The 144080-nt window shown below is 42.6% G+C and overlaps 9 protein-coding genes across 12 annotated transcripts; 3 read left to right on the top strand and 6 right to left on the bottom strand.

Moving 5' to 3' along the window:
* Positions 1-8295: 8295 nt before the first annotated feature.
* LOC139291479 (homeobox protein MSH-D-like) lies at positions 8296-9867 on the bottom strand. Its single transcript, XM_070913511.1, has 2 exons — positions 9561-9867; positions 8296-9002 (listed from the first exon to the last, which is right to left on the bottom strand). The coding sequence occupies exons 1-2, from the start codon at positions 9859-9861 to the stop codon at positions 8554-8556; spliced, it is 750 nt and encodes a 249-aa protein (XP_070769612.1). The 5' UTR covers positions 9862-9867; the 3' UTR covers positions 8296-8553.
* A 14089-nt stretch (positions 9868-23956) lies between these two features.
* On the bottom strand, positions 23957-32512 carry LOC139291169 (cytoplasmic polyadenylation element-binding protein 4-like). Its single transcript, XM_070913112.1, has 12 exons — positions 32415-32512; positions 30345-31464; positions 30142-30240; positions 29206-29296; positions 27372-27422; positions 26541-26564; positions 26002-26178; positions 25642-25731; positions 25407-25525; positions 24679-24793; positions 24403-24584; positions 23957-24233 (listed from the first exon to the last, which is right to left on the bottom strand). Exons 2-12 carry the CDS (start codon positions 31407-31409, stop codon positions 24006-24008), a joined length of 2241 nt encoding a protein of 746 aa, XP_070769213.1. The 5' UTR covers positions 31410-31464; positions 32415-32512; the 3' UTR covers positions 23957-24005.
* A 6355-nt stretch (positions 32513-38867) lies between these two features.
* On the bottom strand, positions 38868-42735 carry stc2a (stanniocalcin 2a). Its single transcript, XM_070913657.1, has 4 exons — positions 42597-42735; positions 40402-40544; positions 39470-39681; positions 38868-39231 (listed from the first exon to the last, which is right to left on the bottom strand). Exons 1-4 carry the CDS (start codon positions 42733-42735, stop codon positions 38868-38870), a joined length of 858 nt encoding a protein of 285 aa, XP_070769758.1.
* A 38658-nt stretch (positions 42736-81393) lies between these two features.
* nkx2.5 (NK2 homeobox 5) lies at positions 81394-82958 on the top strand. The gene is made up of 2 exons (XM_070913637.1): positions 81394-81772; positions 82345-82958. Exons 1-2 carry the CDS (start codon positions 81394-81396, stop codon positions 82956-82958), a joined length of 993 nt encoding a protein of 330 aa, XP_070769738.1.
* A 3077-nt stretch (positions 82959-86035) lies between these two features.
* On the bottom strand, positions 86036-89868 carry bnip1a (BCL2 interacting protein 1a). Its single transcript, XM_070913563.1, has 6 exons — positions 89779-89868; positions 88840-88932; positions 88613-88704; positions 88341-88445; positions 87993-88111; positions 86036-86307 (listed from the first exon to the last, which is right to left on the bottom strand). The coding sequence occupies exons 1-6, from the start codon at positions 89857-89859 to the stop codon at positions 86111-86113; spliced, it is 687 nt and encodes a 228-aa protein (XP_070769664.1). The 5' UTR covers positions 89860-89868; the 3' UTR covers positions 86036-86110.
* A 388-nt stretch (positions 89869-90256) lies between these two features.
* On the bottom strand, positions 90257-92475 carry atp6v0e1 (ATPase H+ transporting V0 subunit e1). 2 transcript variants are annotated; one of them, XM_070913341.1, is made up of 4 exons: positions 92293-92475; positions 91695-91742; positions 90734-90857; positions 90257-90584 (listed from the first exon to the last, which is right to left on the bottom strand). In XM_070913341.1, the coding sequence occupies exons 1-3, from the start codon at positions 92394-92396 to the stop codon at positions 90764-90766; spliced, it is 246 nt and encodes an 81-aa protein (XP_070769442.1). In that variant the 5' UTR covers positions 92397-92475; the 3' UTR covers positions 90257-90584; positions 90734-90763. The 2 variants fall into 2 exon arrangements, with proteins under 2 accessions (XP_070769442.1, XP_070769443.1); XM_070913342.1 differs by having other exon boundaries at positions 90257-90581.
* A 1178-nt stretch (positions 92476-93653) lies between these two features.
* On the bottom strand, positions 93654-97479 carry rpl26 (ribosomal protein L26). The gene is made up of 4 exons (XM_070913003.1): positions 97450-97479; positions 96532-96703; positions 96304-96444; positions 93654-93820 (listed from the first exon to the last, which is right to left on the bottom strand). The coding sequence occupies exons 2-4, from the start codon at positions 96697-96699 to the stop codon at positions 93692-93694; spliced, it is 438 nt and encodes a 145-aa protein (XP_070769104.1). The 5' UTR covers positions 96700-96703; positions 97450-97479; the 3' UTR covers positions 93654-93691.
* A 1044-nt stretch (positions 97480-98523) lies between these two features.
* On the top strand, positions 98524-136354 carry ppp2r2ba (protein phosphatase 2, regulatory subunit B, beta a). 3 transcript variants are annotated; one of them, XM_070912802.1, is made up of 10 exons: positions 98524-98602; positions 127141-127238; positions 128145-128310; positions 129206-129318; positions 132168-132345; positions 132559-132723; positions 134951-135120; positions 135709-135800; positions 135881-136004; positions 136199-136354. In XM_070912802.1, exons 1-10 carry the CDS (start codon positions 98524-98526, stop codon positions 136352-136354), a joined length of 1341 nt encoding a protein of 446 aa, XP_070768903.1. The 3 variants fall into 3 exon arrangements, with proteins under 3 accessions (XP_070768903.1, XP_070768904.1, XP_070768905.1); XM_070912803.1 differs by lacking the exon at positions 98524-98602 and adding an exon at positions 119451-119520; XM_070912804.1 differs by lacking the exon at positions 98524-98602 and adding an exon at positions 121267-121276.
* Positions 136355-139134: 2780 nt separating this feature from the next.
* On the top strand, positions 139135-140460 carry gpr151 (G protein-coupled receptor 151). Its single transcript, XM_070913973.1, has one exon. It carries the CDS (start codon positions 139135-139137, stop codon positions 140458-140460), a length of 1326 nt encoding a protein of 441 aa, XP_070770074.1.
* The last annotated feature ends 3620 nt before the right edge of the window (positions 140461-144080 follow it).

Genomic DNA, 144080 nt, shown 5'->3' with positions numbered 1-144080 from the left:
ATTAGTCTCCTTTACTACAATTAGTGTTTGATGCAATGAATGAATCATGACACCGGTAATAAGAACAAAGAACAAGACATGACCAAAGAGCAGAGTCAGGACAACGCAGCTCCACTCAGATCATCCAGGAATAGAAACACCTGAAACATTCATTATTGCAGCAGCAGGATGGTACCGTGGCTGTGCATTTGTGCTGGTTTTTCGATTCCATAGGAGGGAAAGCAGACAGCACACAACTAGGTCTATTTTAGGAAGGGACTTGTCAAGCAGGGGCGCAGCAGGAGCCTCTTTTACCCTCTGGAAAGTTCAGATGGGACCACGCGAGCACGCGCTCACAGGCACACACACACACACACACACACACACACACACACAGCGACAGAGAGAAGAGACACAGCTGGGAGACTGTGGGAACAAGGATTTTGGATCCTTTATTTGGTCGTAGTCAGAGAACCAAAAAAAACATTTTATCTGCCACATAAGTGTTTAATTGAGCGTCACACTCTGAAAAATCAGGCCTGGTCCCTCACCTGCAGGGATATCATTGAGAGAGAAACTTAGACAAAAGAGATGACAGCTGACAGCTGACAGATTTTCTGTGGCCTCTACCAGACAGACTGTTACTTTATTTTATCTTAACACAACAGGAGAAGAGAGCTCACCACTTATACAGCCATCTGTCCTCTACACTTGTACAGCAGCTACATGACAGAAATAAAGCAGTGAGCTGATAAAAACCCCACTCCCCTCACAATGCTCCAGCTGACCAAATGCTGCTGTAACCCTTGCAACCTGCTGTAAGCCACTTTAGGGCTTACTGTGCGTGAAACAATGTAATGTGACTCCCATAGGAAAAATCTCTTTTCCCTGCTGCTCCTCCATGCAGAGGTCAAAGGTCGGAGTCAGTAACAGAACAGCCTCCCTGCGGCTGGTTGGGATTCAGTGTGTTGCTCAAGGACACCGCAGCGGGGCGGATGCTTGGGGGGTTTGGACCCATGTCTCTCGACTCATTACACCACCCTGACGCCATATTGGCCCTGTGTGACAGCTCCAGCGCATGTCACGAAGGACTTTCTAGGAATGCTCATTCAGTAGCAGAGTCTGCTTGTTAGTGGACTGATCTCTCTTCAGCTGTGTCTTTCGGTCGCAATGTTCAGTGTCTGAAACACCAATCACAACTGCAGAGGTCCTTACGAGCTTCATCTCAGGTTCTTTTGCTTCTGTTTACACCTCATAGTGTGGAAGCATATTACGATTATCAACTGCTTGGATTGGCTGTGATTTAATAAGCTAATACATTTACATAAAGTATTACATAAAGTCATGCTATCTGCTCTGTGAGGCTGAACACAGCGACGCTTTCAGCTAAATGCTAACAGCAGCATGGTAACATGACCATAACGACAAAGCTAACATGCTGATGTTTAGCAGGTGGAATGTTTGCTATCGCACTTTAGTGTGTTAGCATGCTAACATTTGCTGATTAGCACAAAACAGTTCAGCTGAGGCTGATGGGAATGTTATCATTTATGCAGGTATTTAGACATTAAGGAAAGTATTGCTATTGAACAGGTATTTACTGTATCGGTGTTGGTTGAATAATTACTCACACTCAGGACGCTCAGATATAGTTAACTCTTCTTTACTGGCTTTTACCTTCACATAACAGCACAATATTGGAACCACTGAGGCTTACATGTGACAAAATATAATACAATACAATAAAATACAACTTAAATGGGTTATTACTAGAAGCACAAATAGATTTTTCCCACAATCTGGTTGCTGTTGCTTCATAAGTCAATAGTAAAGTTATATTAAACCAGTTTAAAATTAAAATTAAAAAAGAAGAAAGAAATTATACTGACTGCTCCTTTAAGTTGCAATGGAAACAGTCTTTCGCCACAAGTGGGCAAACAACAGTCAACAGCCTTTCCAACAATTAATATTTATTTGTATTATTTTTTATATTTATTTACAAATAAACATTTTGAGCTGATGATGGCGCTAGATGAAAAGTCAGACGATCAGCAAAGTTGTTACAAATCATCCTGAGGGGAACAGGAATGTCTGAACCAAATTTCATAGCAATCCATCCGATAGTTGTTGAGATATTTCAGTCTAGACCAAAATGATGAAATGACCGATTGACCAACACACTGACACTGCAGAGCTGCTAGCGTGGCTAACAAGGGGGGTAAAACAAACACATGTTCAACTATAGCCCTCTATTCAAACAGAGGCTCTGTATTCAAAGGGTTTACATCAACAATGGGAGACAGAGTGCAGAAGAGGAAGTCGAGATGGATGGTTTTTCTGAAGTCTATGTTAATCTTCTTTAATTGTGTCTTTAATTAATCTGGAAGTCTGCTCCCCTGCTCAGCCCACCTTCTGTTTATCAATAATTTCATATGTGAGCAGACAGGGGGGCAGGCCTGCTTTGCTGAATTATATACTTTACAAGACCAGCTGCTAGGGCATATTTACCAGTATTAAACCTGGTCAATGTGTGTTTAATGTGAATGTAAAATGGAAACATGAAGCACAAACCTCACACAATCCTTTCATGATGTTTTACTGGGGTCAAATGATGGACCACATAGCCCAAATTACTTATTCAAGCTGGAGTCTGAAGTCTGCTAACTTCAAATAAAACCACAACATTCAGAATACAGCTAACAGACTTATCTTTACTTCTTTTATACATCACAGAAAAGATAAACATCTTCACAAATGAACTTGAATGACACGGATGGTGAAGTATGCCACTTCTGATTTCAGACTAAGAGACGCCATCAGATTTCCTCAACGTTTGCTCCAACAAAAAATGGAAACATGGCCTCGGCAGACAGTTACAACACAGTTTCTCTTTCCTATATTTACCATAACTCAGATTTCAGTGTTTAGAACATCTGTGGAATTTAATCCCCATCGCATGTGTCTGTACAAATCAGTCTTTCAGTGCATATCTGGGTGCATATCTCATGTCAGCGAGTGTATTATTAAGTTACCGAAAGTGTTGGAGGGCTAGGTCTCCTTCAGTACAACAGGGACCATGGGGGAGATTGATGACTCATAGGATCACAGGAGACAGAGCGGACGCACAGATCTGTGAGGAGACACGGACAATGGTGAAGGCTACAGACGGCACCGCTCTGAAAAGCCTCGAAAAGGGGGAATAAACCTCCCACGGGGCAATGTATGGATGTCACAGTGAGGCGCTAATTCAGTTGACATTGGTGTGTCCTATCTGGAAGAGTCACATCAGAGCATAAAAAAGATCTAATCTTACAGGTATGGTACTCTGTAGGCTTAGGTTGAAACACATCTGGAGAAAAGAGGCCAATGTGTCCTGTACAGTACTATAAACAGTAACTAACATGTGGCTTCGCGCTGTTCTTTAGTCTCAGAGGTCAACAGCGATGCTGAGCCCCAGATGTGTTCATCTCAGGCCTTCAAACGACCATCGGGGCTCCACAGGAGTAGAGACACACACACACAACACTAGGCTGCTGCTTTGTAGGGGGCGAGAACAACAGTTTTCCTACAATAACACCCTGAGAAATAAAAAATAAATCCACAGGGGTTGAGAGTTAGAGAAAGAGACAGAAAAACACACAGGGTGAGAGAGAGGGGGAAAAAAACGTATGTGTATTTCAAGCCTTAAATATTACAACAAATAAGAAAATATCCTGGAGTGTATTGTTCTCATTTCTGTGATGACTTCTTCCCCTTGTTGCCATCGGTGCCCCAGATCTTCCGAAAAACAAGCCCTAACCCCGGAGAAAGCTCTCTGCCTGATAACCTCAAAGCCAAAGCTTTTAGGTGTGTCTTTATGCTTAAATAGGTCATGTTGTTTGGCCGACCTGATTGAGGGCAATGTCTCTTGTAAACCAGATGAAAGAACGAAACAAAAGACAGAAACTGCTAGAGGTGGGAGCACTCTGAACGTAGAGGACGAGGTCTGCCTCTCTCTCTCTCTCTCTCTGTGTTTGAGCATGCGTGGATCAAGTTCTCCCAGTGAGGAATCTCTCAACTTGCGACTGTATCTAAGCCCGGCGCCACAGTTTCTGCATGTCGCTCTTGTGCCATTATAATCAGCGACGCAAATTGATTTCACAGCAAAGTGATGAAGGTCGACGGTTAATAGCCCCCCTACCTTTCATACAACATGAAATATAAGGAGTCGGAATGATATTGAGACCGAAAGGCAGAGAAAAAAAAGGGTGTCAGAGATGCAGAACCTGAAAATCCACAGCAGAGATGGAGGATATAGAGCAGGGATTGTTCCCGGGGACACACCTGCTCCGCAGCTTTGAAGACCAGATGAAAGCATGTCCTCTAATTACAGCACTTCGAACAACACAAATGTCATTGCTTTACTCCTCTTTGCCTGTGAGGTGTGTGGAGTAAAAAAAAGAGAACCCTCCCTCGCACCCACCCCTCTTTTATCGGTCACATCTCACATTACTGCCACCCTTGTGAGAAGGGATCCCTTAAATGTGTGTTTTTCTGCTGTGTGATGACGCGCGCTGGATCTCAGCTTTGCTCCTGCGTGCAGTTAGATGGTGAAATGCTCCTCTGAATCTCAGTTTGGCCTAACAGGCTGGGACAGGAGAGGAGAGGGGTGGTGAGAAATCCCAAACTGGCTCTTCTTCTCTTTTAACACAATGCCTCCGACTGCTTTGTTTTGCCTTAAACACACTTCAGCAGACTAAATGGATTCATAAATTGCGTGCAGTCATGTTTAATGAAATGCCAGAATGATAGAAGCAATTAACGGCTGCATATTATTGTGAATATCTGCATTTATCACAATAAAGAGAAGAGAGGAGAAGCGCGGGGAGGAGACCTGCACAGTATTTCACTGCAATCGTATTCTTAATCAGATTCAATCTTATTCTCAATCTGTGCAGAAGTGATGCAACACTGCTCTGCAATGATGCATGGATAAAGACCCAAATGCTTCTGTCCCTGCAACACTGAACTCTAGAAATCCCCAATCCCCAAACTCGTGCCATTTACCACCGGCACAATGGAACAACGCATAAGATTTTCATCTTTTATTCAGCACGGCACTCATGATGAATTAAACAGACATTATCTAAGAGCCTGTAAGTTGCAAGTTAGATAACATGTAATTCTCTATCTAAGATGATATGTTGTTACCTAAAGTGTTCTGAAATGTCTTTTAAATGCCAAGAATAAGTCTATTAATATGAGAGTAGTCAGGACTGTATGGCCTTGTTGAAATCAGTGCAACAGCAACAGATGGGAAGCTGCTACACCTAGTGGATATATGGCAGAACCGCAACACCCTTAGGTTGAGAACAAGGCTTATGTGCTGGCATGCTGATTATATCTCTGTAAAAGACATTTACCAGTTCTTGAACACTTGTCTTAATATAGGACAGATTGCTGAAAATGAAGATCTTTCATGCAACATAATGGTGAAAATAAATGCAAAAAGCAGAAATATAAAGGATAGATTCACATTTTCTGTCTCAAAGCAATATTCATATGCCCAGATGTACATTAAAATCAGTGTTCCTCATGTCCATCCGCATGGGCCCTGAAGAGATAGCCTCCAATGTAAGAAATAGGGGACAACATCCACAGTTCTCCTTCTACGCTAAAATGTATTTCGCCAAAGTTACAGTCATTTCAGAACAAAATTTCGTCTTTAAGTTAATGGAGCAAGAACACACTGTCCAGGCAAACTAAAGAGGTAATTTGGTACACTTGATTTGTCTGATTCAGACTGCTGAAGCCTCATATTATCATCAGCTGAACTTTAGAAAGCAGTTTTGCACAGATCAGGACTGTTTGAATCTCCTCACAGCCAGTATGAAGAGGAGGAATGATCACAGCGACCAGAAACTGTTTCAATGTACATATGAGTTTTGTATTAAGATAGACTTGTCAAAATGTGGACCTGTCCTTTAAGCCTCTATGAGCTCTGCTGGAGCTCCTTCTCTCGGCTGAGAATATAAAGCGAGCATGACTTGAACTCCCATCGACTATTCTGCCTGTGAAACTCAGATTAGCTCAGTCAGTATTCAAATAGCTTCTCAGAGCACATTTACATTAAAATAATGTCATTCTTTGTCAAATTTGCACATTGATTTTGTGCTGGTTTTGATTCCTTTGGTTTTATATTCATGTATTTAATCATGATAAGAGTCAGTCTCTCTTTCAGCTGCTCCACTCTGGGCTGAGATCGTTTCCTCCTCTAAGGTTTCACATTGAAAACATCTGAAACTGGATGTCGGGGTTATTGGGCAATCAAAGCCATTAGAGACCTCACTATCAGCTTAATGCCGGGTTAATTTCAAAATGGAGGAGAGCAAATGGACTGTGAAATATGTGCTAATAGTAACAAGCTTTCCCCAAGTTTACAGAAGAGGAGAGAATGAGCGAGAGAGAGAGACCATATAATGCCCCGTGCTGTTATCGCTGAGTCTACACATATAATTTCACAGAGTTTTGGAGTCAGAATTCACGGACAAGGACAATTAAACCAGCGACTGCTAAGGGACAGCCTGATATAATGCTGCCTTACAAAGTTCACAGGGAGAGACTGAGTTCATTTAAAGTATACAGTTTAAAAATACAGCTCACATCAAACGTATAAATCTCAACCTCTGTGATTTCCAAGAGCAATACGAAAACACATGTTTGCAGTTAAGACAGTGTGAGATGTGCTATTTGCAGAAAACATCAATTTTTTTGCAAAAGATAATTTCACATCTTTAGAGAGAAATTTGACTGAATACATATTCATTAAAGAGTGCGACACCTCCTCACTTGGGCCACCCAGTTGAACACCCACCCGTACAACACATACATGTGAGGTGCAGACAGCCGTACAGTATCATACCACGCTCTCAATCTCCAGTGCAAAGCTCTAAAGCAGATTAGTAATCTAAATAGTTCAGTGGTTCGACTAATATGTTTTGGTTCGTTGCGCAAAGCTTCCTTACTTCAAAGGTTTCTTGATTAATGAATACAGAAACTCAACGTAAAGTTTCAGAGGGATACCATGACTTCAACATGCACATGCAACTTTGTCTGAGCTGCAATGTGTAGGTCGTTTTCCTCAAAGCAAATGATGCTTTATTGTCTAAGACAAAGCAGCCTTGGAACATTTTTTAAGAGCACCATCACAACAATTCCCTCAACATTTAACACATGTTTAGCATTTAAGATTGCTGCAATGTCATTAGGCCAAAATGATTTACATAGTTAATATACTATGGACAACTAATCAGCTTACATAATGCAAAACACAAATGGGTTTAAATTTATACGACTCAACACACTCTAAACCCAAAAACTGTGAGTTTTGGATACTTTCTTAAGCAACAAATCCAAACTAGGGGAGGAGAGGCCAATCCTAACCCTAACCCAGCAATAAGAAGAGCAGCCATGGAACTAAACCGTTCATCCAGCACGCTACATTGGTCTTTTTCATAGAATTTCAAATGGTAATCCATAACACTAAATGTCGACAAAAACTCTATCTGGTGGAGCTCAAAGTGCTGTGAGAGGAGGGAAAAGCCTCGAAATATCAGCCCCTACTCTATCACTGCAGATCTCAAGCGTCACAGCGATCTGATCAAGAGGCTTCCTGGCATCATCAGTATGGTGTTTTCTAACTGCTCTGAGCATTTGTGGAAAAAAAAAAAACACAGCTCGCAAGAACCAGAGGGCATCATGCTGGATGTGGAGTACACACGAGGAGGCAGCTGGAGGTCAGAAGCAGAAGGGCCACCAGACTCAATTGAAGAGCTGCAATACATCATCAGCAACATCACTAGATGGCTGCATTCGAGCAAGGCTAGAGTTAGCTCACCAGGTAAATGAGGAGATCCATCACTATGTATGTATGTATGCCACAAACAAGCAAAGAGAACAAAACAGAGGGTTAACTAAAGGCTTTAATGTAATGTCAAACACATAAAATATTAACTTTTAGAAATGTAGATATGCATCATGATATAAATGAATCTAAGTGTTATCATAAATAAATATAAGTCACTTGGCTTTTAAGCAAGCTTGCACTTCACCAGGCCAAACTGTCATTCTCCAACTGTATCCTCTTATTATTAGAGGAGTATGATAGAAAACATCCCTGAAGTATTCAAGGCTAACAAGTGTAAAATGATATTCCCAATGCTGGAATCATCCAGGAAACACAAGAAGAGTAGAACAATCTAATCAAAAAGGATATAATAAATGCAATCTGGTATTCAAGACAATAATCACATACACATGGCCTGGTCAATAATCCATTCATTATCAGTGACCCCTGCTGAATCAGCGTTGGCAAACAGTAAAGAAGGATCTTGGAGATGCTGCATCCTCGTCCTTCCATAGAGTCTCTTGTGAACAGTAAAATGGCATTTATAAATTCTCCTTATAACTCAAGCGCAGTGAAGACCATGAAGCTTCAGCTCCTCTTCGGGCCTTTAATCAAGTCTTTTTATAAGGTGCATGACTTCACGATACACACATCCAGATCCACAGCACTCTGAACAATGCTGCTTCCTCTCAGGAGAGGTGGAACAGGCTGTGGCCGACCTGCGAGGCGTACATGGCCAGATGTGCAGCAGGGAGAATGGGGCTGCGGCCGTACGAGCAGCCCAGTCCGTAGAGCGCTGCTGATCCAGCCTGCAGGTTAACACTGAGGGGGAAACTGAAGGACGAGAAGCCCGGGTGGAATACAGCTTTGGGCCCAATGCCAGTCGCTATTTTGAGTTTCTCCACCTCGGACTCCTGAAGCCTCTTGGCTTTAGCTCGCCGGTTTTGGAACCAGATCTTGACCTGGGTCTCGGACAGCGACAGGGAGGAGGAGAACTCGGCCCGCTCTGCGATGGACAGGTACTGCTTCTGACGAAACTTCCTCTCCAGGGCCAGGAGCTGCGTGGTGGTGAAGGGAGTGCGAGGCTTGCGGTTGGTTTTGTGCTTCCTCAATGGGCAGACAGCTGGACTGAGCTGCCCTGCAGGACACGAGAAGGTTGTTTCATTTACAGTTAAATTATAATACACAACTTCATTAGTTTAATATCCAAATAACTGAATTAGGGCTGAAACGATTAGTCGATTATTCAGTTGGTTGTTTGACAGAATATTACTTGACAACAATTTTGATAATTGATTGATTAATTTATCAAGGAAAAAGTCTAAACCCTGTTTTCCCTGTTTGTTGCTATTTTAAACGGATTATCTTTGAGTTTTGGACAGTTGATCATTACTTTAACCTTTTGGGGATTGTGATGGGAATTTGTAATGAATATTTAAAAATGACATTAGAATTTACTGTCTTATCACATTTCTTATTGTTCTGCCTTTCATGTGTATTCATTTGCTTTAACATTTTTTTTTATATATATTTATATATTTATTAGACTTTGGCCCAACTCCTCTCCTCCCTAAATGTTTCCGTTATGAACCGGGATTTTCACCTCAAACTTTTCATATGTTAAACATGTTAGATTGAATCTTTCCTTTGGGTGATTTAAGGCACCCAGACGTGAAACGATGATCGGGTCACTTACGGGGTGGTGTTGACGTCTTAATGGGGCTGGATATCCAAGACGCACAGTCTCCTCGTTCCGACGGCTCTGATTTAATAGACACTAATTGTTGGGAGAAGACATCCGGCCTGTGGGTCTGATCGTCTTTCAGGGAGTAATGTCCCTCTTTTCTCTCGGTCGCATTCAGCGGCCTCCTGTCCGACATGAGCGCCTCCACGCTGAACGGCAGGCAGGACACCTGCGCCGTGCGCCTCTTCAGCCGCGATGGCTGCGCATCCTCGTCTGTTGAAACTTCGTCTCTCCAGTCTCCAGGGGAAGACATGCTTTCTGTTCCTTTTTGGGAGGTCGGGATCGATATCTAATTCCAACCCAGGAAACACATACCTCTTTGTCACGGAGAGCAAACATGCAGCGTCCACACGTTGAGGAAGTTGTCGGAGTAAATTGTTACAAAGTTGACAAAATTGCTGCTGGAAAAACTTTGGGAGGTTCTCGGGACTTTTAGCCAATGATGCGTCCTGATCCTGGAGCAGGGGGAAGACTTGTGATTGGACGGTGTGCTTGGGGCGCTCTGGACGGGATCCCTGTGATGCCACACCCCCAACTAGACCATCAGCCTCATTCAGCAGTGATTACACAGGGAGAAGAATGATTCTTTATCATACTTACTGACAGTAACAGTATTTTATTCACTCTACAAACTGTAAACCTTTAGTCGACACTAAAAGCACGGAAAAATAGTCCTGCTTGATGTTCTGAATTAATGCATAGGAGCTTTGGATGAGACTGAGGCCTGGTCTGTTGTGGGAAAAAAAACCCTATTCATATATGTAAATCAATCCTCTGTGACATCTGAAGAGCTGTATTTCCTCTTAACAAAAGCCAACAGAGCGCCTAATTCAAGTCCTGACTTGCAGGACCTGACACACCAACTGTGGGAGTAATCAATAACAATCATGGCGCTTTTAAATTTCAGATATCACTGTAAGGCAACCACACACTTAAATGTTGGAGTCAGTTGGGAGATGGATTATGGTTTTGGGCAGGCTTTAAAATGACTGTCATTACATTGTTATTATTAACACCTTGTAATTAGGCCTGTGGAATCCGGTTCTTTTAAGCAGGATTTAACGGTAATGATGGAAAATTGCTACCTTCCTGAGGTGTGTGGCGCCCGCTGCGATTAGTCCCAGCCCCTGCTCTGTCAGTGGAGACAGAGGCGTCTCGTGCCTGTTTGAAGCTCGTACCTGTAGGGCTCCAGAGTATTAGGAAGCATCATGAGAAGAACAACAGCAGCTCTAGCCATCCTAAACATGGCCTCTAACCACTCACGGATGGGATGAGGCCATGCAACATCCTGGAAACCAGCCAAGAAGGGCACGGATGTTAAAACTGATAAAGAGAGATGAACAGCAGAAGGTTTAATGTCATTCTGAGTGAGATTTGTTGTTCATTCAGCCAAGAAAATACATGCACAGCAGCTGATGCAAAATTAATGTGCTCATTGCATGCTGTGTCCTATAGTCTGCTCCCAGTTTCTATCTATACTCTCGTGTCTGTCTCCTTGTCTACCGTATGCGTGTCTCATACAGATGCCCACACATACAAAGGCCACCTGTGAGGTGACTGTGTGCTGTCCGGATCCCTGTGATCAGCCCTCAGAGAGACTCTCTGTAATCAGCAGGATTACAGTGGCATCAGGGGCTCCACTCCCCAGTGCCTCAACATCATTAGTCTCCATATGTACCAAAGTGCTCGCCCAGCATGAGCTGACTCTCAAACACATGCAAATCAATTACTGAATCAATGAATCTGTCATTTCAGTGTGCTTCCTGCAGATAGCTTTATGGAGTGCATGCACACCTGGGTGTGTGTGTGTGTGTGTGTGTGTGTGTGTGCGTGCATATGTTTGAAATTTAAACAAAACTGAATAATTTAGAGGATCAAGACTTATTGGAAACGTTCACCCAAAGGCTACTAACGACAACTACATCTCTGTAGAATCCAATTAGTTCGGGGGTAACAAACAGCAAGATGGTTGGCTGTAGGCGTTAGTAAGGGAAGTAGTAAAGTTGGAAAAACAATGAAATTGTAAATAACAACATTATTATTTTTTTAAGTCACATTTATCATGATAAGAATGGTAAGCATTGCCGATTTAAGACCATGTCATCAAGTTGCATATTATATTCTTGAAAGCAGGAGGAAAAAATGTTTAACCTGCTGGTCACATACTGTATACAATTGTTTTAAATCACTAACTAGCAAAAATGCATCGATTTCTTAATCCAAAATAGAACATACTATATGATTTTACCATGTAATTCAAACTCGATCTCATAAAGTAAAAGCACACCCTCTTTTGAAGACGTATGTAAACCCTCTGTGGATCTATGCAGAGACAGCTGTCATGAGTGAACGTGTGTCACAGAGCTGATTGGTTGATCCAATTTCTTGTCGAGAGGCAGGTTCAAATGGACGAGTTAAAAGAAGTGATATCAGCAGATTAAATAGAAACACTAGCAGTGGTTTTGGCTATTACAGTTAAAGCTACAGTATCTGTAGGAGCAGCAGAAGCAAGATTAGCAGTAACAACAGCAGGATTTGCAGCACGGAGGTACATTAGGGGAAGAAGCAGCAGCAGTTCTTTGTTGTTTCCACTGTTCACTCATTAGACAATCATCCATAGAATAGGAGTATTGATGTGTTTGAGCTTAATTAGCTAGTCTAGTACATTAGCACATAACCAGAAGTAGCCTGATTTTGAAATTATTTGAGGGTGATCCAGCAGTACATAACATGCCCCCTATTATCTTCCACCAGTGTAATCTGTCTTTGTAGTCTTTCCTCCAGTAACCAGGCCCAAATACCTCGCTGCTGTCCACTGGTCTCAGTGCTGAGAGAGTTCCTGCTGGGTCTGGGGGGGGGGGGCAGACAGAGCTGGTGCAGCCTGACTGTCCAAGCAAAGGTTACAGAGTCCGAGTGTCTCCATATGGGGCAGAGCAGCAGCAGACCAGAGAGCTAACGTCCTCAAGTCACATTGATCGCCCCAAACACCAATTAGCACTGCTCTCTCTTCCGCCTGGCTTCACCTGCATTAGTTCTGCTAGCAACAGTGTGAAGTACGCATACACACACATTCACACATAAATGTACACACACATGGCTCAAATGTCTACAGTTTGCAACTGTAAAAACTTTGTTATGTTAAGTGCTTTTTTTCAAAGATCCACACACACTTGAGAGGATAAAAAGCTTATTTATGATCTTTACAGGATGCAGTTATAAATCACAAGTCGCGTGCGGAATACAAAATCTCGGTCCTCAACTTGTGTTTTACATGTGAAATATGACCATATAACCTTCCACAGTTTTACAAAGTGAGGTTTGCATCTACTTCAGCCACGGCGTTGCTTCCAGGACATGCTTCATCATGTTCAAAGCTGAGTCAAACACACTAACACGCAACAACCCACAGACTTTTACACTGTAGCCATCACAGGCAATCAAGCCTGAATCAATATTTCATCTGGAGACAGTCAAAATAAACTGCCCATAAAAAAAGAAAGGCACAACCACGGACAACTTCAGGATAACTGATGTGTAATGTCGTTGTAAGTACAGGGTACAATAGATTACAGCTAAAAGCAAAATGAGCTCTTAAGTTGTTTTCCTAAATCTAAGGAGAGGAGTTTATTTGGGGTGCATTTTGGCCTGCATGCCTTCAGATGAGTCCTGTGTTATAAAGCTGACACCCACCACTCCCAAAACTGTTTATTTACTGAAGAATGGTGGTTAGAGTGCACTTTCTTAAATTGTCTTGTTCTGCATATCGATGTATATGAATGTACCTCTCTGCTTCCAACATCGTAACAGTCAAAAGCACAGAGAGGAAGATTACCATTAGTTGTGGCCCCTGAAGCTGATTTAAATTAAGGTTTAATAAGTGTCACAATTTTAGCTCTGACAAGGATCCATGGTGGGAACTGATTAGGACATTGCCATACAAATGGAAATGGAGGACTTTAGTCCAGCACTAGTACAATTAAACTGGGACAACAAAAATACTATAATTATGCTATATATATATTTAGTTTTGAAGGATAACATGGCTATAAAATGCAAATATAATAATGTCTACATGTCATTTTAATGTGACTTGTGAGGACAAAGACGAAACCAGCATCAGTCTGAGAGCGTATTTATCTCTTGGGATGTGTTTTCTCATTATTGCTTCTTCAGGCCCGTCAGTGAGTGCAATCATTACTTCATGGTTAGTTGATGGATATCTCAGCACTTCATTGTGTTTCCACACATTGTCATTTGAAGCAAGTCTGTTTATATCATTAAAAAAGCCTAAACAAATTAAGAAAGCCCCTGACTGACGAAAGCACTGTAGCTACAGTAAATCCCCATCTTGCCACAACAAATTACAGTTGTGCAAATGTGCATGTGATAAAATATCTGAGTCTGGTTCCACGTCAGGACGTTTTTAAACTGTGACGCACATTTACTGCAAATAGCAAACCACAAATGTATCATTCAAAACTTCTTCCTGAATCACATGCATTTTTTACACATATTAACAGTTGGGAAATATTAGTCATCATATACGATTCAGACAGTGACAGAAATATTTCACATATACAAAAAAGTGTGCTGCTGTATGGTTATTTAGGCTCAGTGCTGCATATTATTAGCAATGAGGAACTAACAGCAACTTCATGCCACTGAACTCTTCCACGTGCAGATATGCAGCCATTAGTACTGCATGAGCCACTTCAAAGACCATACTGCTTAAAACCAATCCAAATGTGGATTAATGAACATCGAGCTAAAACACAAAAAGTAAAGTACATAAAGTAAACCATGTCCTTAGTTTCCTTTACACTTGAACGCAACCCCCGGACACACAAACACAGTCACCATCTGCAGGGAGGGAGAGTGGCGCCTTTCCACATGGCAGAGTGATTACACTGTAGTGTAAAACATCACCTTTCCTATCTTGCTATCCATCTACCTAACTATCTTGCCCTCATTTGTCATGGCCTCTGGAGAGAATTTTACAAATGACAGAAAGTATTCACAATTACTACACAGCATTATCTGTGATCTATTAGACTTGAGAACTATTTCATGATTTACAACCTGATGCTAACACAGAATTAAAAAAAATTAAATATAAAGTTAAAACAGAACATTTTAACTTTATCTTTATAGTAAAGATAAATCTAGAGATTAAAAGATAATTGACAAAAATATAATTTTAACTGAGGGTGTTTCAGCTGCAAGGCTAAGTTGTCGGGTCCTTTTGGCAACTTCTAAATGCACCTAATCAACTACATATTCACATCAATCATCTTACAGCAGACCCAAACCCGCTCAGATTGAGACAGGATTAAAGAAAGCAGGAACCACTCCTTTTTTAGTTTTGACCAAACTCACCTACATTCTTGAGCCTGGAGGAAAGCCTAGTGGCTTCATGTGTCTTCTGTTCCTCTGCAGATGCCACCAGAGCTAAAAGAGACACTAACACTTCACAACAGTTTGCTCTTGGCTTGCAAAGGATGCTGCCTGTTGATTGAATTAAGGCTGATGAAACTCTGTGACAGTGTTTGTTTTCCTGCAAATTTCAACACCCTGAACTCCGTCTGGCAGTGGAAATAATGAAATGCTCTTAAGGAGTTGGTATCTATATAAAACACACGCGGCACCATAATCGCATTACGGTTCAGCAAAATGTGATTATTATTCTTCCACATATTTCCTTCATTCTTTCAGGGATGAAAGGAAGGGATGTGTTAATATGCTGTCAAACCACATATTTTTAAGAATGATGTGGTTGCTTCTCCTTACGTGCTGGATTAGGGTTAACATCTTCTGTTTACAACAAAATCTCATTTTGAACATTTAATAAGAAAGGCGTGCATTTAAGGCATTCACCATGTTGGATTCAGTTTTCTGTATTGGACATGTCAAGGCCTTTTTTCTCACAGCCTAACAGCTCGGGGATTTCGATTACATTTTTAAAACTATTTTTTCCTTTAAAGCCATTTTAATCTATATTTTTATCTATCCATCTGTCAGGCAGTCTACTTTGGCCCAGACTGAAATATACAAATAAACAACTATTGAATGGATTGTCATGAAATTTGGTTCCAGTTGATGAATCATAATGACTTTTGGTGATCCCCTGATTCATCCTCTAGCGCCACTATCGGGTCAAATTTTTAGTTTGTCCACTAATACCTGCAAAACTAATGACATTACTATCATCCTCATCTGTACTTTGTGTTTAGTGCTAATTAGTAAATGTTAGCATACCAGCACACTAAACTAAGATAGTAAACATTGTACCTCCTAAACATCGCTGATGTTAGCATTTAGCTCAAAGCACTACTGTGCCCAAGTACAAATTCAGAGCGGCTAGCAAGGCTGTATAGACTCTTAGTTATACCAACGATGGATGAAATGACTATGAGTAATGTGAAAGGGGTAACTTGTGGTGACAAACCCACAGACAATTATCATCGTACTTCGCAGTTCACTCAGCTCTCTGGAGAATTTTCTTTTAAATCTTTTAAATCGTTGTTTTGGTTTAAAAGCCATCAACTTGATTGTTTTGGTTCACTTTTTTCCAGACCCAGCAGGCCGCTGCTTTTAGAGAAAAAGTTCTGATTAACCCACTGTACACTACCGGCCCAGCACCAAACAGCTGACAAGTAAAGTTAAAAACTAGCTGGTGAACATAGTGGCACATTTAGTAGCTAAAAAGACAGACATTTAACTCAGGAGTTGGTGAAGACCAAAACAGAGCTAAAAGTAGAGTGAATTTTGGACTTAGATCTGCCATAACAACTTTATGAGGCGATAATCAATGTTTGTTGACGTGCCCAAAAATGGCCAAGAAACACAGGTTAAGTTCAATATTTATCCACTAGATAAAAATGTACACATCTGTAATCAGTCCATGTATATTGTGTCGTGTGATGAAACTCAACCAGAGGTTGCAGTTATGAAAGATGGGAAAAAAAGCGGTAATTCAACGCAGGTGGAGACTATGGATCTTCTGTTCGTGTTGACAGTGTGACTTCTTATCAATGGAGGTGTACGTACTACAGTGAAAACGTTCGACCAAAGCGACACAGCACTTTTGTTGAGGATTCACTGAATAAAAAAGAGAGCGAACAAGTCATTGTGGGAGATAGCTCACCTGCTAGTTATTGTGCTCTCAGCCGACAGGTGGTTGGCTCTGTTTAAAGCTGTGTTTGTCCGGTCAGAGTCTGCAGTGTAAAGTTCTCAGACCTGCTGACATTACCAGGTATCTAACTCCCATTATCAAGTTTCTCACATTGAGCTGTTTCAGTCAGGATGTGGTACAGTAGGTGTGAAAACATAATGAATCATCCATCATCATCGGAGGCAGAAGCGCACCCAGCTGCTATCTGCCAGCATTTGAATAAACCCAACATGCACTCCAACCACAGAAAGCTGCCTAGAATCCAAACAGAGGCTTTGCATTTTAAAGCTGCAACGACAGAAGGCAGCTGTATGTAAACATGAATTCACAGCTAGGCCCAAACAATACTTAATACTTTATTGCTTTACATCACATTTTATAGCTCAGTGTCTTTTACTGGTCTCCTCCCTATCTGTCTCTGCTGACTACGTCATTTTCTGAACATGTCCTGAACATCAGAACCAGCTTGTTTCAGACTGCACAACATCCTGGGGCCTCAGTCCATATAAACAATGCAGCCAACCGCTGGTCAACAGGCTTTGCAGTGTGGTCTGGAGGTACAGCTGCCACAGTCTGCCAGTCTCCTAGTAGACCGCAGCTCTGATTAAAAGGCCTGTTAACTGCTAATCACCACCCCAACAGCCATTTATCCTCAATGCTGTAAAAACACTCTCTATAAACCGCCTGTTTACTGATTCAAAACCACCAGCTCGATTTGCCGCAGAGAACATCATGAACATAAAGATTCAGAGTCAAAGCATCGTTACTCAGTACATCCAAGCTGCTTGTAGTTGTATTATATACAGGGTACTGACACAGTGCCCAAATCACAATGTGTTGTTCATGTTGTTCAAACCAGCTCAATTAGTTTGAGAATGTAACTTGTCATCAAACTTGTTTTGAATGAAAGGCTGCAGGTGCAGGTAAAACATGCGAGGAGCTGAGAAAAATGATCGCATTAATGACCACAGGTGCCAGGACAACTCAACAAACATACTGTATGATAAGCCTATAAACATTGAAAGGCTACAACAAATACCTTTGTGAAAATGTGTTGAAAACATTCACAGCTGTAGTAAATACGGGCCTCTCACCATCTAACTGAATTCAATCCTCCACTGGTGTATATGAGAGCACATACTGTACTTGCAGACGCAACACTTCTCTGAACTTTAGAGGGAACTCTGATAAGGCTGCCATGTTGTGTTCACGGCAGAAAAGCGTATAAAAACAACTGGCCTCTAAACACGGAGGCAATGAGGCTCATCAATCAAAACATTAAGAAACTGCAGAACAATTTCAAGTAAATTGTCCGTGGTTTAACAGCAATTATTTTACAGTTAAAATAATCACAGCCATATGCTGCTCTCTTCATTTACTAACATAAATCCTGATAAAGGGATTAAACTTGAACCCTCTGTTGAAAGATTAATCACTGAAATGTTTGTTGAACAAGTTCAGGTCAACACCCTTTTTTAATATCATTGACCACTTTTTGTTTATTAATGAAAAATGCTATAACTGATAGAACAATGACAATAAAGCCAAACATCCTCAGCACTATTCTCTTTTAAAACTTGTACGTGAACAGAAGCTGACAAAGTAGCAGCTTTTCCAAATTAGGTTAGCTTATAAGATAAGTACCAAATTTAACTTTTACGTTTTGAGAGTGAAAAATTAAAAAAGTCATAGTACGCATCATTAATACACAAGATCAGACATTTATTAGTTTCCTGATGTCACTGTGAATGTCTGTGAGAGGGTAGTAAAAAGGGTCTACAGTACAAGAGTATATAGTGTTGGGACCAATAACTGAACCTCCTACAGCAGACATTAATATTAGAGGAGGTGGTGCCCTCTGGTGGATAATTAAGAGACTCTCTCTTCGACAAATACATTTGTATGCACATTGCTTTATAGTCTCACAGCACATCACCAGTAAGCAGAAATACAGATGAAACACCAAATTGTGCCTTGTTGTAACAATGGTTTCCACCCCCCCCACCCTCCCCAGTGCTTAAGGAACTAATGAGAACTTGTGGAGAAACACTGATAATGCCCTTTCTGTCAGTCAGTGCAGCCTCAGCTGGCATGGCTGAGGACGGTCAGTCTCTGTCTGATAAGCTGGTTCTCCTCCAGCATCTTGGAGATGGTCCTAAGAACTGCAGGCTTGACCTATCCAGGACAGGGGACACATTCCCAGGAGGAAGAAAGAAGTATGGTAGCGGCTAGTTAATTAACGTTACCATGTTTGATTTTTTTGTTTGTCATTAGGTTGAACCCACAATCATTTTGAGATCAACATAATTGAACTAAAACGTTTTTTGAGTCTATTGTTATTCCTTTGTTCAATGTCTTCTTCCATTATTCTGTCATTGCACATCACCGATACTTTGCATATGGCCTACCTTTTCCTTCCCGTTGATTGGTGTGTTGGTGGCTCTTCGGGAGAAAAAGAAAACATCTCCACCAATAGAGTCAGAATCAGTGCCAGCACCTGAGAACAAAAACTAAATGTGAAAATGAGGCTTGTGTTGACAGTCTACCCACAATATACAGTACTGGTTCATAGCGTCCTTAGGCTTAGTTCTGCCTATTTTAATAAAACAGCTTTAATATTGTATTGTCTAGCTAGCTACACTCTTAAATAAACTATTAATTAAAACCACAGTCACCCATTTTTAAGATTTAAACCTTTGGAAGCTGATCTGACTAGATCTTTGTGATAATAAAGTAACAGAGCAGCATCTGTGTAGGTAACTTGAGGTGAAATAGATGTTAAGTCTGGCAGTGGACACAATAACAGTTTAATGACAACTATTTAATCCAATCTGGTGCACATCACGACAAACTAAAAAAGCCATCAAAACGTCTGACAAAATCTGAAAAAACTTTATACAAAAGAGGTTTGCTGCAGGGATACTGTATTGAACTGCAATGGTCCCCATGACTGGTCTACAGGCAAATAACTACTGCTAGCCAGCTAGCTAGCATTACAGCAAACCTAACTAGCTAACTTAAGCTAACCTTTCCTAGCTAACATTAAGGCAACATTACTCTGTGTTTCTCCTCCAGGGCTCTCAGTTGTCTTGGTTTTATTTGCAGCGGGCTCTAACATCCACCTCCTCCGTGTGTTGTCGTCCTTTAACAGCTTCGTGGACAAAGTGCGATTGTGGAGCTTTGGTAACTTTACTTTTAAAAGGGGCCGAGTTTTTTCACCCCGAACGTTGCACCGCTTGTTCCCGCGCTTGTCCCTCTGGCGATGAGAGGGGGGGTCAGTCTCGTCTGGTTGTTGTTCATCTCTTTGACTGGAGCCCAGCTGTGAGTTAAAACGGGGCACATACACGGTCCTAACTGGCGACATCCTTTTCCCCTCTAAACTCTACATTAAAGACGGGAGACACACTCGTCTTGACTGAATGTCTGGACTTAGTTTTCCCTTTTGTACGGTCCTAAATTGTGCACGTAACACTGTCAGCCAGCAGGCGGCGGCATTATTAGTGAGTGTCTATGTAAAGGTCTCAAAAAGCCAAATTTCTCCAAGTTAAACACTTACTTAATATTTACTCATGTAAATTACACCCATATCTGAAAAGCCTCAGGGGCGTTTATAGTCTGAGAAACTACAGCAGCTTTCCCAAGATGCAGTAGTGGAGGAAGTATCCATATCCTTTAAGTAAAGGTACTAAGTATTATTAGCAAAATGTACTCAAAGAATTAAACGTAAAAGTACATAAAATGAATCATATTAGTGTTATAGTATATATTATTATATATATTATTGCTGATGCATTAATGTGTAAGTAGCATTTTACTATTGCAGCTGGTTGAGGTGGGGCTAATTCTAATAATTGTATATACAGCAGCTTAATCTATAAACAATGCTTCACATTAAGCTAATAGAGTATTGTACATCAAATCTTAATTTGTAGAGTAGTAGCTATAAATGAATGTAGTGGAGTAAAAAGTACAATATTTCCCTCTGAGTATTTCAAAAAACAATAAGGACAAAACCACTATCTATTTGGAAGACCTCCCTGTTGTAATAAGAATTTCAGTACTGTGAATTGAGCCATTGTTTAGTGTAATTATGTTTACATGCATTAGGGTTGTAAAATCTCCCAATGACCTCATTCATGGTATTTTGTTACCCATGTGTACTTTCACTTCAGAAAAATACTTTTATTAGACTCGAAAAGGTTTTGTTGAGATGAAACGCAAGAGGTTTGGGTGAGCTAAATAGCACTCACTAAGGCCTGAAATAAACCTCAGCCTATAAATACCTCTGACCTGATTCAACTTTACTCACCAGATGTGCCAAAAAAAGTGCTGTCACATAACAATGGTATCAGGTGTGAGATTCTCATTTACAAGAAAACCTTCAGGGGGAAATCTATTAACACAGGCGTGTCAGAAAATACTGAAAAAAGGGGGGAATTCTTGTTAAATCAACATTAGGCGTATAATTCTTCCTCACAGCTGTTTTATTCGTTCAACATCTCACATTACAAATACTTCAAATGTATGCATACAGTTACAAACAGTTGGCAGCAAATGAATATATGACATTAGATCTTTGTTTTACTTCAATACTACAAACCAACTATAAAAACTGACTTCTGTATTGTAGCGTAAATTAATCAGGAAGAAAATATAAAAATTGGAACTTACGTATAAATGTGAAATGACTTAATAAAAATCAAAATGATATCAGGTAAAAAAAAAGTTAATAAATATAACCTTCCCAGCATACAATTAAAAACTATTGAAATTTTGCAATCAAGTAATACTAACAGACATAATCAATATTCTTTTCATCTGAAAATGTGGAGCACAATACAGCAATTAGAAAAACTAGACACATCAACGAGTTTAACACATCACCCCAAAAATATAACAAAAATCTGATCAAAATGATAGTTATACATTTCAATTGAAAATATAGCAAATGCTAAATACATTATCAACCTAGTATATACACAATGTTTTCAATCACAGTAGCATGGTAGTAGCAAAATAAGTAAATAAGCACAAAACTAATGTTTAAAAATAAATTCAGGTATAAATTAGTTTTTTTTTTTCCTTGCAGACATCAGCATGAACAATAGGAAACAAATAATGTGTAAATGACTGCATGGTTTATATGGGTTAAATGACTTACACTGCGGAGACTTGTTTCTGGAAAGAATAAGTATTGCACATAATGGCTCAAAGTTAACTTGCAACATTAAATCACATTCAGGTTATGTCCCAAAGCATGCCACATCACAAAGGGGGTCAAGTGATCAAGTCTCCTCACCTATGTCCTACTGAGTGTCCTCTACATTACAAAACGCATCCAAAGTGTTGTCACTGTGTAGATTGCATAAACATCATGTCTGTGTAAGGAAGGCAGACTCCATCATGTAAAGAGAGGCTACAAGAGAGGTGATCTCAAAGAGATAAGGAAAATAAAGTTAAAAAGGAAAAAGGAGATCTAGTGCATTACATTAGGTCCTGCATTAACACTAGCCATGTTATTTCTGTATTACATTATGCATGCCAAGAATAAGTAGAACTTACAGGCAGTCCCAGAAAGAGGATCTAAATATTCAAACAGCTGCTATCCACTCCGGTGATAGAAGGGAAGATTTCACATTGACCAAAGCCAAAACATTTACCCTATTGATAATCTTATTGACTACACCTAGGAGAGAAATGTCAGAATATATTTTCAAGACTATCAAAATCAGTTTAGAAAGGTCTTGTCATGCCTTAGGATCCTGTAATTATGTTTATTAGGACAGAGGAGAATCCATATATGACTGGCTAATGATAGCCTTATTTTATTTTTTTGTTTATCTACAGAATCACACCAATGCACCAGACAATTTTCAGATTTACCAGCACTTAAATATATAAAAGCTAATTGAAAATTATATTAATATCATTCATTTTCTTTTTTAAATTAAGTTTACCATAAATGCAGATCTCTTAGTAACAAAGGTACAAAATTATTTTTCACCAAGTGAAAAAAATGAGGTATTGCAAAAGGAGTTCTCCCATCTGTGAAAAATGTGCCTAAAATGACTATTGAAAAAAATATTTAGAAAAGTAGTGCATAATAAATGTATATATGTTCATGACAAAATAATCAGCTATAAAACACTGTACAAAAATCAGCAGGCCATGTATAAAATAATATCTTTATCTCTGTGACAGCAAATTCTAGCTACTACCATATCCAACCACAACACTTGTGATAGAAGCTCCAGTCATGGTAGAGCGTGCAGTGGTACACCATGAGGACAGCTCAGGGAGACTGGACTGTGCATTCCCATTAGTTTGTACTACATTAGCATGTTAGCTTCCAGTGCTAATATCCCTGACAATATAAAGTGAGCAAATACTACTGCCAATACCTGAGCCCTGAGGGCTGTGTCTTTATTAGCCGACACCCACAAACCGAAACTCCAGACAACTCCAGCCTTTCCTCCGCCGAATGACGAGAGGACACAACATTATCCTGATAACCCTCAGATCAACATCTGCTTTTGATGATTTTTAGGCCAATCTTTGGTTTGCCCTTTCTGGTTACAAAGTGTCGACTTTTAAACCAAGACCTAAAAACTCATGCCAGCAATCTAAATATGTGTGCCAGACTGAGGGGAGATTTTGTTTTGTGACGTGGCCAGATGCTATACACCGAGCTTCTCATATCGTCCGACCATCTGAAACTGTGTTCCTCCTCTGTTCAACCCAACCATTTGCACTCAACCTTTGGTAAATGGTACAGTTGTTCTCTAATCCTGCAAGCAAAAAGTAAGAAAATGCACCCTTCTTAAACTCAACTTCCATAGTTAGTATACTGATTTAGGTATGATGAACCTCACTTAAATTTTATGTTACTCTTGACAACAAATGTAAGCAGCTTTGCCAGCTAACGTGAAAAGAAAGTACAGTCAAGTCAGAAAACATCTAAATCAAAATCTAATGCATCCATATGCTCATGCACACTTAAAGTCAAAACATAAATGGGATTTCACTCTCTTCTTAGCATTTACTTCTTTTAGAAGGCCGAATTAAAAAATAAAATAAAAAATAAATTAAGTTTGTTTTTTGTTTTTTTTAACTTAAAAGAAAAGTGCATTTATTTTTCATATCATAGCCCGTACCCCTTCCCTAACTACCCCTTTCTCTCAATCCCTCCCCGATCCTGCATTGTCTCCCTCCCTTGCCCTCTCGCCTCAGTTCCAGCGAAAGGAGATGTGTCGCGGTCGGTCGCCTCCCTCCTTCACCAGCGGCTTGTGGAACTCACGGCCGGCCCGGGAGTGGATGGCCGCCCAGCAGTACTCACAGTAGTACTGCAGACAGGTGACGTTGGCGCAGAAGAAAGGAGCAAACTTCCCCCCGCAGCGGGTGCCCTGGCACTCATCACACAGCTGGTCGTCCAGGACATATGGCTTCACTTCCACCTGAGAAAGAGAGATGAAATGGACGACAGGAAAACTGAGTTAAAATGGAGGTGGAGAACATTTTGAATGCACAGCAGCATGTCAGATAGGTGGGAATAAATATTTCATGAACATCCACTCTTCATTTTAAAGGCCTGAATAGGAAGCTGTTAACATCAGATGGACTCACCCGTTTATCAATCTCCCCATGCTGCAGTTGAACGAATCGGGCACTAATGGCTGCAATGTAGCTTTGCTGATTGGAGAAGGCTACTCGCCCTGCCCCTTTTGGATACTTGAGTTCAGGGTCTGTGTCAATCCCAGCGTAACACACTCCTCCATACAGACGGTCCATGATCATGGCAAGCTCCACTGGAAGGGCAATACACAATGCAAGTTAATGTGATCAACACAACCTCAGTCCTAAGAATGCAATACACTTAAGGGTCACCACACACACACTTACCTGCACGTAGGGGACGAGGGACACCTCCTACAAAGATAGTTTTCCTCGGGTCCAATGGCTGAGAGCCATCCATTACAAAGTCACTGTCATTTAGGTTCCAGGGCCGAATCTGAACCTGCAAAAACCAAGATAAAACACATTAATTTCCTCTCAGTCAGGCTCTACTCCTTTGCAAGCAAGATACATTTTGGATTGTGAAAATGAAAGCGGCTTGCTGCTTATGTAATATGGATTAACAAATGTCTTTGGTTCAATTTGACGGCTACTGCAGGATGTTGTTGGTGGTGGCCGGGGCTTTTTACAGGACGCCCCTGAATGAAATACTGTAGACACACCAACTGGTAAAGTCACATTAGGTACATTAGTCACCTTTTGTGCTGCGGGGCAGAATAATGCAACAACCAAACAAACATTACAGTTGAAATTAGCCTTCAATTGCTCATGATTACTTGTACTTCACATGGTTGCCAGTCTATTTTTCAATTAAACTTTGCCCTGAAAATGAGCAGTGAGTGCACAACGACTACACATCTGATGGACTGTCACAGCAAAGCCCTCATTTGGGCAAACAAAACAAATGGAGCAGTACTGAACTTTCCAGTTTTCTGAGATACGACTAGACACACTAAAACAAAGACCACAAGTCTTTAGACATAGACGCAAGTCTATGATTTTAACATTCGTTTTGTACTTGTTGGGCAAGATGAATAACAGAATAACAAACTCACAGGCTTGTCTTTGATGGTGGGACTGGAGACACACAGGTAAAGCTTGCCATCCTCCTGAATGCAGGCGTCAATCAGGGCCTGAACAGAGCTCTCGTCTTGAAACAGCAGGAATGCATATCCTGGAATGGTTGGACATACAGAACAATGAGCAGGCACAACAAGCGAATACTCCTCATGGCAATGCTGTGGACTCAACACGCTGGCAGAAATATAATGTTCAACTGGTTTGACTCACCTTTCGGTGGAAAATAGGACTTGCTCTCTGCCTTGTGAGGCCAGTCAACAAACAAGTGACCAAATCGGCGGAAACTGGCAGTGATTTCATCTAAAAAAGGGAACAGAAATCTTAGCAAAATCTATCAGTAATGGTATTTAGTGCTTGTTGTAAAATTTGTGATATTACAGCATTTAGATCACTTTATAATCAATTCTCACAAATAATAGGAGAATCACTTTTTGCCATACAAAAAAGATGGATGTAATAGGAAAAAAAAAGTTATATATTGTAGGTTTGTTATAGCTTTTAACCTACAACAATGTAGACAAGAAAACTGGGGCTAGAGAAGCGTCCTCTGTAGCCGAGACACGTCTTTACCTTCATCTATGTCCGGGGGCAGCCCTCCGACAAAAACTTTGCGAGAATATCGCTCCACACGTTCACCATTGAGGTGGGGGAAACAGTGGGCTGAACCCAGGCCAGCAAGCCCCTGGTCACCTGACTCGTCCTCTCCAAAAGAGCGCTCGTCCTCCATGGGGAACAGAGACGAATGGCCTAGTGGAGAGAATGGCCTGGATTACACATATTGGTTCACCACTAGTGAAGTTGAACCACAATTACCCTTTTGAAAACATTATTAATATTACAATGAGCAGGGAATTTCATTAGATATCAAAATCAATTAAATAATGCCAAGAAATACATACAAAAGCAGCCATGATTTTGATGACACAGTAAAAGCATGAGTATTATCACTAGAAGAAGAGGGGCTTAAACACTGACAATATTCAAGGCAGAATAATCGGTAACACTGAACAGCCAAGCAGACAAACACAGAGGCAAAACCACAAAGTCATCATTTCATTACTGCTTTCTAAATAACACAGAAGGAATCAAGACACATTCACAAGCTTTACCTCGTCTTCTTCCATAACTTCTTGCTGCATGTAAAACAACACAAAACACTCTTGAAATGGCTTTTTGAAAAAAAGGCACACAATAAAAACCAAGTAAAACCCTGCCAGGGCTTGAAATTTTTTCTCCTGATACCACTGTGGTATCAATAAATCTATGGAAAGTTGAAATCATTCATCATATAACATGACATGTAATTGTACCACAGAGTAATTAAATGCCCCATTAATCACTTATGTAAAACAAACTAATTTTTACTGAAGATGTCTTGTGCTACACGATCAGTAGAAACACTGTGAATCAATGTCTTTAAAAATAAAAAGCTCATCATTATGCATGTAAAAACTGATGACTGGATTTTCAATATCACTACAAACATAAATACAACTTACAAGCGTACATCATCTGCCTTCGACAGCATTTATGGTATCATTTATTTGCTCTCTCCCTCCCTGACAACAGTGTTATTTTCCTGGTTGAAGAAGCCGGTCTGGTCTGGACTTCTTTTAGTGAGCCTTTTTGTTCGTGTACCACAGTGACTACCACAGCAGTTTAGAAAAGGTATAAAACAAGTAATGTGACTTCAGTCATTTTAGTATTTCAGTCTCAGTGTGGTTATGTGATATCCATAGGTTTCTATTTTGTTTCTTATTGTATGTGAGCTCACCAAATTCCCATCAACTAAGTTTAAATGGCTATGTTTCAATTTTAATCTCGACTTGCATTCTTAAAAATGGCCAGAATCACTACTTAATCTGCATTTGGCAGACATTCATTTCAAGCCCAGACTTCTGCTACAGAACTGCATATCTGTATGCATGTCATTTACATACCATTCATAGGTAGAGGCCCGTCTCCACCCTGGTGAGAGAAGCTGTAGCGTCCTACATGACAAAAACAGGAGAGGCTTTAGAACATCATGTCATGAAACGATTCCCAGCTGAAGTAATAATTACATTAACTCCTTTCAGTTTCGTATAAACTGCTTCCCAACCCAATGAAGTTATGTTGGAATGGTTTGGGGTAACTGTGTCTGTAAGAAAAGGACCAAGACAGCACACATTTGGGGAAAGCATGAAGAATTCAGAAGACAAATCAAATAGTGCCTCAAATGTAGTTCAGCTATTCTTATATGTAAACAGAAGTGCATGTTAGTGTAAATGCAATATGCAAGAAAAACAATAGAAAAAGTCCAAGAATGCGTTTGATACTTGACATGTATGTAAATTTGAGCAGGTTATTTATTATTGAGGAGGCTGACTTGTAAATTAAGTGATGGAAAATACCCTCATGGCAAATGGCAGAAAGACTGCCATTCAAAAAAGAAGGTACATGCTAGAGCTGGCCCAGATTAGCATCAGTAGAGCTGGTGGTGATGGAAAAAGGGGTTCTTTTAAGATTGACTGCAACAAAAATGAACTGAAATGTTTTATTAATGAGAGAGTTAGTTGAGATCAAAGAGGCTTCACAGCAAGAGGGCTGCAGGCGATTATGGAGAATAACACAGAAATGTACTGGATGTAAGAGAGAACGGCATCCAATCTGAGTGGGTCTCACTCATGATATGTTCACCTGATTTCACTGTAACATATGTGTAGTGATTTGTACCGATACTAAAACAATACTTTTGATACTTTACTTTTAGAATTTTAACTATCTTTTTCTACAAACCCCTTTTTTTACTGGACAAAATAACCCCATATTTCTCAAACGTGAATCCTTTAAATAAAAGTCAATGGGCAAAATTTTGATTTAAATCAAGTACTAGCGGATGCATGCAATGCCAGCTTTTGGTACTTTTTGATTCTCACTATGGACACAATTTGGTCAGTGCTAAAGTAAAGTACTGAAGTTCGATATCAATCTCTGCTTATATTGCATTTAAAATCACATTCTTTTGAAATTAAGAGGGGAATCATTATATATAGGGACTGTCCAATACTCGATAATATATCATATGTTATAAATTTTGGGTGACACTCCCCGGCCCTACTATGAAAGGTCGATTTTGCGGCGTATCCTAAAGGAGATAGACAAAATAGCAAAAATAGTAACATCTTGTCCCTGGGTATCTAATCTCAATACGTCGAGTGGCAAGCAAACTGTGCCTGTAGCATCCCTTTGGTGTCATTACCAAAACTCATATCATATTGTCATCTTTATGAATGATACGCAGCCCTACATATACCAAAATAACACTGCACTAAACATAAATTTGGTGACGCGCATTAATATTTGTTTTTTGTTGGTGCCATTAGTATGTTAGTTATGTTATGTTGTAAGACAAAAAGTCTTAAAATCATGACAACACATGCAACTGTATTAACAAAGAAGAAGTGTAAACACTAAGACTGACTGAAAGACAAAACAATGTATTAGTTTGACAAAACTACTGCCTCAGATGTTGGCATTCAGCTGATCAAGTCTCCTGATAGCCTTGACAAAAACCAACACTATGAGCATCACCAAATATTTGTTATTTTGTTAACCCACAATTTTTGGGAACCGAATAAGCAGCATGCATGTTTAAACTGAAGCCATTTGTCAGTATTGTGTACATAATACCCAATCTTGCTGTCAAATACATGCAACAAACGGCTGTATTTATCTACAGCCAGTGGTGAGAAAAGCTATCCTTTCCTCGCTATTGTTAGTGTGGGAACCAACCTTTCAAGGAATCCTGCTCAGCCCTCATAATGTCAATCAGAGAGTTCTCCAGAGAGTGCATACTGAAACCATCAAAGGACCGTGTTCTCTCCTGCTGAAAGAGAGGAAGACAACAATTAGCGCCCTCACTTCCCACATCACCATCTAAAGCAGCACAAGCTACAGGAGCCCTTACAGAGTTTGCGATGATGCTAATAGCTAATAAAAAAAACTGCAGAGAATACCCCCGTGGAGACCTTCAGCAGAAAGCACTGTAAACAGAAAATGGAGCGCAGACTGTGTTCCGCAAAATCACCTGCACTCTGCAATCAAATCACATCCTTCCACTGAATCCAATAGAATCAGATAAGGAGATGTGCTACTTAATGAGCCATAAAAATACATTCCTGCACTTGGCCGATTTTAAAATCAATACAAATTCTAACTGAATAGTCTTCAGTAAAAAGATATTAGCATTTCAAAGAATTCCAAAAACACAGAAAGGCTATGATGAGCAATAAATAACACAAGTAAGGGTGCTTCACTGTGTATCAAAATGGGTTGAGAACATGCAAAGCTGCAGTAGAGCACAAGACTTCTAAAATCAGGACAAGAGGAAGGCCATGTGATCAGAGCAGATGATAAGACTGCTCTCCTTCAATGAAATGATCTACATAAGACCTCAGACACACACAATAAGTTTCGATTCATCCGTTTAGTTGGCTTAACTGTCACGTATCCTGTTTTGCTCAATGGCCCATTTGTTGCATTTGATACAGATGAGCGTGTTTAATAGGATTAACATAATTTACCCCTGGAGGATAAACTAGACATATTTACAATTTGCAGTCGTGACTACAAATATTCACTTGCCGTTTTCAAGTGAATGTCAACTAAACATAGTTCACCTAGTACTTTCCTAAACACCAGTCTGAGTTTTACTTGTAATATGCTCACCTGGAAAGGGTAGACATTGTCACTGCGGCTCATACTGTCCTCCACCCAGCCCTTGTGATTGAAGCCAGAGCTATTTCGGGGGAACTTCTGAGAGGGAACCTGTAGGACAGTTGGATCAGTTTCATACGAGTCTCATGTCAATGAATGCAAAGATCTGCTAAGAATTATTAGTGTTTGAGATGAACCGTGACAATCTCATCTACCTGGTTGTTGGGAAAGGACTTCTTCAGCGGGGAGATGGAGTTAAGACCTGTCATGCCTCCGCCTACCCCCCGCCGGTACTCTCGAACCCCCTGCGTGCCTCCCCAGCCACCGTACCCACCGGGGCTCCAGGAGGTGGATGTGGGAGTGGAGGGGCTCTGGTAGCTTCCCCAGGGTGAAGGGGGTTTGCTCTGGGCAGGAGCGAGATGGGGCAGCTGGGTGAATGGTCCAGTGCGATGGGGATGCGGAGGGAAGGAGGGCTGGGGTGGATGAGGACTAGCTGGGGAGCGCCGGTGCTGCTGTGGGACCCCCTGACCATGAGGGTGGTAGTGCTGGGGGTGAGGTGTGGGCGGGTGGTGCTGGGAGACTGGTCCAATCTGCGGGGAGAAACTACCTCCCGCTCCAAAGCCAGGCCCGGCGTGATGGGAGAAGTTCTGGAACAGCAGGGGAGGTCCGTTGGCATTGGAGCCAGCCGGGCCGAAGAACCCTCCAACGTCTTCCCCAACCACTGGAGACTGGGCGGATGGGACAGCAGGGGACCAGTTGTTAAAGCTGGTAAGCGAGGATGAGGAGGAGGTGGATTGTGCACAGCTTGTACCCATTCCCAGGCTGTCTTGGTAGTCGAATCCACTTAGCACCGGGGACTCCATCCTCAGCTTCTCCTTCCCACCACTGCTCTCCAAAGAACCCTTCTCCAATGAGCCGTCTTCAGGAAGAGCTCCCTCAAGCTCTCCTAGGCCTCCGCCAGCCTCCTGCTGGCCTGGAGACAGGGCCTGAGGCTGGGCCTGGACCTGAGACTTCTCCTGCATGTCCTGGAGGTCCAAGGCCTTGGACTTGTCTGACTCCAGAATCTCATCTTGCATGTTACTGTGTTGGGCTACGGCAGGGAACAGCCAAGCACTGCCCCCATTGGTGGAGCAGGTGTTGTTTACGAAGGAAGGGGGGCTAGGGGGGTTGGAGGGGTGGTGAGGGTGCTGGGGTTGGAGGTGAGGAGGGATCCTTACAGGAAAAGCAGATTTGTTACCGCTGCTGTTCTTCACCAGAACTCCAAACCCGTAGTCCCCCATTTAGGACACCCAGTAAATCTTCAGTTAACTTTTGGCTTTCACCGTCTTCTTTATCCTAAAATGTGGATTGAGAAGGGGGCAGGGAGGGAAGGAGTGGAAGGAAGGGGTGATTAAAAAAATAGGATAAGGCTGTTACACCTCAAGTTGATCTGGCCTTTAAAAAAAAAAGAAGAAAAAAAAACAAGCCTCGTCAAACCCAATGAATGTGCTTGGGCTGCACCCTGTCTGGTCTTGTGATGCAATCAATGAGATTAAATCATTGACTAGCTTGGCCATGGGAGGCCTGGATGAAATATAACACTCGGGTAGAAGGCAGCAAACGGAAAACACCCAGCCTTACCAGTGCAGGCAGCTAACAGCCTGAGCTGGTGAAGCTGACGTCTCCAAAGGTCGTTACGCAGCTAGCAGCAAGCTAACAGCTGCTCCGCCACCTTCCATGTGCCCTATTAATCGTGCAGATCCCAGCAGTCATTTTTAAAGTACGTTTGTGCATTACAGTGCATCCGTGAACGCTCGAACGCTGTGGTGGCTCACGGCACCGACACTTACCGAATAATCTTCCTTTTTCAGCAATGACCTCCTCATACGCAACCATTTAAATACAGGAAAATGTTGATGACGTCTCCTGTCTGTTCTGAATCTAGGGTAGTTCCCTTCACCAAGCCGCTAGGCTAATAGCCGATACCGCAGAGACGTTGTAGCATATTTGCAAACCAGCTGGGAAGCAATAAAGTCAACGGCTACAACGTCTCTCGAATTTTCAATTACGTACACGACACCGTTATCAACGACAGGACGGCGGAATTTTCCAGGACATGACTAGTTGGATATGGTGTATGGCTCTTTAGACGACCTCGTCTGTTTCGTGTCCTGTATGTTCAATGTCACACAGCCTACCAATCCTTGTCATCATTTTTACATCTCGAAATAACGTAACGCAACCTCTACCGCTGTTCTAACGTGTCGACAAACATGTGTATTTGATGATATGTCGGGCATAGCTACCTTCAGTTCGGCGTCATGACCTTATCGTTTTGATGTTGCCATATTTTAGCGTTCTCCCTTTTTCTGCATTTCCTAAGCAGCCGGTGTAAATGGTCTCCTCTCTCTTCTAGATGACAGCTGGACCAGTCCGGAGACACTTCCGTCTACAAGCCCCGCCCCCGCCATCAGCCACCAGCCACTGTGTGTCAGGATTTCCCTCGTAAACCCCGCCCACTTTGCTGAAATCTAACATTTGATTGGATGATTTCCATCGGGTCACGCCCAAAGTACGCCTACAAATGAATGGCACATGCACTCAAGACGTTCTCCTCCCAAATAAGGATGCCTTGAAATCAGTGGGAGGAGTTGTTGTAAGGAAAATACATTAAAGATCCAAGATCTAAACCCTTAATCAAGACTAAATAAAGATATCTTAATATAAGAGGACTGTAAACCAATGGAATGCACAGGGTTAAAATCCAAGGTCTAGTATTGGCATTTGCATGTATTCCAAATTAGTTAATTTGACTAAGCAAATGTTTTTTCCTCCACCTCAGCCTCTAGCAGTTGTTCAGGATTAGTGTGTTGTCAGACAGACCCTGAAAAGGCAATGGATTAGATAGATAGATAGATAGATAGATAGATAGATAGATAGATAGATAGATAGATAGATAGATAGATAGGTCCTTTTGTAGGATTTGGTTGGACTGTTATAACCTGAGTCCACAGCAAAGTACTGCATAGCAATCTCATTAAAGTAAGCTGCTGCTATTTTCAGCACGTAATCGAGCTTGAGAGCTTGATTAATATTACTTTGGCCAGATCTGTGCTGTGCTCTGATCATACCATCATATCATACTTTCACTTAGTAGAATACAGATGACATGATTATATAGCAAATGTGGTCCCCCTCACCTGCAAGCCAGAACCTCACATGGTTGTGCTTCTCACTTTGCTGAAGCCACTTCATTAAAACCTTAATGATCATTCACCAGGAGAGGACAGAGTATCCTTTTCAATAGAAGTACTCCTGCTAGACCTACAGTACACATTACTCAAGTGGAAGTAAAATTATTTGTGTTAAAGCTACTCGAGCAAAAGAGACTATTTTAAACAGTTCTAGCCCTGAAAGCATTAGCAAAGGTAACCTTATTAAGGGAAGGAGTTACAAAGCAAGCTCAAACAGAATATCCTCATGATTGTGCCTTAACACCACAACTGTAGGCTGCTGAGAGAGTACAGTCCTTCAAAAATTAACTTAAATAAAGGTAGACTTACTGGTTGTACAATGTACTGAAAAAGTACCTGAAAGAGCAACTCAATTCAGGTGATTTTCTTTTAGCATTATTTGCTGCTTTCTTGTTGAGTCAGTGTTGTTAACAGTGTTCCAGTCCCCCAAGGCAGACCCACCCTTGTATCCTGTAGTAGTAGCACACATCACCCCACCCCGCTCCCATGTGCTGCAGGGCCTGTTGGGGTGGTTTAACAACACAACAGTGTGTCTTAAGCTTCTGGTTTCTCCTTAAAAATAACAGACTGCTGGCCCAGGTCTTACTGGTTTGATAATCTCAGGCCAGTGTCTGCTAACTGAGCGAATCTTTGGGAGCTATGGCTCTGTGTTGGCTTAATACTGTGGGGATATGTTCAGTGTGTGCATGCTTAAGGTTGAGTGTTGGGATCCACCATCTTATGTTAGCTGCTGTCTGCTATAGGCCTTTTGAGGCTGACAGTAACTTGAGCACAGTGAGTTGTGTCAGCGTTTTCTTCCCAGAGAGCAACACACTCTGTATTCCCCAGTGAAACTGAGCCTTGCAGCTGCGGTTCCACTCATTTCATATAGCTGAACAGGTAGACATTATTATTCAACACAAAGTATATAACATTTTTGTTGTACGAACTTTAGGTAAATGTAGGACATTGATGTTTCTGAGGTCCAACAAGAGACAGAAGAGGGGTGCACTCATTCACCGTGAATGGTTGTTAAATGATTCATCCATGGAACTTATCCCAGTCATTAATTCATTAGTTCACACTGGAGCATGGGGTAGATGTTCACAAAGCACCCGAGGCTGACTATCTCAGGTTTCTCTGCTCAGAGGCACAGTCTCTCTCTGTTGCTCAGCCTCCTCTCAGATGTGATCTCTGGTGCCTCCATATTGATAGAGCTCCGTTGCCATACCAACCACGCAAGCTGGGAGATTTCTGGTCCAGGCGGCAGCCCATTGTTTGGCCAGGAGGTCATGCATCTCAGAGTCAATGTATTGTTGCAACAAGCTGAGTGTGACACAGCATAATTTCTCCCACATACTGTAGTCCCGGTGAATGTGGCCTTGCTCATCAGCTACCTGACTATACTGTGACACCAACAATTGCAGGTGACAATGTCTGCACTGCAAAGGCTAATTTATTGCAATAATTATAACTTGTGTGTGATAACAATACCATCATATTTAGAAATTAGTTTTGAATGTAAAGATTGATTCAAATGGAGTAAGATGCTGTCATCCCAGCAGTGTCTTTTCTGTCTAAATAAGCAAAGTTGTAGTTTGAGACAGAATTTCTGCTATGTACTAAGTGTATAACAGAGAATCAGGTTAAAGGGCTACTCCAGTGATTTTGTAATGCACTTCCATATAGACGGGGGACTCACAAGGTACAGATTTGAAAAAGAATGATCAAAATTGAAGCAGCAGAAGATGAGATATTCTGACTTTTAATCCCTAAACTGGGTCAAACTCCAAAAATGCCGGATTTCCCATTATGCAACTTTTCATTAGACCCTCCCTGCCTCTTAATTACCCACTTCTTTCACACTCCACACCTCCAGTTTGTAACACAGGCTCCTTTAATATAAAACACAAGAGAAATGCATCTGTTGTTCCTTACTGGGTTGTTTGGAGACATACTGATCTTGTGTGTTTCCTGTAATCCAAGAGAGAGGAGGATAATAGGAAGTTAAGACACTTTACATTCACATTTCACGTCAAAATCTGAGACATCAAATACTTTACCTAACTATTCATTTCAGCTTTAAAAGCATTTGTCGCTTCAATCAATTGACTCAACTCACCCCTATTAAAAATCAAATACTTGCACCTGCTCCCACCATCTGCTTTTACGTCAACAAGAAGAGAGATGTCACCACCCAGTGGTCGTTTGGTATCACTACACACTAAAAGTGGCGGAATGTGCAAGGCAGATTCACAATGAACTGCAGAGGTGCTGATATTACAGAAGCTGTATGATATGTTATGACTGGGCACGTAGCCTTCCTTCTTCTTCTTGATACACTATAGACACATTGAAAAAAACAAAATGAGGGCAGGATTTGTGTGTCAAATTCCCATATATGGCCAGTTGCAAATGCACTTCAGTACACTTAACTTGACTCCAGAATGACTTAAAACTCCACAACAACAGTCTACCTTTCAAATCAGAGCACTGTCTAAATGTTTAGTGAGGCAATGTACACTGTTGGGACGACTCATAAAACGGACACCCTGAACACACCCCGAGCATTGCATACAATCCAGAGCCGCTGACGTAAATGTTTAGGTCTTTCAATAGGGAGGATATTTCCAGTCCTTGAAACTTTAAACACAGCCCGTATTTCACTGTCAGAGAGGAGGCGGCAAGTCAAAGGAGAATAGGGTGTCTTTTAACTTGTGTGTATACCTGAGACGACCTGACCGTCTCTGCTGACCTGCTCAGAGCTCGCTGACCGTCTTACCACTGAAGGTTTTGTCCTCCTTTGTTTTGTCCTGGCGTTCATACCACGACTTTATGCTTCTTCAATATAAATGAAAACTATATTGACAGACACATGTACAAAATACAGACAAAACATATTTTAATGATAACAAGATACATCTGACTTCATGAGTCCAGAGATATTTATAGGATCATATGCCCAATGTCTTACAGGTAAGTTACAAACTTCTAGACCATGTTCTGTATTTTCAAAGGTGAGAGCAGAGTCCTTGTGCTTAACAGAGGAAAAACACATAACGCCGTGATAGAGCACTAACAATACAGGAAACGGGGTCAGTTTTATTTTCCTCTGAACACATTAAGAACAGCCATTCAAGCCACTATATTATTACAAAAAGCCATATCAAACTTAATGACAGAGAGCTGAAACAGATTGTCACTTTACACACATACAGTACATTCTCAATAGGATTAGCTTATGTCTCGCGCTGGGATGTCACAGGGATCCCAACCTCCACAACAGAATAAAAAAAGAAAAGCCTGAAAGCCTCACTGATGATTCAAACACTCTGAGCTTATAACAACCTCTAAATGATTGGGAGGAAAAACATTACCTTACTGTAAGTACATCAGGGAGGGGAAAAAAAGTGAAAAACCCCTGAACTGAGCCACAAAATCTGAGCATGTTTTATTTACTTTTTGCACCAATCGCTCCCCAGCATGTGGTGTAGTGTGCTCACAAACTGCACCTCCACAGCTAAAGCATGTGACTGGCCTGAAATGGTCAAAAGTCTGTGTCTGTGACCTAAAGGAGGGAAAGAAGAAATGTACTAAGAGGAGTAAAGACGGAGTGAATCATCACATGAAGACAAAAAAAAAAAAAAAGTTGACCATGTCTCTCTCCTTCTTGCTCCACTCCTCTCTGCCTCTCTGTGTTGCTGGCTCTTGGCCGTGGCCCAGAGGAATTCTCTGGTGGCCTCGGTAAATATAACATTTAGAATAACAGCGCCAGAGCCCCCGTGTGTGGACTTAACCCAGTTCCTGGGTCCTCGCTGCGTTGCCTGCGGCTCTAACGGGTAGAATAACAGGCCTTCATGTCTCTCCTGACCTAGGTAAGGGACCAGAGAGGAGGAATAAGGGCTAATTTAGAGGGGCCAGAGATCTGGAGGGTTTCTGTCAAGTCTCTTTCCTGCCCACTGGGACACCTCAAAAGGGAAACGTTGCTCTTCTAAAGAAGGGGGCTCAATCTGGTCCTAAGGAGCATGTGGGGATACAGGACTTGGTGCTGTAGCTGATAAGGTAAACCAAGGCTGCTCATAGGAAATATCCTATACAGTGAAGTCTGATTAGAGGGCGACAGCTCTGGTGACCTGGTCTTATTTCTTAACCTGCAACACAAACTGACAATCAACCAAAGTGCAAAATCTAAGATTTTTGTGGCTCAACATCATCGTAAAATAGCTTGACATTAAATCTCCCCATGACACAGTATCATCCATTCACTTAAATCACAGAGAAGCGGTCGCTGTGGACAATAACAAGTTTAGGCACCTTGATGTGTGTGATTTTACATTTGAAAGGACTTGAGCATCCTCCCTTTGCTGCAGTTCACCGATAGCCGACAGTTAGATGGAAAACCAACTCAAAAGAGAATGTATAACGTTTGACAGTTTGTGAACAAGAACATTAATGTCTCCTGAAGCTATAAACATGACATTAATCTACAATGTCACTGAGACACCGCTTTCTGAAGCTCTATTAACAATGAATGAGAGTGGTGTGATTACTTTCTGCATCCAAATGAGACACATGTCGGAGTTTGTCTTATACTTATGAAACAAAAAGAGTCCATAAAACGGTTACATCTCCCATTCATTGCTGCCCAGACAGCGGTCCTTAGCGACATCATAGATCAGTCTTGGCTCTCTTATTTCTAGCTTTGTGAGGGACTTATCAATACATACACGTGTGAAATAACTGTCCCTATTCATAGTATTACATTTGCATCCTCTTTAAAATTGATTTTTTCACTTTAAGAACACACAAAGTTTGTTGGCTTCGTGGCCATCATGCACTACAATTCATATGTGCCAGAACTGGACTTGAAACCTGTACAATTTGTATTTAATCATCAAGTATCTATAATTATAATACACACATTCCCACTCTGAAACAACAAATGGTGTATGTTACATATCTACAGACCGATGTGATGGGTGCAATACTGTGAAGAGAACGGCAGACAGCACACCATATACTATGTCATCTATAGTATATCAGTATTGCATATTGTAACTATATTTATACATGTTTATATAAATATAGATAAGTATATTTCTATGTACATTTTGATATTTCAACATTGCATAAAGAATAAAATAAATAATACAAATATAATCAAATCTTACAGTAAGTAGGATTTGATAAATGCTATATTAGAGCCAAAATAGTCCTAAGAGTTGAAATAATCATGATAATAACAATTATTATTCCATTTAAAAAAAATTGTGGCCTACAGTCTGGCATAACAGTACGAGCTACACCACAATTACCCTGCAAGTTTACCATGTGGGACTGCTGGAATGACTGGAGAGGGCGGAATAAGGACAGGAAAGGTCAGGGCTTGTTTCCTTCTGCTCAGTCTGTCTGGGAATTTGTGTGTGTGTGAGGTTGTGTTTTTGTGTGGATGTGTGCATAAGTCTGCAAGTGTGGATTTTAAATGTTGTGGGGGGGGGTCAAAGGTCGGGACAGTCTTCTGCGCTTTCACCTCCGGATGTCGGTGGCCTCGGTGTCTTCCTGCTCAGCCACGACTCCAGCCTCTGGACTCTGGCGGCGGGGTCCCTGGTTGCGATTGCGTGGGTGGGCATTGAAACCCGCCTTACCGGGTTTGTCCTTGTCGCCCTGCCGCGGGGGGCGAGTGTGCTCGGGCTCAGGGTGGGAAGGAAAGGGGTGGCGGTGGTGCTCGACGGCGGAGCCAGCGGGAGACGGGGCCAGGGAGGAGCAGAGGCTCAGGCTGTCGCACAGAGCCCCCCAGTTCTGCTCGCACTGTAGCCGGACACTCCGTGTCAACGCCTCCTTCACCTCCTCTCCGCAGCTCAGGAGGATATTCACCAGCTCCACATATGGACTGGGCAGAGAGAGGCAGATGACTCACATGAAGCTTGTGATTTAACATTTGGAAGCACAATAGATCTAGGTCTCGGAAATGACAGGAATAAATGGGATGGTACTATTACTATGCATGGAAGAACAGAACAGGCTCAAACTGGCAGAAGAGTCCAGTGAAGGTAAACAATCGGAGATAACAGAGAAGGGACAGGCGAGAGAAAATACATTCAAACATGCTGTCCAGACCAGCCACTCACCCTTTAGGGAAGAGATCTTGGAAATGGATCATCTCAACCATGACAGCCACGTTCTCCTTAGCAGCAGAGCACAGGTTGTGTTTGATGTAGCACTCTCTCTGGAGCTGGAACACCATCTCTTTAATGGACACGCACTTCCTGCTGATACAACTGAACTTGTGCCGTAGCCCATGCGCCATACATTTCAGAGCATCCTTGATGAAGGACTTCCCCTGTGTGCACAGAGAGACACAATGTGGAGTGAACTCTCAAGACAAAGTCCCTTGAAGTTGTTGAAACTTGAGAGTTCACACATCAGCCAAAGAAAATACTTTGGCTATTTTGACTTCTATATTACTTACACATAATAGTTTTGGTGCTTTAGAGATGCTGTGCACCTGTTTCAGTGTGTTGAAGTGTGTGGTTATGTTAAAGCAAACACCGTATGAATGTGGAACTATAGGCTTCTAATATAGAACAGGGTGATGAAATTCTGCTTGAATAGCACTAAATCGTGTTATTCTTTGGCTGAAATCTTCTGGGTTTGTCTGCCAAAGATGTCAGCTCCTAGTATGTGACCCTATAGACATTAGGACCCCAGTCAGGCCTGGCTTGGCTGGGCTTCAGCCTCCACTATGTATGAAAAGGGAGCTAACTGGGCTTCTGGCCAACTGGCTTGTGACCCTTGGTCCTAACTGTACACGCATCAGTCCACTGAGAGGGGAGATGAACTTCCCGAGAGAGAAAAGGAGATCATGAGATGAGTGTATGTACAATCGCACTTCTAGAAAAACTGATATGTTTTGGGGTATGTAGGGGGGAAAAAAACGAACAAGTAAACAAACTTATTCATGGATGACAAGCGTGGAGCAGTGAACCGGTGAAAAGGAAAAAAGGAATGTTGCCTCTGATTACACCATTTCTGCAAACACACAGACAGACTAGTTTAGTACCTGAGAGTCAAATTTGCCAGCGTTGTGCAGGAACGTCATGCAGATTTCCTGTAGCCCTCGTATCTCGCAGGAGTTATTCTCAAAGCACTCAAACACACCACAGCCGACATCCCCTGCACTCACCAGGCAGTGCTGGATCTCAGCTGGAAAGAGAGAACAGGTTAGGGGAGGGACCTTATCATCTGTTCACAGCAGAGACAGCAGCAGATTGTTACAGGCGGCGTTTGGCAATGAAGACCATATGGCTGGAAGGCACAACTCCACTTCAGCACTGATTGCTGCACGAATCACAAAGCTGATGTGGCATATAACTATTTCCACAGACACGGGCGGGCTGGTGTGTTCATGACCTAGAGTCTAAGAGAGAGAGAAGGGATGCAGGGCGAAGAGGGTGGGGGGGTGGGGGGATGAGAAGAAGTCTAATTTCCCAAGCTGAGGGGTTCCTGCAGAGCAACACTTGGTGACAGATATTACTGTGTCATTCTGCACCACAATCCATCTGCGCTGCCTAGCATTGAGATGGGATGGTGCATTGCAGATGCAGCCTTGACTACTTGTGGAGGAAACACAAACGCAGTTGTTTCCATTGTCTGTCAGCTGAATGTGCATCAACAAGTCTCTCATTATTGCATTCGAAGATGAACTACGATTGCATACTGACATCGCAATATTAAAAAAATGAGGGGGGACAACAGCATCAATGCAGGCGAAAAACATGGGAAATATGTAACTGTATGTCATACATAATATCAGCTCCTGCACACCACTAGCCCTCAGATGCCCCTTTTCTCGTCACTGTAGCCATGAGAGACAGGAATAAAAGACTGAGGACAGAAATGACCAAGAGACAGTGAAGGTCTCTCTTTTGGCCCTGCATTTCTCTCAGAGAGAGTGCATTATGAGACATCTGACTGCCAGCAGGGGACCTGTCACAGAAACTGTTGCTTACCTTATGTGACATCCTTGTGAGTGCTTCATTCCTGCCATATTAATATGGCAAATTGCTGGTTAGGTTGTGAGCCAGCAGGCCGTCTACAGTTTCAGTTTGGCTGTTGACCTAAGTAAAACATAATTACACGCCTGATTCGTCTTGGAGCTGATAACTGATGGGCTTAAGAATATTTTTTTCCTTCAGTCGGAAGTGCGCACCAGTTGCGTAAAGAAGACGGTGTTGACCACTGCAAATAAAGGATTAAAGGTGACTTATTAGAAATCACGCTTGTCAACAAAGAGCCTCTGTTGGGGGGCAGTAGTAGGGGGGGGGGGGGGGGGGCAGAGCTGCTGCGGGGTTTTGAAGGCACAGAGTTGAACTTTAGTGCGCAGGAAAAGTGAGCCGCTGTCAGCAGTGCTTGTTTTGGCATCACGGGAATGTGCTTGGATCGTACGAGCTTGGCCGCAACGTGCATTGAATTACACAGTGGTGTTACCAGGGTCTCTGCTGTGAAACCTGCATTGGAGTTCGTCCCTATTTTGCAGTGTGGAGGCAAGATAACAATTATGCTGTAATATTTTTGACACAGGTTCACATAGGGGGGGGGGGGGGGGGGGTCGCAAGTCATGCAGCGTATGAGGGGAAAAAACAGCCATTATAAAAGACAAGTTCCAGGGGGGAAGGCAGCAGCCCAACGTGGTGTTAGTGCTTTGTGTTAATTAGGCAAATCACACCTTGGCATTTAAGCAATCTTTCCCCAAAAGATTGGTTCAGTAAATAAACTGCTGCCGGCCAGCCACCACACTACTATAACCATGACTGACCTGCATGGACACATCACCAAACATTCATCTAAACAGACAGCATGGACGACACATGCAAAAGCCAGATTTCTTCCAGAAAACCACTGAAACTGTTACCTATAACTGGCGCACACGCGTCCACCAACGCGCGCACACACCTAGATGCGCCGCCGTATACATTACCTATTACCTTGTGCCGTTCTATTAATAGTTTACTAACATATTGGATTTCTGTCTGAGAGTATTTACAAGATATCGTCTTTCTGAGTAATCGAAAAGGGTCACTCGTGTGCGCCGTAGCGCCGGGGTTTGAGTGAAAAACAGCGGATTGCTCAAATCGAGTCCCCAGCATGGTTTAATTTGCAGCCACAGAAACACGTGTACTGACAAACCCCACGTAGATGTGTGAGCAGCCACCACGAATCTCCACAGTCGTATCTCTAGTAACACTTATTTCTTACCTGTGTTCTGCAGGGAGAGGCGCCCTTTCTGGCTCGCAGGCTTCTCCGGGAGGCTCTCGTGGATATCAGTATTATCCGATCCCACTACTTGCTCCAGCACTGACAAAACCAGCAGCGCCACGGCCAGTTTGACCAACATTGCGTCTCTCAGACAGCGCGCCTCGATTCCCAGCAAAGATCCGGCAGTGTGTGTGTGTGTGTGTGTGTGTGTGTGTGCGTGTGTGTGTGTGTGTGTGTGAGGGTTCACCTTGGATCAGTGATCAGCGCAGCTGCGGCTTGGTGTCTTATGGGGGCAGCTGTGGGACTGAATGCATGAGCTGGAAGGGATGCTGCCTATATTTCTCAGAGCCCCGGGTGTCAATTTGGATGAAGGAGTTAAGCAGGTGTTGTCGGTTGGGGCTTCACAACCAATCAGAGACGCAGACATCCACGTCCAAGGTTTTAGGGGAGTGTCCAGTGAAAGTCCCCTTTTTGCAATAAAACTGGCGCCATAAAGCAATATTCATGAGTGACTGGACTGTGACAGCTCCGGGATGATCAAGCAGTGTCTCACAAACCAAATCTGCAAATGCCAATAATAGAATGTCCCATTACACACATAGGCATTGTGATGATCTTCGCATATATTGCAAGATAACGTACAGTTCCTGCCTGCTGCAGCAGTGAAAAGTCAATAGAAAGTCTGTTTTTGCCATAAAAGTGGAGCATTTATTTAGACTATAAGGCTAAGTATGAGAGCAGTGGGAGGATCAAGACATACAGAGCTTGCCAACAAACTGGAGAAAATTGAGGCATATGATGTCCAAGTGCTCTACATAAAATAGGCTTAGCTTGTGGGTCTACAACCTACCAAGTCATTAATGCAAGGCAGCAATTAAATTAACAACAGCTCCATAGATGTCCGTAGTCAGTGCTTTCACAGAAAGTGGGTGAAAAGTCTTCTTGAACTACACAGTATAATCTTGCAATCAATGTTCTAATAATAATGATACATAAACAGCAGGATGTCAGAACTTTATCTGATAGTCTGTATTGATTTTGAGATCATGCTATAATAAGACTGCATAAGCTCCTATAAATAGAAAGCCTTTAACTAACTTTTTTTTTATGGGGAAGGTCTGTTACACAATGCCCAGTTTAGTGTGTGACAATGAGGTCTGCTAACCACTACTACAGAGAGTGATCTAAGAATAGAGGACCAACATTGGCAGGGCTGCACATTTGGAGACATTAGAGGAATCTTTTTCAAGAGCAACACTTGAGGATGCCATGTGGAATAACTGCGAGCAGACTGAGCCTGCAGAGGGAACATAAAGTCTCTGTCCTCGAAATGTTTCCAGTGACCTCATGGTGTTACTACTTTCAGGTAAAGGCTTTCTATAGGAGCCGGTGGTGCGATGCAAGCCGGCACGTGGCTTGTGCCGGCTTGTCGTGCCAGAGGGCTACTGATGGACGGGAAATGGTGCTGATGGCAGGAAATGACTATCAGGGTGCAGGGTGGGCAACTGCATTTGGGTCCCGAGCCTCTAGGGGGCCCACCGAAATGAATTGTTCCTTCATTTCCGTAATAACAACATAGCACTAGAGCAACCTCACCATAATAAACCCAACATCCGACCTTCTAAACTTCAGACAAATACACCCACAACTACGGGCAATTTAGATTTTTCTTTTCACCTGACGTGCATGTCTTTGGATCGCAGGAGGAAACTGGAGCACCTGGGGGAGATGAGATGCAAACTCAGCCAGTGGCTTTCTTATCACTGGTGGTTTATTGTTAAAATTATCAGGTTTGAAACAAACTCCACCCTCCACCATAGGGTGGCAGAATAAAGAGGAAACAACGTGGTGCTTTAGTGTCTGCGTGTAATTGGGTGGCTGTGGGGACCCAGTGAAAACCCAGACTCACAGACAAATGCATTACACCACTGCTTAGGCGCCCCATAAACGAACATAGGGAAATGATTGGCCGTCGTGTATGTGTTTGTGTGTGTGTGTGTGTGAAAGACAGACAGAGGTAGAGACAGACAAACAGGCATCTGATCGTGGCCGGCCGAATTTCATAGATCTGTGACTTTGAAATCTGTTTATCGTAACACTTCATTTATTTTCATAAAATCCTTTTCATGGGAAGCTCTGGCTCTGTCTGCTGGAAAAAAAACTTTCAAACCCAGGCTATATTTAGACCATCAATGAAATTAGCCAAGAGCAGGAGTTGGACTCGTGCTCCAACCTAACCAAAATGATGATCACTTATAGCTCTAAATATAGATAATTATTATCTTCAGACTGCAGTATCTATCGTTTTAATTGAGGTTTCTGTGAGTGGAATGAATTTTGGAAAAGTGACCACAGCTAAGCAATGGGAGGTATTTTGGCCAGGAGATGGTGCAGCTAAAAAACCTCAACATTTCAATATTCCCATTATATTCTCATGGTGGATGTGGTAGACTTAATCAGAATTTATGATGATCTTGTCCTACTGAAGTCTCACTTCTTTATGATATTACTCTAATACAAAGACTATGTGATATTAGTATGGCCTAATCTCAATTTAATATGGCATCACTATAGACGTTGTTCTCAATAAAACAAAATTGTTCCAGTCTGTGTGCCACAAATTGGCTTAAGCTCGACGAGCAGAAACGGAAATTGCAATGCAGCAGTATTTTCAAAGTCCACTGGATTTCCAGCGGGCTCACACAGGAGGCTGTAGCGCACCATGGCACGCGTCTGGAGATGGGCTTGGTGTGTTTCCAGTTGCGCCTATACCACAAACTGGAATCTCCTGCTCAATTCACGTCTGTTAAAAACTGCCCACGCTCTGAACACACCCTCGATTTGGCCCAATCAGTGTGCTGCCGTGGACCACAGGCTTGTAATAAAGTGCGTCACCGCTGCCTACTGGTGCTGCATTCAAGTCATATGGGAAAAACTGCTGGAGGTCTTCAAACCAAGGCCAAATGACCATGGAGGTATTCAAGTAGTATGGTTATTTAGAGACTTAAATATTCCTGTTATTAGTATTTTTGTAGCATTTTAATATATTTAGAAGGCATTAGTGAGTTCACAGCAGACCAAATGCCAAATGAAGTCTAACCCTTTCTATTAAACTTCAGTTAGCTTTTTTGACAAAAAAAAAATCACACAAAGGCTTTTAACCACATTTCACAGTCTTCGTGCACGCAGGTGACGCACACACATTCCTGCCAATAGTGTCAAACTAATACACTGATCTACTGGTGGCCAAGAAAGGCAGCAATACCCCAACAAATAAGAAGACTGCTTGCTAGTTGCTTAGTAAACATGGATGTAAACAATGCAGGAAACTTTAAAACTTCTCAACTTTGCAAATGTTTTATGAGGAGGGAAACGCATTCAACACACTTGTTAGAGCTTAAGGATACACACAATGGATTTTGATGAGTAACCCTGAATGTAAACATAACTCCACATGGGCCCTTTAAGACTGGGAAATATGGGTGCGACCCATAAACTAAGAACTGACCAGTAGGTTTAACAAGCAGGTGAATGGTCCTTTTAAAATGTACTTTAAAAGTGGTACTGTAAGTACCATTCGTATTTACTACTTCACTTGAATGCAACACAAAACACCAAGCTTTGGCTCTTAGAACAAGAACATTGAGTGGTTAGACTAGCCAAATGAACGAACATCATAATTTAAAACTTTATCAAGGTTTCAAATAATCTTTGAATTCGCATTTTCCAGAGCAGCTTGCAGTGAGTGAGCAGGCAGTTACTGAAACATATCTGTAAATGCACATATTTTACATATACTATAGTGTTTAAATTCACCTCAACCTCCATTTAGTGGCTATTCTGGAGCTTTCAATCATATCACATAATTGTTTTTAGTAGACAGAGTTTGCTCAGTTGGAATTGTAGATGTTCACATTTCCATTTTCCACGTTTTGAGCACTTTAAATCTCATCCATGCTGTTTAACTACATGTTGTATGTTTTGTGAGGGTGATGTTGAACCCCAAACACTTGTCATTCATAGCTTTACTGTATCTGTTACAGCCACTTGAACATCTAAACACAATGCAGAGCCATCACTGCCTGAGATGACAGTCATGTTGTATCTAAAGTGTGAGGACTGTCGCGGTCTGGTTGCTACAGCTGGTCGTGTGACAGTGATATGTTTTTTATTTTTCTATTTAATCTGTCTTGTTTCAGAGGTATTCAGAATCCATTTCATGTTTACGCTGCATTAAGGCATTGTCTCCTTTTGGTGACACTGTCCAGAAAATAGACAAGTATGCTTTGACAGCAGTAACATTCATTCACTTTGACTGCTGTACTGAAAACATACAGAAAGCAGACATGTGTTCTGAGTTGGGACCCCTGGGGCCCTGGCAAGTGATCAACCAATGAAACCACAACAGAGAGGCCAGGCTGGTGTATGTATGCATGTGTGTGTGTGTGTGTGTGTGTGTGTGTGTGTGTGTGTGTGTAGGGGGTCGCTTCGCTGTGAGGGAGGCTCCTGTAACAGCAATTAAAGTTAGCAGTTTACAGACTCCTTATAATACTTTATGTGGATGTAATTCGGCCACAAGTTCAGGCTTAGTAGTGGAAAGCTGACGGACAATAACTCTTGAGTGACCCCACAGAGACTTCCTTTTAAAAACTTATAGTATCCTTTCCATTCACACTCACACACTGGGTTTTTGTTGTCAAATAAGTGACAACATAGTATACTGCAAGTAAAAGTGGCCCCAATCTGGTATATTATTATTGTATACGTGACTCAAATCCTTTCAGCATGAGCAGATGCTGAGGTAGTTTTACATTCTCATACTCATTGGTACTCATTGTGTGGAAATTCTGACTCCAGTGCAAAATATGTTATGGTACTGCCCTGGTGCAGCTGTAATGGTGTCTGAAAGCATAATTATTTTGGAATGTAATTAGGAATTTTACCTTGATGCCAAAAAGAAAAACAAAACAAACAAACATGCAAAAAAGCTTGCACCAAGTGTGTAAAAAGTGATGAGAAAACAATGCAAGACAAAGAGGAAGAGAGACATTTCTTATTGAGTTAAATGAGAAGATGGACATCATTCGATTAGCTTAGCACAAACACTGAAAACAGGGTGAAGCAGCTAGCCTGGCTCAGCAGAAAGGCAACAAAATCCACTTTCCAGCGCCTTTTATTTGTTGTCTAGTTTGTTCTTAAAGCAGTTGTTTGAAAGGGAATGACGGTATTTCCGAAGTTAGATGGGGGAGATTGATATTACTCTCATATCTGTACGCTAACGCTACGTCTGTAGCCAGCAGACGGTGAACTTAACTTAGCACAATGACGTTGACATATTATATCTAATTTGTTTAATCCGTACATAAAGCAAAGTGTAAAAATGACACGTTTTGGTTTTACCATTCTTGTGCTAAGCTAACTGGCTGTGAGCTGTAGCTTCATGGTATCAATCTTCTCATTTATCTCTCCGCAAGAAAATGTTGAATTATTCCTTTAAAGCTAAAATATATGCAACTTGAACAGATGTGTCAGTTTAACACTGAGCTAGACTGTGATTTATGCAATAAAGTGTGTGATGGCACGTGGCCTTACTTTGATAACTCAAGAAGTCTATAGTAATGTTGTTATTTGGCATTAGAGGATCAATTGGGAGTTATGCAGGATATGGGGACATAAACATAATGTGAACAGTCAAAAAAAAATCTAAGCAGTATATCAAAGCTGAGCATAAGTGTAAACATAACTTATAAAACCCCTCGGAGGAGAAAGAGCATGAGAAGGGAACAGTGTTCGGCTGTGAGAAGAAGGAGCCATGAAATATCAAATATCAAAGTCTTCGAGGAACCCGAAGATGATATCTTAGTTTCTATATTTGGCTCAGTTTATGACTGTGTGCATTTGTGTGTGTCTGTGTTGATGGTGTCAGGTGAAAACACTGTATCTTCTAAATGTTGACTTCTTGGAAGCTGCACTTAAGACCAACATTCTTGTTTTAGTAGGATGACAGTGCATTTTTTGGCCTCATCCAACAGAGTTTTATGGGTCTAAGGAGTTAAAAAACGCGAGTGTGTGCACTGCAACAGGCAATTTTGTAAAATTGAGCTGCAAAATCTCTCTCCCTCTCTCTCTTTCTCCACCATTAATGCACTCTTTGGTGTGTTAACTCACCTGACTCGTGAAAAGAGAGGTTTTTACTGGCCCAGCTCAGCAGGCCAGCTCTGGGCTCTGATTCCAACCTGTGTGAAAGCGCCACATCTCAGACCCTCACTTAACTCGCCTCAAACAATGTGCTATTATAGAGTTTGCTCTGTATGGGTTATATTGCTACAGCGCTGGCAGATTACAAAGTGCTCCGTCTCATTACTGTCCATATAAGCCCGCAGGCCTCGCCAGCACAAAGGAGTGATTGAGTGATAAGGGGAAAGAGATGGCCCGTAGCTGCCCATGAGAGCCCTCACCTTGGCTGCTCCAGCCTCGATGAGGGCAGAGGTGATGTCATCATGGCTAGAGACACAGGGGTCGACCCCTCTGATAGGTGGGCACGCTGGGACAAAAGAGAGCTGCTGGGACACAAAGGCCCCATTTAATGAGAATGAGACATGAGGCCAGAGCGGACTCCGTGGGTGGCACATAGTGTCATAGCTGCTGAAAAGACCGGTGAGCAATTAATCATCTGATTCAAGAACTGGGCAAAGGGCTTATTATGTAAGGTCAATTTAGACAACATCATTGAGGCACAGGGAGCCTTTCTGGGTTACACTTCTATTTGATCACACTGATCCCCCAAATTTTCCTTGATCCCATAATATTGGATCCAGGGATGCTATATTTATCATGATGGTCAGGTCCAACAATTGTGCAACATAATATGACACACTTACCCCTCATTAGAGATGAAGGGTCCTTTGTGGCAGCCTGACAATCATTAAAACTTCTCCCCTGGCTTGGGTTGTTTACTCTGTGGTAATTACCAGGTGATTGTGTGGCCTGTGACCCACATTCAGAGTCAGGTCAGCCAAGACATGGGGGATAATTGACAATGTTCAGAGAAGTGCACGTAGAGAAAGAGTGTTAGAGTGGATAGTCATTTGTTCCTGCCTCATTAGACTGTGTTAGAAGACAAGCTGGCTCACAGTATTCTTGCAGTGGAACAATACCTCTTTCCACTGTAAGACTAAAACGTGGAGAGGGCATATGGCAGCCTCATTAATCCATTTATGCATTCATTTATTCACTCGCTGGTAGTATGGAAAATAAATGAATAAACTGACTGTGTAATGTATACGTCTTTGAGGTGAGCTCATTTGACCAAATGCGGCTTCTGAAGCATTTTTGGAACGCATGGCTCTTCAGCTCCTCCCACTTCACCTGTCCAAGTGAGTACACACTTCTCCTGGCAGCGCTCCTACCATGACAGAAACAAGTGACTGACTGCCTCCCTTAAACACACACACACACACACACACACACACACTTATACATACATAAAACCTCTGCCTCATCTTGAATCCTTCGCCACATATTACAGTGGTCAAGTGACAATTTCTGCCGAAGATAGCTACCCCGTTCATTGGCTGTAGCCTCACATTAATGAGTTTATGAATATGGTTTTGCAAATCTGAAAATCTGCTTATGCTATTCAGTGTGTTTATTATGCGATTATCTCCACAAAGCAGCACTGGTCTAAACACGGCCAGTAAAAGCTAATGCTAGGCCAACCTGTGAAAAACGAATAGGTTGCTGGCAAACTAAATTTAATTTGGCAGTGCCCTCAAATCTCTGTCGCACACTGTGAGGTCTACGCTACTCGATGTGAATCCAGGTCTGTTTGTTTAAAGGAGGTAGACCTTGAGAGTACAGTTGGGAGCAGACACAACTTTTAAGTTCCTCAAAACAAGAAGCAGACAACTTAATGAAGCCTAAAACCTCGAGGCCCTAAGGACTGAATGTAATAAAATGCAACCAGTCGCTTGACATTGTCGACCAATTGCAGGTGAGGGCATGAGCTTCATTAACTGTGGGCAGATACTATGCTAGCCTACATGCAGTTAAAAAACTACAATTGGCAATTTTCTGAATTGGAAAACGTACTATTAGTAAGCTGAAAAGAGCACCATTACAAGTGCGTAGACACATTATTGTAGGAGTAATGTAATGGTTTTGAAACAAACCCATCGTCGCTCAGTTCCCGACTGTTAACCATTATGTGGGGCCCAAAATTCACAAATGGTATGTTTAGTGGAGTATTTCACCTCAGAATGAAGCAAGAAATTGAGCTACACCACCAACATAAATTCAGGCTTTTAACCAAAGCCCAATTTAAATTGTGAACCAGCTGCTAAAAATGGCTTTTAAAAAAAAGGAGCTAACTCACTGCTGGATCTTAGCCCCAAAACCTCAAAGTAACAATATTTCATTTCCATTTCACTAACTCATCAAGTTGGTCTCATGTGGTTGTTAGAAGTCATTGGTATTTAAGAAGTCAGATTCTGAGGGGAAATATCTAAACTTTTATTTGTGTCTTTGATTATCCAGTGCTCCTCAGACACATCTTGGACCCTATGAGATGCTTTGGTGAGCAATAATAACCCTTTTAGGTCGCTCATTAGAAAAGTGTTATTTGACATGGCTTGATTGGAGAGAATTGTTTCTATACTGGCGCCTGTGTTTACAGAAAACAGCATTGGACTGTTATGTTGATAATAAACTGTCTGTAAAGAAGAAAGCATTTTATTGTACTGTTGAGGAGTACCAAAAAAAAAAAATCACCAGGGAAGGAACTATTTTCTGTTAGTGGTATAAATAAAGCACATGATATATTTAGAATAGTTGAGGTTAATTAGCCAGCTCATGAATTAGTGGTTGGGTCCAGATCAAACCAACATGTCACAGATGCTTGTGAACCTCAGTGCCATGAGGTTACAATTGTAGGATGTTTTGGGATATTTGTTGTTTACGATGTGTGTTCTACAGTTAGGGGTAATTGATTGCTGTGATGGTGTGTGTTGGAACATGTTGTATTTTTCCGTAAGGCCAGCGGCTGAGAGGGGGGGCTGGGCTGCTGCAGCAGATAAAAAAGCCTTCTAGGACCGTCCAACCTTCCCAGGAATTTCCAGAATTCCAGTTCCTAATTATGACATCCGCGGAGCAGAGGCCCAACAACTCCCCCATCACCCATTACAAACACACACTTGCACGAACACGTGCACGGCCGCACAAACACATGCACACATTCCAATTACCCCTCTACTAGCATCATCGCAGACGAGAGATGGAAAGTGACAGGGAAATGGAGGGAGAGTATGGAGAGCCTCGGAGGAGAAAGAGGAAGATCAGTGGGCAAAGTGTAATGACCAGGTTCACAAGGTGGAGGATTCAAGCGCACAACACAGACTCAGGTAGATTGAAAGCAAAAAAGCAGTCTTTACTTTACACAGGCAGAGTTCAGTATACAGGTAAGCAGTCAGGCAACGACGAACTGGCACAGATGGAGGGAAAAACACAGACTAAACACACCCAGGAGAGTAACTAATGAGGGACAGGTGAAACTAATCAGGGCGGGGCAGGTAATCAGGCTGGTGGGAAGTGTCTGAAATGAGAGGAGAGGTAAGTACTACAAAATAAACAGGAAATGTGCCACATACATGGAACATAAAAAATAAGACGAAACAGACTAACAAACAGAACGAGACGTTACACAAAGAAGGAGGAAGAGGTAGTCTGTATGCCAGAGAATGGCTTCAAGTTGATAGCTCACTCTGCCTTTCTGTCTCTGCAGGCATTTCAAAGGTATGGCGAGCATACCTCAGCTTGGCCCAGTTCCTGGAGGCCTTTGGGATCAAGTAACAGGTCTTCTGAAAGATAAGGAAACACACTGTCTAAACATTTTAGGGGTTTAATGCTTTGTACACATTAGCTTAGCAGTTTTTCTTAAAAAAATGCAATTTTCACCACTTTGTACAGTACAAAATTGTAACTCATGATAGTTAGGAATAATTGTGTTCATCCGTCCTGGCATTAGGAGGATGTAACTGGAACTAGATGACAATGTATATAATATAATGGACATTTCATACTTGAGCTGCTAACTTATCTAAATTAAGCAATGCTAGGCTAATCTCAGTGGTCAATGCAGGGCATACTGCATGCAGAATAATTAAAAAGACAACGATACTTCAGTTAAACTTGCAATAACTCATATTTTTGGCCACTTGGGGGCAGCAGAAACAAGCTCCAAACACAAAACTGAGATATTATCACCTTTTAACTTGATATGGAGGACTTGTTAGCCATCAGTTGCCTATTTGCACACACTGCACAAATGAAGGTACATTAGCATTCATTTTGAGTCTTGTTTCTGGTCACTCAATATTGAATCTCAAAATTTAAATACTGTATTTGCTCTCCTTTTAGCTCTGTTTTTGGTCTCTACCAACTTTTGAGGGAAATACCTGGCTGCTCCGCTACAGTATGTTTAACGGTTGCTATTTGCCTTTGTCTGTATGTTTTAGAGCTTCTTTGCTAGAAAACCTCTGCCTTCTGCCCTTTCACGTACAAGTAGTCACTTGATCTATTGTTAATATAAAAATATTGATAATAGCCACTTTAAGTAGGAAAAACATTCAAATTCCTTAAAAAACATACTCTGTAACTATCAAGCCTCCTGCTCCAGCATTTCCCATTCACATCAAGCAGTATAGGGCTGGTTAACTGGGTTGTCAGCACATTTCATGTGCCAGAAATGCTTTGAGACACAAATTCTCTGGTGTGAGTCGTGGGAGGTACGAACTGAGCACGGGTGTTTCTGTTTGCTCTGTACATTTTGTTCCTTGGGGAAATCTCACTGATTAAGTGCTACTATTTTGACAATATGTCAACTCACAGGGAGTGAAGATGAATTTATGTGCTTGGCAGTTCTGTAAACAGCATTGCTGACCAACATGTTCCCAACCTCATCCCAGTGCTGACTGAAAAAAAAAGGGTCAGAAGACTGCTTATTTTAGTGCTGCCGTCAGACTGTAAAACTGCAATGAATCGTTTTAATTAAAACCCATGAAGCACCCTCTCTTTTTTCTTTTATAATTTCTCTTCTAAATAAATCTTTGGTGTAGCATCAGTGAGTGTGCATGAATTCCCTGTGACACAAATATACCAAATTCCTAAAATGCATATGTATGTTTCTTTATTTTCAGGATCGAGCCCTGGCCAGACCACTCTGTGAGTCGTCGTGGGGATAAAAGGGCCCTTTATTAGAGATGGCACACAGGGGTCCTTCATAGGGCCCAGATGGGCACTTTATAACATCTGACATAAGCATTTGTGAGTGTGGTTACCAATGCTTGAGGTTCCATCACTGATGAGAGTCCAGCCATATGGGGTTGGAAGGCTTGCTCTTACTTACTTTCTCTCCCCTCTCTACTGCCCTTCAACCAAGAGAATGAAAAAGGGAGAAAGAAACAGACGGTGTAAACATAGAACCAGGAGAAAATCAAAATCTAGTGATGCTGGACCAGAAACACACAGAAGCAGTTGGATAAACACCATGAACATCATATAAAAGCTTTGAGGGGGCTACTAATCATTGTTATCCAGTGCTATATTAGTCTTCATCAGAGGTGTTGGCTGACTTTATTAATGTGTTATACAAAGCAATTCCAAAACAACTCATATGGGTGTTTTCTGATCTTGTGCCCCTGTCAGCAGGACGGCTTCTTTGTCTGCTGCTTTCCAAATACATGCATATGACTGTTACAAAAATGATTCATATCACCATTTCTGATCTGATGCCTCTATGGTTAAGGTTTGTTTTGATTAATCTAAATAGTCAAGGTTAGGGAAAGATCATAGATTGAGTTAAAAAGAGGTTAAGAGTCTACAGCCATGTAAGCAGCTCTGGGAGGATGACCTAGCAGTGCTTTGACTGAAATGCTAGTGTAAGGTGAGATTTAGTTTTGTGTGAAGATTTACTTTGGTTTAATGAAATATTGGCATAATTTAATAATAACCACATATATACATATTGTATTCTGTTCTTTCAAAACTGAAATGATGTATCACGTATGGTTGTGAGTGTTCAGTTGTCCTACGGTGGGAGCAAACATTAAAGTAGATGAAGTAGACGAAGCTGTCCCTGTGCTCTTACTTCACCCACGTCTCACAGGTAAATTAATTTAGTAATTATTAAGTTTAATTAATGCTGAAAGTCATTAAAACTCATTGTCTGGGAACCAGGAACTATGTCAATCTATCTAGTAGATGCTGAGAGATAAGTCTTTGAATTACTGACAACTTTGAAAAGTCAAGGGGTCATCAGTCAGAGGGCTTCTTCCTCTGGGAATCATGAATGTCTGTAGAAAATGTCATGGCAATCCATCCTCTATTTGTTGAGATATTTCATCCTGGACCAAAGTGGTGGACCGACCAACCAATGAACTGTGGAGCCCCGCCACAAGCAAAAATGTCTTGGTTAAGGTTAGAAAAATGGGTTAAAAAAAACTTTGTGGTTAAATTTAGGGGAAGGTCATGGTCATGGTAAAAAGAAAACAACATTGTCAGCTGGTAGTAAAAGAGGATGCAAACAGCAGTTGCTGGTGTCACCCAACCATCCATTCAGACCTCTTCCCTAAGAGGTTTAGCAGAACTTTAACAACCCAACCAGGGGGACTTGTGCAGTTGCCATGGGCTACATGGAAAGAACATGGAGTAGCTCAACTATTTTGAAAAAAAAAAGATATTATATGTTATTATATATTATGAAACAGCCACAGCAGCTACCTGCCCATCAGCAAATGGCAGATAAAGTTGGTGACTACGTGGTGAATGTAGTGAAGCATTTAGTAGCTAAATAATGCTAATATTTCCTTCAGGAGTCAGTGAAGACCAAAAAGAGCTGTAAGGAGAGTGATTATTAGAGTCAAATTCGCCAGGTGGCCAGAAACATGGCGCCAAATGAATGCCAGTGTTGCTCTGATTCTGCTGTATGTGTAAATAAGCATCTGTTAGCTAACAAGTTCGTTATATAGTTTGTTTGCAGCTTGTTTCTGCTGCCCCCAAGTGGCCAAAAAAAATCAATGACTGCAGATGTAAATAACATGCTATAATTGATTGATGTAAAATTCTAATGAACACATTTGGAACATGATGAGTGGTGTCATTTCAGGGGTCCTTGAACCCATCTGACAGCTCTGTGGGGGTACATGAGGTTAAGAACCACTGTGATAGACAACAGTCATAATTCGCACATCTACTCAAGGTCTCTCTCATAAAACCGTAAACAGAGGTCATTTAAGGCATTTGAACAAACAATCACTGCTGCAGTTTTCCTTATGAGGACCAGTCTCCAAATTTAGCCGACGTCTTCCACATCAGGAATGTTAGATAACCTGCTACCAGTTTTCAGGCCATGCCTGAGTGTTTGTGTTTGTATCCGTATGTGTGAACATTCTTTGCATGGCCAAGCATCAGAGTTGAGTGCACAGAGTGGGGTCAGTGGAGTGCTTGTAGACCAACTCAGTGAACCCTGGAAGGCTGGTTCATCCTTCATCATTACCTTGTGTTGAAAGATCAGGGAGGCAGCCTTTGGTCTTTTTGTGCACACACACAGAACACACTTTTATCCAGCTCACAATCCCTTAAACCCTTACTTATCCATTGCCTCTGAGCACCTTTTATTGAGTCACATAATAAATCTGTTCTCTCTGTGGTTGGTTGGATTTCAAGGCAAGAGGCTAAGCTATTTGTTATGTCTGAATCTGGATTTCTAAACCTTTTTGACCCAGATTTCAGGCCCATAATTCTATATGTTTCAAGAGCATGGAAGGAGCTCCAAATAAATCACATAGACAGTTTAATGTATCTAAAGTTTCTTTTTTTTTTTCTAAATATATCAGACGTTCATGTATCTGTTTGCATATTAAGCAACCACAAATAGCATCTCGACCCCAAGGTTGAGAACTCTAGGGTAAACATTTGAAGCTCGGCTGCTCTTGTGCAATAAGTTGAAATAAACTGGACCCATAAGTACTTGTTGCAATGTTGATGTCTTCCTCCAGTGCGAACCTCTTGTTTGGCTCTGAACTCTCTATCAAGGGAGACCACATGGCAGAGCGAGACATTTTTAAGGTCCAGGGAGCCTCAGCCCAGCGAGGTGCAGCTTAGTTTTCATGACATTGCGATAGTGGGCGCCACTCATCTTCATGGTTGCAGATTCCAACCCCCAATCTGATGATTACGCTGTCTTGGCCATTCCAGCGTGCGTAACCATACCTGTGGGTTGGATGGGAGCTGCAGACAGCTAGTGAATTGAAGTTGAGCGTTTATGGTGTGAGAAGCAGCCCCAGGGTCTAAACGTGGTCTTAGTGGAGTCTGTCACGGTAGGTTTGGTGAGAGAGGCAGACAATGGCTCCTCCGGTGCCGCTGTGGTTACAGGCCTCTGTGGTCAGAGCTGATCTAGGCTGCGGTGCCACATGATTTGAGTTAGCTTAAACCTACATGTCTGCGGGCTAATGCTTCTGGTTAACAGCTACCCAGTTAATATGTGTTGTGGGTTCGATTCAGCTGCTAACCCAAAGCCAGGCTTCTTTGTGAGACCTAAGCTGGATGAAGTTGCTGTGTGGGCTCTTTGCTGGTTGAATGTGCGCCGTTGGTTTGGGTTAGAGGGAGTTGGCCTGAGGAGCTGAGGATGTAGCAGACATGCACAGTGGTGGGAAGTATGTGGTAATTATTGTGTTCAGGACTGCCATCTGTCAACTCTCCCCTTCTAGATATTTACTGGACCCGCATTCCTCCTGCTGGATGAGATGCACTTTGTACTGTGTGTGTGTGTGTGTGTGTGTGTGTGTGTGTGTGTGTGTGTGTGTGTGGTAAATGCATGCATGCAGTACACAAAGTGGTGCATATGGTGTGTACACCAGATTCTATGCCCTGGGCCATCTTCCATCATAATATCTTATTGTCCGATTCTTCTTCTCTCCCTCCCTCTCCCTCTCTCTCTCTCCCTTTCTTATTTTCTCATGGTTTATATCTCCTCTACAGATTCAGTTTGTCTTTATGAGTTATTTACATTTTTCAGAGACGCAGTTATTCATTGAATATACAAATATAACTCCGTCTGTTTATGTGTTGTGTGTATGTAAGATTCCAGATATTCTCCCTGTAATGATGTGCAAAGCATTAGGTGCATTAGTTGTGTCTGGTTGCGGACAGGGGGGTGGGGGGTGGGGGTGGGGGGGTGACAGCTTTCCACTAGAAAAAACAAAATCCTTTTTGCATTTTCAGTTTGTATAGTTACCCGCAGCCTCTCCAAGAAAAACAAATAAGAAAATCTGCTCGGCTGAGTTTGCCTTCACGGTTGGTTCTAAGTGTACCTGTCACGGCGTGGGCTGGGTTCACCTCCACAATTTGAGCAGAGGTCTTGGCTTTGCTGACGGAAATCTGTCAAGAGCTTATACATGGGCGTTTGAGCTCTCTGCTTGTGCTCTATAGTTGGTAGAAATCGATTAAAAGTTTGTGTTTGAACCGCTTCGACTCAGCAGGGATCGTTGAATACATGAATACAGATGAATAATGATTTGTGCTTTATTTTACTTTCTGGCTCTGTCTCTCTCTCTGTCTGACAAAAGGAACAGTGGTCCTGGTCTCAGGAGGGGGTAGCTTTAGTGGCATCGCCTGTGGAGCCAGAGCTGATTTGGAGGATTATTATAATCCAGTTTGCTAACAAAGATATTCTTTTACCAAGAGCTGAAGAAGCCTGTGAAACAGTTTTGGTGCAAAAGAAAATAATGCACAAGATATGATATCATATGGGACAGAACGAAAGGCAGACAGGGACAGGCTGAAGGTGATGCACGTGAGAGTTTCTTCTCCCTCTCTCTGGATGTCCTGCCTCTCGTGAGACAAGAGATATACTTGCACACATAGCTGCTTTGGTCTGAGAGGGTTCCCTATAGCTCCACACAGTTCTTCCACCCCCTCGCAGGCTGAGACATGCGGTGATGTCAGAAGAACGACTTATGTCTGAGAGCTGCTCTTGGCAACAGGCCAGACAGGTTGGTCAGTAAACACGGCATGGGTCCCCTGCAGCGTGTTTGACGTTTGAAGTATATACAGCAAGCAAGGCCCGAGCAGTGGTCTTGGCTGTCATGGTGGGACCCTTGAAGGAGTCTGTGTTGTTATAGGAAGGGTCCCAAGCCACGGCATTAGCTCTTATTCCCCACAGCCACTCATGACAAACCAGCAGGCCTCAGATGTGGCTTTTCCACACACACAAGAGCGGAGTGGTTCAGACTAATATTTTATAGACCTGTAAAAACAGCACCATAAACAGAGGCTTCACTGAGTAACACATGGGGGTCTTGTCCCATGAACCAACAAGTCAAAGAGGCAATGACTTTTTGTGTATGTGTGTGCATGTGTTCTGCAGCCGTGAAACTTCTGTCATCATGACGCTGAGTGTTTAACCCCCATCTGTAAAATGAGGTGTGTGACTCTATGTATGTGAACTCAGCGGTTTATAAGACCTGGCAGTAGGTGTTGCACAACCATAGGGTTCAGTGTGGATGTAGTCTCCTTAGCACTGTGTCAGCGACGGTTTTACTGACATCTCCGTACTTTCTCATGGCAATAAACTTTATTTGTTGGCTGCATCTCCCACTGGCTTGACTCTCAAAATCACACTTTCCTAAATCAAAAGTTCCAGTGAAATATAGTTCTCTGAAATACTGTATAGTGGAGTGTTCCCAGAATATGTTGTTCCTAGAAAACTGGGTGCTAAATCTCAGGAATGCATTTGAAACCAAAATGTGGGCCAACTGGTTTCTACGAAAGCCAAACTTGGAAACAGATTGACACCAAGACTTTTTGGACTATCAATAGAGTGCATTATAGCGGGAGATGTTGGATGGTGAGGAGCACAAGGGGAGGAGGAGAAGGAGGGGGGTCTTATAACGATCATGTTGCTCATGATTCGGAGCGCTGGGATGAGTGATCACTGAGCGAGCATTCTGCCTCAGCAACCTTAATGGACTAGGTGGTGGGCACTGAGGCTGCCATTGTTTTCCGAATCACACACATGCACATATGCGCGCGCACACACTGCCACGCAAAGCCAAGCATGAGTGCCACCACACATGAATGGAGATAAATGCAGTGAGTGCCTGAGGTTTCCAACGTGGCTGTGTTATATGAGTAAATGATTAATCCGCATAGTTGGACCCTGTCTCCTGTCCGCAGCGGCATACTCCAAGGCCACACAGCTGGTACCAATTTACGTGCCCCCACCACATCGTGATCCAACTGCATGTGTAGGAATCATGGCTTATCGCGGCAGTAATTCACTCCTTCCTCTCATGCCGAGGCTATTCTTGGCCTTTCTGCCTCTTATTTTTAGTCACGGCTGCTTCTCTGGGTCATTGAAGTGGTCTTGATGTGGTGTGTCAGCTCAAAGCAATGGACCCTGAGTCCTAAACTGTCATGATTTAACCTTTTGGGATGCACGCTTCACCGCAGTCACAACCTCTCTGGCTGACACAAAAAACTGCTTCGTGTTGCTTTGTTCTTCTTAACAGCTGCAGATGTTACCACTCACCTGGATGTGGTGGAAACGAGCATGCATCTGTGTTTTTTTGCTCTTTTGTGTGACTGTTCATGTTTGGGCGGACATTTACATGTAAGAGTGCGTGCATGTTTGACTCTGCCCCTCGGTGCATCAGGTTTAAATGGTAATTTGCACAAAAGAATCTGGGCCCCATTAAAGCTTTGGCAAATGAAAACACAAATAAAAATAGACTGGATGGTCTCTGATGAATCTTCATTTGAGCGTGTCTTCTTTAAAGACATCAAAGTGGTCACTCATAGGGCATGTGTTGTATTTTCAGGCTGCGACAGACCCTGAGGTGACCTCACAGGAGGACGGATGGCCCCCGGGCTCCTCATTTGATGACCTCATTCACCGTTCGGCGGGAAATGAACTCGTCTCCCTGTCCTCTGTGTCTTGGCTCATCCCCGGGTTCCTGGGTGGACTGAGAGCCACAGGGAACATGGAGTGCATCCCAGATTAACATAATGGAGTTAATTGGTCAACTAAAGTTCAGTCGGGGGACAGTCCTTGAATGCACTCACTCCTTTTCTGTTTGTTACTCACTGAGGTCCAAGATTACCTCACTCCATTCATCGCCTCATACCTGAATCTGAGCTCTCGGGTCACATCAGATAGTAATGACAGCTCTCTTTGTCTCTTTCGTTGGCTTTTCTTTGTTCAGCTCTCTTATTGCCGTTGAGGTCAATGGAAACCAATGGCGGATTAGACAGTAGCTCAAGTCCTTGAGATCAATGTAGCTGAAACATTTCTAAAGATATTTTGAGAAATGGGATGTGTCTTCTCCTTACTGAGAGTTAGATGAGACGATGTCTGTACGCTAAATATGAGAAAAATAATAAGCTCCAGCCAGATTAGCTGAATTTAGTATAGAGATGGACTGATCCTTGGCCAGGGTAACTTCCTGGGGTCTTGTTGTCACCAAGAAAAAGTCCAGCACATAAGCCCCGATCAGAGTGTAACCTGTCGTTTTTATACTTTGGTTTTTGTACAGATCGAACAAACAAGATGAAACCTGTTAATTATTGAGCTTTAGAGGTGCTGGTAGGCAGATTTTGTTGACTTCAGACAGAGCCCGGATAGCTTTTTAGCTGTCTTTGTGCTAGGACATGAAGCTCTTCTCATCCAACTCTTGACAAGAAAGCATATAGTAAAGTAAAGTAAAGTGTATTTCCCACTATTTTGCAGTCTTGGGCAAGTTACTTGAAACATTTAATCAATTACCCATTACATATTACTAACCCAACTTCATCAAAGGTTCCTTCCAACAACATCAAGGCTATCACACCCACACGTCTCATCTTGACATGTAGAAATAGAAAATGAGACATTATAGGTTAACAAGTGGACAGTATAGGTTAGGAGGTAGTGACACACCATTGTGCTATGTTGAGTATTCGACTCACATCATTACTTTCTTGGCTGGCTTTTGGTGGACGGGGGCTTACCAATGAACTCGCAGACCCAGGTGTATGAAGTGCTAATGCACAGTAGGATCGGGGGTCGAATGTTGAGCTACTGTTGGAGTGACAGAGTGTCTACACCTGTTTGCTACTTGTCTTTTGCTGAGAACTGTTGAGCCGACTACCTCCCAATTTATTTTCTTTTTGGACTAACCACAAATAACAAAACTTGAACAAAAATGTGAACACTGTTTGGGCTGGCAGCTTGTGGGGCCTGTGCTTCAGCTACAGCCGTTGATGCTGACTCGAGGTAAGCCCCAAACAACCCACAGCCAGCCAGCATTTACTTTTTTTCCTTCAGTCATCACTATTTTCTTTCGCACACACACACACACACACACTCGTTATTTTAGAAAGTGACTGTGGCCTAGACACAATAAAGAGCGAGTCATTCTTGTAACAACTGACAGCTAGCTTAATGCTAGCTCCAGTAACAAAACAACAAAACCCAACTGGTTCCTTAATGCTGTAAAACTACTAAAGGCCAGGTAAGAAGAAACATTATGTAAATGAGACGACATGTGAATTACTGGGAGTAACATTTCTCCTCCTTTGGAGAAATGTGTATTGGACCAGTCAGACAACATTAACCCTTCCATCTAACAGGCCTCGGTTTGTCTTTCTTCAGCACTGATGCAGCTCTGATGCAGTTGGAATATAGGTTGAGGATAGAGAGGAAGAGTAAGGGGAATTGACGGCAAAGCAAAGCAAAAAAAACATACATTTTTTCATACAGCAGCCAATGGCCTTTGACAAAGAGGGTTAAGAAATGAGAGGAAGCGTGAGGGATGAACTGAGGTAATGTCTAATGCCCTCCTGCTTACTGGCTTATGTAGATCAGTGCTCCCTCATCAAAATATCTCCACAGGATGAACCCCGTCCTCAGCTTGGGGAGCAACTACAATCTCTTTAAAAGCTGATATCAGCTTCAAATTAGCTGAATAATGTGTGTGCATGCATGCGCGAGTGTGTGTGCATGCAGCTACTTCTATGAAAATGTGCCTGTATAAGAGAGAGAGAGCGAGAGACAAAGAATAGGAAAGCAGAGAGAGAGAGAGAGAGAGAGAGAGAGTGAGTTACTCAAAGTAGCTCCTGTTGTGGCAGATAAGCCGGTTATTATAGCCGCCGGCTATTCAGGGATTTGCCAAGATGCCATTTTTATTATCAGAGTTACTGTTAATTACTTCTGGGAAGAAAAATATTGGAGGGATATTGAATTTGGAGAGTTGGTGCAGCTGACATGCTGACAGACACTTGAAAGAGACTTATGCATAAAATGATTTCAATCTCAATCATTGTGTGAATGTGGAACCATAATGGCTAATAAGTTATAACTAATGTCTTTAAAAATATTAACCCTCCTATTAACCTAATGATGCTTTATAGATCAGTAATAAGCCATGGTTGTGATGTTTATCCTCCTTCAATCACTGTTTTGCATTTATTTAACTATATAAGCTTTTTTAAATTCTTACCATCTGGAAAAGAGTATTCAAACCAAAGTCCATGCAATAACAACGTTTAACTAGCCAACATTTACAATCTCAGACTTGATGTATATTTGTGGTGGAATAACTCTTTATTAGGGACTTATTGACAGCAGAGTTTCTCACATTATAAAGAGAAATCATCTCTGCATATATAAATGGTATCAAGTCGTCAATAAAGGGTTATTCCACCAAAATTATCAGGTCTTGCATCATAATGTTAATAAAGTTTACATTGTGTGGCCTTATTCGCTTTCTTGCCGAGAGTTAGATGAGAAGATCGATAGAACTCTCATTTCTGTGCGTTAAGAATGGAGCTGGAGGTGATTAGCTTAGCTTAGCATAAAGACAGGAAACAGGGGCAAACAGCAACCCTAGCTCTGCCCAAAGTTTCTGGAATCTTGTCTTATTTGCCAAGCAACCAGTGAGACTCCAGGAAGTCACTGTGCCTGGCTACTGATTGCCAAGTCTGTGTCCGAAATCACTCCCTATTCACTATATAGTGCACTACAGTTACTGTTCACCATTTTATTTGAGTGTGTAAATGTATCCACTATGTAGTGCCCTCAAAAATTCCACATTGGAAAGCTTTAGAGGTGCTGGATGGTGATTTTTTATAGTTTGGACAGAGCCAGGCTAGCTGTTTGCCCCTGCTTACAGGCTTTATGCTAAGCTATGCTAACTGCCTCCTGGGTCCAGCTGCATATTCAGTGTTCAGATATGAGAGTTATCAATCTTTTCATTTAACTCTCTCGCAATTGAATAAGTGTATTTCCCCAAATGTTAAACTGTTTCTTCAATGTATTATTCTTTTAACTATTACTAAAGCCAACATACCAACTCTTTATAAAGTATGCTTAATTAGAAAGCAGTACCATGAAGGTTTTGTGTGTGCGTGTGTGTGTTTGTACAGGCCTGGATCTCAAAATGGACTGCCACACCAGTCAGCAAATCATCCATAAACAACCTAAAACAGACAGAAGCCAAATTAAAACCTAATTTGGGTCCTAAACCATTACACCTGTGTATGTGTGTGTGGGCGTGTGACAGGTTTGGACCTCTTTAGGCATTGTGTGTGTGTGTGTGTGTGTGTGTGTGTGTGTGTGTGTGTGTGTGAGTGTGTTTTTGAAGGTTTGCGTGCTGCCAACACTTCAGTTCCTTCTATGTCTGGCCAAACACAACACTGGCATGGTAGCAAAATGGCCATAGTGAGCGCCTGGCAGGGGCATCCAAGAAGAGAACGCCAAGCTGAGGGAGCAAGAATCAAGTCTATGCAAAAAAAAGGTCACACCCTCACCTCTGCCCTACAATCCACGCTGCCACAACACAGGCTTGACTGACAAATTAGCATCTCAGTCTAGTCGCCTTTAACACACCAATGCATTCGTCAAGGTGCCTCTACAGCAAACTGGTGATATTTAATGACACTGGGTTCATGCTCATATCATCCAATGTAGTCTAATCTTTCAGGAAAAAAATATGTGGTGATAGGAGCATCTGCTAAAGGCAGCTAAATGTAAATTAGGAGAAGCGGAGGTCCCAGAATGCTGGCTTCGGCCTCTCGCTGAGCTCTGGCACCGACATCGAATCATGTCTCAGACATTTAGTATTATTCAAAATGAAGCATTGAAATCCTTCCTGTATGTTATAATGACATTTGTACATTTCTTGTGGTTGCACCATAAATATTTAACTGTTTTCTGGGAAAAAGAAGTGCTGATAGATAGTATTTGTCAAATCCAGTTTTTCCACCATTCATCACAGGGGCAGGGGTAATTGTGGAGGGTACAGCCTATGGAACATTCCACAGAGGGAGGAATGATGGGGGTGGATAGATTCAGTATCTCTCCTGTGCTGGCCGGACAGAGCCTTCGAACTGTCCTCCATTAAGGCATGTGTTCTGATGAGTGATTCAGTGTGTCTATATTGGGCAGGAACTCGAAACAGTGACATGAAAACGCAGTTGGCAGCAGCTTCACAAATCCCACATCAGGCCCAGGGAAACCATAATCACCACTTTCGTTTTTCAGCCTTGTTTATTTCAGAGGCTGGGGTTACAATTAAGACCATTTGCCTTGCAATTACTGTGTTAAAAATAATAAAACAATTTCGGCCTACCTAAAATACCTGCATTTTGTGTAATGATTCAGGGCGTGCAAATTGAAATTGCAATGTTTGGACATTGTCAGGGAGCTGTGTGAAGCTGCCAGAGTGATAGAACTATGTTTATCTGGATGTTTGTCTGCTTCTGGATTGCTAGCACTTTGTCAGAATGCAGCCAAACCTTGGTCACAATTTCTGCCTGACCTTCACAGGATAATTTTAGCTGTGTGGATGTATAATGTCATGATTTACTGCAAGGATTAGTTTTTCAACAGCCACAACGTAACTGAGGAACGTCTCCCGAGGGCCAGTAAGTAAATTCCCCTGTCAGTAACCCACCCGCGCTCCGAACAGCCCCCCTCCCCTCCACCCACATGCTCCCTACCACACCACTTACCCTAATTTTCCCAATAAAGTCACACGGCTCAGCCAATCTCTGCCCTCAGGCCAGCATCCAGCCAGGGAAGTACACAACCCTCTGAGGGGCAGCTTGGTTGAAATAAATACTAACCCCCAGACACAAACACATACACATCTCCACTGCACTGTGCCCACTCCTCATCCTGGAGCCCCAGGAACAGGAATTGCAAATCAAGTGATGCTGGCCCCAAAATACTTTTTTCCCCATACACAATCACTGCAAATAAATTCTACTGCATGTCATTCAGACATGACTCTTTGCAAGATTTTAGCCATTAGGTCCAATAAAAATAAAGATGTCTCAAAGAGTTGTATCAGTACATTACTTTCCTGTCATGTAAGTGTGCGGGAAGGTAGCACAAAATTGGCCTGCTCAGCCAGAGAAGGCCTCTACATGTATATATCTATAGAAGCCAAAGGAAGCCTGAGGAAAATGTTTTTGGTACCTGCACCCGTTGGTGACCTGATACTCATTTTTGCAGACTGCAGAGATGGTAATATAAAAGTGTTGTGGGATATTTTGATCCTAAAATATTTATCAGTTCTGCTAATATTGCTAATTTAGCTAAGTCGCTAGCTAGGCCTGCATTTCACATTGACGTTTTGGTAATTAGGTTGGTGTGTGAAAGGGGCCATGTGACATCGCTCCACACGCTGACTTATGGGTGGCAGAAATGTGTTATAAAAGGCAGCAGAGCGGAGAAGAAGATACATGGAAACATGTGTTGATGAGAGTGTTGAGACTGAATCAAAACTGTAAACTTGCTGGCCAAAAAACCAAAACAACATGCTGAAAGGCACTAAAACCCAGAGTCAGGTGATATTTCTCTATGGGTTCGTCACTACACCTTTCACATTATATACACATTGCATATAGTAATTTGATTCATTGTTGTGTATGTAATGTAAAATTATTAATTAGTGCAGCTTTACGTGTGCATAACAGCTGAGTAAGTTATGAGTTAATTTGTGCACAAAGATGTTCATCATGTTATTCACACAAATCTTTACAACCCTTGTGACGTTCCTTTATTTTCATGCTCAGCTACAGGCGCAGCATTTTTATCCCCCTACTACACCTTCATATTACACTCACACATCTAACTGTATTTTTCAACCTTTTCCCCACAACTTTCCGTCCCTGCAGCCCTCTGTTATCTTTTCAAGGCCTTAATCCATCCACTCTTGTAAGACGTTTGGCACTGATGAGCACCACGGCGTGTGTGCGAGGGCGGCACGGATATGGATGTCCGTGTTTCATGTTTTTGATCCAATTGTTGTGGAATCTTGTTCAGACTGTGACACATGTGCTGTTAAGATGAGAAATAGCGAGCCCATAAAAGTTGTGCGTCACATCCCACGCAATGCAAGCCGTATAGGCACGAGGTCTGGCTGTGCCGTGCGGGGGAGAGCTTGCAGTGCACGGAAAGCTCATGTCTCACACCAAGCTCTGTGCTGCAGGCCCACATACACTAATTAGACCTGATATACAGCCCGATGTGTGCTGATTGAAAGCAGGCTCATCTAACCCAGGACAGGGTCCTGTTGCACTGCTGTGGAACGCCGGAGGGTGTCATTTTGTTTCCAGGCGCTGGTCGAAGGTCAGTTTCATGGTCTCCAGACCAATTTCTTTGGTAGTAATTTAGAGAGGGTAAACTGATGCGGATCTATGGATATTATGCACCAACTTATTGATGATGTAAAAGGATGTGGTGGTTTGCGCTCTCGCAAGGGCTCTGCTGCTCACAACCAGCTGTCTATGTGGCGACAGCTTCAGCTTCACACAGAAATGAGTGGCATGCACCAGGCAGCACAGGCCACGGCACCATGCCAACCATGCCAGGCACTCCCTCGGTGCCTCTTGCAGCATGCGCCCTGTGTTGGATGTGCTAGGCTACAATGCCATGCTTGTGGAATGATAACACAGAAACACTAAGCCCTCAAACCTTGTTATCTATCTGTACATCTCTTTCTTTCATGAACTTGTCACACAGTTTTTGTTAACCTGAGCGAGAAGTACATGCATGAACAGACTGATTTACCTGCTTTTTATCCAGGCTTCACTCCTCACTATCCTCTCTGCCTCGCTCTCATAAATTGTATAACTGGGGAGGGATTGAGATGGCAGGACAATTACCCAAAGAGCTGTTTCCACTGGAACTGCAATCAAGCATCTGGAAGACTCAGCCATCCATAATCAGGCTTTTAGCCAAAGCTTTATTATATTCTATTGATACAGTTTATGCATTGGCGAGCAGATTCTCTGGTTAGATATGGATTCCATTGGCAATGTTATATGAGGTTGGATGCAACGCTCTTTATTCACTACAGCAGGACTATCCAATGGATCTGCACGGAGAATGCTCTCGGTGACCTCCAGCAGTTGCACTTCAATTATATATAGAACTGGGACACTTTAGCAGCTCAGACCAATAGCGTAGAGAGAACAGCCATCCTTGTGATTTTACAGCTGGTTTGCAATTGCAGAGTAATTATAGATTAAGAAAACATGACTTGTGTCAATGAAATAATGGCAGCCCATTGACAAATACGCCTTTCGAAGCCCAACACCTGGTGAAAGACCAATTGTTAGGTTTAACAGCATGCCAGCTTGAAAAGAACACAGTGGGTACACTGGGTTCATTTTTCCAACATTTGTCTTTGTAATGAACTGAAATTTCTCTTTGGGATGGGGACCTGCCATTTGTATGAAGCTTAAACAAATGGTGTTCCAATAACTTTTTCAGTGAACCAGAGGTGATTTGACTTTCCTTCAACTCGCACATTATTAGTCAAAATATCACATTTCTATTTCTTCTGTAAGGACTGTATGTACAATCACTGAGTGTCCAGCAGAGTTGTTGACTTGACTGATGGTGGCCACAACTTAATAACAGAGTCCTGTGCTTTTTAATTCCTAATCATGCACAATGGTAACACTGGCGCAATAGATTCCCAAGCACACAAGTACTACTATACAGATGGGTCACCAGCCCGTCCCCCAGCCACCCTAACAAGTAATACATGATGAATGTGTATTAGAGTCCATGCTGTGTTCAATAAACTACTGAAACACATTTTTGTAATGGAGCCAGCAGCTGGTTAGCTTAGTTTAGCACAAAGACTGGAAACAGGGGGAAACAGCTAGCCTGGCCAAAAGCAACAAACCAGCACCTGTAAAGCTCACTAATTAACACATTATATCCAGTTTGTTTAACCCGTGCAAAAAAACGAAGCGTAAAGCCAACAAGTCGCGGTTTTACGGGGGGTTATTAGCAGGACTATTTGTTGGCTGGGTGCAGTGACTCAGCGACTTATTGTTTTTACACTTTTTGTACAAATTAAACAAACGAGATGTAACGTGCTAGTGAGCTTTAGAGGTGCTGGTGCCTATCAGCACCTCTAAAGCTAGCGGTTTCCCCCTGTTTCCAGTTTTTATGCTATGCTAAGCTAACCCTCTGCTTTCTGAAGCATCATATTTAGCATACAAACTCTCTATCTAACTCTAACTGTAACCAACTACATTTCTTTACTTTTTTGGAACTTCTTCATTTCAGTTGTGCATTGCATTGTGGGACAATAGTGTCTAGTCATACTGTCTAAGACTCCATTCATAATTTTGGTTTTAACTTCATTTATTTTGTAATCTTTCATGCGGTTATAAAGAAAATACAGAATATAGAATGCAACTGGGACATCTCAGCACTGTCTCACATATAACACACAGAGGCAGCCATCATGAAATCATCGTCTCCACCACAAATTATGTTCTCATCTCATTATCTCTGCACTTCAAAATGAAAGGGTTTTTTTCTCTTTTCGAATACCAGACGCCGTACGGAATGACATACTTATGAGCCAACTTAGAGACACAAGTCTGGTGTGAGAATATGCTGATTCAGCTATTATTCATTATACCGTGTTTGAAAAAGAGCAGGCTCTGTTACTGACAGAGGATAAATGCAGGAGAGATGCCCGATGGGGGATGTTGGTTTGTCCTGTGATTTAGCTACCAGTTGGAGCTTCTCACAGCGGCATTGATTCACTTATACAAGTCATTTCAGTTGCGCAAGCTGAAGCCAACAGTAATGATGAGTTGCAGTATGCCAACCACATGGTGGACGCTGCCTCACTAGTGGCCTCCTCAGACCTCAGACAGTCTGTACAGAGATACACCTTGCTGTTTGAATGGTTGGGAATGGAGGACTGTGCCAAAAAGCCAGAGGAAAAAAAATATTTTTTTCATCCTTTAATCAAACTGACCTTCTTTTCTTTCTGCACATGCATGGGCAAATGTACACTCATACACCCACGATGCACATATGGAGAGACAAATATGGACACGTGGCACGTTATAACCCCACAGGTGACACAGTTTACAGACTTGAAAGTCGATTCTGTTTGGGTCGTTTTACTTTTCATTATTTCTCTCCATCCAGCTTTCGTCTTCCCATCTCTCTCCTCCTCCTCCATCCCTTTTCTGTCTCCCACTTAAAGCTGCTTCTCCTCTCTGTTGACAGCTTTGCTCGGCTGAAAAAAAGAAGCAGAATTACTGAGTAAAAGGGAAAAAGAGAGCAAATAACAGCTCTTAGAATGTTTGGATTGTGAAACCAGAACATTAGTACAAACCATAATGGCTGGCCCAGAGCGCCCAGCGCCTCTCCAGAACTTCACTCTCACAGGCAATGATGTAACGCCAGCCATTTCATATGAAGCATTCGCTTGTTGCACTCCTCAAAGTCTATTTATACCTTCTTCGTCTACTCAAAATAAAGCAGCCTATGTTAGGCTGATGCCCTTTAAATAGCCTGTTTGTTTAAGAATTAGAATACAACTTTATGGTGATGATAGTTTACTATAATTCTGGAAAACTCTGAATCGCTTCATGCGTGCAAAGTAGAAAAAGATGTGAGCTATTTATCACAAAAAATGATGAGAAGAAGAACTTTTTAATGTCAGATGACCTTGCCTGTTGGTGATGATATCCTGCGCTCAGATATCTATAAATGACTGAAATAATAGACATAAAATACAAGTGACTCACCCAATTGGCAGGTACAACTGCTGCGCTGTCCAGGATAGATACTTTTACTACTACAAAGCAGTGTGTGTGTGTGTGCGTGTGTGGCACGTGTGTTTGTGGTGCCAACCAGGCCTCAGTGTATACTACGCAGCAGAATAAACAAGTCTGTCTGTGTTCGCAGTCTGTAATTAAAGCCGTATAAAAGTGCACACGCATGCAGTAACAGCACACGTCATGGCCCTCAGCGGCTCTGTTTGCCTCAGCCCTCAGCATGGGCTTGACAACAGCTGACCTAAACCACCTATGGCTAACTTCTCTGCACAGACGTATATTAGACGTAGCATTAAAAAAAGCTGCACAGGCGCGGCCCTCTCGGCTTGCTTCGATGGAGCCGAATGTGCAGCACACACTAAATGCTGCGTAATAACATGCTGCCCTCAAAGCTGGATTCACAGAGCAGCGCCCCGTATCAGCCGCAGGGAGATTTGATTGTATTGGCTTATTTCAATGGGCTCCACCACCACCTCAGCCATAAAAATAACCAAGACATGAGAAAAGACCACATCATGCTGAATCCTGCCAGAGTTGGGCTTAAACGTAGACATACTCCAGCGGCCCATAATCTACCATGAGGTGAGCTCATCGGGGAGTCAGCCCTCAAGACCTCACAGCTCAAGGATGACCGCTACCTGTGCTGTGGCAATCAAATGAATTCTGGGGCGGATACGTCACATTTTCCTCCTAAAACATGACATTTTGTTGGGAATCAAGGGTCAATCATTGCATTTCAGTTGTAGTAGGTTATCCTGTGCTCGGCAAGCCTGCTGTACATCCAGACCTACACACTCAACAGAACGTGTAAACCATTCCCGCTGTGGATTGTATATACTATATGTTACCATGAGTGGAAGAATGTAAATGTGTGTGTGTAGAACAGTGGGGAGTGTGCATCTGTGCACCAAGGCACATGTGTGTTTGTGTGCATCTGTGTTGTACATGCACATGAGCTGGAGAGACTCTCCATTATAGTTTCTGACCAGATTTTGCCCTCTGCTGGTGCAATTTAGGCAGCACTGTTTCTGCATCCCCCCCCCCCCCCCCCCCCCCCCCCCCCTGCCCCCCCTTGACAAGTGAAAAGCATCACTCACAGCTGCAGGCCACAGATGAATGATGAAGACAAGTGCTCCAAATGAACCACATTTTATAGCTTAAATTTGCAGATTCCATAGACACATTTTGCAAAAATAAAAACTGCAGGTGAATCTGCTGCAGCCGAGCATGAAATTGAGGGCTGTTGAGAGGAAGAAGCCAAAGTGAACCAGTAGCTCTACACTTTGCTGTGTGTGTGTGTGTGTGTGTGTGTGTGTGTGTGTGTGTGTGTGTGAGTGTGTGCCCATGGTTATATGTACGTCTGTGTGTGTGTCAGTCACCAAACAGATCCCCTTGGAGCCAGTGATGGTCCAGAAGTCCCACGCATTTCCCATGCTCACTCACACCAAGCAGTGAGTTCCACCACACACTCTCTCCCTTTTCTCCCTCTCTCATTTTCATGTCATGTCCTCTTCCCCTCTCCTTTTCATTCTCTCGCTCCCGTCGTCACCGTTGCCATTATCATCCCACTTTGTTTTCAGCTGATTTTCAGCCTGACCTCGTCTCTGGAGGAGAATAATTACCAAATGGGGACACCGTGTTTTAACAGTGATTTTGAGGTTAGCGACCCGCGCACGTTTGCTGGTCTTTTTTGTTCTCGCTGTGAAACTTGCCAATGTTCCTGTTCTCCCCCCCTCCACCTTCTCTGACCCCCGTGCATACATCAGTCCATAGTGAGATTGCTTTAGGAGTAATCACTGAAATCTCTCACTGTCGGAGGAGTTGGCGGGGCACCCCCCGTGCACTGCGTCTTGGAACATTGTGTCCATGCAGTGCTAGATGCTAAAGAGTGGTGATTGCGGAGAATGTGGCATGGTTTTGCAGAATGCCAGCTTATTAAGTTCAGCCATGCCAAAGTTATATTTGTGTTCCAAACGCTCTGCTGAATTGCAAAATAGAATGTACTGTACATTTTTTTCACATCAAAACACAAGAAATGGCTTCACTTTGCAAGAAAAGGAATAATAAAAAAAAAACCAACAGCTATATCTTGCCCACATAATCATCAGAGTTTTGTTTGTGTGTGCAGTCTGGGTGGCTGCTAAGTGGCCACAGGTTTCATTAGTGTGACCTGGTTAGGGGACAGTGGTGGAGCAGGTGGTCAATGGTAGATAGAGCAAAGAGATGGGGACCCTGAGTGAGTAAAAGCACAGGGCTAGCAGGGGCTGCGCTGGTATTCCACTCACCTTGAGCATGTAAAACACTATCCCTGTGGACGCAGCATGAGGTGTGGGGGAAGGGGTCGAACTTTTCTTCCCTGCCTTGACATAGATCACATAACTGGGCCAGCATGGGACTGAGCCTGCCTCAGCTGTGGAGGTAAACCACGAGCAAAACTTCTCTTTCAGATCAGTGTAAGCCCGGTGCTGCATGTGAATTAACTCAGTTGTTTGGCTTTAATCATTTCTTATCACAGGACATTAACAAAGAGAAGTGGCTAAATCAAGATGACCCTTGTAGCTACCATCCCGTTTTAGTGCCGTTTTAATTAAATCAGACACATGCATGAATCCACACCCATCACTACCCTATTCATTCCCCAGTAACACCCATCACTGCCCCTACGTGTCAGTTTGAAGGAGCAGCATTCAGGGAATGTAACTCATGTCGTACGTGCCTCGAGGTTGCCACAAAAATTAAGCACATAGGTGTAAAGAAATGCCAGTCAGCCTCTCCATGGCTCCCTCAGTCCAGCTCCTGGCAGTGCGCTGGTGAGGCCCCGGGCCCAGGAATGCTGTGCCCATCTGTCAACACTGAGCTGCCTTCCCTGGCAGATGCCACAGAGAGGATTTTTGTAACCTGGCCCTGGGTGGATTTCATAACCTGGCCTGGTTGTACAGCAGAGGGCCGGAAGATTATGTGCATATGCGCCTGTATGTGAGTGTGTGTGTGTGTGTGAATCCTACGAAGCTTTCTATCAACAAAGTGGGTCGGACTTCAGGCTGATAAAGACACTAAAAAGTTTACTTCTGTAGAATTTATTGAGCTATCATCGAACAAATATCTAACATCTACCTCTACACTTGCTTCCTCTGCTCATCTCTCTGTCCTGCCCTCTCCTCCTTCACCTTCTCCTCCCCCTCTTGTATCACTTCCCACCAGTCCTGTGCTGGTCCTGTAGCTCTGATATTTATAATGAATGGTGTTCTCTATGTGGGGCCTGAATGTGTGTGGTGGAGCCAAGGGAGCACCACCTGAGTGATGATTCTGTCTGCCCAAGTCTCTCTCTACCTCTCTCTCTCTCTCTCTCTCTCTCTCTCTCACACACACACACACACACACACACACACACACACACCAACACACACACGCCTGACCTGCTGGGAACACAGGGTCTTGCTGTATCAGGCCTCTGTGGCAGGGGCAATTAGAAAGGTCCAGACGGAGCACAAGCTCTCTTCTCATACTGTCCCCATTAGAGAGGGAGAGACATGCAGTGAGGAAAGACAGGAAGAGGACACACATTAACACACCGTCTCTCTCTCTCTCTCTCTCTCTCTCTCTCTCTCTCTCTCTCTCTCTCTCTCTCACACACACACACACACACACACACACACACACACAGTGGCCGTACAGTAACCTTACTCAGCCCTGCGTTTGCTAAGGTGACTTGGTGGCTCTTACAGTGCAGAGCGTTATAATTAGCAATTTTTTCTTTACTCCTCAGCTGTGTTTTAACCTGCTTAACAGACTTCCTAGTGAGTGCCTAAGACACGGGTCAAGCCATCATGTTGGTGTCCCTGAAGTCTACAGTCAAAATACTGAAAATAATGGGCCTGGAGTTGGATGAAGCAGTGTCCGATCTGTCCAGCCACAATCTCTGTGCCAAGATGACAACACAATGATGGATGCTTTAAATGCTGCAGTACTTGCCACACAATTACAAGTGATGAAAATGGATTCGGAGTCACTGAATGATGTGTTTATGTGTCAGGACCTGATGGGTGTCAGAGGGCTCATCCTTTGACCCGAGACGTGCACAGAGACCAGTGCTCTTTGCACACCGCCTTTGTCTCCACATGAATTATCCATCGGGCCAAGTGTGGTAATCAAGCTCCTTCGGCAAGCCTTATTACAATGTTGGTCATTTAGCCTATTAGCAATGCTCTTACCTCATTTCTTGGTCAACTCCAATTGCATGGAAAATGGAGCAGTCAGCATGTTAAATGGGCTCGGGGAAGGCTGGGTGAATTAAGGGCCATAAAGCGACGGCAGCTGATACAGCACAAGCAGGCTCGCGGAGAGACGCTGTAAACCTCAGGGCACATAGTCGGTCCTGGGTCACAGGAGGACTCTGGTATGATGAGCTCCCGATCATGAAAACTAATATTTAAAGAGGGGACAAGGGAGGACACGGAGTTATACTGGATATTTGCAAAATAGCCTGAGAGTTAGGGAAATTACATAGCTCCTAATACACCCGTCAAGTGTAATTTAGAGTTGAAAAAGTTCAAATGAACAGATCAAATAAACACACTTTTAAGAAACAATGAGAAGGTCTGGTCTCTGTTGTGAATGCAGGAGCAGCACTTTTAATCTCCATCAGATCCGAAACATGTCTTTGTGTATCTCTGTATGTTTTCTTTTATCCATAAAGACAAGATGTGTAGGTATCAGGTATTATTGTAGGAGAGTCAGAAAACTACTGTGTGATGCTGCCCTCCTCTGGCCAATTGGTGAACTGACACAACAAATATATGTATAATATGCAGGCTGATTCAGTAGGTTACACTTGATGTGTGCACACATGTGAGAGATGTGTTAAGTTTACTTTAGTTCAGTTTATTATATTTATTTGTCAGGGACCATTTGCAAAAAAAAAGAAGAGAAGAGATGCATTGTAACAGATTTAGCTACTAGCTCATTTCCATCTGCAGTCCCTGGGCAGGTTGACACAAACACTAATGCAACTAGAGAGAGATTTCCTCAGTCAAAAGTGTGCAACAGTGTACAAATGCAGTGAAATGTAACTGCAACCTACTAAGAGGTTGCACACATGCAGTGCAAGCTAACATATGACATTAACTTTTAGCACTGCACCTGTTTCACACATAAAGGTCACTTCCCTTGTCATGGTCAGCCTGTACAATTGATTAGTGGTTTAATGTCTTCTGGGGTTTACCTCTGGTTGGGCTTGAGACTTCAGTGGGTGCTTCTCATTTGCCTTATTTCATGTCTACTTGCTTCTTGGGTGAGATGGAAATTTATCTGATCCGCCATCATGACGTATGTGTCTGTTTGCTTGTTTCTGTGCAGAGACGCAAGGACAGACACCCTTTTAGTAAAAAACTGATCGGGGTGCTTTGACAGTAGTTTTATATCTGAACAGATACAACTCAGGACAAAGAAGGTCTAATAAAAATTGAGTTATGGAAATGTTGCTTTCAGTGGTTTTGGACTAAGGACTAAAATTCAGGATATCTCAGCCTCGGCTGCTTCAATTTCCAACTTTATGAAAGTACAATACTAAATCCCTGGAGTATCCCTTTAAAATCCTTGTTTCATATCCAGTTTGCACATGTCAACAGGGCACAACCTGTCCCTTAAAATCCATTCACCAGCTCATGAGCTACAATGCAGCAGTATCCTACGGCTGACCTCAAACATCACACTGTAGACAAAACTAAAGCAGGCGCAGAGTAAGAAGCATCCTCTTATGTCCCCTGGGGGCCCTAACATCACCTTGAACCCAGCAGAAGACTGTGTGAAGCCTTGCCAAGCCTATGAACACGACCTAGGGAGTGTGTGTGTGAGGGGTGGGGAGGTGGGCAGGGAGGAGGCAGAGGGGCAGAGGATGGAGGGTAGATGAAGGCGATGCTGCTCCCTCCATCACAGACAAGACAAATGACGCACAGACAGATGGCACTCGACATCGCTGCCATATTCAGTTAGTTTCCAGTTTCAACAACCTGACTCCAGCTCAGCGGATGCTCATGTCACGCAATAGACGATATAGTGAGCTGACCACTGAATGATCTTTGCCACAACAGGACCTCCACCACGATCATTCTTATAATTAAATCCACATTGTCATCATAATTAAGAAAGCAAATGGACAATGGATTGAGCCAAAGTGTGGGTGTGTTCTCGCAATGGCCACATGGTGGTGGTGTAACTCAGAAGGGAGTGGTGGAGAGGGCCGAGGGGCCAAAGATTTACCTCATCTGCCAGTAAGTCACATCAATCATGTCTAACTGGGAGTCAGTTCGTGATATCTGCACCCCAGTTACTAATATTATATGAAACATGTGGCAGAGATGGAGACACAGCGCGAGAATGTAGCTGCCGAGGCCTGACCTTGGACTGAAAGCAAACTGGAAAGTATCGACCATTAACTGATACGTCGGGGAATAAGGAGGTGTACTGGGAAATACAATATACAGTGAACTCTTGAAAAGAGAGATGGAAAAACAGGTGGTGATATGAATTTACAATGTGTCAAGCTACAGGTCTGCTGGGTCACACGAGCGCTGTCTGATGGTATGATGTGACTATAATCAGTTAAAGGTTTGTGTTTCATTTTGAAGGTAATTTAATTCAGGTCCAGTCAGTATTCATGGAAAATGAACTTGTGAGTTGTATTGTTGTTAAGTTGCAGGTCAGGCTGAAGCTGCTTCGGTGATGATGACAGGTGGTTTGCATTTCTGCTTAAAATATAAAATATTTATTTGTTTTACACCAAACTGACTGGTCTCCTCAGAATGTTTCAGTCGTTTAACAGATTCTCGTAGAAATGTGTCGTAAAAGAGATAAATCCCATTAATGAATGACATGAAATTAATTTCACAATGGAATTATTTTAGGATAGGCTATTCATTCTTTCTTTTTTTGTGGTTGCTGCATTTCACACAACAAAGTTCCCATTTGGACTCTTGGAGAAACTATTTAATCTGAAGCATTGAATTGGTCCACAAGTTTGCATTAACTATTGTGTAAAATGTATGTATTTTTGTTGAATTGTTGGATTCTCCTTGTATGTTTGTAGTGCTGTATGATTTTATGTTTGATTTAGTGTAAAAAGGATTATTCTTATTCTTTTTGTCTCTTTAAACTACAAACATTTTTATACATTTTAATGTCTAGAGTATAATAAATTGGTCTGATGTAATTGTTTTAGAAAAGAATAGAGTACCATGTCCACCAGAGAGGAAAAATGTTTTTAAAAACTTTACTTCTACAGATGATCACCAGACAGAGGTATTTTCTCTTATCTACATTATTGTCTCATGAGAACGCAGCACCCAGACTCTCGATATTTCCAGAAGAACAGAGCTCATCTCTGCTTTCAGCGGTCGCCAATGAAGAGTTTTCACAGATTTCATCATCACAGATCTTGTAACTGTATATGAAACAGGGTGTGTTGTAAGACCCTCAAACAGGCCCTTCTTGCTGTCCCGGCTTCCACATTAAAGGCATCGGGAATTCGATTTTTCTGTTCGAGCCTGGAGACTTCGGAGGCGCCTGCCTGGTCAGGACAGTTCACCGTGTGTCCTCATTTACATTCAACTTTCTCTGTCTTCATTTGTGAAGTAAAAATATTTTATTCAATTTCACGTTATTCTAATGAGTTATACATTATCTTATTGCCATATGCAAGAACATCATGCACATTGGAGTTTATATGTATAAGTATATGTGCACAGATACAGTTAAATACTAAAAACACATAGTGTTTATATATAGGCTTGCACACATATATTTTTGTATCTGTTGTGTATATATAAAGTATATGTATCCATGTATTCATGTGTATGTGTATTTATGTGTGATACATTTTGCTATACTTATTTCAGGCTTCTTTTCTAATAATTTAATGTTTAGATTTTTATTTTATAGTTGGAGTACTAGCCATGTGTTACCACTCGTAGGGTTTTTATTCTTTCTCAACAATGTAGCCGGGGTTGAAAGCAACTACATGCACTCATGTGTTGTACATTTACTCCTCAACATTTTAAGGGAAATGTTGGATTATTTTACTCCCTTCTGACAGGTAGTTAGTTTCTTACTTAACATATAATAGTGTATATATATATACCACAACAGTAAAGCAGTTTAAACAAGCCAACAGTAAATTATGTAGTTACAACTAAAGCCAGCCGGTCCTGAAACACACATTATATTAGCTACAGGAATAATGCATCCATAATTCAACATGAGGCCACTCTTCAGGATGAGTACTTTAACATTTTTACAACTTGTATACTTTTGCATACACAAAGTTTTGAATGCAGGACCTGTGATTCGCCACAGAGTTTTAGACAGGGCCTACTTTGTCCTGCGCTGACATGCTGAACAGCTAATGAGGCTAACCAGCTTTTGTGGAGAAAGTGTAAAATATTTGCGGTGTTATTCTTAACCGGTTTATCTCCTAATTTGTCTAATCACCAATTACTAATAACAGTTAAAGGATCTAAAACACCAAAAAGGCCTCCAGGACAGAGAATACCAGCCCATGAAAGCGGCCAACAGGAACGTTTAGGATAAAGACAAAAATTTGAATTTGGACACACACGCACGCACGCACGCACACACACACACACACCCACACACACACACACACACACACACACACACACACACACACTGGGAGAGGCTCCTCACTCCGACACGCAGCCCTCAAAATACCCACACGTTCGTGCAGCGGAAGTTTTTAAGCAACCTTATCTGGAGCTTTATCTGAGTTGGAGATGTGCTGCAGAAAGACAGGTCAAAGGGGACCGCAGGGCTGCTGCAGGACGAAGCATTAGGGATATGAAACACATGCCAGGCCTGTCATGTTCAATTTACAGTTGACTCAGTAGTTTACCATCCGGCAGAAGTGAAGACGTATTTCATTTGGTGGGTGGCTGATAAATCGTTTGAGTTTTGATTTTCTTTTTTTTTTGCAAATAAAGACAGAAAACAGGGAAACATTACAGTCAAGGCTGGTGGAAATCAATCATGATGAAAACATCTTCCCATGTCTCGTGCCCCACCTCCCCCCCCCCCCCCCCCCCCCCACCCCTCCGTGCGTTTACTTTATTTCGCCAATTATTACAGCAAGAGCCGAGCCAGTGTTGACTCTCACTGCGCCCGAGAAAGATTTTACGGCCATTCATCAGCTCGCGAGGCGCACAAATAGTCTTTAAAACTATAAACACCATCGCTGGGTCGGAGACAGGGGGACCCATTTACCCCGTGGCTGTGCTAAACGCTGAAGATAAAACAAACGATAATACTGTCTGTCTCCTGTGACCGTCTCCACAAGCATTAATAGCGGGTTTAGTGCCAACCGCGCGGGGGGAGACACATGTAGGTTCTGTGCGTCATTACGCACATTTTACTCCATTTTACTGCTGACCGGCTATATATATATAAATAATCTATAAATTACTGATTGAATGCTTAATTGACACCATCTCGTTGACCTATGCTAAAGAATGCACACGTGGAGGTGACGGGAGTGTCTTACTCAGGAACGGAAAGCTGATTTCTTGTCTTGGAGTTGAACAAAAAGTCATGGAAATGGAAAAATGAAAAGCGCAAAAGCAATAAAATGGGACTTTTAATTGGTTAAAACTTGGGTGTCATATGTGACACATCGTTAGGATAACCTGGGCTGCTGCGTGGGTGGGAGTGTGTGTGTGTGTGTGTGTGTGTGTGTGCAGGTTTGTTGTCATCTGTTATCACGTCCTGATAACGCAGACAGTGGCTCCAGAATCTCTTGGAGGCAGACAGCAGAGTGTGTCGCTCCTGGTTTCAGGTTCCGCGCTCAGGGACCCAACCTGTTGTCTGCTCCGTTTCCCGTCGGATGAGGGGACGGGCCGACACTCCCAAACACACGCACGCGCACGAGGCCAGGCTTATCAGGAGCCTCATTAATGCACGTTTGGCCGTTGTGATACAGTTTCGAAGCACGCAAAGTTGGATAAATGATTTCTCTCGGTACTTGAAGATGCGTGTAAACATCCGCCCAAATGCTGGCCTTGAAGAATTAACTGGAAGCGCGTTTGCGACCTCCCGCAACACTGAGACATATCAAATAACGAGTCATTTATTTAGTTCCACTTAATTCATGAACTTCATACGCTAAACCAGGCTATCCTAAACCAAGGCAGAGTAAGAGATATTTCCCCACCAGGACCAAGAAAACGATTTCAGAAAATATTTCTAACAATTGAATTCGCTTTGGAAAGAGAGAAACAAGCTCTGGGTTTGTGTCTGTTGGGCACACTTGCAGTGATTGAACACATATAATAGAACTATAAGCAACATCAGCCCTACATGTACCAGACATCACTTTATTACGTCATGAAATGGGAGTACCAGTGGCTCCATACAGAGGGTCCCACTGGCTGCCCCCTCCCTCCCTGCGTCACCAGGAGGAGAGGGAGGCCAAGGGAAAAAGTTTGGAGACAGAGTTGACATTCAAAATGCACACTTCACTCAAGATCAGTCTGCTACACCAAACTAATACTTAAATGCAGTAAATATTCTCAGGAAGGAGAGGCAGTTTGTTGACGTCTTTTCTGTTACCTCCACGTGACAGTTTGACAGGTTACTTTTTCACTTGTTGGCAATGTTTCCCAGCCCCAGCACGTCCACTCCCTTCTCTGTAAAGGATATATTAAACTTGGAGCAGAGTCATGACGTTATGGTGTCTTCTCTGGACGTCTCTTCTCGTATGGACTGCTGCGCCGTGTCGACCTCTTCCTCCTCCTCCTCCTCCTCCTCGTCCTCCTCCTGCATGCTGGCCCGCCTGAAGCAGGAGCCTCTCCGGGACATGTCGTCGTCCGCCGCCGCCGCCGCCTCGCTGTTTGGAGAAGACCTCCACGAGTCCAGGGCCGGCAGAGGCAATGCACTCAACTTTGCTGCTGCCTTTTATGGGAAATCACTCATGGAGATGGATGTAGCGAAGGATGCGAAACCAGACGCGTTTGAGGGGAAACGTAGAAAAGGTGAGTTGATTTTTATTTTGTAGGCCTGTGCAACATGAGGCCCGCAGGCTCATGGTCTTTGATTAGTGCAAAACGCAGCTCCACTAAAACAATAAGCATTAATACAAGAAACGCTGGACACAGACTTTGAAACTGGATTTTTTTTTTTACTTAAACAAATATAAAATTTGAGTTGATGGTCAGCAGTTTCTTATAGGCCTGCTGGACATTTCTCTTAAGATTTATGAGATGTGGGGGGAAAAAGTTGCATTGGGAAATATAATATCGATTACATTGTTATTAAATTACGTGTCACGTGTGTAAATTCATTATCAATGCATTATGATTGGCTAATTGAAGCACCACTGACACAAGCAAATTAACCATACTAGGCCTGTGTAATATGGTACAACATAATATCTGTATGATATCATGCTATTATCTTGATTATTAGTATTATTGTCATTATTGTTGGTGTTGTCAGTGGTAGGCTTGTAGTGGTAAAGACGAAAAAATGATGAACTTACAGATATCCATAAGAAGTCACATTCGCAGATCATTACCAAAGTTTTCTTTCTGTCTGATGTGATCAGAGGAGTCCAGTCCTCCGGCCGAGCCTGTGTTGGACATAAAACCCGAGGATCCGGACCGACCAAAGACCCGGAGACGCAGGAAACCGCGGGTCCTCTTCTCCCAGGCGCAGGTGTACGAGCTGGAGCGCCGCTTCAAGCAGCAGAGGTACCTGTCCGCCCCGGAGAGAGACCACCTGGCCGGCGCGCTCAAACTCACCCCGACCCAGGTGAAGATCTGGTTCCAGAACAGGAGGTACAAGTGCAAGCGGCAGAGGCAGGACCAGAGCCTGGAGATGGTGTCTCTGCCGCCGCCCAGGAGGGTGTCGGTGCCGGTGCTGGTGCGGGACGGGAAGCCTTGCCTGGCGGCGGACACAGCCGCCTACAACCCCTCCTACAGTGTGGGCCACATCAACCACTTCACTTACAACAACTACCCAGCCTTCAGTAACTACACCGGCCCCGGCTGCAACACAAACTACGCGTGTAGTTATCCTGCAGCCACCATGCAAACTATGCAAGGATCCTCCAACAACGGGAATTACATGAACTTCGGGGTGGGGGACCTGAATAATGTCCAGAACACGTTTTCCTCCAGTAACGGAGTGTCTTCGTTACATGGCATCAGGACATGGTAGACAACGTTTCACATATTCACTCTAACGGGATCGTTTTCTGACTGCATGCGTTTTTAAATGTGTCAAGACTTTGCGGAGTTTGTGTCACTTCTTTTATATTTAATAACTTACTTTTGGTAGTTTTTCGCTTTTGATTTCAACACCAGTTTTTGTCTGACTGGCCTACAATTTTATTTATTTTCGTCACATTAGCAATTAGCAATTTGAGCGAAGAAAGAAACAGGTTGGAACCACAGTTCTTTAAATGTTATTTAAAAGGTTAAAGTTGTCCGAACATTTTCTATTTTAATTCTATTTAATTTCTAATGTTTTTGACACCACGCCGCGAAGTGGATTGTTAAATATTTTTACCCACAAAAATCTGACTTTCACTTCAATGGGCGACTAAAAGTCGACCGAATTGTAACAATGTAGTTATGGAAATGATTCATTCTATATAGGCTATTATTATTGTCATTATTATCATTATTATCATCATTATTATCATTGCTGACATGCAAGTATTTCATTGGAATTGTTTAAAGCTGATTAATGTAATAATTGGCACTGGCTATCAATCCCTAAATCAGAATTAGAAAAAGTCAACAGTATATAATCTGTAATAATGAACAATAACTATGATACTCCAAGCCTCTGGCCACATAATGGTTGAACTGGTTTTACAGTAGATCCCCATAAAGGACGGCAACAGCGACTGTACGACCCTCATATGGTTTGTGTCTGGTTAAAATGTTCAAGTGGCTATTAGGAGGCTTCCTTCAATATGCTTAAACAAGGTTAAAAAGGTTGTGGAAAGTTTACACGTTTTACAGCCCGCTGTCAGCCACATGTACACTCTACACATGTTTAAAGTCGCTGGGACAGAGATGGCTGCGAGCCATGACCTTGACCTGCACGAAATGTTTTTAAATCAGGTTCTGCTGATCAGGACATGCTGTGGAACTACAGACATTGTCATTTTCATTAATTGTATCATGTGTATAAGCATTTTCTATGCAATCTGTCAAAAGCCGTCCTGGAAGTCAACAACCTTTTCTCTGCACTTGTAAATATGAGGACAAACTCGAGATGTTACCAGATCCAAGATATTCATCTATTTTTGGACAGTACACTTGATAATTAAAGACTCTCTTTTTGAAACTTTCTCTGTTTGGTTAAGTCATTACTGTGTTTTACTTGAGAATTACAAGTTTAACTGGACTTAAATAACTGAACAAAGCTATCTTCAGCTGGAGAAATAACTACATGAATGCAGAGTTGCAGAGACCCCGTCTGGCTCACGTGTTTACACCATCAGTTTGGTGCTGTGTACGCTCCCCTGAGACCGCAGTCCACTTGTCCAGATACAAACCCAAACACTTGATTGACACTATCACGGTGCTAAATGCAAGAATAGTCCAATTTGCTTGACAGAGAGCCAGAGGCCTTGTCTAAGTGTGCAGTTATATACAGGCGGACTCTGCCCAACTGCCAACACTTTACATGAGTAAGAGATGCTTAGGCATCTCTCAGGTCTCTCCACACATGCTCTGTTGTCGTCTATCTAATTTTAAACAACACACCCACACAAACACAGAAACATGTCAAACATCAAGGCAGAAGATTTTGTATTTATTGATAATAAATACTGACATCATTTACATATTCTAAACAAAATGGCAACGCCAGGCAATTTCAGAAAGGGTAGCAAGGTCATGTAGCTCCTCTGGCCACCCTCTCCTCCGAGGTGTTGAAAAGGCAACGTCAGATAACAGCGCCACACAAACCTAAAAATATCCCCCCTCACCCTCCACCCACACTGGAAAGGGAGAGGGAAAACGGGGTCGGAATAATCTGCTTTTCCGGGCCTTATCTGAAGAAAGGCAGGGATGCATGCTGCTCTATCTCTGCCAGTGTGATCACTGCCACTGCTTTTCTGAGCTTTTCTGCTCCGCTGCCGACCAGAGCCAAGCTAACACGGGCAGAGATGGAGGGAAGCGTGCACACTCTTTCTTTGAGAATGTTTTTTTTCCTGGTTTGCATGCTAGCTGAACATAGGGACAATGTGAAGTGCACGTATATTATTATTATAATAATTATTATTTTACAATGATTACCCAGCTCGTGAAACAAAGCGAGTGACTGTAGTTGGGCTTCAATCATATCAAAGTTAAAAGCCATTTCAATATTCTCCCCAAAAGTAGCATTAAGTCATTATAATGCTGTAATAAATTAAACCTTGCAGTAATCATACAGTACATCGTTTTAAATAATAATAACACAAAATGTTTTTGCATCATTTGCACAGCGACTTTATGATATCAGGTGCTAAAACAGTTTGATTAAAACACCAGTTAGTGAGGAATATATGTATATTATATGTTTATATGTATAAAGGCCCCTTTCTGTTACACAGTTTGTTTTTAAGTCCTAATATTGTGACATTTAATATTACTATTGAATAACAGTAATTAATAGTATTGTATGCTACTATAATTTTTTTAATGGCCATGCATGCCAATAAAAGCTTGTTTAACTGAAATGAAAAGTGGCACTTGCTTTGTGATTATCACATTATACTGAAAATTCTGTTTGCATTATTTTCCTCACATATTTTTTCATCTCTAAGAACCCACTGTGTGTCATACACACTGCTGTCAGCACATTATCTGCACTCATAGCAAACAGAGCTAATATTTTAGGTGTCGTGAGAATTACTTTAAGAATATGATACTGTACGTCTTTGATATGTGAAATACATATATGAAAACAAAAACCATAGTGGATATTTTTCACAGGAATGTACAAAAGAAAATATTAATATTGTTCGTCCATCTCGTCTCACAACTGATTTCATCAAAAGCAATGCACAGCATTACCGTCACACTAACTAAAGACAGACGTCTGACACATCTCAACCAATGTTTGATGAACCAAACTCTTTTCAATAAATTAAACACTACATGGAACTATAAGTGTGTGGGCTTATCTTCCTCTTTGTGGACAATATTTCACCCCCAGCAGCGTCACAGTTCAGCAGAGTGAGCAGGCCACATTCCACTGAGCGGACGATCATGTGTAATGTGTGTGTAATATGACAGGCAGCATTCAGAGTTGTTTAGTTTAAGTACTGTATGTGGTAATGGGAGAGCTCCCCAAAAAAGGTACCTGGTCTACAAGAAGGGGAACAGTCTCTTCTTAAGGATGTAGAGAACTGTGGCGAGGAAGAGGGCGAGCGCCAGGAAGATGAGCAGCTTATCAGTGAGCTCTCTGCGGTTGTACTTGGTGATGAGTTTCCTCCCGAGCTGGATGGTCCCTGTCATGGTCTTAAATTCGTCATTGGTCTCTTGGACTGTCCTTGAGGAGGTTGCTTCAAACAGAAGAGAAAACTGTTTTCAACACAAAGCCTTTTCATGAAAGGAGGGTGGCGTTACACACACACACACACACACACACACACACACACACACACAAACACAATACATAAAAATTGATAGTCATTTTAGAATGTGTATTAAAACAGTTGACCTCAAATACTGAAAATCAGTTAAAGTTTATTTGCTCTTCTAAAATCGGTGACCACAACGTTTTTAACTAACTTACAGTATGTATCCATGGCGACACAGTGATATAGTAGGAGGCTCAGTAAACAAGCAGAGAGGCAGCTCCCCTTTAAAGGGGGAAATTTGCCACATTGTATGCGGATGTCCACCCAGTGTTGATGGTAAATGTAGTAAATTGAAGCAGTAAATTCCTCAGTGCATTTTATATTGACAGAGAAAGCTGGGTTCCCCTGCTTGCAGAGCCTTGCCTGCAGTGCCTACATATACCAAGATGCATTGCGTGCACGCAAATGCATTCCTGCCGTTTGGCCATTTCTTTTTCACATGTATCTATAGCATTACCTTCAGGGCATGTCTATCAGGTGAACTTTCATACAGCAGCAAAACACACACACACACACACACATATACCGGTGAGGGACAGAACAGGCTTTCATACAACAGCAACAGTTACCGGCATCCAACCTACTACTCTCCTTATTTAGTTGGCTTCAAATGAGGCTTAACGTTCACACTGTTTCTCTTGACTGTCCGTCAATATCACAACATTAGTACAATATCACCACCGCCTGTGGGAGTACCACACTAGCCTATAGCTATTACTTTGTTGGCCAAAACATAACGTTAGGTGACAGAAATACTTCTTCTGTGTCATCTTCCCTCTCGGCCCTGCTGGTCTTTGTTGTCTTTTCCAGTTCATCTTCGGGATCCTGAAGAAGATCTCTAGCTCACCTCTGTTCAAGTGAGTAAAAGTTTCATGCATAGTAACACACTCACAGGCTTTCTGGGGTGTTGTCGGCGACAACATCCAACAAAAAGTGCCCACGCTGAAATTCACTGTAGCAGAATGATTCAGCTTCTCTTGCCATCGAAGGGCAATTTGAGCAAAGGCACCACGAGTTGCTGTTTGCTCTCGGCAGCTCAGGTTGTCCCCGCCGGCCACATCCTCCTGCATGGCTCATGCAGCTGCAGCCTCGGTCTCTCTCCGCTGCATTTCTTCCGCCATAATGCGACTGAATATCCGAGTCAGCCAAAACACTGTAAAATGTATCCTTGTTCATAACATCCTCTACACTCATATTTTTGGATGCCATTTTCGCTATGGGAAACAACAGCTATTTTACAAGCAAAGAGAACAAGTTTTTTTTTTGAGCGGCAGCACGCCTCCCGGCTACCCACAGGAAGACTAGAAATCCAAGCTGAAATACTTTGTAGTTCTTGCCTCCAACTACGTCACTAAGAGAAGAACAACAGATTTTGCAGCAAGAGAACCCAGCTTTCTCAGTCAATATAGCACACATTGAGGAATTTATTGCTTCAATTGACTACATTTACCAACAACACTGAGTGGACATCCGCATGATACGTGGCAAATTTTCCCTTTAATGCCTTTTAAATCTGAATATGGACAACCGTTTTTAAATATCTGTCCATGGTATAAAAAAGATAATTGGGTATTTTGTTAACACACTCTTGTGTTTGCTTCACTAACCCAGTGACGACATGGTGTCCTCGCTCTGCTGAACCTGCTGCGCCATCATCCGGCTGATGCTCATGAGATTCTCTGTAATGTCACTGGTTGTCTGAGCCAGGCCCTCTTTGGTCATCTTCCTGGGAAAGAGACACAAAACAAGAGATACAATTGATAGAAATGTCCTAATGCAAATTAAATGTATCATATAAAAGGAAAAGAAAGATGTAAAAAAAAAAAAAGTATTTTTCTAATTACAACACTGAGAGGATTTAGTATGTTGTTAGAAAATACTTTGCCAAGACATAAAGCTGAACACTGTCTCTGAAGGCCTCTCATTCTAACAAGTAGAGTGTATTGTCAGCTCACCTCTGTCTAACAGCACTATCTGCTCCATTAAGAAGTGCCTGCTTCTCCATATTGTCTATGGACAGTTTGCTGGCCAGGTTGGCTTTCCTCCAAACTGTCTGGTTACTGCAAAAACAGCCATAAATTAAAAAAGACAAACAACATTATGCAAGTTCAAGCAGGCAATTTTCCCATGCTTCCCCCCCACCAGTTAGGCAGCACTATCAACACAGGAACACATTTATAAAAGCCAGGGAATAGTTATTTAAATCTAAACCTCAGTATCTGTTTACCTCAGCATCTGTTTTCTGTGTCCCTCTACTTGACTGATCAAAGCTTGCTTGTCTGACTCTTTGTCCTGCTCCAAGGCCATCTGCTCTAAATCCTGTCAAAGAAACAAAATACCACAAATGTCTTCTGAGCCATCTATTGACATAAAACCAAGTCCAAGTGGTTGATGCATAGCCTATAATGGGGTTCTGTCATGTTTGCAGAGATACTCGCAAACAGCTTTTATTACCTGAATCCGCAATCTGAGATTGTGGAAACTCTTTTTCACATCAGCGTTCAGTTCTGTCAGCTTGCTCAGAGGGCCCGAGCACTCATTAATATCCTGGTGAGACATCAAAACAAGGATGAGATAGACACATGCCTCTTATATCACTGTTAGATGAAGTCACTGGTATCAACATGTTGCTCTGGTTTGTGGCTGCAAAGACACTCTGCAGTGTTCTGACAGTTTGAGCTGCTCTCTCAGGATGAACCACCACTGGGCTACCAAATGTGCTGAAATATAAAGCAACTGTAGGCCTGCAATTATTCTTTATGGTAATCAATTATCGATTCATAGTTTATCTATTTAATGTCAGAAAATAATGACAAAAGCTAATCACATTTCACCAGTCAAAAAGAGGCCTTCAAATCCCTTGTTTTTAATCTGATGGACAGCATAGAAGAAAAGTATTGAATGTTAAATGATACAAAACCGATAAAACAGATCATTTGAGACGTAATGCTTGTAATCAGTATATATTTGAAATTTAAGCTTAAAAAATTACGTCAACCGTCGATTCTCAAAAGTACTGCCTCTTCATTTTCTGTAATTGACAAGTCGATACATTTCAGCATTAAGCAAATAAAAACGAGAACAACAATATCACAAATATACTTAAAGATAAAGAGAGGTCCTATTTAAAGCGTGTTTATGTAACTGGAAATCAGTTTCAACATGAGTTCTCTTTCTTTATAGCCAATTTATGATACTGGTAGTTCCGTTTTCCTGTTATTTGACTGGCAGCTTGATATAACCAACTGTCGGTGCACCGGCTGACTGCAGCTGGAGACACTAAATGTAGCATAAATGCTATCAGACAACACCACGATTCCCTGACATGACAAGCTCAAACTGCAGCGCGTCGTAATGTAGCGCTAACTAATCTTACCAAATAAATATTCGCACCTGGATGAGAGCTTTGATTTCCAAGTCATATTTGAGTATTTCTTGTTCACATATTCGGACGTGGACATCTGAAGACGCCATGTTGCCAACGTACTCGGCTCAAACTACGGCAAGCAGGAGGCCGTTTTTGAATTTAAACAGTCGAATTCGGCCCTACAACCACACCGATAAATTTTATGGTATTAAAGAAACATAGACTGTATATAAAATAATACATTTAATTTAATATACAGTAAATGATAGTCTATGAAACAAACGGAGAAAATTTAATTAAAATGGTGTGTAAAGACCTTTCAACTTAATAACAGCCTATTATTAAACATCATGAAATTATTTCTTTACATGTCAACATAATGAGGAGCAATTATCATTATATCTATATAAATGACATTATTTACTAGGAGAATTATAGTCTACACATTTGACAAAGGTCAAGAGCTCATAAATTAGGCAAAACAAAACAAACGTTATGGACCAATGGAGTTGCTTATTAGTTTATTAATGAACAATTATTGAATGGATTACATCCATCACTAATACTGCCCAACAAAAAGAGATCACATCAAACACACTACACATCAACTACTTAAAGGCAAGGTCATTCATATCAACGACAGAAATAAACACAATATACATAATATAAACACATTCAGTGAGATCTCTCATTAGTCCTTTGGGAATCATTTTTGTACAAGGCACCAGTATGGGCATCACTCAATATTCACCCGGGGGTCTGAGGCGAATTAAAAGGAATGATCTCTGCATTGAGTGAGTAGCAAACGTCCATTGGTATGCAGCAGCCCCTGCTGAGAGAAATTACAATAAACACAGAAAATCGAGCAAAGCAATAAAATACATTATCTATAGGCTGCATAGAAGTCCAGTATCTATAAGCTGCATAAAAGTAGGAAGGTCAAATGTAGGTTCAATATCTACTCTTTCAGAGGAAGTTTACCTGCATTGTCAGGAGTCCCGGAAGGGTAAATTAAGGCCAGTGATAGCTCAGGTACCAGATGGTGTCAGTGGACAGAGAAGGCCCGAAAAGTGGGTTCAGCTGGGCCAGGATTGCTATCAACCAGCTGATTGGACAGAAAGGATATTAAGATCACATGTGTTAATACAAACTACTCAACAACTAAACTGTGCACTTCAAAACACATTCTTCCAAACTAATTTCCTATGAACTAACAAAATGTAATTCTGTATTTAGGCCCACGTCATGACAAACCATCCAGTTTTCGCGGATTATTCTACACAGCATCAAACTGAGGGCTTTTAAGCAACACTCCTTTGTATCTACTGCACTCTTTTGCCCATCTGACATGTAACATGACACCATAAGCACCTAATTGTGAATATAAATAATTTATCACAAGACAGAAATACTATATGCAAAACAGTACTGACTCCAATGAGAAGCTTTGTTTTATCATAACAGTAATGCACACAAATTAATTAATATGGAGGGAAGGAGGAGAGACAATTGAATACCATTATTTGTTTTATTATTTATAATATAAATTATTAGGGCTGCAATTTAAGATTATTTTGACATCTTCAAATGTCTTGTTTCGTTTGACCAACAGTTCAAAATCCAAAGATATTCTGTTTACTAGAACATGAGAAAAAGAAAAGCAACAAATCATTATATTTGAGAAGTTGGAACAAGGGAATATTTGTAATTTTTGCTAGACAAATTACTTAAACAATCAATCAATTATAAAGACAGATGCCACACAACGTTCTGTCAATGGATTTATCGACTAATAACTTCAGCTATTTATATTATAGGCCTGATTCTTACTGATACACCAGTATTTTGATTATGTGTTATAGGTGCACATATGTGTGATACAACTACCACAACATAATGTTAAAGAGAGATCCTGGAACATTTCCAAGATGATGATACTTACAACAGGTAGCAGCAAACTGCAGTTAACACCAGCATTGTGACTATCACTCTGTGGGAATAGGAGAATTTAAAAAAATAAAAGTTTAAATGTGGTATATTTAACATCCAAAGACTGCAGACAGGATTTTAAAATAACATAGGCCAACATGGTTTGATCTCGTGATGCGACACTCAAACAGTCAAATAAGGGAAGTTGCATTAGGAACATTTTCCAGAGATGGAGTATATTCACTCTTGAGTTTAGTATCTAAATATAATGAAATAGACGGTATAGATTTACAGTGGAGAGATGTCAACAACTCCAGCATTAAAAAGGTAATAAGGACGAAGCTTCCTTCGACTCACACAGTGCTGTCAAATGAGCTTCCGTGAGCTAACCATAACTTTTACTTACTAACGAGTAAAGTTCGCCCACAAGTTTACATTTCTTACATTATTCAAGTAACGTTGAGAAACTTATTTAAAAGGCATTGCTACTTTCACACTATACATCTACTTGTATCAAATGAGAGTCACGGGTCAACATACAATAAAAACTTAACTTAGCTAGCTAGCTCTTTCTAACCAGTTGAACGCTAAAGGTAAGCTAACAAACTCACCCTCTGTTTGGTCCTTTGGGGATGAACCACGGCACTACTCCTCCAACAATACCCCAAAACAGGGTCATCACGGACATGGCGATCACAAAACCTAGTTCCGCCATGTTAGTGTTTGGTTTAAAACCAAGAATATCTCAAAAACAAACTTTTGACTTGAGAAGCCTCTGTTCTGTCCAGCTGCCAGACAGGACGACAGAGTCAAGGCAGCACGTATCACATGACCACCAACAAGAGAGGGAGGAACTAAAATGAGTCCTTGTGGAGGTGCACTAAACTTTCATTCGTAAAACATACATTTGGTTAAAGTCTGAACTTCCTGAAAAGATACAAGGACCAATTTAGTCCCTTTTCTGTAGTTCAGCTCACTATTACCATATATTACAGTTTAGAGAAACCGGTAGGTTAGCTTGTAAAATATCAAGATTATGATATATTTGTGAAGTTGTTAAGCTGTTCGAGCAAATGCATGACGGTCAAGCTTTTTTTGATATATAGTATTTTAATTAGGACTTCCTAGAATAGATAATGTTGTTTGTGGTAAAAAAGTGACACCTAGTGCTCATTTTGTAGAATTACAAAATGACTATACCACACAAGCACCAGCCTCTGGAGTAATAAAACATGTTGCAAAACACGACTTCAATCGGATTTCATTCTACTTTAAATTGACCTTTTCTTTCCCTTAAAATACTGTGCCGCATTTAAATGAAACAAATTCTTCGAAGCTTCAGGCTAACCAGGTGATGCTCATTTTAGTGTCCAACCATAAAAATGTGACAATTCGATCACATTTATGAACCCATCTGTAGCATTTCATTCATCTGCAGTGCCCTTGTATGTCGTGTTCAGACTTCAATCAAGAGGCCAATTTAAACACAATTCTGTGATCCGTCAAACATATAGAAATATCACATGCTCCTGGGTGTCTGGGCCTTCTTGTCACCTTACCAGCTCAGTTTTTGACATCTATACACCCTTCAAGAGTCAAAAGGCCCAGATACACATCTCCATGTATACTCTGTAGTGTGCACAACTCAAACAGAAGAGCACAATTAATCGGTATCCAAAGTTGAGTTTCTCTGGAGAGCAAACTTCTGCCAGCACAAGTTCATGAATAAGAACATCCATTTCCTAGACCTCGGGCTGCAGCAAGATTCACTTTGAGAACAGGATTAAAAATGAGTGCACCACAGTGCTGTGTAATTTGTGGGCAATGATATAGAACAATATTTGTGTTAATTAACTCAAATGAACTATTCATGTTTGAAATATGAATTCCTTCACCTACAAATACATTTGACACAAAGCAAGGACAAAATCATTCCACCTCCACCACTAAAACATGAGACAGACAAAGAATGGTCCATTTATACAGTTTATTGATAGCAAAAGATCTTTTTTACTCCTGCATCTTCTCAATGGTCTCCTCCTTGTATTTGCCCTTCTCCTTTCCATCAGCGCGAGACTTGGCCTTGCGCTCCAGGATCTTCTTGCGGTCCTTGTCCAGCTTTAGCCTGGTGATGACCACCTGCAAAGAGAAAAAAACTGGGTTGGTGAACAAAGTCATGAAATGTCCCATTGGCAGTGGTACACATGTAAAGAAAGACGAAGACTGTCCAAAAATAATCTGTATAATCTAAGGATTTTATCAACTCCTTACAATAACGTTAAAGCACGTCCAAAACCCATTTCTAATGAATAGTTACCAGTGGACATTCTGTAATAGCTGCAAATCTGAAGGTCAAACAGACTGGATGTTTAAGGAAATGATCCTCTGTACAGTTTTGCAGTTAGTACAACCACTACAAATACACAATGTAGAATCCATAAAAACACAACAGGCTCCACAACCTAGGGCTTCAGACCGTGCCAGGCGTTACAAAGGCCTTACATGTCTGATAGTTGTTGGGCTTTGAGTCAGTCATTTGCTCATGTTGTGCATGAAATCCTACATAGCACTGTATATTTGGGCCACGTCATTACATATATTTCTGTCAACGTTAAGTGAGCCGCTGTAGTCAAACTGCATAAAATGCAGACAAAGTAACCCTTTTCTCTGTGTATATTAAGATGCCAAAAGAAAAGTGCATGTGTAATTAACAATAATGGTTGCATTCCACTTAGGTGTGCCAATTCCAGGGCCCCAGGTGACGCACGCTGGCTAAATGGTATGGCTTACTGGAAAACAAATGGAATGGAAACCCTTATTATTGCCATTCGATGAACCTGTGCCTTTTCTGCAGGGACATGTCTGAATATGGACTTCTACCTGAGACAAATGCTCCAGTAGAAGCATCAGTTTGCTCTGGCCAGTTCACATGTTCCTATGAAAGCACGGCAAAATGCTGCTGTGTAAAGGTCATCAATCACATCTGGGCAAATGTCTCTTGACAGCTTACTCACAGCTCAATACTACCTGAATTTGATCATGAGTATAAAATAAATCCGCCAGTTGCATCGAACACATCTTGAAGTTTAACCAAATATAAAATACAAAATGTTATGGCAGGGTAAAAACAAAAAGCCACAGCAGCTTGATGGAAAAGAGGGACTGGCAGATCATCTGCAGTGGGTTGAACAATACAATTGTCAAACGGCAATATTTCATCCAACAGGGCTTTTTCACAGTAGACATTTTGACTTGTCATAGAAAGAAACGCACAGGTAATGTAGGCTCTGCCATGTTCAAGTGTCCCACTAAGCCATGGCAGTCAACCAACATACACAATGCCAGGACCCTGAAACAGATGCAGCTAAATGGATTTCAGCCATCATTTCATTGTTTTTGCAACTGTGCTTTTCTTGCTGTGACATGTTAACATGTCTGGCTTCTACAAAATCCTTACAATAAATTCTACCTTAACTTATGGAAGTATGTACTGTATTGATGTAGACAGATGAGCAAACTTTGGAAACACCTCACAATATAATGCAATGCATACACTATAAACTACAGCCTTAAAACTTACCAGTATTTCAAGCCTGTTCTAATGGATTGCATTATAATGTAAAGGGGTTTCTACGAACAGCCCATCTTTAACATGGACTCATTAACTGTTTAGACTCCCTACTTTTTTAGATTGCTTCCTGTCCATGTTATGCTCAAATATCATCATCATGTTAACTTGCTCCTGTACTCAGACTTCACTTGTATGTTAAAAACAGGTCCAACTGTGGTTACAAGAAAACAGTTATTCTTAAAGTAAAACCACTCTTTTAATGTATTATCTTTTCAATTGGGCAAAGTTTAAGTTTGCCTTGTTTTGCATTGCTGCCAGATCCACGTAGCACTTCCCTGTTTATTTCCTTCAATAACTTGGTCAAAAGGTGCACATTAATCATTACAAACAATTACTAGTTTAGCACACTAAAAATACAAGGTGGTGAGCAACATGGTTCAAGTCTGGATTATTTGATGGACCTAATGGACACTGAAAGTGTGGAACTATTATCGATCACTGATTGTAAGATGTACCACCCAACTGGAAACCATGAAGAAACAGTCTCGCACCTAGTGTGTGTAAAAGGTGGTAGACATAACACCAGAAACACTTTTCAATATAATCCAATACAGCTACACTACTTACTACAGCCTCAAAGTTTACAACCAAGTTGAATCAACATATCTTGACAATTTCAACAAAAACTGATCATGACTTGTGTATTACAAGCCTTCACCTGGTATAAACTGGATTAACTGTCGCTCCCACCTGCATTGCAGAGTGCTTGCGAGGTCAGCCATACTACTACTACTTCAATAAATGTTTCAAGTACTTCAGGAGTACAGTAAAATGAAAGCAGGTATACTTCTCCACAGGGATATGGTGTATCACTTAAGATTGTAATGTATATGTACAAATTGTGTGACGGTCTTGTTTTCTCTTCACAGCAATGAGATGCCAGAAAGGCACAAAGGCACACCTCACATCACGTGTAAGTCTTGAACAGGTGAACATGCAGCTTGTTAACGTGGGTTTGCATCCACTGACCCAATTCCCAATTGTGTCTCACCTTGCTGGGGTGGATGCCGACATGGACTGTGGTTCCGTTGGCCTTCTCTCTCTGCACACGCTCGATGTAGATGACGTACTTCTTCCTGTAGACCTGCACCACTTTGCCAATCTGCTGGCCTTTGTAGTGTCCACGGACAACCTGATAGTAAACAACACAAACAAATCAAGCAAACGCCGCTTACACATGTCAATTATAACAAACTTTAAGCAATCCAAACTACAATACCTGGACTTCGTCATCTTTGCGGATGGGCATGGACCTCACGTTGTACTTCTGGCGGAGCTCCTTGGACAGGGGGGAGGACATGATCTTCCTCCTGATGTGTGAGGGGGCATTGAAGTGCCTCTTGCGGTTCTTGCGGCGGGAGGATGTTACAAATGGATTCAGCTTCATGATGCTGTGAGAAAACAAGACATGCAGGTTATTAACCAGTTGACATCAACTACAGTCTTAGGATACAAAAGCTGCAGTTGCTTAACAAATGGCACCATCTTACAACATGAATCCTGCAAGCATGAACAGTTTCAAAGTACATTTAGACAAGTTAGCAAATAAATGCTAGTCTCTAAGCGTCAGCATCAATTTAGATTTCTGTAACGTTACTTCGCATATAAGCTTTTCTGCCTACCCTGAAACGCAAGAAGTAACGTTGTACCACTAACAACTACACCTTCGTGTACAGTATTAAAATAGTAACGTAAGCTAGGTGGCTAGGTTATGGTAGGTCTTAAAAGCTATATGCTAAGCTAGCAAATGACGCTACTGTGTTAGCATAATATAACAGACAGACTGGAGCGGTTGTACTTCAGTGCCAACGATAACTTAGTAATATTATCGAGCGAGTAACAGACTAAACACAACATCCACTAACTGTAAAGGAAGCCGAATTTTAATCGCTAGCACCAAGAATCAAGCACCTCCAGTCTCCGTAGCCGACATGCGGATACCGACGGAGTTAACAGGGGGACCAAACACTGAGAGGTTATAATTCGTCATCTATAATCAACATGGGTTCAATATTGGCCATCTTTTAATTGTGACAATGTTTACCAGGTGTTTAGACTGTTATACGTATACATAGTGACACTGTAGGGAGGATGGATGGTGATAACTTTAGTGAAATTATCTGCCAGGAATTCTTACCCTGCCGTTTGCTCCTCTATGGCCGGCGGAAAAGAGACTCGTATAGTACTTCCGCTGGCATTAGTTCACACTCAAGTCTCGCGAGATGTCCGCGGAAAGAGGATTAAAAACCGCATATAAACATTTATCGCAGTGAACGTAAAACAAGAACACTTATATTCAGTCTTATTATCAAATGTCACACTGCTGCGTGTGCTCTTAATAGTAGACGTCGACTTATGGAGTGATGTATAAAGCTTTTCGTTCACCCTGACTTTATGGTCCTGCATTATTACCACAAGTAAAAGTTCATAAACTTGAGCCTTCTTTTCTAAAAATAAAAACGTTTTTATTACTGGTTTATTTTTGTGACGTCAAAACTCTCGTTTGCTTTCCATATAAAATGTTGCCACAAGATGGCGCCAAACCCAATTAATCAATAACCTGGTCAGCAGTTGGAAACAAGTTTTGTCTATGATTCATCAAGTTTTGGCCCATGTTCATCAGACACTGTGCTGTTATAATTTTCCTCACACTTAGGATAAACAACTAACACTAACGATGGGATGAAATGCAAATATAACAAAACATAATGATACCATTGAATACGTAAATGATATAGGCTATAAATGTAATATTCCGTAGCCAACCAAAACGTGGGGAACATCGTCGGATCAGCATCATCCGCTGTAATGATGATTTCTACTCCAATAAACTGACAAACAAACCCGAAGGGGCGGGGGGGTCATACCACACATACATTGACCTCCCATCTGAGAGGACAGAGGCGACCACCTGCCCTGCTCGCACTCAGACTACACGGAGTGAACTACCGACTCGGAAGCGCCACTGACACCGTGCGCTGTTTGCTCCCGGGGCGACGCGCAGTTTCAGCGGAGTCTGCTGCCTGCCTGCCTGCGCTGTCTGCCTGCGAAAAGTGATGCTGTCATAGCCCCCTGCGCCGCGGACAGAGATCCTCGTTCCCCTCCCGCACTTCCCCCTGGTTCCTCTCTGGCTTGACTATCGCGGCGGCAGTGCGGATGTGGAGCCCGCAACGCAACGCTCTTCACCCGTCGGCAAGCATCGGAGAAGAAGATGAAATGTTTTTCCCGTTATCTCCCCTACCTCTTCCGCCCTCCGAGCACCATCCTGTCATCCACTTGCCACACCGAAGGTAGGGTGGGACGCCGAAGGGGCTGTGGAGGGCTGTGAGTTGCTTACTTTGAGCGTGTGACATGGATGTTCAGGCTGCCGCTCTGTCCCTGAACACATACAGTCTACATGTGTGCTGAAGTTAGACTGTGCAGTTGTAGGGCTACTAACCCACTGCAGATCTGTGACAGTGCATGAAGTTGGTGGAGCCATGCTCAAATCTAGATATGGGGTAGATGTAAATATCACTGATGTAAGTGACTCCTTGTTTCACTCATTTTGCCTTCCTTATAGCTTGAGCTGCCAACACACAGGCCTACAGGGAGACACTCAGTTTGTGGAGTTGCATGACAAGTATCTTCCATTTCCCCTTAATGTTGATTCTCTCATTCATTTCACCCTGTCACACTTTGCTTAGATAACCCTTACACAACATGCATGGCGATAGGCCTCTCTGAGACAACATCAGACTTAATTCACCTGTGAGTCACTCATTTCAGAGGCTGGAATTTCCTCGAAATGCCAAACCCTTTACCATGTAATGCACCCACTCTGTACAGAGTTATTGTCCTGGAGTTGCGCAGACTTCAAATATTGAATTCAGTGAATTGACCCCAGCCATTATAGCAATAAATTAGTTCATAAGAGGTGGTCGATTCATCCTCGGCCATCCATTGTGCTGTCAGACGTGGCAGCCCAAGAGGGTCTGAGTGTTTGTATAACCAGCCATTTACTGGGTCATAATGTGGAGACTGAGCCGCTGCATTATTTAGCTTTGCATGGTTGCCCTCCTTCCTGTGCGTGCTCTGCCCTCAGCCCTCTGGCACAAGGAAGGAAGATAGTGTGGTACAGTGTACAGTACAGTATGTGGTGGTCACAGCCAGGGACCTTCACAGCCTGTAGAGCTGACCCATATACTGTACATACTCAGTAAGCAGGAGAAAGACCTGAAAGGCATTTATGCATGTTCACTCACTCACTCACTCACTCACTCACTGGTGTATTCTCCTGCTCCATCACATCCATTACCATTCTCGTCTACAAAGTTTTACTTCCTGTTTTCTCCCTTTGACTATCCTGATTAATTTTGCATTGCTTATCCATTTAAAACATGATTCAATTGCTCTTGATTTGTTGGATAAATTTATGCTATGAGTACAGTTTACAAAAGATAATATGAGCTTGACATAAAACCAGGAATAACAGCAAAAGAACATACAGTTATTAAACAACAGAGGGGAAAATACATTCTGTAACAAATTAATTTAGGATTTTACATTAGTTAATTCTGTGTATCTAGACAATCATAAGGACATTTTGGGGTTCTTTATGTGGCGTAAAGATTGCAAGAGACATTGGATTCCTGAAAGAAAAGGCAGACGAGTCAGGGATTTACACGTTTACTTTAGAAATGTAGCCAACGAAGTGTGAACATTGACAGTGCACTCAAAATAATTATCCTTTTGTCAGAAAAAATCATATGATTTAAAGTAAAAGTCTAAAACATTTCAAAAAACGTCTTAGAGTGTGTGACAAAATGCCATGGTGGCATCATAGCAAAAACAAAGTATTATCTTAAAGTAGCTTAAGTAGTATCTCCATGACAACTGAGCAAACTCCACCCAGCGAGGAGGAAAGTGAGATGTGGCTGAAAGTTCTGGAAAACGAGCGTAAGTGGAGCTTGAGTTAAGATTTTTTTGTCAAAGCACTGTCTCTCCAAGGCCAAGAACTTTAATGCTCAAGCACAATCTTGTTCATATCTCTGGTTTATCAGCTGCTTGTGCTTTGTTGACATGTGATGTTTGAACAGTCCCTGCACTACACACGGCTTGTTTCATGCATATAGCCAAAAAGATTCTTTTCCATATGAAATGCAGAGATGTGATCATCTGAGTCATAAACCTGAGCTCCTAAATGTAAGAGGTGAGGTCAACAAACACGACCATTCGCTCCCACTCTCCAAACTCTCTCTCTGACTCTCAAGGCCTTCTGCCTGAGATAAGGGAGTGGTATAAGAGAGGAAGTGATGGATTAGTAAACATTGGCGCTGCAATGCTCAGCCACAGTAATGTGATACATGATCCGGCATTGCTCTCTGTTTGGAGAAATATGAAACAGTTGTACGCAGAAAGCGAGTGAGAGACATTGAATCTGGAGGCCAGCTGGGGGGGGGGGGGGGGGGGGGGGTGATGACACAGCAGATGACCTTGGAAATATGATGTGTAAGAATGACACAGGTCATCTCAATGGCACGTGATCCCCTGTATGCATATGTGTTTAAAAAAGTAAGAAAAAGAAGACATGTTTGTGCGCAAATCAATGCACGCACGTGTGTTTGCGTTGCCTGGAAGCTAGCGCTTGAGTGTTTGTTTATGCCTGTGTTTTTGCACTTCCTGCCGTGACCTTGTTGCCTTTCCATTAGACCTGCTGGTCTTGAGGAGGCTCCTCTCAAGCCCCCTCCCCGCCTCCCTCCCTCCCTCCCTCCCTCCCTCTCTTCAACATCTCCCAGCATTCATGTCCGCTCCAGCTGAGCAGAGTTCACCCCAGGGAAGATGAGTGTGCAGTTACCATGTTAGTGGAAAATACATTATATAAGCCCTGTACTGGATCATATGTGTGTGTGTGTGGTTGTGTGTGTGTGTGTGGTTGTGTGTGTGTGTTCTCTTTGTTTATCTGGGCCATTGTGGAGAGCAGTGTGCCAGCATCACTCGGATTCACCTGGGTCCAGTCTCTGAGGGATGTACAGCCAGCTTTTGACTGCATGTGTCTTTTTAAATGTGTATGTGTGTGTGTGTGTGTGCATGTGTGTGTGTGTGTTTGGGCCCCTGTGTAAGTATTTTTATGTATTTTTTTGTTCTTTTGTCCCCTGGTCTTCTCTTTTTTCCCGGTTCACATCAGTCTGTCAGTTCTGGTGTGATGGATTAAGTCCTAAAGGTTTCTGATGGCTGTGTGTTTGTATGTGTGTGTGTGTGTGTGTGTGTGTGTGTGTTTGTGTTTGTGTGTGTGTGTGTCTCTCTCTCTTCTGCTATCTTGTGTTTGACTCAGGGAAAAATGTGCGTCCCCAACTGACACCTCGCTGCCATCAATCAACGCGGCCATTCCTGTCTCAGCTTCCTCTTCTTTCTCCTTCTAGTTGCTGTACAGTCTGAGGGCAACCCTGTGATACATTATTTGTGTGACAGAAGAAAAGCAGAATGGTGTTGTGAATATTTAAGATTAGATCTGTGACAAGACAGTCTTTGTGATTAATGACTATAGCTGACATTTGTCATGTCTTGTGGTGTGTGTATTTGTATATGTGTATCTGTGTGTTTTATTTATAAGAAGAGCAGTGAGCTTGTCTTGGCAGTGCCTGAGGGGACTTCTGTCGGCATTTTGACAAAGCATGACGTTGAGTTGCAGTTTTGTTGGTGAGGAACACAGCGTATGCTGGTGTGTATGTTTGCAGTTATCATACATCCTGCTGTGTTGTTGTCCTGACAGACACCCACTTCACAGCTCAGAACACACTCGTAGTCGCCGCGTCCTCACATGCCGCTGGGGACAAACACCCTACATACACTAACACACACACACACACAGACACATAAGACACACTCGTACACTCGTGACTGTTCTATTTCAGTCTGGTCAGCTTTTCTGTGCAGAGGGTATAAAGATGGGAGGACAGTGAACAAGAGGGTGCTAAAAGGGATACCAGAGAGAAAGAGGGAGATGAGAAGAAATGGTAGTTCTTGAAAACCACTTGTCAGTCCAACTTGGTCCAGTCCTCTCTGTTCATGAGCAGCTATTACTTTAAACTCTACCACCCTGACAAGCAAAGTAACATGTTGAGAAAGGACGATGTCCTTAAAGGGGTTTGACACTCTTTCGACTGCACTCCCTTAAAGTTGGTGGACTTGCAAGATAGGAATTAATGCACCACTATGTTTACCTTGAGTTGAATACACATACACAAGCTACAGCAAACATCTGCTCTGCTGAAGTGCCCTAGAGCAAGACACTGTCATGCCTACTTGCTTCAGGTTCTCTTCTGCAGCAGACGTTGTTGTGTGGTTGTAAGAAAAGGGAATTTCCCACCTTGGAAAAGATCAAAAGAGATTTGTGTCTGTTTTTGTAAAGGACTGATAGAAGAGGTATTATTTTAATAGTTATTTAGAAGTGACATTTCTTGTCTAAAATCTATTTCTGTTTGCAGGGACGGAAAAGGGTCATAATTAGTCAGTATGTCAAGGAGCCACAGAAAGCATATTTGCATCCACTGGTTTCATATAAATTAAACGAAACAGTAAGGTTTAAAGCTGCACTAATCAAGGATTTTATATTCACATGGGATCAAATAACCATGTGTAATATGAAAGATTTCGCTTGAAGTGACAAACCCACAAAGAATTATCACATGACTCTGCTGTCACCCTGAGCTCTATGGAGCATTTCAGTGTTTACTATTTTGTTTCACTCTCGCTGCTCTTATTAGCAGCTGTTTTAGTGCACAAGCTAATGATGATAAGCCCACTATATGTGTCCAGCACCAAACAACAGACAGACAAAGTTAGCGACAAGCTGGTGAACATAGTGGAGCATTTATTAGCTTAAGAGCCAGATAATGTTCTTATGTTTAAGCTGCTCCATGCCTGCTGGTTGTGTAAATAGACAAGTGTTTGCTAACAGCTTTGCCATATCAACTTTAAGAAATGATAGTATGTCATTGTTGTGTTTACAGCTTGTTGTGATGCCCCCAAGTGGTCAAAATATATACAATGACCATATGTGTGTTTCAACTAAGTGATGCACTAATCCAATAAACTGGATCGGTATTGGTGCCAATATTGACCTTACTAAACAGATCATTTATCAGCCAGATGTGACCTGTCCAATCCACATTAGTAGTGTTTTCTGCTCACAGAAATGTCTTTTTTTATAAACCTTACGCAACAAAATGTTCATGATCCTAAAAAGACTGTTGGTGTATGAAGTAGGTAAACCTGTGCGGACATCATAATCTAGTCGCTGCAGTAGTGACACCCTCTGTTCGTCCGGATGTCTGTGTGGTGGGACCTTGTCTCGGTGGTGAAGCTCCTCACTGGCGTGTTAAAAGCAGCGGCAGGCGACTACATGGTTATTGCATCAGACATTTGAAATACACGGTCTGCAATACATTGTGCACCCTCCTGAGGCTAACAGGGAGGAGTTAGCAGTGGCATGGCGTGCAATGGGAAGTGGCCAGGCCAGACTGTAGCAAAAAGGAGAGAAATGCAAACAAAATGTAATGTTTAGTCATTGTAGATGGGTTAGAAATGGTTATGTTTAGACATTAAGTCAGATGTGGTTAAGTATAGTCTAGTTTGGTATGGTTAAGGTCAAACTAAGGACATGGGAGAAAAGTTTCCAGCAGTTACTCCCCTTCATTCAGCTGCATTACCACGTGGCATTGATGCAAGTTTGACAAACATGAAAAGGTGACCGAATGGGCTATACAACAATCATTTTCATCCTGAAATGAATTGAAGGAAAACAAATGGCTGCCTGAAAGGAAAGAAGAAAGGAAGGAAGGAAGTCAACATAAAAACTGCTGATGTGCTTTGGAAAATGGTGAGCAGCTAAAACCCACTAGGTGGATCTCAGGAGCCTGTGGGAACTGAAATGAACATGACGTTCTCCTACAGAGTGAGACGAAAACACCATAACATACCAGCCTCTTTCTCACACAGCACTCAATCCGCAGTCTCACTTTACCACAAACACTTCCTGCTAGGTCTCCACAGTAAGTCGACATGAAAACAAGGAACAGGGCGAGCAATTACAGTATCACTGAGACTCCCTTCACTCTCACAGCCTCACAGCAGGTAGTGTATCATTACAGCAAACACAGTGACGCAAGTCTCATTCTCTCCTGTCTTTATTGCTGTTTCACAATATGTTTCACATCTGGCCTGTAACTTGACGGTCAGCCTCGGTGTTCGAACCCTTTGTGTCATGCAGCATCGACTATGCTCCTGTTGGGAGCCATAGACCCAGACAGGGAGGCTCCTTATCGAGCCGGACTGCTGGGCCTTTGCTCCGGTGGCAGGCTGCAGCACAGAGACTGCTATTGGGATTGAGGTATATATAGAACATCAGGATGGGCTTCCTCTTTCTCTCCCTCTCCCTCTCCGCCCATCTGTCTCTGCGGTTTTATAAAGGATCCTGATGGGTTGAGTGGGACAAGTTTGCACTGCGGCTATAAAATCTATCATTAAATCCTGAGGTAGCATCTTGTATTATTCGCCTCTAAAAATAAAGTAGCAATTAAGTATACAGTTACTGACAGAATATTATTTTAATGGAATGTATTCTCAGATGTGGTGAACCCACTTGTTCGTTTAGAGCAACAATGGTTCGATTGCTCCCTTGGTGTAATTAAAAATTGTTCTCTTTCATATTAAACCCAAATGATTAAAATGAGACTAACAACGGATCAGCATACCAAGGTGACACACACCTGTGTGGATGGATAAATGGATAAAAAGCTTTTCCCGTTGGCATCGCAGCCTTTTTAAGTTGTGTGAATTTAGAAGAATAGACAAGCTTGGATGAAACTTTAATGAGGCTGTGCAGAAGCGGAGAAGAGGATATAGAGTTGATAAGAAGAACAAATGGTGGTGGAGATAATGAAACAAAGTGTTACAGCAACTTCACATATTTGAAAATAGTGCAGCAGAGAGAAAATAATCAGATTTTCTTTCACTATAGGCAGATGCACTGTATGTGTGTGTATTGCAACTATATTTAAATGTTCATGTGTACGGGGAGAACATACTGTATATACAGAAAGATCCAGTACAACATTTACTGTCCATATTCCATGGAGAGTAAAAGCTAAAGAGAGAAGGGGGCATTGAGGAAATAGTTCCACACTTTTTGGGTGTGAAAGTGAATGAGTAACACTTCCCTCCATAAGTGAGAACTGTGGTTGTACTGGGAGGTCCTGGATGTAAATGTTGTGAATAAGATGCAGGATGTTCAGTTGACTTTCCTTGGATAAAGAAAGGTCAATAAGATTATAGATAGAAAGGCAAGAGAGCTTGAGGCCCCAGATGTTGGTTCCCCTGGTCTGGCCGACATTCTGATTCTGATTCTGATTCTGATAAGTGTTCCCTGGGGAGGGGGAGGGGGAGGGGGTTAATTGTCCAGGTTTCCTCGGAGCCCCAGAGACAGATGAGCAAGGACCCACACCGTCCTGAACCGAGGAAGCGTTCTGAATTTCATTTCCACCATCATGGCTCTGTAGGATAGTCAAAGGGCAAGGTACACACATAGTAGTAATTACATACACATACATATCCAACCAAAAAGTTTGCAGGAGGTCAATGGTTGCAACCAGAAGTGAGAAATAACGACGTCATCTGCTTTCAGGACAGTGGAGAAACATATTTACAGGGCCGGAGTCACTGCTGGGGGATCATCTCAGCTGCCTGTAGAAACCCTACCATACCCACAGGAGCAATGGCTGTTATCCTATTAGATCTCATTTTAGGTGCCCTGCTATAGTTTCCCAGCATAGTTTTTAAATATTTGTCTGAAAATAGTAATAAATGAAAATAGTTGTCTATTGTTGCAGAGTCATCACAGTCCCGTTTGTACAGAATAACCTGAGTAATGCGGTCGATATGGAGCAGGGATCAAACCAAAGCAGTCTGGAGCAGAGACGCTATAGATAGAAAACTGTTTGTTGTGTTGTCAGCACCATGGACAGAGTATATAGAGTGTAGTATAGTATAGTAGACGAGAGAGAGAGAGAGATACATACTGTAGTAAAGGCTTTCGCTGTTCTGTCTGAATGGTGTTCTACACATAAGACATGGCACTGGATAAATAATGCAGCCTAATGCTACTGTATGAGGCAGCAGACAGCAGCAGTACATGAAGTACCAGTCTGTCTCTCTGTCTCTTGTTCACTTGCTCTGCCACCCCATAGCCCCCACCCCTGTGCACACACACACACACACACACACACACACACACACACACACCACAAAACACACCACAAAACACACAACTCTCTGAATGGATGGATGGCACATGATGTCACATGATGAGTCACAAATCAGCAAACCAATTCTCTCTCTGTTTCTGTCTGCCTCAGTCTTTTTATATTTGCGTGCATCTCTAGTTTTCGACTTCTGATATTCAAAAGTTGTGATAAACAGCATCTACATGCAGCACATTCATACTGAATCACACAGCGAGACACACCTTATTTATAGCTGTTATTGTTATGCAGGAACAGAAGCTGGTGGAGTTCCCCTGTGTGAGCATTATTAGTCATAACTAGGTCCATTTAAGCCAGTATAATACTCCGTAAACGACTTGTAAGATTCAGGAAGTAAAGCCTAACCAAAAACAAAATCAATATAGTTTCATATCAGTAGTGACTCAGGTGTATCACCACACATTACACAAATTACAGACTTTCTTTTATCCAAGCATCTATGTTTTTATTGACCCTGAAATTACTGCTAACTTGTCTATATTGACTATTTTCTTGGAACAAATAGTTTTAATCTCTTACGTTGTATCTCTGGTGGGCTGAGAATAAGTGAAATGGCAGTCATATAATATCTGCTTAACTTGCACAATATATGTATATGCAAATGAAGCAAACAATCACACCTGACTTGCAGAGATCAGACTGGTCCAGACTGAAAAGCCTCAACAACTATTGGATGGATTTCCATGAAACTTGGCACAGACAGTCACGCTCCACTCAGGATGAATTGCAAGAAATACAGTGTTCCCCTGACTTCCTCTGTGCCATCCATCATCGCGTCACAATTTCATTTTGTCCAATACTTACCACTGATACTATACCACTACATTTGTATAATACATATGTTTATAAGTAATTGTATATGTTGTTTTAATTTTTATTCAATTCTAACAATTGAACATTTGTATATATGTTCTGTGTGAGTAGCGTGAATGCACTAGAGTATGACAGCGCACTAAACTATAACATTACAGAGGACTTCTAAGGTAGCAGCTGACAACTACTCATAGGAAAAAGTATTCCGCTGTTCACTCATTAGTTCATAGATCATCAATGTTTTAATGTGTGCTCTCTTTCTTAGAGATGAAATATTTTACCTGAATTAAGATGTGTCCATTAAATTGTTGTGTTGACCAGCTTTGTCTCGCTGGAACATAACCAGATTTTAAATCCCACCACTGACACTGTTAACATACCCTGGATTCACCTCTCGCTCTCCTCCAGTGGGATTACGCAGACGTGACCGAACGAGACTCTGTGGGATCAGCGCTGGTTATCTTATTTGCTCGACAGATTCACAGGCAGGCTCGATTTCAGTTAGAGGCCAAGGACTTCACAAGATGTTTTTGTCACTTTCCATCACAAATGAAATCTAATACGTCGAATAAAAACATTAGGTCACAATGTGTGAAGATGCATAAACAGCTACGGGTCATTCACTGCACCCTCTACATATAGAAAAAAAGAGCGTCATTATCCATTTTCCATCAACATTAACATCCACAACATGTATTAACATTGATGCAAACATTTAAGACGAAGTAATGGTGAATTTAGAGTGCTAGATCATGTGCAGCTAAATTATGATTAGACACTGAAGGCTGATAAAATATGTGTAGGCAGCACAATAACCGTTTGAACCTGGCATTAACCTTTAAATAAATGACCTTACAGTCCTATCTGACAGTAATGGTCTCACTTTAACTTAAAAATGAGTCGATAAGTAGAGGTTTGTTCCCATTCGGTTACATAAAATGAGCTTTGTTCAGTTTGTTTTCAACCATGGCTCTCAGTGATTAGCTCACATTGATCTGACCAAATGGCTCTGAGACTCACCTAGCATTAAATGTGTTTGGAGACAAAGTGACAAAGTGTAAACGCCTGAATTGGGCTTCACACCAGCAGCCAATTTAATGCTCTGGAAATGACTTACAGTAAATGTTTTTGAGGGCCATGACCCGACATGACCGGACTAATCTATCCCGAGAGGCATTGCGTTTTCTTCTTTTGTTTGTAATGACCTACACGTCGCCTCGTGCCAGGCCTACTCAAAGTCACATTGTGCTAAGCAGGTTTTGTAGTGGACACTTTGGGAAAATCTGTGCTCGGAAATAAGGTAGCTCAAGAGAGCAGTAGCATTACGGTGATTTAGGCGGCTGCAGACAGTGGGGTGTATTTCATTGAGCCCATCTGGCCTGTTTGAAAGTGTTGCTGAGTCTAAGAGAGGCGGTCAGGCGGTGGAACAGAGAGGGAGATGGATTGGGTGATGGATGTAGGGGGAGGGGAGAAGATGAGAGTGCAGATTTGGGGGAGAAAGGAGCTCTTTTTTTCCGGCAGAGTTGAATCTCAGGCTTGGCTGCGGCACACTGCTGTGCCTGTTTTCATACCAAGCACTGGGCTCTGGCGTGAACCACCCAATGCCTCTGAACCCCACAACCCACCCTCTCCCTCTCTTCATCTTTCTCTCTCTGACGTTTTGGCTCACCCCTCTCTTCCCCCTCTTCATCTTTCTGACTCTCATTCACTACCTCCTTCCTTTGGCTCCCTCTTTTTTCGGGTTTTTCTTACCTTCGCTCTCTCTTTCTCCACCCCTGTCGGGCCTTTTCTCCAGCCTTTCCGGTTGTACAGAGGGGTGTGGGATAGGGCCTCCAGGTTTCCATAGTGATACTTTGTGTCCTGATGTCATTAGTATTGACGGTGTGCAGCTAGGCCAAGCTGTCCTGGCACGGGGGCTGTTTACTGTTTACCCCAAACTTAAACCATTCACTGTGAGATTCTATGTGGGTCTGTGTGTGTGTGTGTTTGTGTGTGTGACATCACAATTCAGTCCGTCTGATTGTTTCTTACATTACATTCAGATAACAATGAATGAATAAGCAACAGATAGTTTGTGATTGTCTGATGAAAAAGCTCTTAGTGTGAGGCAGCATGGTGCAGTTCCTGGAGCTGGATTAGCACCATGGGGAGAGGCTCGGCAAGGTGGAAATGGCTGTTTCACGAAGAAACATCCCCTCTGTCTGCTTCCTCACTGTATGATTACTGAAGCGTATCTGTAGAGCACAACTCCCAGCCTGACTCCTGGTCTCCCTCCTCGTTCTTCTGGCTGCTTCACTGGCTCGTCTGTCTGAGGACATGGGCGTCCCCTTAGCACCACTTTCTCTCAGAGAATGTATGTGCGCGCTTATCCGCTTGCTTGTGTGCCCACGCGCATGACCTCATGCGTCTGCGGTGAATACTCAAATCGCAGGGCTGCTGCCGCATCTCCACCTCTAGCAGACTGCTCAGCTCAGAGCTCTCCTGCAGGCCCTCAGCTGGCCTCTGTGTTGCCAGCGTAATTAGTTCTGCTCGGCATCTTAGGCCAAGGGGTGGACAAAATATGGATCCCATATTGATGCTGTCACATCACATGCAGGGAGAGCACATGTACAATGCTCACTCAGGACACATGCACAAAAATGAGCTTGTTTCTATGTACTTAAATGATCAGAATCAGAATCAGAATCAGAAACTGTTTATTGCCAAGTAACATATATTACAAGGAATTTGCAGTGGTCTGAGGGTGCTATTGTTCTGACAACAAACATGTAAAAATATAAAGGTAAAAAAAAGACTAAGATAAGATAAATAACAAACCAAATGAAGTGTCCAGTAGGGGGGGGGGGGGGGTGCGTTTATGTAACGCAGGGGGGACAGGGGTGGTGTATGTTAATATAACGTATAACTTGTGTTTGTGTTGGGGGGGGGGGCAAGTCTTATAAAGTCCTCTTTGCATCACCCGCTTGTGATCCTTCATGTTTGATATAATGGCTAAAGATGGTCTTGGATTGCGTAAAAAAAGCACTTCCTGCATTGATTGAAATGTGAACTGAGCTTTGTCCTGACACACACACGCACGCACACACACACACACACACACACACACACACACACACACACACACACGGAAATAGTTTATTTTTGGGGACATTACATTAGAGATCAACCAATAGCACATATTGTATTACTAATTATTATTTGTTTATCACAGATAAATCAGTACTGCTGTATATGTCTGATATGTAAAAAGGAATTGCAGCACTTCAGTGTTTTATAGGTTGCATTTTTTATTCTCTTTCATTTAAACATATTTTATTGTACTTCTGTGTGTGAATTATTTATTTGTTTTATTTATCTATTTGTGAGTCAACAGTAGAGATCTGACAGGAAATGAGGCTGGAGAGAAAGAAGGGGAAATACATGCAACAAGGGTTCCCATGGTTTGTTGTTATTGTTCCTTCTGTCCACACTGGCTGCAGAGAGATTCCTGTGTGTATACAGTGAATATGATCAGTGGTCAACTGGTTTGAAACCAAAACCTTGTTCCTAAATGTGATCTATGACTGACCATACACTCTCTCTTATACATGCACACACAATTATGAATACTGCTGTAAGTTTGCCAGGCTGATAACTAGCTCTTGGAAATCATGACTGGGTTAATGCATGTGTTTACTGAATCGTATGCAGTATGTTGATGGTATTGCCCAGGTTTAACCATGTAATATTCCCTTTTGCCAGATGGTGGTGCTCTAAGATCAGCTCTATCAATGCTGAAGGGAGGTTGCTCATGACAATAAGCTCAATTGCATTTACTCTATGTGCATGTTTTATGTACAATACCATATAAAGCATAGATAGATAGATAGATAGATAGATAGATAGACATTTGTATGCTTCATAATGTATGAGTATGAGAAGAAAGTAGATCCCATTAGATATTAAGACTTTATAATGCATATTATGTCATTGTTTCATATTACCTGTGTATCCTTTCACATTAGCAGAAGAGAGTGTTTTTGACAGACAGCCAGCGCGATAGACAGACAGATGGACGGACCACTTTTGTCTCCTCACACTCCGCTATGTCAGAAATGGCACGCCCCTGAGGCTGCTTTGCAACAGAAATCCCTCATGCCAGATCAATAAATTGAGCAATAAAAATGAAGCCCTGTTCAAATGAGAAACTGGCTGGGTGAGCCAATTGACATGTTTCTTTTAAAACAAGTGGCATGAATTTATCATCACAGTGGTAGGGCTTGATCTCACCTTAATCCCGTCTTCAAATGTGCGTGTGTGTGTGTGTGTGTCTAGTTGATAGAATAGTGTGGATGGACAGCTTGCCACCCTGTGGGCACTACGACTACAGTCTATCTGTGATCCACGCTGGCAGCTGCTCTGCCAAATGGGATTTTCCTGGAGATTACAGCCTCTAAGTGTGACACGCTTGCATGTGTTTGTCTTTGTTGTTGACGGAGTGCATGTGAGGGACTATTGTAATAAACTATTGTGTGTTAAAGTGTGTGTGTGGGGGTCTTGAGCCGAGGTGCATGTTCTCTACATGTTCTCTTGTCACATGGGACTGGTTGGAACATGACTGAACTCTCTCTGGCAAGCTGCAGCGAGAAAAGGGGGAGGGAACGTGTTCAGATGTGGGGTCAGGCTTTTTCCACACTGCTGCTGTTCTTATTAGCAACATTAGTCCTAAACCTTGTCTATCTTATGAATATAGTTGGAGCCTATGGAGGGTAAAGGACAGGGTGATTTTACTGCATGTCAAATGTTCAATGTTTAAGCTTTGTATTGGAAAGCCATATTGCTGTGTTTCTCATGCAGTGGACGAGGGCTGCAACTAACAATTATTAATGCACTGATTATATTTTTGAGTAACCAACTCGTCGTTAAGTCTATAAAATGTTGAAACGTGAAAAAGTGCCCATCACTTTTTATCTGAGACCAGGGAGACATCTTCAATTGTCTTGTTTTGTATAACGTCAACAGTCTAAAACTCAAATGTATCAATTTAACATCATTGCCGACTATGAAAACCAGTAAATATTCAAATTCAAGAAGCTGGAACCCATGAAATTTTGGCATTTTTAGCCAGCTAGAGAGAGGGATGGCTCGGTTCACCACTTTGGTCCATATATCTCAACAACTATTGGATGGATTGCCTTGAAATTTGGTTCAGATATTCATGGTGCCCAAACAATGAAGCCTACTGACTTTGTTGATGCCCTGGCTTTTCCTCTAGCGCCACCATGAGGTTCACATTTGTGGTTGGAATGTTTGCCATGAAATTTGGTACACTCATGTCCCGCTCAGAGTGAGATGTGATCACTTTAGTGATCCCTTAATTTTTCATCTTGCACTATCATCCTTTACTTTTGTTTATGCACACAGCAAAACTGAAGGCATTCCCTTCAGCCTCCGCTGTACTTTGTGTGTAGTGCAAATTAGCAAATATTAGCATGTTAACACACTAAACTAAGGTGGTGAACATGGTAAACATGATATCTGTAAAACATCAGCATGTTGGTAGTGTAATTGTTAGCATGCTAACGTTGGCATTTAGCTCATAGCACCACTATGTGTAAGTACAGCCTCACAGAGCAGTTAGAATGGACTATTAGTGTTGCTGCTTAAAAAAATGACTTAAACGATTAATCAATATTCAAAGTGGTTGCCAATAGATAATACATGTGGAGAAAAACATGTGGAGATTTTCTTCACTCTTCAGTTATATGACATGTAGCAACTAAAACACTAAATATTTAAAGGAAAAATTGATAAAATCCTTAAACTTACAACTGTGCTGTTTTGGACAGTAAATACTGGTATCTACAAACAAAGACAATGTCAAGTCTCACCAAGCATCAAATTTTAATTGATTGATGTGACTTTTGGAGTTGGTCCATTTACACTGATAGTGATATTTAATGAGGTATGACAATTTAGTTTGTTGTATTTGAATGTAGGGCTTATAGTCATACACTAGAAAACCTCCTGGGTGCTGTCATAATATGAGAGCAGTTTGTCCATTATTTCATTCAATTGTTCAATCATTCGTCTATGAAGAAGCTCCAGGATTGGTAACTAGATTGCACCATCATAACAAATTTTCTCTCTGACTTGTTAAAAGTAAAACTGAGCTGTGCTGTATTATAAAATACCAGACATGAATTCCATTTTCAGGGTGGATTTTCCCTTTAGCCTATTTCAGAGACATTTTCTGTTTGCCTCAGCGTCTGCTATGTGAAGAGCTCTCCACGGTCCTGAACATAAGCTGTGCATGGATCCCTGGTCATGTATGGGGAGGTGGCTTTGTAGCCAGTCACTAACCTGCTTAACCTACTTTCTACTTGCTGGCCTTTCATCTGTCCACAGAGAGGAAAGTGCTGTAGGATAAATATAGCATACTTAACAACACACACAGTGTCCGTCCAAGCCTTCCGAGCAATGCGTATGGCACCGTGCTTTGTTGTATCCTTACCCTTAATGCATCATTTCACTAATGAAATCCAGCCTCACTCCGAACATGAACTCCTCATGTTCGGCCCATTAACCCAACTGGTAGGAAACCAGTTGGGACGCGTTTGAACCTTTATTGAGATGAATATGACCAAAATAATGACATTTTAAGATCTTAATTGTCCAATTATGTTGACAGCTGTTGTGCTGCATTGCAATGCCAGTTCAATTGCAGTTTCCTAGCAACCAGAGAGGTACAATGCAATGATTTTCTGTTAAGTGGCATCATTCCCTCTCAGCGAGACTAGACTGTATATTCACAAAACAAATCTAAATCGCAATGTGTGCGTGCCTCTTCTCCTTTAGGCTCGTTTATGTCGACTTACTGCTTATAACATTGTAATGCAACAAAAAACAATTGCAAGTGTGTGTGTGTGTGTTTTGTGATAGGGTGCCTGCTTATGTAGACATCCATACGGTGTGCATGCGCATACCCTCGAGGTGGTAGAGCCTGTGAAATAGCTGCATTGCTGCAAGCAAAGTGTATCATCAAATTATATCATTTATCGTTACAGTTGATTAATTTTCATCCAAAATGCGCTGTCCTGAGCTAATCATTGTACATGCATTCTTTTCAATTAATTCATTATCAAGGGAGGTGGAGAGAGGGGGGAAGGTTGGGGGAGGGGAAAGGGGAGTCGGGGGGAAACAGAAAATCCAATCCTGCTGGTCTGAAGTCTCGGAGCAATGGAGCATTAGTCTCATCCTGATGTAATTGGAATGACACCAAGAGTAAAGCCGGCTGATTTGGGGACAGCCTCTAGGCTTGATTTAATGCCCTCTACCAAAACTATACATCCATCTTTTTATCTTTCTCTCCTTCCCTCTCCCAGGCCCTCTGTTCTCCTCCGTGTTCCTCCCCCACCCTGCCTTGTACTCCATTCACTCAGCAGCCACTGCCATGTATCTCCATCTGTACTCTATTAACAGAACAGTAGCTGCATTCGATGATATTTAAAGCCAGAAGGTTATAAACTACCAACAGAGCGTGTAATTTTCAGCATTTTACTTACTTCTTGTGGCATTTACACACTTGATTGGATGTGTTTTTACTCTCTCAGAGGTTATGTTTTAAAACTGAATAAATATCTCCAGAGAAGAGAGCAAAGAAAGGGCAGACTAAGCAGGTGTATCCAGGCCAGTGTGTTGCTGCTCAGTTCCCTGACAGATGGACTTCCAGGGCAATCCTATTACCCCCATGTGTTTAGCTGCTCTTAATGCCAGGGTGGGTTGCATGGCTAATGGAAGACAATGAATGTTTGAAGGGAGAATCTCATGCTACTGAATGATGATCATCCCGATTTGTTTAATAACATGGGGGAGATCTAAAACCAGTGAACAGGCAGTGAAAAGTATAACCATGACGTCTTTGTAGCTCAGCTACAGCTCGTCCCACTGAGGGACGTCATATCAAACCAGCTCAGCCACTAAGTAGGCTTTACTGTATATATTTCTTATAGTGGTTTCATTCTTGTCAAGCAAACATGAAGAAAGTGACTTTTTAAAAGTCCCATCATTGCCTTCAACCCTCTGGAATTGTGTTGAAATACCTTTACCTTGACCTGTCCCGAAAATAACAATAATATACGTCATGTCTGACTGAGACATTTAGTGACGAAAGACAGTCTCGTTATATGATTTTTGCATCAATGTGATGATACACCTTTATTGGTCAGGCACTTCATTCACTGGATTAGCCAAAAACCGATCCTCTTGTCTGGATATGTTATCCATAAACAGCACAGTCAGTACAGAAACGTTACTTTATCACAATATACACAATATAAGATCATATATGCTGTATTAGAAGATTTTCCCTGTATCCCCCCCACCTTGACTCATACCTGCAGACACTGTGAAAGTTGCTGCTTAATGACGTACTGTATGTGTTCATGGTCCATTCTGCTCTGGAGAACAACTGAAAATCATCCTTTCACACAAAAGCATTGATAGATTTTATTTCTTCATTCAACTCCTGATCATAGCTGCACTTACATACTTAAAATAGTATATCATTTTTTGTCATTTTATTCTAACATTCAGAGGAAATCAACATTTCCACATCGCAAAATGGATGAGTTTGGACAATTGTGGTGGCATATCTTGTTTTTGAAGATATTTGATACAATTTCACACTCTGATTTGCCCAAATCGTTTATTTCATTTATCTTCAAGGTATTACAGATATCATTTTGTAACTACTTTAAAGGAAATCAGTTTACAATTGAGTCGCTGTCGACCAGTTAATTGAGTTTATTGCACAATGATAAGTTTTCCACTTTTAGTTGTGCTATGATTTATACTTTATTCCACTCAAAATATGATTAATATGGGTCTTAAACAGATTTTGTATTGATTTATCTTAATCTCATATTTCTTGGATTAACTGGATGAAAGTAATCAATATTTTTCCCTTTTTAAACCAGACATGATCCAGTGGTCAATATACCATTGACTGCAATCTTGAGATATGAGGGAATTGCAGTGAAGGTGGAGTATAATTGTGCTGTGCAGCTGCTGTATAGTCAAATATCTATACTCATGTGTACATGTGTGTGCATGCGTGGTGTTTGGTATGCAGACAGTGTCTTTCCTGCCTGTAGCCCTACACCGGCCTCCCCAGGTCAAACAATTACCACACATCAAGGAAAGCAATTGGGCATGACTAAAATATCATTGCCATGTGATTGTGTCCCTATGTTTGGGCTGCTAGAGCCTAATTTAACCCACTTTGTCCATACGATCGAGGAGAATTGAGGACACGCTCTCCAATTCTGGTGGCCCCCCGAGCATTTCCTGCAAGTCTGACGCGCAGCAGCTGGGCTGTAGACGCGCTGTCACTGGTCTCTCGCCCAGCGGAATGAGAGATGGGGTGTAATGAGCGAGAGAAGTGAGGTTGCAGAGGAGAACAAGTAGCTGGAGGTGGAGGAGGGTTAAATGAGCCACGGGGTGCAGAAACTTGAGGCCTTTTGAGTAAAAGCTCAGAGAAGAAGAGCTTCTTACGTCACGTGACTGCATCAGTTGAACTGGTTTCCAGTCAGGGCTGTTGCTCTGAGATGCTTCCCGCTGGCCTAGGAGCCAGTGTGGCACGCATGAGAGCGGGAGAGAAGTAGAAGGGGGAGGTAAAGAGAGAGAAGATTGGCATATATGCACAGGGATTGGGACAGCGGCAGGGAGGGAGACGGTGGGTGTTATTAGAGAGGCAGCATTGATCCCAGGCTCTGGCTCCGAGCGGCATTCTCCACTTATTCCTTCATTATACAGTCAAATATCTCTGTGCCTTTAACTGCTACCCCATGCCCTTCATCTGTCTGTCTCTCTGCCTCATAATTCCCCCCCTCACCTCCCCAACAAAATCTGACAAACCTGGACCTCTCATCCGCACAGCTTCATTCTACTAAATCCATTGTTTCACTGATTCCATTTCAATTCCATTTGGGTCTTGCCGCTCAGCTGTAACTTAGCCAAAGTCTTTTGTGGAAAAGGAACGCTGTGTGTTTCTTTTGTCCTCGTAGACCCTGTTTAAATATTGATAGAGATGGGAAGCACCGCTGACTGCTCAGTCAGATCTGAGAGGGTCAAGGATGGCGGAGTTTCTGTGCAGATTTCATTAGGGGAGCAGAGGACTGTAAATATGGAAGCATGTGAATCACAGGCCCACGCAGCCTTCATTATCCCCCTGCATGGCTAACGCCCTGTAATGTATTCCAATGGAGATGGAGGTTGGAGGGTGATGGGGTGTAAAATAGCATGTGTAGGAAGGTCCTGTATTTTCTGCTATGAGCAGCCTGCCACTCTCACAGCCAGATCCCCATTAGTAGAGGAGCAGGGGATTGGATGTGCAAATGGTCCCGTGGATTAGAGAGCTAATGCATTTAGGAGAGGGGGCTCCACAATCTCTTTATTGCTGTGTGTGTGTGTGTGTGTGTGTGTAGAGGCTCGTGCAGGGGAGATACCCAGTCCCTTTGTGGAGCCTGAGAGATTTAGGGTAAAGTGAGTAGATAAGGGCAGGGATGCAAGGAGGCTCGTTGTGTGTGGTGTTATTAAACTCAGCATGGAAATGAGATCTTTCCAGAGAGAGGTGCAGACGGCGGCCCTACTAATCTAATTAATCAGCGTCTGGGATTTTTCATTTTCTTCTGCCCTCTTTTCTGGCCCTCTTTGTTGCTCTCCCCCTCTCCAGCCTTTGCTCCCTTCCCTCTCTCCATATCTCTCTCCTCGGTGTCCCTCTCTGTCCTGGTTTCTCGGGATCTAAAATTCACGTTCTCTCAAGTGTTTGGACAGAAATATGTCCTGTCATGCGCTCCCTATAACACATCTTATAAAGCCTCTGTTGTCTTCTCCCGGCATGAATAGCTGCTGTTAGTTAGGGGACCGGGTCTAGATGCAGAAAGAAAAGCACAGGAAGTATATAGGGTCACTGCCCAATCTGCTGTGGAAATGTATAGATGCCTCTGCAGCAGGATGGTGATGCAGGATCTACCAGGCTTAAGAGGCAACCTGCTACCAGGCCATAAGGCAGCTGTCAGCTTTACACGCACACGAACCTTCTTGGTGGTCATCCTGCTGTGCAGATGCTCTGCAGAATTTAAACTCCATCTCTCTGGTGGTGGTAGTGGTGGTTCGAGTGAGCGTCACATTGGCTGTTTGAGGTTTTTAAAGAGCCAGCCGCCAGGCAGCATGGGAGGGGCCCTCCTTTGCTGAAGCGCAGCAGCAGCAGCGGCAGCAGCACAGTGGGTGACTACAGTACAGCTCTCTCTGCGCTATCTGGCACAGTGAGTCAGCTGAGCTGCCGGGCGAATGAATGAATGAGAGAGAGAGACAGAGGAGACCCTGCAGGATCTGGATACAGAAAGGCGAAGGTGCTATGCTCTGGGGATGCGCGCAGTCGAGAGTCTGACACGGAAATGCCGAAGTGATCGGAGCAAGCTTGTTGACGCATAATCCCGCCCGCCCCGCTGGCACTGGGAGGGCGCAAATCTAACCTGCCTAAACTCAAATCCTCCAAAAGAGATTTAGGCTACGGAGTGCGCTGCTGCCGCCGCTGCGGGTTTAGACGCCTTCAAGAAGACGTGACATTTCTTTCATTTTTCTGACCAGTCCTGCAGGCGATCAAGAGTGTATTTTGATATTTCTGGGAGAAACACACGCCTGGGTGAGTTATCTGAAGCAGAGGACCTAATGCGCGATCATAATTAGAGTATTTAAATCCACTGCTGGAATCGGCGCTGTCACTGCGTCGCTGGAGCGGTGGGCGGTTGGATGCGTGCTGAGGTGTGGACAGGACCTGCCCGTACTTCTTCTTCATCATTATCATCATCACCATCCGCCTCCTCCTCATCACAGGTATTTGATCGTGATTTGTGTTGATTACACCGGAGATCTGGAGCCATGACAGGCCCCCCGCTGGTCCCACAGCCCGCCTGCTGACGGTACCGGGCAGGATGGGAAGCAGGTCTGCCGCTTTCAGGATCCCGAATCAGCCGATTTATCAATGGAGGAAGAGAGTGACACCCGGAAAATCAACAACAGCTTCCTTCGCGACCACAACTATGCAACCGAAGGTATTTAAACCGATGATGTTGGGAAAAAAAAGACTCCCTTTAAGCCTTTTTAGTAACCCGAGGCTGTAGCTAGAGGAATGCTCATATCACAGCAAAAATAAATCACTGCATAGGAATATTAAAGGAAGCAGAAAATATCACAGCAAACAGGTCTGGGTGATAAATATTAGGTTATGTAGAGATGCTGTTTGAACACCATGAACGAAATTAACCACTTTATACACACTGTGAGCTGCTATCAGTATGTTGTAGGAATATTCTGCTCATTTGCCACAAGCATGGAGCTTGTAGGTGAGGTCAGTAGCAGGAGATGATGAGGTGGCCTCCCATCAGAGTCTGCTATTTTAGGATGACCATCCTGACCAAAGGGAATCAGGGCTTTAATCTGTGTGGACTGCGAGCACCAGTGGAATAAAGCCTCCTGTGCAGCTGCTTCAGTGTCTGGAGTCTGTGGTGAACAATGTGATGCAGTTAAAAAATTATGAATTAATGATGGAAAAATATATATATTTTCCTCATTCTGTGTTTGCTTGTTGAAATAATCAGACAGAGACAGAGAAGGTGCCCTCATTTCAAGAAGCAGTGCATTGAAATATGGATCTTTCTCTCTCTCATACACACACACACACACACACACACACACAGAGGGCATTTTTTACTGTACATGCTCGTAACTGGAGCTTTGAACAATAGCTGTTTTCTGCAGCCCAAATGCTGCTCCTGCACGTGTGTGTGTGTTTCCTCCTCATTGACCACACATCAGCCTCTCGATTATCAGCCTGTTAACTGTTTGATGCCTAATAGTTCCCTCATGTTCCACCAATCAGCTCCACCTGTCCTCCGCAAGCTGCTTAGATCATTGATCAACATAAAACATTGATTTACAGGTAAAAAGATACCATTAATCTCATTACCACCCCCCGGCACCCCCATTTACTGATTATGCAGATCGGTTATGGACATTAACTGGTGCACTGAGATCCGTAAGATAATAAAAACCACTGAGGGCTTTTCATTGCAGCAGTTTGAACTGATCAAGTCAGTAAAAAACAGACTAAACATAATGTCTGTAATGCTATAATGTGCATTGCCTCTAAATTTCAATCAATGTGCATATGTGGATGTCTGTTGTCTTGTCTTTTTCAAATAATTGAAGTATTGTATTGGCCTTTGGAATAAGTACAGTTGGTGGTCTTTATTGTTCAGTTTAGGGCGCTGTTTATTTGCAGTGTAGTCAGTTTGGATAATAGTCTCTGCGGCACTGGGGCAGCCTTTAGGTCTTTCACACATTTCACCGCCCACTTACCGTGAGGTTTGAAAATAGAAAATCTCACAGAAAAGAAGCATATTTAAATGCGAAATACAATCCAGCATCCAATACTTGAACAACCAAATAGCACGTCTCCACGAATGATCTGCATGATTTGATAAGGTCAGAGCCACCCTGCTCTTCCATTTGTGCCATCAGCTCAGGTTACTGGTGCCACTGCAGGTTGGAGGAGAGACAAAAAGTCAAGGCTCAGAAGGCAGAGAGTCTCATTCTCACACTTTCTCCAGCTGCTTCTTCCCTCAACGTGTTTTTTTTTTCATTTAAATATGGGAGAACATCATCATTTGCTGCGCTCCTGCACTTACAGATGATTCCCTGTCACTGCCAAACACACAGTCGCTGGTTCAGAGCAAGAGGAAGTGAAGTGGGGGTGGGAGTGGGTGTGATGGATATCTTTGTTTGATGTGTGCACTGAGATGAAAAACAGTTGGGGATCTTCCTCTTCCAGCTTCTCCCTGTCTCTCCGTCTCTCACTCTTTCACTCTGTGTCGTTCATTTGATCAGGGGAAAGTGGATGAGACTCACGCAGGGGGTAAAATGTGTCTCCTGAATGCGAAGGACTGTCTGGTCTGTGGCCCATCTGTGCTTTTCAAACCAGGAACGTCTACTTTTGTTATTTTTTAGTGCTGTAATTTATGACTGATCGTCACACCTCATATATCATGAATGTGTGTGTGTGTGTGTGTGTGTGTCCCTTCACTTTCTCCTTGTCTCCTAAGTGGTGTGAAGTCAGTCTGCAGCCAAAGATCATACGGGCCGGCGTCTGGGTCTATCGCCGGTCCTCATAAATTCACCAAAGTACACATGTTCCATCAGGCCCAGTCCGTACAGACCACACACACACACACACACACACACACACAGTCATGCATACACAGGTCCCTGGTAGGGATTTCCCTCAGGCCATGCTTGCCCACAGCAGCAGGACACTTTAATGATGTCACATTTTAATGATGTCACTCGCGCTGACCTTTGCCTCGCACCAATCCCACGCCTCGGTGGGCCTGGGGGCGGTTACATTGACTCAGTGTGTGCGGGTAGAGCTGTGCTGGGTCATCCACAGTGTATGAAATTTCAAAGTCTTCTGAAGCTGAGAGCAAAGTTTCCAGAGGCATCATTGTTGTCTAGATGAAAGAAAATTACATTACAGTCTGATTTGCATTCACCAGCCGCCTGCGGATGACACATTGCTAATGGTGATAGGATGGATGGTTTGTGTCTCACTGCAGCTGTGTGTGTCAGTGTGTGTGTGTCAGTATATGTTGAGTCAATGGGCTGTTACGCTCCTACAACATGGGTCTCAGTTAATTTTCATAATCTGCACCTTGGATGTTTCTATAATAGGTGAAATTGTCAAATAGCAGAACACCACTGCGGGAGTAAACATGTAAAATGCTCCCTCGCTGTGAGGCAGGACCTAACCTAATGTCTGCTTTGGTATTGATTTCTGGTCCTTTGCAATTTAGCCACCGGAACAATGACCTAAAGATCTATTGGTAGGCCATGTAATCCCTTCCTCCTTCTCTCCCCTGCCCCCTCTTTCTTTGCTGCTTATATGTCTGTCTGATGCAAGTACAAGCTTGTGTGTGATGTGACCCCTCTAGCCCCGCTGAATACTGATGCAGTCCCGTAACAGAGAGCTCACAGCCTTTATTGCAGCTGCTGATGAGAGCGGAGCAGCGCCCGGTTGCCTGTGCCAAGGCAAACGGCCTGGGGCCACACTTTAGGACCCCGTCATAAAAAGACTTAGCCCACCATACCCCCAGGTCCCATCCATTATTCACTACGAAACACTCAAAAACGCCGAACCCCGCCTCAGCACATAGCGCAAGAAAGATAATGTCTATGTGTGTGTATTGGGGGCGGTGTGGGGGTGGCGGGTGCTTAATGGCAAGCTGTGAAGTTGGGGCGAGTCACACTCCTTATTCAGCAGCTGCTTTCATCCCCTGATTAGCTTCTTATTAAGTCTGCAGCTTCATGAAAATTTAATGAGAATTTATTAAAGAATACCCGTGGTGTTGCTACTGTAGGAAGATTACAGAAATATCCCATTTCTACTTCCTGGTCAGTAGTTCTGAGGTGCTGCTGTGATAGATGTACTGTATGTGAGTCATTCGGTGCACCGCTAGCCTGAAGGCTAAGTAGTGTTTGACCTTTCTGGACTTTATAATGGGATACATTTGTAAGTTTTGATAGCTAATTCCAACGTCCTGTCGAGGAAGCAGTGTCACTCAGAATCTTTCATGTTTTTGGTGATAAGGTCACTGTAGATACAGGATTTCGGTCTGTACAGCAGCCATCGAATCTGTGATTCCCCACCAGCCTTGGAAGATGAAAGGGATTGCACCAAAGCAACACAGACAGACAGATAGAGAGGGAGAGACAGCTTTTGTTTTGGTGGTGGATTATAATTCTATGCACCCCCACTTCCCCACCATCCCCCATCTACGTCTTCAATTTCTAAGAGAATACCAAATAACAAGCATCTGAAATGATCCCTCTTGGTATTCATCTCAGTGCACACAGGAATTGATCGCCGATTTCACTGCTTTTTCACCACTTCTTCTTGTTTCGCCCTGTCCCGTGTTGTGTCTGTAGTCAGATGTGTGCCACGCCAACGTGTTAATGAAGTGTGAGAAGTGAAGCAGTAACACGTCTCGCCCATTTCACCCTCAACTCCCTGGTGTATGGGGATACAGAGAAGCAAGCACACACGCGTACATGCACATTCAAAAGAGAAAGAGCACACACACATTCAGACAAAACACACACACACACACACACACACACACACACATTCTGTCTCATTCTCAAGGGGCTGATCCTGGAGAAACCAGGTTAATTAGCTTGTTCACTCCAGATCTTACAAAGAGTCATGCTCTTCAGATGAAGAGAGCTGCATTGTGCTCTGTTGCTTTGTGTGCAGCTAATAAAGCCTAATCAACCCTTAATCATATGTCTTGGTTACCAGACCAGTAGGTAGCAGGCTTTATTCAAAATTTGGATTGATCTCCATTATTGCTGGTGCGAAATGAAGCCGTTATCAGCTGCTTATTCAGAACAGAAATGGTGAATCGAAAAGGCGCTCAGTCTTTATTTACTGAATTTGTGATACATATACGTGTGTGTTCATGTTCCTAAAAATAAAAGAAGTGCAGATTGATACATATAGTTGATTATCATAGAAGGATCGAGAGCGGAGTGAAAAAGGAGTGCGAGAACAGACCTGAATTATCCCCCGGCCTGATCCTTTGACGCAGGCAGCTCAGCACAAGTGCTGTAATCCTCTCCTCTCCACGTCCAGTGCTAACAAAGCATGTACACGACACCATGTTGCTCACGTCCCTCCCTCTACCTGGAATTACTGCACACCACTTACGCAACTAGCTTTCCATGCAGTCACACCATTTTGGCTCTGTTTGTCTTACACAACCCTCCAATTGCCACAGGATCAAGCCTCAGTTTGTTTGTGGGTTTTTTTTTTCACCCCTGACGGGATTATATGTTGTCTAGAGGTTAGCCAGGGTGCTCCTATTTAAGTCTTTGCTTGTGTCTGTGCCGATGAGACTCACTGTACAATCTTTTATTGACCTACTTAGAGCAACAAACCTCCATCCCCAGACCCCCCCCTCCATTTCTTTTAGTGGCCCTCTCTGTTATGCGTGATAGATATTGCAGACTCGGACGTCTATAAATACATTCAATATCCTCCCCTCCCTATGTCTCTGGCTCCTCGTGCACTGTTTTCATTCCAGAATCAATGCATATCTATGTTTCCATCCAATTGGTTTGAGTCCCAATTCTATATTACATGCTGAAGGGGGGTTACTGAGGTTCAGCTTGGTGAACAGAGCCTGTTTTATTTTGGTCGTACGTACAGAGTTACTCACACACATCACAGCAGCAGGCCAACAGGCTTGTCTGTGTTATTACTGGTGATGGATGTGTGTTATCTCCAGCATCCCTCTGATTCATCAAGAAGCGCTGACCTGTCTGTGTCAGACCTGGCTGGCCACAGGATTTATGGGCTTCATCTGGTTATGGTCTGCCGATGACGCTGTGTGTGTGTGTGTGTGAGAGAGAGAGAGAGTGTGTGTAAGTACACATTTGATCAGCCGAATCACCAGCCTACTGCTAATTCCAGTCCACCTTGAACCTGCTGATGCTCACGTAGTAAATAATCTGATCTGACACAAGCAGAAATCATCACAAGGGCCCCGCCCACCTGCAACTCCATCAATTTGTTCCCTACAATGAAATTTTATCTAAAAAATACCTGTATGTTGCTGTTCGAACACAAGTCCATAAGTGGCTGAGGTTGAATAGATTGCCTTGTCTGGTTTGAATACATTTGCATGAGGAAAAACTCATTTAGGGAAGCATTCCATCATGTTACTCGGAGTTTCAGCTTCACTGGCTCTGATTGAAGGATGTATTCGTGTGTAAACTCGTTAAATGACATCCATCAATTACTGTTTCTCCTCAGTGACTTAATGCGTTGATGATGAGGGAAGGAGAGAGGAGAGAGGGAGTGGGGGAGACAGACAAAAAACAGTGAGTATGAAGGACAAAAAACAGAGAGAGAGAGAGAGATAGAAAAGCTTTGATTTCAAGAAAGCTGACCGCTAAGCCGATTCCATTCGATTCACACCAGTGGCTTTGGCTTGATGGTGTTGGGGAAGACACCATTGTTCGAGTGACTGCGTGTGTGTGAGTGTGTACTGGGGAGGACTGCACCACACATCTCTGTGCATGCATGAGGTCGATACATGCAGATACAGAAAGAGAGGTAACTTCAGCGTCTGGTTTTTGCATGCATGCGCGCTTGTGAGGGTGTGTGTGATGACGATATGGTGTGTCAGTGGGGTACTCCCAGGCTGTAATTAGGTCAGAGTGTGTCTGTGAGTTAGTTTCTAGATTCAAATTAGAATCGGGCCCTCCCATCCCCATGTCATTATCAACATATGGCCATAAGAATCCCTCTGGTGGCTCTCTCTTCAACAATTAAATGAAGGGGAGAACACACACACACACTGTCACACATTCGAAGACATGGCGCTTAGTCATTTCCACCATAGACAGCAGCTTTATGTGACGAGATGAGCCTGTCTACAGGGACTCCATTGTCTGAAGTTGTGTGTGCTGCATTGAACTGCACACACTCCCCCAGATGCAGTAGCAGGTTTTCACTCTATTGCAGCACTCTCTCTGTCTGCTGAATTACAGCTAGCATCAGCAACTAACTCTGAGAGCTATTGGCACACACACACACACACACACACACACATATACACCCCTTCGACTGCCGCTAGAGATGGAAACGGTCTCCATAGCAACATTCCCCTCTCCTGTTCAGCGCTCCGCCAGTAGCAGGTCCACAGAGGGCGTGGAGGGTACAAAACAACAAGCTCTCTCTCTCTTTCTCTCTCTCTGTCTAATATTATTGTCACTGTTAAACAGAGGGCTAGCCACTGCTGTGGCATGTGTGTGTGTGTGTGTGTGAGTGAGTGTGTGAGTGTGTGTGTGTGACAGACATTATGCTATGCCTTTTTAGCCCGGGGCTGTGTAATAATTACAGTCACCATTAGCCTCTCCTAAATCCAGGCAGATGTATGTCTTTGAGGAGGAGAGGAAAAGCTACCTTAAGGGTAGGTGTCAGTTATTTACTTTTGGTGAAACTGTAGCTATGCAGAGACACTGAGAAATGTCAGCAATGGAGTATAAATGGAGCAATTATATCTTATTGCTGTTACATTTTTGTTATCCTGTTGATGCACTGCATAGATTGAAAGTTATTAAAAATATGCCACACATGCAGAGACATATATGAGCTGCAGAAAGTGCACGGTTCAGAGGTTGACGACTGTTTTTTAATGAAGGAGCAGGAGAGTCACTGAACAGCACGGGGTCTTCCATCCAGGAGGAGAGAGGTAAATGGCAATATTAGTGCGGCGGCGGCGGCGGCGTCCTTTTAAAAAGCAGGGGTGCAATTAAATGACACAGATTGGCTCACTTCAATCAGACAAGGGGCTGAATTAGTTGATATCATGCAGTGACTCATCCAGCGGCTTCTCCTAACCCATATTTCACCAAACTAGGGTATCTGTGCCGGGGAGTCCTCTGTGGGTTTGTCACAAGATTCCCCTTCCCTTCCCCTGACATGTTTTCTAGAAGTCACTCCACCAGATCCCACTGAAAGGCTCCTTTTTGTCTGGCTGATACCTTGACAGCTTTGTGCACGTCCACACTGACATTTTCTCCCCCTCTCTGCTCTGCTTCCTGTGTTGCAGCTGACATTATCTCAACGGTGGAGTTTAACTCATCGGGGGAGCTGTTGGCCACCGGGGATAAAGGAGGCAGAGTGGTTGTCTTCCAGAGGGAGCAGGAGGTAGGAAATGCCAACAATGCAACACTAATTATGCTGCCCTTCTGCTGAGAGGATTTGACAGCTTTGAAACATTAAAGTTGGATTGTTTGCTTTTAGATAATTAAGTAAAGGGGTATATTTGAAAAGGATTGCTAGCTGAGCAAGCTGACCGCTAAGAAGCTTTGGCGGGGCAATCATTATATTGCACAGAGAAGCATTGTATGAAACGACTAAAATGTATTCTGTTTTCCAGTTAAGGTTTTCAATTATACCAAATATTTAATGCTGAATTACAGAGAAATATGTGCAAATGGTGCACTGACTGTACATCTAGAATTTAGCATTTCATGTAATGGAGCAGCATAAAAATATATAGTGTCTTGGAATTGAATGTTAATTCAACGTAAAATAGCTGTAATGGAGTGCTATACCAAGAAAATCACACACAAAAATATATATATATGTAATGTTGTCGAACAGTATGGAAACAAGAGTCAACAGCCATGCTAGCAGATGTGCTGTGAGGCTGTACTCTTAGTCACAGTGGTGCTTTGAGCTAAATGGTAACATGTTTAGCAAGTGTAATGTTTACAGTGTTCACCATCTTAGTTTAGCATGTAAGCATGCTAACGTCTGCTACTGTGGGTGATCACCAAAATAGTTAAGATTCATCATCTGGGAACCTTGAATGTGCATTCCTGCGATAGCATGGCTAAAAACTGTTTTACTATAACTAATTAAGGGGAAATTTAAGGGTAATAGAATGTACATTTACACCAGCGATTATGTTTTCTAAAATGTTGGCCATCTTGTTAAAGAATTAAACTCTTTATAACACATTTGTGGGAACCAATATTTCATCTTCTAGAGTTAACAGCGAACGGGTCAGTCTCTCACCGTGTTTCTCTTCCTCTCCTTCTCTTGCAGAGTAAGAGCCAGCCCCAACGTCGAGGGGAGTACAATGTTTACAGCACATTCCAGAGCCACGAGCCGGAGTTTGACTACCTGAAGAGCTTGGAGATTGAGGAGAAGATCAACAAGATCAAATGGCTTCCTCAGCAGAATGCCGCCTACTTCCTGCTCTCCACCAACGGTCAGTCAGTTAGCTAGTGTGGGAAAAGAAACCATTAATCTGTCTTGAGAGTGTGTTTGAATGTGGGCATGGTGTTGTTGTTAGCCAATAACGGCGTCAACTAAAGGCATGATTTATTCCTCACTTTGCAGAATGGTCAGATATACAGCTGATGCTAAAGGAGATGTTAATATCACATGAAAATTGACTCTTTGTGTGTATGTATTGGTGTTTCGCCTGGCTGAGCAAGTGCCACCAGCAGACGTGTTTCAGATTGAGAACTTCATGCATGGCTGCAACAGCAGAAACACACACACACACACACACACACACACACACATATATATCAAAGCATGCGCCACCACACAACATACATGCACGCTAGCTCAAACAGACGTGCACACATCAGTAGAGAGACGTCTTGCAGATTGTGGGCTTCATGCATGGCTGCTACAGAAGTGCTAGCGCTGGCTGGAGCAGATGGTGGAGGGTCCTGTGGTGATGGCCTCGCTGCTCTGACACCAATATTCACAGCGGAAATTAAAAGAAAAAAAAAAGAGGCAACAACCTGACTGCTGCCGCCATCCCCTTCACTAGACCGAGAAGATGAGATGTAACTGGTGTTTATGTGAGGCAGGATTGAAAAGCGCCCAGATGGCTTTTTCAAGGGGAGCGTATACTGCAGCCGGGAAATGTAGTCAACTTGTAGATTGATATCAGTGACATCTGAATGTACACGGGAGCCGGCATTCATCATTCTCGCTGGCTCCTGCCCAGCTACGAGCCAGATTGGCCGCCCAACCCCCCGCATCCATCTTGTATCTGAGATTCACTGTAGTGAGCCATGATCTAACTGTATTTTGTGTTTGTGTGTGTGTGTCTGTGCGTGTGTGTTTGCATGATGTATCCATCCCAGACAAGACAGTGAAGCTGTGGAAAATCAGCGAGAGAGACAAGCGTCCGGAGGGCTACAACCTGAAGGATGAGGACGGACGGATCAGAAACCCGTCGACCATCACATCGCTACGGGTAAGAGGTCACACAAGGCACCCAAACCGTCACATGGAGTCAGGTAGACGGCTCTGTGTCTCGTCCCGCTGGCGTCTTAAAATGTTGCTGTTCGGCTTGGAGTCAAATAGCAGGTTATGATCTGACGGCAGGGATTTCAGAAAATCCCAGATTAATCTTGAATGGAAACAAAAACAAAACATTTCAAGCTACACCCTCGGGCTCCTTTCAGGTCTCTTTTAGAGATAGAGGTAAAACATGCAGTTATAATGTGTTCATTTCTTATAAATGTGAAATATGACAACTTACTGTAACTATTTCCATAAATATTTAATAAAAGTGGATCATTTTATATCCCCAAAGTGCACCATGAACTGTTCTCATATGCTGATATTGATATTAAATTTAAGATATAAACTTTTATTTTATATGTGTGATATCTTGATTGTATATCCATGACATACTGTAGAAAAAGAAATAAGGAAAATAATAATCCAAATAATTTCGCATTTTATAAAATCTTTTATGTTATTTATTTTATCTATTTATGATCTATCTTTCGTCTTATTACTAATGTTGCAAATGCGTATTTTGAGTGTCATCGTACTATCCTCCTAACCAAAGGCGTTTGGGAAATACGCTTGTCTGCTTTCTGAGAGACTGATACCACTCTCATATATGGTAAGTATGGTAAATATGAAGAGCCAACAGTCTGTTAGCTTAGCTTAGCATTAGGACTGATAACGGGGGAAAAAAGCTTTGTTTTTTGCATAGATTAAACAAACTAGATGGAATGTGCTAATTAGGTGCTCGTAGGTGAATTTTAGTTTACCTTTGAAGATAGCCTGGCTAGCTGTTTCACTTAGTTTCCAGTGTAATGCTAAGCTAAGCTAGCCATCTACTGGAGTCAGTTTTATGTTGAACAGACGAATATGAGAGTGGTATCAATCTTCTCATCTAACTCTGGGCAAGAAAGCTTTTAAGCGTATTTCCCAAAATGTCGAACTATTCCTTTAAAGGCAGTTCAGGAAAATAAAATGAATTGGAAGGCCAGAGGTGCCAAAGTTTTGAACTGACTTGTCTTTCTGAGCCAGCATACCAGGACCCTGCTTTTCCTACTGCGACATGTTGAAGTGTTTTCTGTGACAAAGGTCTATCCTCAGCTTGTAGTCTGAAGTCCGAATAAGTACAGCCAAGATAAGCTGATTAAATCAAAATTTAGCGGTCAGTCATTATGCTATGATAGCCTTTAATCCTGCATAAACTTCTTAGCAACACACACTGCATGTCCGCACTGTATCTGCCAAAGTTGGTACAGTTTTCCCTTTTCAAGTACCTGCTGAATATATGCTCACTTCATAAATGACACCAGCAATGACACACAATTGCTGGACAATTTTGAACTCACAGTGGCAGAGGAAAGTGAGAGTGAGTGATCGATATGTGCACTGAGGTGAAGACCATGAAGGGACGGGAGCCCCCCCCCCCCCCCGTTCCTCTCATCACTCGACTACCTCTTTAATTTTCACACAAAGCAGACAGGCACATAGGACAGCCTGTGTGTGTGTGTGTGTGTGTGTGTGTGTGTGTGTGTCTGCCATAGTAGATTAGTGCTGTGTTCAGCGTGTCTGTCCCTCTTTGTCTGGCTGGCCAGGGGATCATAGCAACCTGGAGGACAGGCCGGGACTGTGGCAATCCTGTTTAGAGGCTGTGAAATCTGCACGGGGGGGAGAAAGCAAGAGGAGGAGAGGGAAGAGATTAGAGAAATAACTCCAAAATATAGCCAAAAAAGCAAACAATAAATATTCTATATTGTATCATATAAAGCCTATAAAACACAAATGATGTACTTTTTGCATTTTATCTGATTGTGATGTGCTGCTTTAAAAGGTGAATTTGTTACTTTCTCTTTTTAGTATATTCTGTTTTACAAGGAAGATAATCTAATAGGTCATTTCGAGCAAGCTGAACGGTGTAACTGTCAGTGTTGGGGGTTATGGGTTAATACGGTCCGTGTCTCTCTGGACAGCCAGTGAAAGACATGGAAATGAAGTGACACCCATGGAGATACAGCAGCCTGCTGGGCTGCCATGTCTCTCTGTCAGTGCCAGCAACGGACGAGAGAAAAAGGGAAGAAGCAGTCGATTTGTTCTCCTCTTTCCCTCCCCTCCCTTCACTCTTTGTCTGGGTTTTATCTGGCCAACGGGGGGCTGCATGCAGACTGGTGCTGGGCTTCTTTGAAGCTTGAGCAGCACTGTGCAACTGTGTGTGTTTGTGTGTGTGTGTGTGTGTGTGTGTGTGTTTGTATGTGTGTGTGTGTGTGTGTGTGTGAGCTCATCTTAATTCTGCAGAGTTCAGTTATCATTCCTCAGCAGGGCCTAGCGATGCCCTCGGGCCATCTCTCTTTCCACCTCCTTCGCTTTCTCTCTTTTCTCGCTTTCTCTCTCACACACAAACAAGAGAACAGGAGTGACTTATTCAGCACTTACATGAGAGAGAGAGAGAGAGAGAGAGAGAGAGAAGCCTTGTAGCGAACAGATATTCACAGTCTGATTGAAGCAGCTCATCAAACAGCCCCGGAGCCCCTCAGTCGCTGTCTCTGTTTCATTTAGATTTGTGGAGTAAATGTCATATGAATCCCTGGAATCATTTGGTTGTGGTTCACACACACACACACACACGCAGCATATTCACACACACACACACACACACACACACACACACACAGAATTCATGCAGACAAGCAACCGTGTTCATGCACATTCACATCTACACAGATAAAGACCTAAGAATCAGAGCCTTCAAGATGAATCTTTTTTTCTTGCAAATGTTCTCTTTTCTCTCCCTAACTGACCTGTCTTCACCAATAGGTGCCGGTGCTGCAGCCTATGGACTTGATGGTTGAGGCTACAGCCAGGCGCGTGTTCAGCAACGCCCACACCTACCACATCAACTCCATCTCTGTCAACTCCGACCTTCAGACGTACATCTCCACCGACGACCTCAGGGTGAACCTGTGGAACCTTGAGATCACCGACCGCAGCTTCAGTATCCTCTTCTATGTTGAGGAGCCATCATCGCTTGCATTAAAAGTGTAAAAAAAAGGAAAGTAACTGTTATTCAAATCTGTTTGTACGTAAAATGTGTCACTTTTTTCAGAGCTAAGAGCTTTGTCTTGACATAGTTTTAGGCTTCACAGTGGTAGCTCGTCCACAGTAGCCGTCTAGAAGTTGCAGTGGTTCCTTAGCGCCTTTCTCTCAGACATTGTGGACATCAAGCCGGCCAACATGGAGGAGCTGACAGAGGTGATCACCTCTGCAGAGTTTCATCCCCAGCAGTGTCACACCTTCGCCTACAGCAGCAGCAAGGGCTCAATACGCCTGTGTGACATGAGACAGGCCGCGCTCTGCGACAAACACTGCAAATGTGAGTATCAGCCTTGAGTGCATCATGGGAAAAACTGACAAGGAAGAGCGTACACTTATCTCTATAGATTTTCCTTTTTTTTTCCAGGACTGTAGCCAAGATTTCAGAAATACTGAGGTCATGAGGTCCAAATTCCCCCAACAAATACTCACCACCACTCTTTTTTGACTTGCCACCAAAAAATGCTGTAAAACTCAAACATTTCCACAGTTTCTTTAATTTAACTGTTGTATATTCTGTCAATTTGATGAACCCTTCTTCTGCATAAAACTGCCATAGCTGGGATGAATAATGACATTGTATTGATTTGACTTGAAATACTGAATCCCTTTATTTTATTTTAATGAATTATTTTATTTCCTTAAAATTGTCAAATTTAGATATTGAGTCAAAAAAGAAGAAACCCACTGACTGTAATTTGTTTGTAATTGTAGAATGTAAACTTCTTTTCCAGGCCATCAAACAGAGAACATTACGTCAGTGTCCTCAGTGTATTATTAGTGTGAGGGTGGAAACAGAAGAGAGTGCTGCGGGTTCAAATATGTAAATTCATGACAACATCAGAATGATGGAAGTGGGCAAAGAGAAAGACATATATACGTATATACATACGCATGGTCACGATCAGTGCTTCTGCTTCAGCTCCATCTTTGTGTGGCTGTCTGAGACGCAGCCTCCCCCTGCTCAATATGCCATCAATAATTCTCCCTGTGTGTTTCAAACAATGAATGGCCCTCTCTAAAGCTTAACATCACATGTGTACACCTTGGTCGAATGAATAATGAATACATTGACATTTTGGCTGGGAAATCAATGGCTTAAGAGCAATCGCATTAGTCCCTCATGGACACACCTTGTTGTTCAATAATGTCAGTCATTTCCTCAGACGTATTGATGCGTTCGCTGGACCGTACGCTAACACGGCCTGTTGAATTTCACATGAGCGTTTATTTGAGGGCTGAATAAGAAGAAAACGTTTGGATTTTGGAGTAAATTTGTAGTTGTGGTATTCACAGCCACATTGTTTGATACTGACATGTACGTGCCGTTACTTGACAGGTGCTTGCAGTATACACACACACACATGCACACAAACACACACTCGCAGAGCAGGCAGGTGCTCTGGTTAGCCTCAGGACAGGTCTGTTAATACTGACCTACTGTCTCACTGCATGATCGCTCAGAGCGATGTGTAATTCACTCCCTCCCACACATACACACACAGCTCCTCTGTTCCTTGACATCCACACACACACGCACAAAAACATCCTGAACCTTCTACATAAACTACACAAACACACTGTATCCCCGACCATACCTGTAAATCTGGGAGGCTGCTGACATTAATCAGCGTTAGAATAAGGATGGATGGATGGATGGATGGAGGGAGGGAGGGATAGGGGAGGATTGCCAAAGCGCTGAGCCCCAGGACGGAGAGAGGGGGACCAAACAGCCCCCATGCTGACTCCCCAGGGACCCTATTATACACCGGGCAGGGACACACACACGCATGCATATATACATGCACACCTTGCGCACACCCACTTATACATAGACACTCATTCACTGACACACACACAAATCCAGCAGGGCTCAAATGGGCCCAGCACTTTGACATTGATTTGTTTTTCTTATCCCTCCCTCATCCCTCTATTTTTTCATCTCTCACGCCGCATCCCTTGTTAGACTCCCCATTGACACATCACAGAGCTGTTCTCCAGGCCTCAGCTGAGGAGGAGGGAGGGGAGGGGAGAGGAGAGGGGAGAGCGGGCGGGGGCATATTTGGAGAGATGGAGAAGAGAGAGGGGAGGAAGGGTGGGAGGAAAAGAGGAGGAGGAACAATAACTTGACAGCTAACGATGGAATGCCTGGCTCTTATCCCCAGCGTGCCGGCCTGCACACAGATCAGCAGCTGCCAAAATCAATATGAATCATAACCAATATTTACCCAGCATGCTGACCCACGACCATCTCCCTAAACACACAGAGAAATAATACCATGAAGAGATGCAGCTGCTGCAGCAAAAACCCCGCATCCAAGCATTGTTATCACTCGCTAATGACGGCCCCCACCACCCCAAACAAAATCTGCTTTGTGTTTTTTACTGTGAATGATCAAAAGACTTGCGGGAGGAAAAACACCTCTTTTAAGCAGCGACCTCCTACAGCGGAAAATGTGTTTGCTCTGTCAGAAGATAACTGCTTTTTGTTTTTTTTACTCACATAGACTTTGAGGAGCCCGAGGATCCCTCCACTCGCTCCTTTTTCTCTGAAATCATCTCATCCATCTCCGACGTGAAGTTCAGCCACAACGGGCGCTACCTGATGACAAGGGACTACCTCACTGTCAAGGTGTGGGACCTTCAAATGGAGAACAAACCACTGGAGACGTACCAGGTGAGCTTTCATCACGCTTTTATGTGCCTGTCGGACAGTTTGAAGGCTGCAAGGACAATTCTCAGCTGGTGTTAGTTAGAAAATAACAGTTAGGCCGAGATCAAATCAAAACATTGATTTCCGACCACTCACTCAACATAATCCCGTTTCACTGTCACCCTGCCAATCTGTAACTGTGTCATCTTTAGCGATTACCCCAGGAGGGCTTATTGAGCCGACTGTCGGTAAAAAGACAGATAGTGGCGGTGCTTTTGCAACCTGAAGGGCAAAACCTCCCACTGTGTGGTCACTGAGGTCAGACCCACACTGGCTGATCAGGGGGAAGCCATCTTAGGGCAGGTCGTGATTGATAAGGCCATCAGCTGGGCTCAAGGGATTCTCCGTCCAATTCCAGCTCGGCCTCCACCTGCTACCTAGCATCTTAGCATAGGTCACCAGGTCTGGAGGGATTACTGAAAGTGGAGCATATGGCCGTGCAGCTTATGGTTGTATGGCAATGTGACGAACTTCCGATGCTGGAAAAAGTGTGATCATAATCCTCGAACTGGTTCAGACATTCACACACATCTTTTATTTGTTGTTTTTCAGGTTCACGACTATTTACGAGGCAAACTTTGTTCTCTGTATGAGAATGACTGCATCTTTGACAAGTTTGAGTGCGTCTGGAATGGATCAGACAGGTAAGATTTACTTTTTATCCATCCATCCATCTATATATCCACCTCTATAACCCTCCGCTCTCTCCTCTGCTCCTCCTCAGCGTCATCATGACCGGCTCTTATAACAATTTCTTCCGAATGTTTGACCGGAACACTAAACGGGACGTCACACTGGAGGCGTCCAGGGAGAACAGCAAACCCAGAGCCATTCTCAAGCCTCGCAAGGTACAGCACTGCTCATCAATACAAGTGACCTGATATCTGGAAGTGTTTCTGTGTTTAAGGCAGCAGGATTTGTTTCATATTGCCAGGGTATTTTGCCCAAGTGGTCAAAAAATAAACCAACATCACTGAAATCAGTTTTTATTTATGGTTTAAAAATTGTGTGCACCTCTTTTACTCCAACTGTTGTCCTCCAGGTGTGTGTGGGTGGGAAGCGTCGTAAGGATGAGATCAGCGTAGACAGCCTAGACTTCAGCAAGAAGATCCTTCACACTACGTGGCACCCACACGAGAACATCATAGCTGTTGCGGCGACCAACAACCTCTACATCTTCCAAGACAAGGTCAACTAAAGGGCAATCTGCTCTTGCTGACCCCTGACCCCCACACTGCAGGGAGAGGTAGGGTGGGAGAAAGAGAGACAGAGCCCTCATCTACATCCTTCTCCTCCTCTCCCTATGTCTTGTCGCTGCCGGTCTTGAATTTCGCCGCTCTGCAGAGGAAGTGCAGTGACGAGTATCCAGTGGCTGAATTGGGGAAGTGGACAGTGTGAATTTTGGGAAATCAATACAACCTGGATACAAATTGAGGAAAAAGCTTTCCTTGAAATCAAGAATGGACTTTCATTCTTCAATTTGACTTACAATTTAATTTATTTAGCCATGCGGACACCTGAAGAAGTGAATCCTGTGCATTTATGCAACAAGAGGATTGCTGCATGAATAACACGATGTAGCAGCCCTCTGGACCCTGAAGAAAGGGGCTGGATGTTGGGTACACTAAGCATCAAGTAGAGCACACAGACAGGAACCTAGCTTACATGATGGTGGCTCGTTGTCATGTAGCAACAGTGCCCCCTCTCTTTCAAATCTGCTCATGCTACAGTGCATGTGATCGACCCTGCGGCCTCTGACTGAGGCACTGCTCTGGACAGTCCAACCTGCTGCAGAATTCCTACAAAAGAGGAAGAGACTGTTAATCTCTCACCCCAGAAACTGAGTTTTCTCTGCCTGTGACACAACGTGGTCAGTCTTTCTAGTACCAATTCTGTGTCTCCCCGGTGAGACTGCTGTAGTCTGTAATGTGAATGAAGCCCTTCCAGGCTGTGTCAATGGTTTTATTTAATGCTGTTGTTTTATTGAGTCCTTCTCTCGGTCAATGAGTCTGTTTAGAAGCTGTGGTGCCTTCTTTTGGTATGTGGGGGTTTGATGTAGTGGGAGTGGGAGGGGGGTGGGGACTGAGTACAAGGCAGGAGTGTGAATGTTTCAAATGAAATGTTAACTTAGGAATTTTCTTTACTTTTTTTTCTCTCTATAAACAAAAACAAAAAAAGCTCCACTGAGGTCCCAAGTGGAAAAACGTGCTTGAAGCGATGTAGTCAAATTTACATTATAGCACCGGCTACATGCTCGTGAGTTCAGGGGAGGACGCTGTGATATGTACAAAGTAAATGTTGCTCTTATCACATTGCTGTCAGTCTGATGTCATCAGTTTGCAAGAGACACGACAAAGCCACATTCAAATATTTTTTTGCTAAATTCCTGTAATCTGAACTCCCCACCAGATTTTTTTACCTTATTTGGATAGTACTGAACATGATCTGTAGATGGTAGAACCGTAAACTTTTCATGTCGAATTATTGAACTTAAACTTGAGACTTCTTGGCGTAACATAATGCTAGCATAGCTCTTTTTGCATGCGTTGGATCTGATGGAACTGACAGCCTGCATATAGATATTTGAACATCTACAGATCATCTGAGGCACTATGCAACTGAAATACTTGGCTTTCTCCAGAAGTAGCCAGTTTAAAAATGTTTGACTTGAAATTGCTGCGGCGCCTGTCCACATTCCCCCTCTTGCTGAAGAAGGGTAACGTGGAACAGTATAGCAGGTTGTATTTCAGCACTGGGCTCTGATCAGTTTGGAGATCCTCGCTTGTCTCAGATTTGTTTTAAGAGCCAGCTCCCAGAAAAGGAAAACAGTCAAAGGTCTAAATGAACTCTGTGAAATCAGGGAATTATTAAGTGTGATTCCTTTAAAAAGTAATGTCTTCTAAACAACATCCTTTGTGACACTAATTGAAACAAACAAAAAAAACTTTTATAGCTCAGAATGTATTGAAATGCAATTAATTACCATGCAGTCTTTAAGCTTACTGGACTTTCTTTGAATAAAAAAGAATAAAGATGTGCAAGTTCAAAGCCTGTGTTGTTGGATCTCCTCTGTTAACGCTGCTGACTCAAACTGAATGTAAATCAATGATTCATTGCTGCTTGTGGTGTGAGGGCGCCCTCTAGTGGATGAAGAGTAACACACATAAAGGCAATCTGACTGGAAACGTGATTATCATCAACTAGACACAGTTGGGCGTTGATTTCAAATTACTAGCCACTGTCACAATTTGATCACTTTCTTTCAGTTATTCATGTTTATTCATATTATACTAATTTACCATTGTAAGAGCAGAAATCCAGCACCCAAATGAAGGTTTCCGACCCACCCTAACAGCTCATACACAACACAAATGACAAAATTCATCCGGATTGCTGGTGGACTTCATGTTTTGTTTGTAACAAATTCTAAAATGCCTTTGCTGTAATAACATTGATTTTGTGCCAAAAAGTAAAACAGTTAAGCATTAGTATTTCTTAACTCTGCTAGGAAAACCTCCCTGTAATGGCCACTAATTCACAAACACTTACACAAATTAGAAAATCCAATGCAGTCATCTGTCGTACTGTGCACATTATGCAGAGTTTTTCTAATTGGCCCCGTGAGGCTGTAAATCTACGCACATTTTGTCAGCTGGGGACAGCAGCTGTCAATCAAAAAGGATCTTTATAACCAGCTGCAGAAGCTGCATCATTGTGTCTCAGGATAAACCGGAGACAGACAGGGGCTCCACTGTGATCATTGATCGTCAATCGATACCTCCTCTGATGCGATTATTCTAACAGGTCTAGATTCAGAGAGGTAGTATTGCTAGATATATTAAATCTTCTTCCTGTAAAGTCTTTTGAGCTCTTACATTTTTGGAAATCTTCTACCCAGAACCTTTTTTCTTTTCCTGGCTGCATTCGACTTTTTGTATCTTTTTTTCCTCATATCAGCTCACCATCTTCTTGGAAAAGATGGACAAGTTGAGTGGAAACAATGCGACAGTGGTGAACAGCTCCATAGGCAAATGGTCATTCAATGAACGTGGCTCTTACCAACACCTGGACCCCGGGGAGCTGAGGGTCCTGGTGCCGGCTATTCTGGGAGTCATCTGCGTCTTGGGTGTGGCTTGTAATCTCACTGCGATGGTCATCTTGTTCTCCAACGCTCACAGGGGCAAACTATCTCTCATCAACTCCCTCATCTTCAACCTGATGTTTGCTGACGGACTGGTGCTGGCGTTCACGGTGCCCTTCAGTGCTGCCTCCTACTCCAAAGCCAGCTGGAATCTGGGCTGGGTGGTCTGCAAGACGGCTGACTGGTTCCTCCAGTCCTGCATGGCAGCGAAGAGCTTCACAGTGGCTGTCATGGCCAAAGCGTGCTACCGCTATGTGTCCAACCCCAACAAGCAGGTGAGCATCCACCTGGGCTCCATTCTGGTGGTGTTCTTCTTCATTTGGCTGTCCGCCTGCTCTGTCACCATCCCTCACTGGCTGTTTGCTACGCTGCAGAGACAGATCGGAGGGCTAGTGTGTGTGCTGATAGTTCCTCCTGAAGCCCGGGATTTCATGTCTGTGTACGTCAAAGCATACCCCCTGGGGGTCTACTGTGCACCTCTCAGCATTGCCCTGGTGTATTTCTGGAAGGCTTACGGCCAGTGCCAGCGCCGCTCCAGTAAGACTCAGAACCTGCGCACACAGATCAGATCCAGGAAGCTCACCTTGATGCTGTTCAGCCTGACTGTGGCCATGGCTATCCTCTGGCTTCCACAGTGGGTGGTGTGGGTTTGGGAGCGTCATATAGCAGAGAAGAAAGTTGAAGGAGCTAAGCCCCTCATCTCCTCTCTTCCCCTTCTTCTGACCCTCTCTGCTCAGCTGCTCACCTTCTCTCTGTCCCTGGTGAACCCTCTCATCGTCCTCTCTCTCTCCGAGGAGTTCAGAGAGGGCTACAGGGGGCTGTGGAGGCGCCTCACCCTGCGCAAACAACCTCCTCCAAAGCCAAAACCCGGACCTCACAACCCTACAGCTCTCCAGTCGCCTTGCCCCAGACCAGAGATGTCAGGACAGCCGCGGGGGGAGAGGAGCCTTCGATCGAGCTCCATCCAGGGTCCCAGCAGAGTGGCTCAGCCCCAGCCAGAGCAAGGAGGAGGAGGAGGGAGGGAAGTAGACAGGGTGAGCCTCAAAGACGGGATTGTCTTGCCTGATTTGGAGCAGTTCTGGCACGAGAGGGAGACTGGATCGCACACAGCCGAAAATGATCCTGTGCCGTGGGAGCACCAGAGCCAAGATGGGAAAAAATAACAACCACCTTCCAGCTGATCTTATGTATCTTCTTCGATACAGTCCTCAGGCAGCAGCAACTCCATTAACAGACCTCAGCTGAATGGACTGCTGACTGCTGCAACGTAAATCAATTGGTATTCTGTCAACTGTGTTTATGATATTACCCAAAGGTAAGAGGTGTAATCAGTGTGGACTATAATTAGAGCAGTATCGTCTGTAAATATGATAACATTGCATCATGTTGTCTTTTTGTTGTGTTTTTATTGTTTAATGGAAGAACTAGATTATAATTAGTGTAAATGACTTCTGGTGGCTGTAAATTAAAGTTTCTGGTAAGGATGACAATGTAAATTCTATACACAGTAGATTTATATATTTTTTCAGTATACCGTATGGTGAATGAACATTGTACGTCACAGTTTTCTTGAAGTATTTGGACATAATTCTGCTTTTTAATTAGATGTTATAGATAAATGTATTTTTGCACTTGCGCAATCATTGTTGGTATATACCCCTCTGGATATTAGTGATGCTGAAGTAGGCAGTTTTTATGTGAAAGAGTCTGTGTTTCTTGCCCTCTTTCTGTGCGAGAGAGATTATTGTGCATCAGAATGACCAGTGTTTACAATAAAAACAATTCTAAAAAAGTCGCCTGTGTGTCATAAAACTGTCTTGTGGTGTCAAAAGTGATATATATATATTAGAGGTGAAATACAGAAGCACAACAGCATTATAACTGTTCAGTCAGGAATGTTCTAACTGTTAAATCAATGACACAGACACACACATGTACAGTAGAGTCTTAATGAGATGGATCAGACATCAGCGGATGGTCTCCTACTGACATGGGGTCATTAAGTACATTTTCATAAGGGCATCCATTAGAATTGCCAAGGGTTCTAATTAGAGGTAAAGAGCTTTCGTCTGAACTCAGATGGAGTCGTTTCAGTGGACTCACCTCTGTGGGAGTCTCATAAGGAATTCTCTCTTCATTGATCTGAATACACATGATAGGTCAAAGCCTCACAGTGAAAGGCATAAACAACATTAGGAAACTGTGCCTGAGCTGATCTGTGATTGATTAGTCTGTCTGAAACAACTGTCTGTAACAGCACCCCTGCTGTGCTGAACATTGAAGCCACATGTTAATGACCAATGAAAGACCTATATATTTCATATTTTACATGGGGTTTAATGTATATGGCTTGCATAGTAAAATTACTGTAAAAAGTTAAAGAAAAACAGAGCAGAATAAAATTTAGGAAGTAGGAGCCATCCCATAGTCACCTTACACCTCCTTTTGCTCCCTCCCTTCCCTTATGACATTTTCCTCTCATTAATCATTTATGTTGACCTTCTATTGCCAGAGGCAAGTACCTCAATCAGATAAACACTTCACTATATAACCCACCATCAGTCCCTGAGGTGGTGACCCAGCCATAAACACTGAAGGCAAAAAGCTATGCACTTATTGTTGGACTAAAAATTTTACCTTCACATGTATAAAGACAGAAATTATTGAAGGTTGTTACAGAAATAATACAAAAACAAAACAGTAACTGTGAACACTGATGATAGTGTTGGCACTATCTTTAAATACACCATGTGAACACAATTTCCGGCCGTTACTGTTTGACACCTCTGGCTCTGGCATTTACTCTGGTAAATGAGCCAGTAAAACTGCAGTTGTGGGATTTCATCCCATTTCAGTAGAAAGGCCTGAAGCTGATAATCACTGGCAGGCAACTGGTGCAATCCAGGCCATCCCATATTTAAGACATATTGAATGCCTTTTAAAGATCCTACATGCCTATGGTACACCAGCCCAGGTGTTTTCACTTGTTTTGGCAGATTTGTCCAGGAACGTGTGGGCAAGCACTTGACTGACTGCTCATTTTCCACCATCAGGCAGCATTGTGTCCCAGTTCTATGCCACATACTACATGTATACAGTATGTTCTATATACTAATTGTCATGGTATACTGTTTTTGCAATAAGTATACAAGAAAATCAAGTTTACCCTACAGGAAGTGATGCCATATGTGTGCCAATGGATATAAGATAAAATAAGATAATCCTTTATTAATCCCTCAGTGGGAAAATTTGCAATCAAACTGCAGTTTTGGAATCACACTGTCAATTAAACTTCACAAGCAAAAATGTTTTCTGACAAAGTAATAGTTATTTTTTGTTTTCGTAGTTGCTTTCTGTAGCTGTCTTGACATCACAATCAATTAAGTTTATTTATGTGCAGCTGTGAGGAGCTCATCCATTTCCTCTGTACATTGCAACGTGGGACAATAGTGTAATAGCGTAATCAGCGCACTCAAAAAATAAAGAGTATACTTAATTTTGTCACTTTTCCAGTGTGAGAAAATCAGCTTGTTCTTTGGTGGTGACCTAAGGTTTTGAAGGCCCCTACACACCCATGGTACACCATCCACCAGGTGTTTTCACTTATTGTGCCTGATTAGACCTGGACTGCCTGGCTGACATCTCCCTCACGCTCCTGTTAGTTTAGTTGCACATTTGTCACACTGGCTGTGTGTGAAATCCCTCAATCACTCATTTCACTATTTCCTCCACTAAAATGAATGAATACATTATTGATTATGCATTAATCAGCAGCCAATATGGTACTATATGGTGAGTAGTGAGATTTTGAAAACAAGCATCATAGAGTAGTGTCATATAACTGCAATTTAGGTAATGCTATGGACACTACATTTCTCGTTCTATTACATGATCTTTTGCACTATACAATGCATGAATATTACATTTAGGACACAGACACTCAAAAACAATTGGCGCATTTGTGGAAAGTAAACATAGTGCTGCAAATATGGACCAAATTCAGCCATTATGTAGCTTTGTGAGCTCATGTTATTCTCAGCACAGCTCTGCCCAGATACAACTTGAGTGTAATCAGCAGAACGATTGTAAATGTGTGTGCAGGGTGACGAGGCATTGTTCCAGCTGGCCGTCGTTTGGTCAAAGTGGAGGCAAGTCGCGGCGCCACAACGGATAACTACAATGAATTCATATTGCATCAGTATGTAGATTTTTATTCTTAACCCCCCCTGGAGGAAGTAATAGTTAAAACTAAATTGTGCAGAATATTTTACTATAAAACAGAAGAGCCCATAAAAAAAATACTAGTTAAAATGTTAATTTTTTATTAGAAAGTGGAGTTCAGGTTAAGAAGCCTGAGCAGAAAGCAGCGACTGATTGAGAGAAAATTGGTGAAAAGAAAGGAGTGTGATAATCAACATTACGAGTGGAAAAATAACTCTAGCTTAATTGGGTCATTATACAAGGCAGGGGAGCTTTCAGCAGGTGAGATCCTCTCTTTACTGCCCTCCTGGCTGCGCTCACCTCCAACTGTGAGGGGAGGCGGGGTGTCACCCCTGCGTTTTATCCCTCAGCCAATCATCATCTCTAATAAATGAAACTCCACAGGAAGTGACATGCTAGCGAACACTAATTATGCTCAGCAGGCGAGGCTGGCTGCAATTAAGCCACATGCTAAAACCTTTGCCTGCCAATGCCACATCTCCCTCTGAGTCACAGCTACCTTCGCCTCCCTTTGGTCCTCTGGAAGATCACCTGGCTCTTCAGTCTGCAGAGAGTCCACCTG

The sequence above is a fragment of the Enoplosus armatus genome, chromosome 10 (assembly GCF_043641665.1).
Source record: "Enoplosus armatus isolate fEnoArm2 chromosome 10, fEnoArm2.hap1, whole genome shotgun sequence".
Taxonomy (NCBI): domain Eukaryota; kingdom Metazoa; phylum Chordata; class Actinopteri; order Centrarchiformes; family Enoplosidae; genus Enoplosus; species Enoplosus armatus.
This window is presented reverse-complemented; position numbering and strand designations above follow the sequence as displayed.

Excerpts from the sequence above, each read along its gene's own strand:
- LOC139291479 (XM_070913511.1), bottom strand. The coding sequence starts at position 9,861 with ATGTCTTCCCCTGGAGACTGGAGAGACGAAGTTTCAACAGACGAGGAT. Across the intron at positions 9,003-9,560 it reads TAAGACGTCAACACCACCCC|GGCAGCTCAGTCCAGCTGTC; the intron begins GTAAGTGACCCG and ends CGTGTCCTGCAG.
- LOC139291169 (XM_070913112.1), bottom strand. The coding sequence starts at position 31,409 with ATGGGGGACTACGGGTTTGGAGTTCTGGTGAAGAACAGCAGCGGTAAC. Across the intron at positions 27,423-29,205 it reads TGAGCAGGATTCCTTGAAAG|GACGCTACAGCTTCTCTCAC; the intron begins GTTGGTTCCCAC and ends TTTGTCATGTAG. Across the intron at positions 24,234-24,402 it reads ATGGGGAGATTGATAAACGG|GTGGAAGTGAAGCCATATGT; the intron begins GTGAGTCCATCT and ends TCTCTTTCTCAG.
- stc2a (XM_070913657.1), bottom strand. The coding sequence starts at position 42,735 with ATGTTGGTCAAACTGGCCGTGGCGCTGCTGGTTTTGTCAGTGCTGGAG. Across the intron at positions 40,545-42,596 it reads CCTCTCCCTGCAGAACACAG|CTGAGATCCAGCACTGCCTG; the intron begins GTAAGAAATAAG and ends CTCTCTTTCCAG. Across the intron at positions 39,682-40,401 it reads CTGGCAAATTTGACTCTCAG|GGGAAGTCCTTCATCAAGGA; the intron begins GTACTAAACTAG and ends CTGTGCACACAG.
- nkx2.5 (XM_070913637.1), top strand. The coding sequence starts at position 81,394 with ATGTTTCCCAGCCCCAGCACGTCCACTCCCTTCTCTGTAAAGGATATA. Across the intron at positions 81,773-82,344 it reads TGAGGGGAAACGTAGAAAAG|AGGAGTCCAGTCCTCCGGCC; the intron begins GTGAGTTGATTT and ends TGATGTGATCAG.
- bnip1a (XM_070913563.1), bottom strand. The coding sequence starts at position 89,859 with ATGGCGTCTTCAGATGTCCACGTCCGAATATGTGAACAAGAAATACTC. Across the intron at positions 88,705-88,839 it reads ATCTCAGATTGCGGATTCAG|GATTTAGAGCAGATGGCCTT; the intron begins GTAATAAAAGCT and ends TTTCTTTGACAG. Across the intron at positions 86,308-87,992 it reads GGACACCATGTCGTCACTGG|CAACCTCCTCAAGGACAGTC; the intron begins GTTAGTGAAGCA and ends TTCTGTTTGAAG.
- atp6v0e1 (XM_070913341.1), bottom strand. The coding sequence starts at position 92,396 with ATGGCGGAACTAGGTTTTGTGATCGCCATGTCCGTGATGACCCTGTTT. Across the intron at positions 91,743-92,292 it reads CCCAAAGGACCAAACAGAGG|AGTGATAGTCACAATGCTGG; the intron begins GTGAGTTTGTTA and ends CTATTCCCACAG. Across the intron at positions 90,858-91,694 it reads GCAGTTTGCTGCTACCTGTT|CTGGTTGATAGCAATCCTGG; the intron begins GTAAGTATCATC and ends CTGTCCAATCAG.
- rpl26 (XM_070913003.1), bottom strand. The coding sequence starts at position 96,699 with ATGAAGCTGAATCCATTTGTAACATCCTCCCGCCGCAAGAACCGCAAG. Across the intron at positions 96,445-96,531 it reads GCAAAGATGACGAAGTCCAG|GTTGTCCGTGGACACTACAA; the intron begins GTATTGTAGTTT and ends GTTTACTATCAG. Across the intron at positions 93,821-96,303 it reads TCGGCATCCACCCCAGCAAG|GTGGTCATCACCAGGCTAAA; the intron begins GTGAGACACAAT and ends TTCTCTTTGCAG.
- ppp2r2ba (XM_070912802.1), top strand. The coding sequence starts at position 98,524 with ATGAAATGTTTTTCCCGTTATCTCCCCTACCTCTTCCGCCCTCCGAGC. Across the intron at positions 132,724-134,950 it reads CTGCGACAAACACTGCAAAT|ACTTTGAGGAGCCCGAGGAT; the intron begins GTGAGTATCAGC and ends TTACTCACATAG. Across the intron at positions 135,121-135,708 it reads AACCACTGGAGACGTACCAG|GTTCACGACTATTTACGAGG; the intron begins GTGAGCTTTCAT and ends GTTGTTTTTCAG.
- gpr151 (XM_070913973.1), top strand. The coding sequence starts at position 139,135 with ATGGACAAGTTGAGTGGAAACAATGCGACAGTGGTGAACAGCTCCATA.